Genomic DNA, 119,122 nt, shown 5'->3' with positions numbered 1-119,122 from the left:
GGACTATGACTTAATTGAATCATGCCCGAAGACAGCATGGTTGCAACCTATTTTTCTATCTCTGATTTCTGGAAGTGGGGATAGCGGTAAGGACGCACATTAATGGGTGTGGAGTTAGGTAGGAGGTGTATGTAATGGTTGATGAGGCGGGGTGGTGGGATGTGGTTGGGTGTTTCGAACAAGGTGGCATATTTGGTGAGTAACGCCGAGACAGCAGAGTTAGGAAATGGGGCAATGGGTTGCGGATTAGGTGTTATGGTGAGGTGGAATAGTGCGGAAGTGGCATGAGTTTGCATGAGGCGCTTGAGTTGTTGGGCAGAAACATCGGTAGGTTTTAGAGGCACATCAGCATTGAGATCCACGGGTTGGCCCAAAGAATGGAACCGCATGGTAAGGGAGGTGTAATCGGTTGTAACAGGACCCAAGCTTTTGAGCCATTGAACACCTAACACAATGTCAGCACCACTAATGGAAAGCACATGGAGGTCGGTGGAAAATGTGTAGCCCTGAATCTGGAGGGTTGTCTGGGGGCAAAGTTCGGTACAGTCAAGTACAGAACCATTGGCGACCATGACACGTAGTGGGTCAGTTGGAATGGTGGGGAGGGCAAAGAACTTGACGACTCGAGGTTGCACAAAATTGTGGGTGCTGCCGCCATCAACCAAGATAGTGACACGGTGCTGGTTGAGGAGGCCGAAAACGCGAAAAGTTTCCGGGGCGGAAAGACCAGAAAGGGCGTTCAGGCTAATGTGAGGAAGAGAGGGTTCAGGTAGTAGTGGGTCTGTGGGTTCAGGAAGAGGGGAGTCAAGGTCAGCAGTGGTGTGAGACGTGTCGTCGTCAGCAATGAGTAATAGCGCGCGAGCCTTACAGCGGTGGCCAGCACTAAATTTTTCGTCACAGTTATAACAGAGACCCTTCTCGCGTCGAGACGCTAATTCTTCTGGTGTCAAATGCTTGAAAGGAAGTTTGGAAGCGGAAGAGGCTAAAGTAGGGGAAGACGAAGACTGCGTAGGATTGCGAAATGGTCGTTTGCGGTCATTGAGTTTATCTTCCTGCAACTTGGCCAAGGCAGCCGCCTGAGGAAGCGAAATGGGTTGGAGGGCTTGAACTTCACGTCGCAACTCTGGTGCAAGCCCAGAAACGAAGCAGCTCAACAAGAAGGTCGGAGGAAGTCCGACAATGCGGTTGGCGAGTCGTTCGAACTCGGTGAGGTATTCGTTGACGGAACCACGTTGAGAAAGTTTGAACAACATACCCTTAGGGTCATCGTAAAATGAAGGAGCGAAGCGTGTCTCAAGAGCCTGAAGTAAGGCTGGCCACGACGTGATAAAGCCATTGCGAAACATCCATTGAAACCAGCTAAGAGCTGGGCCGTCCATATAAAAGGAAGCCACGGTGATACGTTCATCCTCGGGAGTGCCCTGATAATCAAAGAATTGAGAGATCTTAAAGATCCATCCCAAAGGATCATGGCCATCGAAACGTGGTACGTCGAGTTTGATGGGAGGGCGGGAGTGGAAAGGTGTTTTGGGTGGGGAGGGAGGGCTGTTTTGGAGGAGAGCCAGGCGGTCCAGGATAGTATCCACCTTACGCGAGAGTTCAAGGTGATTGTTGGTGAGGGCGGTTTGTCCCTGGGTAAGGTGAAGGATGGCTTCATCTAAGCGTTCGATGGCTGATTTGCGAGTATTATGGTCAGCCATGGCAGGTCGGACCAATTGATAGCACCAGAATGATATGCTAACCTATTTCACTACTAAGAAGAAAATTATGGTCTGAATATCTCTTTCGTTTTATTGATATGGTATTTATAAGGATTACAATTACCAATCATTGGCTCTCCGCAAATGACGGTAACAGAAAAAAGAGAATCTAAAAACGTAAAAGCAATGACGGGTGGCAGCAATTCTAACAAACTCCTGCTGCGATAACAACTGTCAATGACACCTAAGAGGGCTGCCAATTTCTTTAAAGGTGATTCACAGTATCTATTCAAAGTCCTTCAGGTAATTAGGCCTTCTTGTGTGTCTCTTGGGCCGAGCATCATGGGCTGGATTGGCACTAATGATTGGGTTGCTATCAGTTAACTTTGGTTACTATTAAATTTTTTTCTTTATTTTTTTAAAATGGATTTAGGTTGAACACTGATTAATAATGTTATTTCTAGATATATACAACTTTATAATTAGTGCTTTAGTTTTTATATATTTTTATAAAATATATATTCTTAAAAAAATCATTTGGTATAAAGATTATGGTATAATTCATCTTTTAAAAAAAATTCAATGGAGAAAAAATGTGCCTTTCCCCCTAATCTTTAGATATTTACTAGATCATATTAACTTTCATTTCTCCTCTTTCACCATGAAACACTTTTTGATACATTATATATAAATGGTTGAAAGGACGGCTCCATGGGCAGCAATAGTATTTTTTTTTTCTTGTAGGGAGAATTATGTTTGAATGCAAAACAATCAAGCTTCAAGTGTTGAGCAATTAAGTTTTTTTGTTTGTATTTGAATGTCTCTCTTTCTTTTTATAAATATCTAAACAAGTTTCACCTATTTAATGTTATATTTGTTAGAAGAGAGGCAAAAATAAAACTAAAACATAATTTTAATTATCACATTATAATTTAGAATACTAACAAATGTTTTTCAAATATTCATCGAAAAATCATAAAAAAAATTTTATTAAAAAAAATATGTACACACCTTCATAGTTTTTAATACAATTCCACTATAATCTTTAAAATTTGTATTTAATTGTTTTAATATAATTAAAAGAATAATTTCCTTTTATTAGATCAATCTATTTAGAAATGAAGTTATATCATCATGTATAATCATTAATTATAAAACATAAATATAACATCACTAGTATGTACTTCCATAAGCATTTTTATTCATGGATTCTTCAATTAGTAGCTCAGCTCAGGGTAGTGGCTCACAATTTAAGGGAAGATGTCCATTCTCATTCCACTGCATATATAATTGACTTGTACCACTTTGTAAAAGAATTTGGCAGAAGCTTATTAATTAATTACATCCACATAGAAAATGTGGATTTAAAGTGAGATTCCGCAGTGACCATTCACATTTTTAATTAACTTGCAATGAAAATCTAAATTGATCTAGCTTTGGAAATTGATCTGATGAGAATGGAGAAGCAAAAGTAACAAGTCAAAGGTTTTAGTGTTGAAGTGTGGGATGGATGGAGGTTTTTGAGAAGCGTGGTGACATGAATACCGTTAAATTTAGAACAAAATCTTAGACATTTGTAGACATATTTGGTCCAAAAGAAGAGAAGGTAATGTTTGGTCGCAATCCTTGCACTGGAGCAACCAAACCCACACTCAAGATGTCGACTTATTCTTACATCTCCTCCCATTATCTTCCTTTCCTTCTGTCTTTTTCGCATCTCTCTTTTCTTATACAGTCAAATGATAATAATGCTCGACCTTCTCATATTTAATATTTTCAACCATAAGTAACAATAATGCTATGGTATGATTCCTATCGGAAATTATTTTTGGACAAAATTTCAGCGTAAGATCTTAAGTGTTTGTCATGTTATTCTTTAGTTAAAATTAAATTTCATCTTAGTAACATTAAAAACTAACAGTATTAAATAATGATAAATGTGAGTTATTTGCTAAGTGAACCATTTTTAATTAAAAAATGGTGTCACAAGTTTTCAAAGATACAAAACTTGGAATCGTTTTTTTTTTTTTTTCATGTACAATATTATTTTTTAATCAAAATTAAAATTTTATCTCGAGATTTTATAAATCTTTAAGGTAAATATTTATTAGGCTGGATATCTAAATGAAATTTAAATTTTAGTCAAATTATATATATATATATTAAACTAGACAATTATATTGCACAAAAGTATTTTTATAAGTTATTTTTTGACAGGAATTTTTTAAAATTTCTGATAACTTCTTATCTAATTTAATTTAATTTATTATATTCATTTATTAATTAATTTTTTATATTTTAAAGTGCATTATTGATGTCGCAATATAAATTATTTATCTTAAATTTAAAACATAATTTATGTTTAAAAATGATTACGTGTTCAAATTTTAAATATAATTTATATATTCTAATATAATATTTTCTTATATAACTTATTATAATATTTAGTTACATATAATAAATGTTTAACTTGTAAAATACACATGCTAAAATATTAGTTAAAAAACAATATCAAAAGTACATAAAGAAATGGTGTAAGTTTTCTCTTAAAAATAATAACTAAATATAACCAAAAAATATTAATAACTAAATTTTGTGTATTGGATAAAAAGAGAAATTATAAATTATAAATTATTTTATGAATTTAATAATCATATACCAATAATATAAAAAGTCTTACACAATCAATCTATCAAAATTCATAATTTATATAACTTTAAGATGATTATTATAAAATTTAACAAACTTATTATTTATATTAACATTAAACCTTTAACACAATGGTTCGAGCAGCATAAGATTTCATGATTTCATTTTTCTCATGGGGATACAAAATGAAAAAATAAACGCCTGAACTATTTCCTATCCAACATAAAGGAGGCTACGTCAATGTAATTGAAGAGTAACTAATTCCTAATTTTTCACTAACAGTTATTACTTATTTTAATTCTCAACTTTATAAAATTCTCACCTTAGTCTTTTAACTTCATAAAAATTGGTGTGAGATAATGTGTATCTTCTATGTTTGGTTTAGTGTCTTTGAAATTTAAGCACACAATTGATTTCACATCAATCTATAATCCATGTTTAGATAAAAATCATATCAAAATTAATCCAAATGTAACTAATTGTTGATTCCACTAATCTATGTTTAACCAAAATTAATATGAATCTAAACATACTGTAAATCCACATCAACCTGAAGCGAATGCATATATATAGACACTCTACATATTTGGTTTGATGCGAAAACATAAGAATACTCGCATGTGCCTAACTTTATGTCGTGTATATTAGCACCCTATTATTTTTTTTAATTTTTTTAAGTGTATTAAACATACAATTTGATTTTTGCTACATTACTCAATTGAAGAACTCCAAACAGCAGAGACTTGAATGATGTAGTAATTTTTTGGGGGATTGAAAATTCCACCTATCCTAATAAATATCAGAGAAGTGTAGAAAAACTTGCACTAAGCAGAGAAAATGATTTGAAAGGAAAGTCAAGTAGTACCAAAGTGAGTGCATGATAGAAAATAGTTCACGTGAACAGAAAGTGACACAGCAATTTCCTTCTATGAAACGAAGGGACAGCCAAAGCCAAGATACTGGTATATGTGTCTGCTAAGAGAAACACGAATTTTGCATGGCCTAGTTTTCTCTTTCCAGATTATTGCGACCATTGTCATACTATATATCTAACCCCAACATCGAAAGCTTTGTGACAATACAGAAGAAATTAAGAGATACATGACATTATATGCAGCAATTTGAGCTCAGCAAGAAAGGAACATAGCCATGAATATGATAGGCAACAAGTGTGATTGATTCAAACAAAATTGCAAAGAAAACAAAAATGTCAAATATAAGAATTTATTTTCCCAAATATTGGATCTACATGTTCATAAAAGACTGCCAAAAACAAAAGGCATGAGCAACATCTTTATACTATATTATGCCATCAAAACGCACCAGTGGCCACACAAATATATACAGGAAGAGTGGTCTGATTTAAGCTCATCTTTGATTGCTCTTCAAAGATCCTGAATTCCCCTTAAATGTATATCATCCTCCACATACTTCGTCAAACGTTCACCTGCTTCTTAATTCCCCTGAAGGAAAAAAACATTATTTCACTACAAGATATCTAAATATTTACATTATCTCATTCCAGCAATCACATGTATATTGAAATATCTCTCATTAAAATATACTTGAAATGACTTTGATGGTAAATTGTTCCTGAAGATTGGCATGAAAGGCCGGAAAATTTACTTGGCAGTTGGCACAACTCCACAGAAATTTACTAGTAGAATATATAGATTACTGTTGGGAAAACTCGGATTTTCCCGCTTAGTGAAGTTAAGATAGACACTTAGAAATTAAAGGTAGTAATGGGAGCACACGAGTTAAATTCTCCAATATGGAGATTCTTCCACTATGCAAAAGAATAGTAGGATTACAAGAATGTAATTACAAAATTGACTCACTCTATGGTGACACACTCAAAACTTGAGACTATCTCTCTTCTCTCACAAAGAGGCTTTCTCACTTTCTCACTCTAAGAAGTGGATTCACTCTTGGCTTGGATTGAATAGGAATGAAGCCTCCTACCCCTATTTATACTACTCCACCTTCAAAATGAATGGTGGGGATCAAGGGTTGAGATTGGTTCTCTAGAATGCTACACATTCCAGGAATCTCTACTCCCTTCTATATCCTTCTATACTCTTCCATAAGGTTCTGGAAGGCTCCACACATCTCTAGAATGTTCCAGAGGGTTCCACACTATTCCACAAACTTCTAGAGAATTCTACAATTCTCTAGGATTCTCTAGAATGTTCTAGAAAATTCTATACTTCTCTAGAAAGCTCTAGAATTTTCTAGAACCTCTCCAATTAAGGAGGGATCCTAACAAATCTCCCCCTCCCGACTTAATTGGGGGGCAGTAGACAGTAGTAGACCTGCACCTTGACAGCAATCTTCAAATTTCTTTGTCGGTATTACCTTGGTCATCATGTCTGACCAGTTCTCGTCTGTGTGAACCTTGTCAAGATGCAATTTCTTTTCCTCGAGGACTTCTCGGATCCAATGATATCTTGTGTCAATATGCTTCGTGCGGGAATGAAATGTTGAGTTCTTTGCTAAGTATATTGCGCTTTGATTATCACACTTTAACACATACCTTTCTTGATCTACTCCTAGCTCAAGAAGCATGTTCTTCATCCACAACATCTCTTTGCAAGCTTCAGTAGCTGCAATGTACTCCGCCTCTGTGGTGGATAATGCGACACACTTTTGCAGTTTTGATTGCCAAGAAACGGCTCCCCCTACAAAAGTAGTTAGGTATCCAGATGTTGATTTCCTTGAATCAATATCACCAGCCAAGTCTGCATCTGTGTATCCCTCTAACACAGGTTTCCCTTTTCCAAAGCATAAGCATCTTTTGGAAGTTCCACGTAAGTATCGGAGGATCCATTTGACCGCTAGCCAATGTTCATTCCCGGGGTTGGCTAAGAAGCGGCTGACGACTCCAACTGCATAGGCGATATCTGGTCTTGTGCATATCATCGCATACATGAGACTACCTACTACAGATGAATATGGAATCTTCTTCATCTCCTCCATTTCTCTCTCACTTGTGGGACTTTGCTTCGAACTCAACCTGAAGTGTCCAGCAAGTGGTGTGTTAACTGGCTTACATTTGTCCATGTTAAATTGTTCCAAAACTTTCTCTATGTATCTCTCTTGGGATAGCCACAACAGTCTCTTTGATCTATCACGAGTTATTCTCATCCCAAGGATTTGTTTAGCCGGTCCCAAATCTTTCATGGCAAAACTCTTGCTTAGATCTTTTTTCAAAACAGCTATCTTTATGCGATCTTGTCCAATAATCAACATATCATCAACATAGAGTAAAAGTATGAGGAAGTCGCCACTTGCATACCTCTTTATGAAGACACAATGATCGCTTTCTGTCTTTTTGAATTCATGTTCTGCCATGAAGGATTCAAACTTCTTGTACCATTGCCTAGGTGCTTGCTTAAGGCCATATAAACTCTTCGTGAGGCGACACACCAAATTTTCTTTGCCCGGAACTTTGAATCCTTCGGACTGCTCCATGTAGATCTCTTCCTCTAGGTCACCATGAAGGAACGCCGTCTTGACATCGAGTTGTTCAATCTCTAAATCTTGAGTTGCTGCTATGCCAAGGATAACTCGAATGGATGACATCTTTACCACGGGTGAGAATATTTCTTCAAAGTCAATACCTTTTTCTTGACCGAATCCTTTAACGACCAACCAAGCTTTATAACGAGGCCTTGTGTTGTTATCTTCGATTTTGATCCGGTACACCCACTTGTTCTTTAAGGCTCTTCTCCCCTTTGGCAGCTCTACGAGTTCATAAGTGTGATTCTCATGCAAGGATTGCATTTCTTCTTGCATGGCTTTCCTCCACTCTTCTTTATGAATATCCTTGATTGCTTCTTTATAGCTTTGAGGCTCCCCCTCATCAATGAGCATAACATACTCCTCAGTGTTATACCAAGTGGATGATCTTCTTTCCCTTGAGGAACGCCTCGGCTCTGGTGCTGGTAGAGAACTAGATTGAGGATCTTCCTGAGCTGGTTCATCATGAGTCTCCTGGTTGCTTTGCTCTAACACAGGCTCATCTTCTTCAGGATCATTGTCTTGATGTGTCTCATTATTCTCATGTTGAACTGGAGTGAGTTCGGTACTCTTTCTCAATCTTGGCTTCTCTGAGTTTTTAATGTCTTCGATTGTTTGGTCTTCGAAGAATACAACGTCTCTACTACGGACCACCTTCTTATTTATTGGATCCCATAGCCGATAGCCGAATTCATCCTTGGGTGAGCGGAGATAGATGCACTCCTTCGTCTTTGCATCAAGCTTTGCTCGCTCATCTTTGGGGATATGAACAAATGCCCTGCACCCGAATACTTTGAGATGATTGTATGATGCCCTTTTGCCCGTCCAAACTTCGTCTGGGATGGCACCACCCAAAGGGACTGATGGTGTAAGGTTGACAATGTCAACTACAGCCATTATAGCTTCTCCCCAAAATAACTTGGGTAACTTAGCATGAGAGAGCACGCAGCGAACTCTTTCTTCGATTGTTCTTTTCATTCTCTCAGCTAGCCCATTTAATTGCGGTGTCTTGGGTGGAGTCTTCTCTAACCTAATGCCATGTTTCTTGCAATAGGTTTCAAATGGACCTCTATATTCACCTCCATTGTCAGATCGTACACACTTGATCTTTCGTCCAGTCTCACGTTCTACCAGAGCGTGGAATTCCTTGAAGGCATCAAGTACTTGATCCTTTGATTTTAGCAAATGCAACCACACCTTCCTTGAATGATCGTCAATGAAGGTCACAAAGTACAGTGCACCCCCAATGGATTTCTCAGACATTGAGCACACATCAGTGTGTACAAGGTCGAGAATGTTCTTTCTCCTTGCGGGCGGAGAAGATCTTTGAAATGCAACTCTATGTTGTTTTCCAGCTAAACAGTGAGCACAAGGATCAAGTGATTTACCTTTCACATTAGAGAGGAGTTGCTTACGAGCGAGTATGTGAAGACCCTTCTCACTGATGTGCCCAAGTCGTTTATGCCAAACCTCTATGTCATCAGTGGTTATGTTTACCTCTCCTTTGCAAAGCTTAGCTTGCATTACGTACAAGGATCCTTCTTTCTTTTCTCGAGCCATAACTAGACTACCTTTGGTGAGCTTCCACTTTCCTTCACCAAAGTAATTCATCAGACCAGCATCATCTAACTTTCCAGCAGAGATAAGATTGAGGCGCATGGCCGGGACATGCCTCACATCTTTCAAGACTAGCCTACATCCGGTGCTCGTTGTCAGGATGATGTCTCCTATCCCGACGATCTTGCTTCTATCTTGATTTCCCATTTGAACGGTACCAAAGTCACCACTTTGGTAGGATGAGAAGAAACTTCCATGAGGAGTAACATGGAAGGAAGCACCAGAATCCACAATCCAAGAGCTATCATCATAAGCAATGTTTATGATGTTACCTTCTCCAATGATATATAACATATCTTCTTTAGATGCTACGACAGTGGTAGTCTTTTCTTCTTGCTTCTTCATTGGGATGACTTGGTCTGGCTTGACAGTACCTGCCTTCTGATCTCTCTTGAAAGACCGACACTCCATTTTCCTATGACCCATTCTTCCACAGTAATAGCATGTAATCTTCGAGCGTGATTTGGATCTACCTCGAGATTGATACTGATCTCGGCTCTTACTACATCCACAAGTCTCATTCTTTCCCCGGTTTTCAATGATATTAGCCTCGGGATGGATAGACTCACCTCGTTCCATTCTCCTCGATTCTTCTCCAAGAAAGCTATCAGGATCATAGCAACGGCCTTCCGATTCAATAGCTCCCACTGAGCATCGCTCTTGCCTTCCACCTTCTCTTTATAGATGATGGGCTCATGCAAATCCTTGCAGTATAAATGATCCTCCATCATTGGCTTCCAATATGAATAATTATTGGCAGTAAGCTTGAACATGTCTCCACTTTGAAGCACGGATACGTGAAAATTGATCCCGTATCCGTATCGGATACGTATCCGATACGGATACGTTTTGATACGTGAAAGATACGTATCTCATCCGTATCCGCAATGATTCTATTAAAAAAAAAGTATTTTTCAGATTTGTTCCCAGAAACGAAAATATTCAGAAATCAAGTATAAAATAGGAAGAAAACACAAATTTGAGAGGGAGATACTCAGATAGGATTTGCTGCTGCGTTTTAGGAGTAGAAAACCGCACACTAGACCCAGGTAAAGCATATATTTTCCTTTTCTCCGTTATTCTTCCGGTCATGCTTTGTGTCGACTTTGTTTCTTTTGGGCGGGGGAAGGGGCTCTGGTCTCGACACGGGTTGGGGGGGAGGAGAAAACGCTTTTGGGGGAGAAAACGCTTTTGGGGGAGTTTTAACTTACCTGATGCGTAACTTTTACGGTGAGTGTGACTTCATACTTTTTATAAAATTATAATATTAAAATATAATATTAAAATAAATTAAATATTTAAATATTAATTAAAAAGTGCATATAATATTAAAAAAATTAAAATCTAAGCAAAATATTTTTGAGTCTACTGTGCTATTTGTACCTTTATTTAATTTTATAATTTATTTAAAAATATAAAAAATGTTAGCATAAAATTATTAATTTTATGAATATTAAAAAATAGATAATTATTTTAGTAATTATACACGTTTAGGACAATTACTCACTATTTTTTATATTTAGTTTTATAATTTATTTAAAAAGTTTTTAATTTTATATTTGCAATTACAATTTTATATATATTAATTTATTTATTTTTAATACGTATCCTAAACGTATCGTATCCTATATTTTCAAAATTTGACGTATCGCCGTATCGGATACGTATCGTATCCGTGCATCATTGTGTCTCCATCATGAGCAATGTTGTCCTCCATCTTGAACTGCACGAGCTAATGACAACTTTTGATGAACCTGGCTCTTGATACCACTGTTGGGAAAACTCGGACTTTCCCGCTTCGTGAAGTTAAGATAGGCACTTAGAAATTAAAGGTAGTAATGGGAGCACACGAGTTAAATTCTCCAATATGGAGATTCTTCCACTATGCAAAAGAATAGCAGGATTATAAGAATGTAATTACAAAATTGACTCACTCTATGGTGGCACACTCAAAACTTGAGACTATCTCTCTTCTTTCACAAAGAGGCTTTCTCACTTTCTCACTCTAAGAAGTGGATTCACTCTTGGCTTGGATTGAATAGGAATGAAGCCTCCTACCCCTATTTATACTACTCCACCTTCAAAATGAATGGTGGGGATCAAGGGTTGAGATTGGTTCTCTAGAATGCTACACATTCCAGGAATCTCTACTCCCTTCTATATCCTTCTATACTCTTCCATAAGGTTCCGGAAGGCTCCACACATCTCTAGAATGTTCCAGAGAGTTCCACACTATTCCACAAACTTCTAGAGAATTCTACAATTCTCTAGGATTCTCTAGAATGTTCTAGAAAATTCTATACTTCTCTAGAAAGCTCTAGAATTTTCTAGAACCTCTCCAATTAAGGAGGGATCCTAACAATTACAGGAAAGGCTCCAACCTTAATCTATAGTAGCTTTGCTAGGAATTTATATTCCGATGATTTCAAAATCAACCTTTGTAGCTTCCAACAGTAGTAGAATTAGTTTCATGAGTCAGACTTGCAAAATTTTTATAAGCATACATAATATACACTTAGAAAATTATTCAAACACACTTTTAAAATATCATTTCCAAATACAAACCATTTCTTTTACTTGTTTAAACTCATTCTTTCAAGAAATAGATCCATAATGGTCATCTTTCTATTCCAAACTTAAATTTAGATAGAAAAAAAACTTGAAACCTGATTCTGACTTACTACAGGCTTGTGACCTGTCAACTTTCGCCCAGATGGAACTCGTGCCACAGATGTAGCTGCTGCCACAGATGTAGCTGCTGCCACAGCAGCCACGCGTATTCTGCCAAATTCATCAATATGCATTCCATATCCATTTTTTTAGTATCCACTTAAAAACTATGGAAAATAGAGATGAAGAAAAATAAACTACAGTTTGTATCACCTTCTATGTACATCTATATACACATCAGTCTCATCCACAATTTCTTCCTGCATGGATGAAAATTATTAGCAAAATTTCTTGGTTCAAGTAGATTGGTGAAACATTATTTGCAGATAATCCATAATTCCTATTCTGTCTCAGTCTGGCAACTAAAGACATACAAGATATGATTGGTGCAATTAAGGCTACCTGCAGGAGTTCTTCAAACACGTCCTCCAGGGTAATGATGCCAATAACTTCCTCACCGTCTTCGGCGTTGTCAAGAGAGTGGTGGATACCATTTGTTGAAGTGCCATCTTTTTGAAATTGTTTGTCAATATTGATAACAGTATTTTCTGATTTCTCACAAAACCTGGCTAGTAATGGCATAGTTAGTTGAGAAGTATGTTTGATGACTTCTTTATCCTTTGATTTCTCACTGTAACCAGGTTTTGGAGGGTTGTTTTTCTCTCCTATAACCCTGACTACTGCTGCCATATGGCTGCTTCCTTTTTGAAACTCATTGAGGATATCGTATAAAGGCATATCTGCTGGAACCCTGAAAATTATTTATAATTATGAAGAATAATTTAGTTCAATGAATGAGTTAGAAAGCCCAAATACCAGGGCAGCATTGGTCAAACCTAGGAATTCTCCGGATTGAAACAGCACTAACTGGAGTCTCTGTTTCAGCTCTTACAGTAAGAAGGTTTTTTACCTAGCAAATTAAGAGTGACAAAATGTTTTTATCAGCTAGTATCAGAAAAACAGTTTTTTAAGCATTTTGGATACACTATAAACACTCACTAGTAAGAGGCCAATTATATTTTTGGGGTTTCCGCTGTATACAGGGACACGACTATGACCTCGTGCAAGGATTTTCCCAATTGCTTCCCTGTAATAAAGCAGAAAAAAAATAGTTCAGCTCCAATGTATTTTAAAAACTGGACTAAAAAACTGGTGAACTGGTCTGACCGGTTCAAATGAACCACAAAATCAGCCTAACAAAAAACCGGTTTGAAGTGGTTCAATGAAAGGTTTTAATACAATATTATTTTAATTTTTTTCCTAAAAAATAAAATCAACCTAAAGTATTTATCATTTTCCTTACTATTCTAAATGTAAATTAATTATTATTATTATTATTATTATTATTATTATTAATGATATTAATAATAAACATTGACGTGTATATATTTTAATATAAACATGGAAAGCAAAAGAAAGGAGAAAACTATTCACATATATAATTCAAATACACAAGTTCAGTTTAATAAGAGATTGATTGAGTGAGGTAAATGTGGGTCAGGTAAGCTGATATAAAGTAATCCACAATAATATGGTTAGAAATAACTTGACCTTCTGTGACTGCTTCATAGATCTGAACAGAAAAGCTAATAGAAAGAAACGCACCAGTCCAATTTGGAAGCAACATCCAAGGAAAATGTTGATTCAATTGGTGTCATAGCCTCCTGTGCCGTCTGCATAACATTGTAGAAATATTTTCTATTACACAACAAAGCCAATATAATAGATATATCTGGATTTTAAATTTATCTCGAGACCGAAACAGTGGACTGGCCAGAAAGAGAAGGAAAAGTATTACATATCCATAGAATGCTATTACTGCTATTGTTACGGTCAAACAATTAAGAGAACCCAGCTTATTAACCTCATCAGAACATGTCATCTTGCTAAGTAAAGGAACTGACATGGATGATGAAGCATGGAAGATAAATAAACAAAGAATTCAAATTTGAAAAGTAAGTCAAAATGTCAAATGACAGTTGCTTCTTAGTAAAAATAACGTGCCCTCCTAACTTAAGTGCTCATGATAGAGTCTTCATACATAGAACCAGCATATCATAGATTTAAGGGGGGCATAAATTGTCTCATCGGCACCATATATACTATACTTTTCTGGGTATATCAGATGTAAATTTCATGACATTCGTATATTCTGATGTAGGGGGTCTTTATGGAAATGTCAATTGTTTTACTCTTTGTTACAGATAGATGGCAAGAGATAGAGCAATCAGGATACCTTTCTCCAAATAAGTAGTAGTTACCTTCTCTGTGAGATCTAGTGCTCCACTGATAATTGTTGCCTCATCATGAGTGAGTTCACCTCCTTTTCCAGCCTTATATGGTCAAGAAAATGAAGTTAAGGGAAACAGCAAAATAATTGAAGAAACATAAAATTTTTGCATGGTGACTATAGCAGCATTCCTTTATACAAAAAAAAAATAAAATAAAATTTTAACATGGTAATAAATTAAAAAACTATTACTGGAACATATTTTCAGGAAAATCGGTGGTTGCTCAATTGGAAGCTTTACAAAATGCACGGTGATTCAAACAGAGTACCTCTTGGCTATGGATTGAAACAAGGGCTTTCAGCTGTGCTCGCCTAAACAGTGCATGACTGTGTCCAAGTAAAACATCCAGAACCTGGAAGCATAAATGTAAAGATCTACAAAAGCCACAATTTGTTTTGAATAAAATTGTCCGTTACTATGAACTGTATAGCAGATGCCTCCAGAAAAAACAAAATAGCTTAATATGACTACTGAACGATTCAACCTAAGATAACCTGATCCAAATTGTCTTAAATCACCCTTTCAATATAGGGCAGAAGGTTAAGGTTACCATGAAATCGGGAAAACTGAAAGAATAATGTATCTGAACATACCATTAGATAATCAGAATCATAAAAATTATAAGCAAAATTCTAATGGATGGGTGAAGTTGTGTATCAACTTTATGGTATATTTGGAAATGATGCCATTAGCATATAATTTCTTCAATTAAAGTTAGAATTTGGACAATCATAGTGTTCACCTTTCCAATAGGGTAAGCAATTGGGTAACAGATAATCATCAGGACCCGTACAAGCCCCACAAAATTAGCACCAACATAAAGTCCATATCTTGTGCATATAGCTTGTGGGATAACCTATGCCCAAGTGGCACTGTAACAAGTCAGTGCAATGTCCTGCTTAAAGCCTTGTGTGTGGTGCTAGCAAACTGGATTTGAAAAATATTATACCTCTCCGAAAGCTAGAACGAAAGTCACAGATAACACTACTGCTACAAAAGGATGAAAAATCTTGTCAAGGTAAATTGGAAGTGCCTGCAAATCAAAACGGCAGGAAAAGAAACACAAAAAATGAAGGATCCACCAATATTCTTAGTTGTTATAACATAAGCTAAACAAAAAGCAAAATTAACATAATTTCTTGGATTTATGTATTACACACTGGCTATTTTAGCTCTTTTCTTGTTTAGGATCATCATTCTTCTTGTATAAAGGGAATAAGTGCCATCAGTTTCAAATTGACTATGTCATAATCTAGTTCAATATAAAGCATATATTTACAATTTTCAGTACATATTGAGAAGATCAAGATGTGAAGTTACAGATTAATTGTAGGCTTAATCTAAAACTGATCCCAAAACTAAGAACAGAGATTTCTCTTTCATTTTCTTCACCCTAAGTTCTCACTTCATTAGCATTGTATTTTTGTAAGAGTTGTTTATAGAAGCATGACTTGGTACAAGTCTAAATTAAATCCACAGTTCAGAAAATAAAACAATAGGTAAAGAAATGATTACACTCTCGGAGTATTGATTATATCTCATTTGAAGAAATTTTCAATTTTCTTTAAATAATACTAACAGCAATTATATAATTTACAAGCAGTGAGGGTGCAACACTTTGTACACCTGAGCAAAGTTGAATTAACATTAAATCCATAGATTCTCCAATGGATACATGCCAGCAAGACATTCCAATTTCCAAATTCAAGGTGCTGAAAAACTATTAGGTATTCCTGTACTACCACCTGCCCATGATCCCAACCAATGTCTACATAACATTTAAATTTTACAATTTACGATTAAAAACAAGAATTAATAGCACTTGATTCCGTGACATGCAAATATTACCAAGGATCATAATAGTCCAAAATTACCTAATAATTGCTCATAATATCCTAATATATCATCATGTATCTGAGTTACTGAAAGGATCGGTAATATGGTTGGTTGAAGTATTAATCCCTTTTAAGCAAAGGCCAAGAATTATTAAAAGGATCAGGGAATACAATTTCTTCAAAAAGAACAAAACTCACTTAGGATAAAAAAATAAATAAATAACATATGAACATGTTGGATGATCAGCAAGAACCCTATGAAGCAGGATTATCAGACAGCCAAAAAAAAAAGCAAACCCATTTCATCAAGGACTAGAATTCCCAAAAAAAAGTTGCAAACAAGTACCTCCATGGCACAAGCGTTACAAAGAAGCAAGGTGACAAGCAACTGATGCTGTTTCTGAACAACGGGTAGAATAGCAGCTGCAGAGTGAACCCAAAAGTCAACAACAGAAGAAGAAAAGCACAAGGTTACTACAAGAGAATTGGTTGAGAACGTTAGGTAGGGGTACCAGCTTGTTTCTTCTCAGTGGAGGAGCCACTCCGCTGGAGAATCTCAAGGTCAACGAGACCCAGAGACATTAAACCAAGTGTGAGACCAGACATAATCCCAGCAAAGAAAACAAGGAGGCATGAAATTCCAGCATAGAAGAACCACCAGAGTGTCCCAAATGGAATATCCTCTGCATCGTACACGAAGCTCCCTGGTTGGAACTCCCTCATGGCAAGGTTCGGGGCATGCAACATGCTCTATCGCTTACAGTTCAGGAAAGAGAAAACAAAACAAACCCCGCATTATATCATATAATACTTCACTCTAGTTTACATAGTAAATACATGATACTAAAATTTAACAACATGTTAATCTACCGTCCATCCTATGATCATTTTCATCGTGGCAAACGTTACGTGTATCATAATCTGTCGTTATCTGCTGTCTTTGTAACTTTTGGTGCGTTTTTATTGCGTTGGGACCGATTGTAACTTCATCTTCTTACAGGCCTCCCATTCTTTTTTCTTACAAAAATACTCATCACAAAAATGTTTCTGTATCATATCTTAACTATAACTTCAATGGTTATGTATTGAAATACAACCTATCGCATATTAATGTTGGTATTACCTTTGCTTATTTGCATGTTCATCGTAATACTAAATTTGATTTTCTTAAGAAAAAAATTTAACTTTTCAATTTTATGGATAGGAAAAAAAAACGTAATTAAGATAGAACATCCTATTAAAATTGATAACGGTGATTAATTATTGATAAATATTTTATATTAATAATATAATTATAAAAAAAAAGTTTATCATATATGTTATTATTTATTAGATGATAATATAAAATTACTTTAAATTATCCATATATATATATATATATTATATACTTATGTTCTCCTAATAAAAACTAGTTTTTGATATATACAAAGATAAGAAGTTATAGTAACACTTTTTAATAGATCTTTCTAACACAGTTAAAAGTTTAAAAAAACTGCACGATCAATACAGTAATTAATAAATAAAGAATAGACCTATCAAAATTTTCAATTATTAATAAATTTCAGCCCTTTTTGTTGTGTTAGGAAGGCCCGTTTATGTTAAAGTTTACGAACTGTGACGTGAGGCCCTTTTAGTTTTTTTGTGCTGAATGGTGGTATCGGATTCATCTTTAACTGACCCAATAAAATTAAAAGAAATTTCATCTTTGAGAACTGGCATAGTTAGATGAGTTGGTTTCTCTTTAAATATGAGGGAGGATTCCAGTGCTAAAACTGAGAAAGTTCTAACTCAGTTGAGGTGCATGTATTATTTTAAAATTGCAGAATAATTGGCACCTACCCTTTTATTTTATTGAAAAAAGATACAGTACAAGTTGATTGTTTCGTACTTTATCTAGTGATCAAGATTCGCAATCCCTGTCTATATTATTGTTGACACCAATTTAGTGTATGTAGGACAGAGAAGAAAAGCTTTTTGGAAGATATATGTCCCTATACCCTACTTGATTTCAAAAGAAACGACAAAAATCGATCTTCAAACAAAAAGAGCCAAGTATATTTTAAAAAAATTTGATTTGAAATAAAACTAATTTTGATGTCAAATGATTTATGTTTGAATATAATTATTTTAAAAGAAAGCTGGAAGTAAGATTTAGTATAAATTTTTTTATCTAGCACAAAAAAAAATAAGCTTTGTAAAATTGATTTTGAATTAACTGGATTTTATAAAATAGATTTTGATCAAAATTAGTTTTAAAGTGAAGTTATTTATGCTTGGTAATTTTATCTTCAAAGCAAGTTGGCTGACTTTTTTAAAACAGAATCAAACAAAAAATTCAGAATAAATAATCTTAAAAGCAAGTTGGTAGTAAAACACAATACCAAATTGTTATTTAACAAAAGCTACCGTCAACTCAATTAATTTTAAACCCAAATTAAAAATCAATTTTTCAAAAGGGGACCAAACTTACTAGTTGTGATATTTAACATAATTTTTTTTTCATGTTTAAGAATTAAATATAAGCAATAGAGTTTAAAATAAGATATTATGTGTATATTATTTCAACTCATTTCATTAAACCGATTCTAATAATTTATTTAACATAAACATAAATAAATAATTATGAATTCAAGCATCATTACACTCACATCACTATATTGAATTTAGTGGTTCAGTTAACATGAATTTGAATGAAGAACTATGAATCCAAACAGCACTGAGCATAAGTTTGCACACTCATTCATTATTTGCATTTATATAAAAGTTCACGTTAGAAAATAGAAATGCAGCTTTTAGTTGCTTTAACAAATATGCGCGTTAGAATACACATAACGCAAAACCTATCATACGGGACTAAGGATCCATTTTCATTTTTTGTTTTCACCTTTGAATTACAAAAGTGCCTGAAACATTGTTTTCAATTTGTTTTCTATTTTCAAATATTTGTAGAAACATTGAAAATAAATTTTGTTTATTTACTCTTTTTCTTGTTAAATATTTGAAAATAAGAAGCCTATCGAAAAGAATAACAGCAGAACCGTATAACAGCACAGCACAAATTACATGACAGCACAACGAAGGATCTTTCTGTTATTTTTCCTCTTTTCCTTCTTATTTTAGTGACCATTTTACAGCAATAATGCGCTGTCATATATTGTACAGAATATGCTTTATTCCTTTAGGTCATTCCATCCTTTTGTACAGACTATATAAACTGTAATCATTGGTAATCAATACACACAGAAATTCATGTTTCTTAGCCGCCTCTCTATTTCTGTTATGGTATCAGCAGCCTTCTAAAGGTTCCATTTTTTTTCATGGCCGAATCTGTTTCTGATCATGAGGATGAAACGTCTTCTCCTCCTCCTCCTCCATTTGTTGATCCTTGTCAAACTCCTTCCAGTCCCTTCTACATACATCCAAGTGAGAACCCTTCCTCAGTTGTGGTTTCTCCCCAGCTCTCTGCTAACAACTTCCAATCATGGTCCCGTTCCTTCCGAATGGCCATGATTTCGAAGAACAAAATGGGTTTCCTTACTGGTGCCATACCCATTCCAGCAACCACTGATCCTAAATACCCATCCTGGGAGAGATGTAACACTCTGGTTATGTCTTGGCTCCTGAATTCTCTTTCTCCTTCCATTGCTCAGAGTGTTGTCTTTTTCGACAGAGCAACTGATATATGGACAGACATTGGTGAACGATTCTCTCAAGGCGATTTGCTTCGTATTGCTGAGTTACAAGAAGACATTTATACTCTTAAACAAGGAGCCCTCTCTGTAACTGACTACTACACATCCTTGAAGTCCCTCTAGGAAGAGTTGGATAATTACCGTCCTCTTACACCCTGTTCTTGCTCTGCTCGTACATACCACTCACAGGATTTCATCATCCGGTTCTTGAAGGGTCTTGACGAACGCTTTGCCATGGTTCGTTCCCAAATCTTGTTGCTTGATCCTCTTCCCTCTGCCAACCGTGTATTTTCCATGATTATCCAACATGAGCGACAGCAGAACCCTCAATCTTCTTCTTCGATAGATTCAAACCCTTTCATCAATGCTGTCTCTGGCAATCACAGAGGCCCTTCGCAACAAGGGGGGACAAAACAGCCTCGCAAATGTGATCATTGTGGACGCCTAGGCCACACCTCTGATTCTTGCTTCCTGAAAAACAACATCCAGCCACCAAAATGCGGCCATTGTGACAAGGTTGGACACACTGAAGATGTGTGTTACGGAAAGTATGGCTATCCACCTGGACATCCCAAATACCCAGGAAAGCCACGCCTTTTCAATAACAAAAACACATTTGCAGCTGGAAACGCTACCACTAGAGGCGCTGCTAACAGCGCTGCTGTCTCCTCTTCTTGAACTCCTCCTTCGCCGGCCCTAACTCGCGACAGAGAAAGACAGGATGGTTCAACTTTGGGCCAAGACCTTCACACTACTATGGCCCAATTCCAACAGCTAATGGGCTTTCTGAATAAAGCCTCTGGATCTGGTGGGGGAAGTTCAGAAACGCCTTCAAGGGCTAACCTCTCTCACTCCACCCCAAACCAATCTCATGACAGTGGTCTTGGTAGTAGGTCTATTTTTTCTATTAACACCACACACACACTTAATAATCTCTCACACACCACACCATGGATAATTGACTCCGGAGCCACTGATCACATAACCACATCCATAGATTTATTTTTTAAATATTCTGAAATTAAACCTTTAAATATTAATTTACCAAATGGGTCCATTGTTCAAGCCCACTTTTCTGGAAGCATACAATTATCTCCGGATTTCGTTATCCATGATGTCCTCTTTGTTCCAAATTTTTCTTTTAATTTATTATCTCTTCCTAAACTGTTACTCACTGCACCATGCCGTGTCATTTTCTCAAATCAGTTTTCTAATATTCTTTGCCAAATACAGGACATGAACACCTTGAAGATGATTGGTTCGGCTAACTTAAAAGAAGGACTTTTTCACTTAGATATTGGAAAGGAAAGGAGATCATCCACTAATAATGCTACTGCCACCCCCATCAATAACTCCAATCTTTGGCACTTTAGATTAGGACACTTATCTAGTAACCGTCTTAATGTCTTGAATCAACAATTTCCCTTTATTTCAAAACATTCTAATGAAGTCTGTGACGTTTGTCATTTTGCTAAACAAAAGAAGTTGTCTTATTCTCCTAGCTCAAGTAGAGTATCTAAGATTTTTGATTTGATTCACATGGATATTTGGGGACCCTTTTCAAAGGCATCCATTCACGGGCACAAATATTTTCTTACCATACTTGATGATTTTAGTAGATATACATGGGTTGTTTTATTAAAATCAAAAAGTGAAGTGAAGACTCATGTTCATAATTTCATTAATTTGGTTGAGAATCAATATGAAACCAAAGTTAAATGCATACGATCGGATAATGGACCGGAATTCTTTTTAAGAGATTTTTTCAATTCTAAAGGAATTATCCATCAAACTAGTTGTGTTTACACACCCCAACAAAATGGGAGAGTGGAACGCAAACATCAACATATCCTTAATGTTGCTAGGGCCCTCATGTTTCAATCTAAACTTCCTTCAAATTTTTGGTCCTATGCCATTAAGCATGCCATTTTTCTCATTAACCGGGTTCCTTCTCCCATCATTTCACATAAAACACCTTTTGAACTTCTAAATAAAATTCCTCCCGATTTTTCCATGCTAAAGGTTTTTGGTTGTTTGTGTTATGCTTCCACTCACAACCAACGTCATAAGTTTGAACCTCGTTCAAGAAAAGGTATTTTTATGGGATTTCAAAATGGCACAAAGGGATTTGTTATTTTGGACATTAATACAAGAGAAATACTTGTCTCCAGGAATGTTATTTTTCATGAGACTTCTTTTCCCTTCCACACATCTGCACCTACCTCTCCATTCATAACCCAACCATCCCTAACCATATCACCAAACCCAGATATACTAACCACACCACCAACTTCTCCAAACGACACCTCACCTTCCCAAAATCCTAATCCAGACGCGTCTGCGTCTCCATCTTCACCTGCCGCACCCACATCTCCTTTCCATGACTCTATTTCCTCATACCCTACTTCCACCGACTTTGATATTGTGCCTCACCACAGATCATCCTCTCCTGCCATTCCACCACCGCGCCGTTCCGAGCGTGATATCCATCCTCCTCCATACCTTTCCGAATATCAATACAAGCTTCCTTCCCTTAAGTCCGTCCAATCATCCACAAGATGTTCACATCCAATTCAAAGTTTTCTGTCCTACACTAACATATCTCCTTCCTACCATCATTTTCTAATGGCCCTATCTTCTGAACATGAACCTACTGGATTCCGTCAAGCTATTCAGAATCCATGTTGGCGTGAGGCCATGACATGTGAACTCAAAGCCCTTGAATTGAATCACACTTGGGATGTAGTTGAAACACCCTCTCATGTACGCCCGATAGGCTGCAAATGGGTTTTCAAAATTAAGCGTTTACCCAATGGCAGCATAGAGCGTTACAAGGCCCGATTGGTAGCAAAGGGGTATTCTCAAATTGAGGGTATTGACTACTTTGAGACATTTTCTCCTGTAGTCAAGATGACCACTGTTCGTGTTGTCCTTGCTCTGGCTTCCATAAATCAGTGGCACATCCAACAATTAGATGTCAGTAACGCCTTCCTCCATGGTGACCTTCTGGAAGATGTCTACATGGAGCTGCCACAAGGTTTAACTGGTTACTCATCAAGTCACAGTTGCAAATTGCGCAAATCACTCTACGGGCTGAAGCAATCCAGCAGAAAGTGGTATGAAAAGTTATCCAATTTGTTGCTTTCCAATGGCTACAAACAAGCTCATTCTGACCATAGTCTATTCACTAAAAGACATGGTTCAGCTTTCACTGCTCTGCTCATCTATGTAGATGACATTGTGCTAACGGGCAATTCTGCTGCTGAAATCACTCGCATTAAACACATTCTGCACAGCAATTTTCATGTCAAGGATTTAGGACAGTTGAAGTACTTCCTAGGCATTGAAGTAGCTCACTCTTCTAAAGGAATTTCCCTTTGTCAACGAAAATACTGCTTAGACTTACTCAGTGACTCCGGAATGCTTGGTTGCAAACCTTCTTCGACTCCAATGGATAGTACTCTTAGGCTTCATGATGATGCCTCTGGTTATTTAGATGACCCCTTGCCATATCGAAGACTTGTTGGCCGATTAGTATATCTGACTAATACTCGCCCTGACATTGCTTTTTCCACACAGCAACTCAGCCAATTCATGTCAAAACCCACCAATGCTCATCATGCCGCAGCCATGCGTGTTCTTCGTTACCTCAAAAGCTGTCCAGGTACAGGACTCTTCTTTCCTAGAGTTTGTCCAATTCAAGTCTCAGGCTTTAGTGATGCTGACTGGGCCACTTGTGTAGCTTCTCGACGTTCCATCACCGGTTACTGTTTCTTTATTGGTAATGCTCTCATCTCATGGAAAACAAAGAAGCAAACCACTGTATCACGATCTTCTTCCGAGGCAGAATACAGAGCCCTCGCTTCTGCTACCTGTGAATTGCAATGGATCATTTACTTGCTCAGAGATCTCCATATTTCCCTTTCTCAGATTTCCCTCCTTTACTGCGACAACACCAGCGCCCTCCACATTGCTGCCAATCCAGTGTTTCATGAAAGAACGAAACACCTGGACATTGATTGCCATATTGTGCGTGAGAAAACCCAAGCAGGCTTGATGAAATTGCTCCCTGTTCCTTCTGCCAAACAACTCGCGGATATCTTCACTAAGGCCTTGCCTCCTCATGCCTTCAAACTGAATCTCTCCAAGCTACAGCTACAAAACATTTTTGCACCTCCAGCTTGTGGGGGGCTAACAGCAGAACCGTATAACAGCACAGCACAAATTACATGACAGCACAACGAAGGATCTTTCTGTTATTTTTCCTCTTTTCCTTCTTATTTTAGTGACCATTTTACAGCAATAATGCGCTGTCATATATTGTACAGAATATGCTTTATTCCTTTAGGTCATTCCATCCTTTTGTACAGACTATATAAACTGTAATCATTGGTAATCAATACACACAGAAATTCATGTTTCTTAGCCGCCTCTCTATTTCTGTTAAAGAATGTGATAATTTTGTAATTAAAATATAAAATATACAATAAAATCACAAGTAAACGATCCCTAAAATTGCTTCTACTCAAATTAATTTTAGACCTAAAATCAATCTCTTAACATGAGTTGATATTTTAACTATAGTTTTGGATAATTTAATAGAAATTCAAATACACACTAAAAGTGTGTTACTGTTTGGCCTTGTTCAGTGTGTTACTGTTTGGCCTTGCTCATGTACGTGTTTTTCACATTCCACCAAGACGAGGCTATAAATGTGCAATAACAAACTGTGATTGGTGTCATTGAATTTGAATGCTTTCTAAGGTCTTAGGTAGGGATATAATGAAAAGTGTGGTAAAGCAGTAAACCAAAAGGAGACTGAACTGTGATTGGAGTTAACTAAAATGGAGGGGGATGAATTTCTTCGGTAGCATCTAACCTTGAATTAACATTTTGTGATGATTGTCCTAGCGCATCATCAAAGTTTGATAAGTGAACCACACACTCTAAATGATCTTGTGTCAATTTGTGTGTGGAAATTAGATTGCAGTTAAAACCAAGAATGATTAGCACATTGGTCAATTTAATATTTCTATCGAGACTTAGACTTTCGATTCTCTCTACAAGCATAACATCTCCGATCGGCATCATTATGTAGAGAGGTTTATTAAGTGTTTTTTATCCTCTAAAGTTGAGGAAAAGGGAGTCATATGATAAGATGCACCACTGTCCAAGATTCATTACATCATTATATTATCGATCATGATTGATGATCATGTGTTCTTTAGTTGCATTCCATGTAGAGTGTGACCTACATTAGTCACTTTCATATCTTCTCTGTCTCTTTGATCTTTATCAACTTGAACTGCAACAACATTTTCTCCCAATTTGTTGCTTCCACATTATGTCACGTGAGTGTCCCAATTAGAAGGATATTCGACTGTTTATTCAAAGCATTTTGCTTTAATGTGTACAATCTTCCCACCATGATCACACTTGTGCCTTGATTTGTCTCTTCTTTTCTTTATCTTTGTCGAACGCAATCATGTTTAGTAATTTTCTTCATTGAGAACTACCACAACTAAGGACAATATTCCTAGATTATCTGATGAACTAAGATAATATGAAAAATTTTGGTCATCATTGGAGGTGTGAATCTTCATTTCTATATTGGTTTTCTCAAGATCTTTTTACTCTAATACTATGTTGATATATGGTGCAATATATTAAATCAAAGAGATACAAATATTTATAGCAGCAAAAAGATAAACAAAAAATTATTTCATCTAATAAAATCTTGTATCTTATCTCTAATTACCTTATCATCTATCTCTATTTAATTTTTTATAACTTTTATATGTAATTACCTTATTATTTATTTCTTCAATTTGTTATAATTTGAATTTTAAAACTCATTTATCCTCTAATAACAAGTAATGCCAAAAGATCCAAATTCATTGAAAAAGATTATAAGGAGCTGGCAATTAATTAGCTTAATTTGTAGCTTGAGTAACCTCATGTAGACATCACTACGTACATGTGCAAAAAAATGTGACATTTACTTTCGTACCATTGGCTTTACCTCTATCTGTGTGGTGCTGATCTGATGGATCAATTAATGTCTATGCACATGTACGTTTCTCTTTTGTATCCTCAGGACTCGTGCGTTGTTCACTTAATATTATCCTCTAGTGTTTGTAGGTGAAAGCAGAAAAATTGACATATATAGCTCAATCTTCAACCCCTCCAACACGCATGACTACATAGTTTATGAGTACAGAAAACACATTTTTTTTATTAAAAACTCTCCCAATATATGAATATATATAAGAAATTTTGTCACAGAAGCGCCGCATTCCCTCATAATTTCTGCATGCATTATCACAAACACCGTTTAACTACATTCTTGGAGAGTAAATAATTAAATATTTGTTCAGGAACAAGGTAGGTGGCTAATTGGAACCCAATTTAGAACCATTTTCACGTACGTCACCTACAAAACCATCACACAAAAGGGATGAGAAACCTCAAACAAGAAGCACACTCTTGGAAAAACACATTTTAACTGCTACTCACAAGAAAGAAACATCCCTATATAAACAGCCCTAGGAGCCATATGAACATTAAAACTGTGAGGATAGAAAGAAAAGAGAGAAAGCATGGAGATTTTGAATGTAATAACAGCGGCTCTAACATTCCTAGCACTAGTGCCAAAGATGGAGAGCCATAAAGAGCCCTCATCAGTTGTTCCTATTCCAACAACCCCTCGTCCACTTTGTGCATCACAATTTGCCCTAGTGAACTATGCATGTTCGAGGCTTCCATTCAGACATGGAGTACCACCTGATTCTCAATCACCTCCGCCACCCCCTGATGATGAGGAGGGTCACAATGACAACAACAAGGACGACAACCACAATCACAGTCACAAGCACAGGCATGGACACAAACACAGGCACCACCAAACCCCTGATGAAGATAACTGTTGCAGGTGGGCCAAGGAAGTGGACAACCAATGTGTGTGTGAACTTCTAGCGCGCTTGCCACCTTTTCTCATCAGACCCTTGCATCAGTACACGCTCGACATTGGAGAATCATGTCATATCACTTACTCATGTGGTTCGCCAATATGATCCATTCACTGCCACACTTGCATTTTGAGTCATCAAAGTTAATCACTCCAATCTTGTGCTTAGTTTTAAGGATTAACATTATGTTTCTCGTTTCTCGCTTCTAGTCTTGTTATTTAGCTGCTGTTTGCACCCTGAGCCATCATTACTATGGCTTGGTTAATTACTATTTGTATAACCACATTTATTTCGTGAATTATATATCAAATTATATATGAATAGAATAAGTACTACTCTGTCTTTAGATCACTTCCATGCAGCGTCTCATAAATATGAGATGAGATGATTCGGTAAAACGCAAGTAATTAACACTCACAAAATATGGCCATATATCATAAAAGTAAAATAAACACATTAATACAGTGTGTAATTGATTAACAAAAGACACATTAGAATAGAAGTACGTGCGTGTTCTGTTTACATTTCGTATTTGGGGTTGTTATTTGGCTAAAAACCTATTTTGGTCCCTTATAATAATTATTTGTTTCAATTTAGTCTCACTTTTATTTTTTGTCTCAGTCCATAATAAATTAATTGGTCTCAATTTGGTCTCTAATAAATTAATTGGTTTCAATTTGGGACTTTCGTCTAAATTATTTAAACGGAGTTAACTGTGTGGTCACGTGGATGCCACGTAGATGCATAGGTGGATGCCACGTAGATGTCAATTTTTTGAAAACACCTGGAACCAGAACGGCCCGTTCTGAAATCAGAACGGGTCGTTCTGAAATCAGAACGGGCCGTTCTGGTTACACTTTTGGTGTGTTAATTTTGCATCCGGAACGGCCCGTTCCAGGTGCAAAATTTACACACTAAAAGTGCAACCAGAACGGACCGTTCTGGTTCCAGACTGCTAAGCATAAACGATCAATGATTATAGTTCACGGTTGTGAATCATGAAGGAAAAAGACCCAAGGTACAAAGCATTTCAAACACTGAATTTGGTAATATTGTCAATGGAAATTGATAACTTCAATTGCTAAACAGTTAGGCTATAAAGTGTATTATTAAGGACAATGCAATGTATCACTAAAGACAATGGTAGCAGATTTTATTTCATTTCAAACTGTAGTGAATCACTTACTACCAAATTGACACTATACAGTAAAGGATGAAATGACATAGTATTTTTTCTTGAAGTCATTAACGATGTACCCCAACAATAACAACCTGTTCTTGAAGAGGTAGAACCTGAAGTAAAGGAAGAGGATACACAAGACTAACATTTCACCACAACCATATGCAGGGACAGATCTAAGTTAATCATAGTAGGAGCACTTGCCCCACTAAAATTTTTTTCATTCTTTTTTTTATATATAAAATATTAATAATTTTATAAAATATATATTATTAATTATATTTTAATTATGTTGTTATATCTAATATAATAAATATATTAATATTTTTTTTATATTTTATTTTATTGTTTAATTGTTTTTTATTTTGTGGTAAAATTATCTTCATTTTTAATGAAGAAAAAATTTACTTACTTCAATAGGAAGTCTTGATAGATTTATTCTATTTAATAATTAATGTTCTATATCAAATTTTTAAGAATTTAATTATTAAATTAAAAAGTTTTTCATGTATAGATCAAATTTATAAAAAATTTTAAAAAATTAAAAATCATATGATATTTCGTTAAATTAATTCAAATTAACATATAAAATATTTTTGTTTTAAATGAATGTAAAAATTTAGAGGATACTAAAAGAAAATAAATTAATAATTTTATTATATTTATCCTATTAATTTTTATCATTTTATTCCTCTAATTTTAAATAAGTTGCAAAAAATTATAAAGTGACACTTAAATATTTCTTCAGACAGAAAGAGAAAAAAAAAGTTATTACTCTATTTATAAGACAATTGTATTTTATAAAAATAAATAATTTTAAAATTTTTACCATAAAAAAATATTTTTCAAAATTATTATATTTTTTAATAAAATTAATAAAGAATATTTTATTCTTAGTCTTGGAACGGGCCGTTCTGAATCCAGAACGTCCCATTTTGCAGTCAGAACGGCCCGTTCTGCAACCAGGACGGTCCGTGATTTTAGAACGGACCGTTCTGGTGTACTGGTGGTGTGTTCATTTTGCATCTAGAACGGCCCGTTCCAGATGCAAAATTAATACACCAAGAGTGCATCTAGAATGGCCCGTTCTGGTTCCAGGTATTTTTGCAAAATTTGGTGTCCACGTGGTATCCACGTATGCATCTACGTGGCATCCACGTGGCCAACACTTAACTTCGTTTAAATAATTTGGACGGAAGTGCCAAATTGAAACCAATTAACTTGTGAGGGACCAAATTGAGACAAAAAATAAAAATAAGACTAAATTAAAACAAACAATTATTATAAGAGATCAAAATAGATTTTTAGCCTTGTTATTTCTTTAATAGGCTTATCACTATCCATAAATTGGGAGCCATGCAACTGTGTTCGTGTTTTACAAGCTTATGTATCAGGGCCATGTCTTAAAATTTTGGGCCTTATGCAAATTTTACAATTAAGTTTTACTTTAATATAATTCATCAATTTTTATTTTATTCTTTTAGTTTTTTGAATAAAAATTTTGTTAAGCATTTTTAAAATCTTACTACTTTATGTAATTCATTCAGTCACTATCTTTCAACAAAGTTGATATATATTAAACTAAATTTAAAAAAAAATCAATTTCGAAAAACATCTTTTGACGATGAGAATAATTGTAGGTGTTAATTACTACATTTAATAAATATTACATTCATTGAATTCTGCAAGTACTAATGTTAAAATTATTTACAATAGTTCATATAGGGGTGAGAAAATGGATCACAATCAAAGAATATCAATGAGCAAATGCGGCAGCTTCCCATGGCATCACAATTATTCGTCAATTACTCTGTACAAACTATAAATTCAAAATTTTAGAAAATTTATCTAAACAAAGCATTTTTTAAGTGAAAAAATTAAATGAAAATAATTTAAACCCTAATCATAAACCTAAATGACAAACTTGTGAGCATCCGTCGCTCTCGACATTTCAGTGGACTTGAGGCGACATATATTAATAACTGTCGACACGTAACCCATAAGCTATAAATAGCATAAATTTATTCAGAACCACCTAGGCCCTAGCTTCTTCATTCTAATACTATGTTACTATGTTTAATATTCCATTTCCATCGACATGACGTGAGTGATGGAATATATGAGAATTTTTTTCTGAAATAATTTTTTTTAAAAAATTACAAAAAAAACATTTATTACATATTATTTATCCAAATAGACCTCTTTTACTGTTCACACTCAGAATTCGATTTCCAAAAAACCAAATTCTGAGCGGTGTTATTTTTTTATTTTTTATTTTTTTTGCATTTTAGTTTCTGAAGAAAAGGAAAACTAAATTTAGAACGGGTCGTTCTGCAATCAGAACGGTCGATTCCAGATAAAAAATATACACATGAAGAATGGATCAGAACGGGCCATTCTCCAAGGAATGCAAGCAGAACGGTCCGTTTCAGTTACAAAATTGACACATTCCTGAGCCCAAAATGAAAAAAAAAATTTAAACACTACTCAGAATTTGGTTCCTCGGAAATCGAAACCGAATTCTGAGCACAAAAAAAAATAAAATTGCTCAGAATTCAGTTCCCGAGAAATCGAATTCTGAGTGTGAACAGTAAAAATGTCTATTTGGATAAATAATGTGTAATATATATTTTTTGATAATTTTTTTAAAAAAAAATATTATTTGAGAAAAAAATTCATCTCCATCCACAACAAACACTTTTGGTAATTTTATTTTTTATTATTATATTTTTATCAAAAACTAAAATCTAATTATATTTTATTATTATATAGGATAGTTATTTATTTTTAAAAGTTTAGTTGTAGATATAATGTAACATTTAAATTCTATTTCCTTTTTAACAAAATATTTTTTATTTAATGTTTATTAAAAATAGTGACATTTTTTGTAATTTTTAAACAAATATTCTATTATTTTTTATGTAATTTTATTTATGAAGATAATTGTATTTATTTTCTTCTTTGATAATAGCTTAATTTATTAGTGTTATTTTAATAGGGGTTGCATTTGTAATAGATGACTTTATTGATTTTTTTATATTGATTTAATTATAATTATTTGGGATTAATTAACGAGTGTTCATTATTAACCTTTACAAATGGGATAAACTTGCAAGCATTATATAAAGATTGACGACTTAAAATATGAGACACATTAAAAATTTTCTTTTTCTATCGTTGTTCTTTGCATATATTTTTTTTTTCCTCTCATTTTTGTTATTAATTTTAATCTCTAACATATTTGTTATACTCCTAATATATAATATTTTTAGAAAGTTGTTATTATGTTGTAATTATTTTAATAAAAATATATTAATAATAAAGTTAAATTTATGAAATTATTGTTATTTTCATTTATTTTGTTATTTTTTTCATTATTTTTAATCTCTAACATATTTGTTATACTCCTAATATATAATATATTTAGAAAGTTGTTATTATGTTGTAATTATTTTAATAAAAAGATATTAATAATAAAGTTAAATTTATGAAATTATTGTTATTTTCATCTATTTATAATTTTTTATTGATTTTTGTGAAATACAAAAATTTAAGATAATACTTATTATGAAATAAAGAATATATTATACTTCTTACTTTACAATTTGTAATTATTTAGACATAATTTTTGTTCTAAATATTTCTACATCAAGTTTAATTTTTAGGGGTTATACTACGTACTCTATCCTCAATAAAAAATGAGTTTTTGTATCGTATCTAACGTGTATGTATCATTTAAATGTCATGTCAGTTTTTTAAATAAATTTAAGTTTTTAATATTTGGGGAGGCCAAAGAGATGTATCTACGAATCTCGTCACCGCTGGTGGAGCCCACTGAGGTGGCGGGGAGGACGTGGCAGTTGGCAACCAAACCTTCATCATCAAAGGGTTCGTTGGTCAAAATCATACCAACTCCTCCTACTTTCTTCACTGCCCTTTCTCAACTCTTGAATTAACATCTTTGTTGCATACCACAATCTTCCCTTTCACAAACTTGGGATCCAATGAATCTTTCAAGTAAGGAGAGGAAGAGTAATCGTCAGAACTTGCATAAATAACGAGTAGAACCGTCTTAGAGTCAAACCTGATCCATCGTACACACTTACGTCGCCAATCACCTATCGTTTCCAGCATAACATCCGTCGAGAAATCTCTATATATGCTTCCCGCACCCACAGTTATCACCCCAAGGTGCCACATTCTTCACCGTTAGGCTGTCGTTCCTCGCAGAGGCAGAGACGAAGACGTCAATCTCGCTGGCTTCGAAGGCCCCCATGGTGATGACGTCCAAGTGGTAGGGCACCACCACGCCCCCACACTGAGGTAGATCACATCCATGTCATCGGCCACGGCGGCATCGAATGTGGCCAAGATGTCAGAGTCATAGCAGCTGACGTTCCAATAGACCTTGTAGACGAGCCTTCACCAGTGACCAAGTCCAATCTATGATCAAGTATGCCCTTGGTGATTCAGATGAAGACAAATCAAGAGTTTTCCTTCCACACATTATCTTCAAAACTACACCAAACCAAGAACATGAACAATAGAAGAATAAATAATAATGAGACAGAATTCGAGTGATAACATAAATAACAAAAGAAAATAATAAAAAAGAAATTTCAATTATAAATATATATGTTTTAGGATTCTCAAAAATTTTAAATATATATATATATATGTGTAGTTTTCTTAATAAAATAAATCAAAAACTAAATTAAAATATACAAATATAAAATAATAATGTGATTAAAAATTAATGATGTGATAAAAAGTCAAATCATAGATCCAAAATCCTCCCAAAATTGGAGGATACGCTAGAAATTTTATAATTTTTATTTGGGTCGTCTCTCAACTATTCCTGTATCTGACTGCACCTATCACGTACAGTGGTTCTGTCATCTGTCACATCATCTTTCACCGACCATTACCCTCAGAAGTCGCGGGTCCATGCATTGTCCAACCGTCGGCAAGCCCGTTTGTTTCTTTTGGCTACAGCATTTCCATGTGAATAGATTAACAATATTTAACAAGTTTAGGCTTTAAAGTCACCAAAATAAAATACATGATTATGACTCAACTACATTCCCATTTCCATACGAAGGTTGCTGCTTTTGGCAACAACATTCCCATATCATCCGCTTACTTAATTTACGTTAACGTTGCATGCACTTCCGGAATTACACCCGACAAACGTTTAAGATTGTGCGGTCGGCACCATAACAGCATGAAGTAATGTTTGCTTAAATATAGAGTATATTTCGATACCAATTTAAAATTATGTTTAACAAAAGAAAAAAAAGTGTATTTTAATGAAAATATAAATAAAAATTTATTTTTTTGAGCTCCAGTTGAGTTTCCAAACACACCCTAATGTTATATATGTTAATTTTGACTGCTAAGATGATGATACAAAAGTGAAAAGCGTGGTGTGGCTGGTATTCCAAAATAGATCATGTTGGGTTTCAATGGTTTGCATGATTGCATCCCAAATAGAATTGGGAATAATTGTCTTTGATTTCTTGTTTAGCATCATGTACATGTCCACAAAAATGCAATCTTTATCATGCTGAGTCCGGTAAGTGGCACTGAAGATGCAGTAATGTTTGACTACATTTAGTCATTTAGACTTTATAGTATGTTTAGATAAGTTTTCCAATAAAACATGCTCTTTCAGAAAATAATTTATAAAAAAATAAAATTAATATATTCTTATAAACTAAAATTAGTTTAATATATTAAAAATAATATCTTAAAAGATAATATAAAATAAATTATATAGCAAAAATCATCGCTTGAAGTGATTCTCGATCTCTATCTATATTCTTCCTAAATTATAAATTTAAGATTAGTGGAAATTTATGTCCATCTATTCTCCCTCTAAACATGTCATGTGACTTATGATGTATCATATTCTTATTTTTATTTATTTATTTATTTATTTTTTCTGGACCCACATTATTGATATAATATTAAAAACACAATTATCTAACCATAAGTCCAACATTTCTCATGTTTCGGTTCTTACATACTTCATCTCTTTTTGCAAATAGTAATTTTGAGCATCAAAATTCTGACAAATACACCATCGAGTAGTTTGACTTGTGTGGGCCCATGAAGATTTCACCACGGATATTGGACCTCTATAGAGTTGAACATTTTTCAAATGTTATTGCTTAAATTTAGACAACATCAAATTTTAAATTTCGGACATTATATGAATTAATAATTTATTAACATCATTTATTTTTACAATTCTCTATTCGATTGTAAAAGTCTTGTCTGTTCAAATCAATTATTGTATAAAAATAACAATTTTTAAAATTTAACATTTTTATTCATTCCAATATTATGTTGATGGATTGCTCTTGAATTGGATTATAATAAGTTAGACCTATATAGAGGAGTTTTCATAGGATGAGCCGAAAGTGATTTCTATTATAACCCGAAAATTAATAAGGTTATACATCTTGAACATATTCGAGACAAATCATTTTGTTAAATTAGAATAAATTTTAATATTATATATAATTAAATTATAAAATTAAAAATAAATAAAAATAAGGTATGCTATTAGTCAAATCATATTATTAATACATAACTAATAAAAAAATTATAAAACTTTAAAGGATGTGAGACACCAAATTGATGAGTTAGAATAACTTAAAACTTATCTCCATAATACAGTTTCGATCTAATTTCTACATTCAAATCCATCAAATTAACTTTTTGAGCTAAGATGAATTGGTGTGTCTAATTCATTTAAAATTTAAGAGAAAAACTTCTTTTAAAGTATTATGCCACTACGATAACATGAGCTTTTGGCGAATTTTAAAATATATTATCTAATTATGTATAAATACTTATTTATTTTTATGATATATGTGAGACCCCCTATTTCCTTTTCTTTCCCCGCTTCACTCCCACTCACTCAACTCTTTTCACTCTCCGTACTCACTCTTTTGCCTTGGATCTTTATTTCTTGCTGTCTCAAGGTGGAAGTGCTGATTAAGTGTTGATCTTGTTGTGGAGCCGTGTAGATTTTAAGTTGTTTCCCTTCTCCTCCGACTCTCTTCTCCTCCGTTCTTCGTCCTTCTCTTCCCGGAAGCTCGGAATTTCTTCACCGAGGTAAGGGAAGTTAGTTTTCGGGTTGTGGTTTGGTTGAAATGAGTCTGAGAGCTCAGGTAGTTGGTGTTGATTTTCAAATTTCTGGCTGTTGGGTGTGGCATTGGAGTTTTGGGGACTTTGGGGATTTTGGGGAAATTTTTGATTTCTATGATTTTGTGGATGCATGTATGAAAAGAGGGCGTTTTTGAACTCTTGGATGGAAATGTGATACTTTGGCTGGATTGCATGTACTTGAAAGTGACTTTTGCAGGTGTTTGGGGAAATTTTCGAACTTGGTAGGGTTGCAGATGAGCTTTGCGCTGAGCGCTGTTCATCGCGCTGAGCGCGTGACCGCCAGGGGATCTCATTTAGCCAAGCTCGCTGAGCGCCTTGATGAGTGCGCTGGGCGCGCTTGAGAATGTGGTCTCTGGTTGGCCCTCACTGGGCGTGACTTGGACTGCGCTAAGCGCGATACCCATTATAACTTGTTGTTGGGCTCTAGAGGCTGTGCTGATCGTGGCCCTTGTCGCGCTGGGCGTGAGACTCCTTGGGAGTCTCTGCCTCGTGGGCGCTGGGCGCAATTTCGAATTGCGCTGGGCGCGAGACCAAGGGATGGTCTCTGCCTACCCCGCGCCGAGCGCTGGGTTAGGTACGCCAGGCGCGGGAGACTCCTTGAAATCTCTGCTTGGCCTGCGCTGGGCGCAATGGATATTGCGCCAAGCGCGGAAGAGCCTTGTGCTCTCTAGCTGAGTCCCGCTGAGCGCGAGCATGCTTGCGCTGGGCACGCTGGCCTGGGACTCTCTGGTTGTACTGCACTGGGCGCAACTACGAGGGCGCCGAGCGCGGAGATGAAACATTTCCTTTTATGTATTGAATTATGTTGTTCTATTCTGAGTAGAGTTGCAGTGGATAACTATCGATGATAACTAGTAGATAAATTTTGGTTGATTTATGTTGAGTAGCAAGGTTGTGTTGTGTTGCAAGTTGATGTTGAATGGTGTAGTTGTGTAGTGTTGCAAGTTGATGTGTTGAGTTGTATAGTTGTGCAGTGTTGTTATTGACTGAGTTGTTGTAGGCCTAAAGGGCTGAGTTATTGTAGACCTTAATGGCTGAGTTGTTGTAGGCCTTAATGGCTGAGTTGTTGTAGGCCAAAACGGCTGAGTTGTTGTAGGAGATCTCCGAGGTGATATGCGTGACGACGCATTAATATCTAATTGCTGGTTGGTTGTATAAATTGATGGGTAGTAGAATGTTGTTGTGTTGGCGGTTGAAGTTGTTCTAATTACTTGAATTTTGTTGTACGTTGTTTCTTTCTATACTAGCTTACCCTTTTCTGTTTCCTTGTGGTTGGACTGCTATGATCGTATTATGTACGGGAGCAGAACAGGAATATGTGTTTTGGTTCGTGGTGAGTCGGCAGCTGGTAGGCGGAGCTGACCCTGTTTTTTTGATGTCTTGTTGTAGTAGCTACTAGATGTAGCGATTGACGATGTATTTCGTTTTGATTGGATGTTTTTGATACACTCTAACTCTAGTCGGATTGAGGCTTTGTATATTTTTATATTCTAAACCCTATAATTATATACTTGCTCTTTCTGCCTAGTGTTTCCGGTGTTCAGTACGTTGTGTAGGACCTGTCGGGTCGTTACAATATAATATTAAATATTGTATATAATTTATTGTTGCTAAAGATTTTTAATAATATTTTTATATATTAATAAAAACAATTTAAAAATGTTATCATAAGTAATATTTTGTAATATTTTAATAATATTATTAATTTTTTGTAAATTCTATAAAATAATAATTAGTTTTAATATAAATGGTGTTACCACTAATAATTTATAACTTTTGCAAGTCTTTTAAAATTGAAAACATCTAAAGTCAATCACTTATCGTCAAATTTAAATCAAATATTAAAATTCATTTATCTTAAGTTTCACTTATGATTATATATATATATATATATATATATATATATATATGTTACATATCATTCTTTTATTTGATATGAGACTTAATTTTTATTATACTCTTCATGTGATATTTTTTTGTTTGACGTGAGATTTTAAATTTGAGAAATAATTAAAAATAATAATAATAATATTGAGATTAAAAAAATTCTATTTATAGTAACATTTTTTATATAAAAAAATATGCAATAACCTATTAACTTAATTTATAGTGAAATTTTAATAAATGTAAATATACAAATATTAATAAAGAGGTTAAATGCAGGTGTGCAAGAACCATGATGTTGATTAAACAAACAATTCATTCGTAACCGTTAAACATTTAATTTAATTCAAAGTTTTATTGGTCTAAATTTCGTATTTATTTTTATTTTGATTATTAAACTTTTACAATTTAATTTAAATAATTATATTTTTAAAAGCTTCTGCATGCAGATATTATTTAAGACTAAATTCTTAAACATATCCCACACAAAAATAAAAACATCCACCCATTAAAAATATTAACCACTATACTTTAAAATATTTCAAATAATTATAGTGGTTAATATTTATACTGAAAATATGTGTAAAAAATAAAAATGAAAAGGAGAGAGTGGTTAGTTCATCATGGGCATGCACGTATAGTCTACGGACGAAAGAGCCGTTAGTCACTCATTCCAAATTCTTTAATTATGAATTTATGATGCCAATGCCAATGCCAATTTTACCTTTATGTGCATTTCATACCACTAATTGCCAATGCACACATAACTTTTCAAACACATGTTTCAAAGCCACTTTGTGCTGTCACTGAAACATGTATCAAACATTTTCCAAAGCATGTTTCAAACTTAAGATAAGGTTTTTTTTCAAACTTATAAGAAAGGTATATCAAAATTATTTTAATATTTATTTTTCAAATACTTTAAGATGCAAAACTTATGAAACGAGAGAGGCTTAAATAATCTGAGTTTAATAAATTAACATACTTGTTAATGTTAAAAATAAAATAATAAAAAAATATAGGAAGAAACTTCCAACAGTCTTCTTAAATGACATTAACATGTAACAACCCTCTAATTTTATTTATTTTTTTAAAAAAATACTCACCTCTCTCTAGTTAGTATTAAAGAAACAGGGTAATTTATTTAAATAAAATAAGAAGGACAAGTATCACTTTGTTAGAAACTATAAGGGTGTGACAATCATTTAAAAAGACTAAGGGAGATAAAATTATATAGTATCCGTCAGAAATTATTTTTAATATAATTTTAAGATAATTATTATAAAATTTAATAAACTTGTCACGTGACAATTTATGATTAAACAATGTTATAAAAAAAATTACACTATTGGTACATATATTTTTATTTAAATAATATTTTATATATTTTTTAACATCTTAAAAAATTAAAATTAAAGTTAAGTTTATTTAATTTTTATAATTATTTAACATGAAAAATAATTTTAAGTTAAAATTTTTTGAATGGTACATTTTAGAATCTTTAATATTTAAAATAATAAGATATAAGTGAGGTAAAATTTCCTAAAATTATTTTTTGTTATTCATTTAAAAAGGTCTTTATTTATTTTTTTATAAAATTATATTTTCTGCAAAATTTCGATTTAGGAGAAAAAAAGTTAAAAAACTATTGAGTCAAGATATACTATTAAAGGATGAAAAGTTTTCTTAGAGAAATATTTGATTATTTAATAGGAACAGTATTACTATTCATTAATAAATATTAAAATTTATCCTTTTTAGAAATATGTATAAAAAAGTAAAATCATTTTTTTTGCAAGTTTAAATTGAGGATTTTATGATTTTATCTGCTGAGAATGGGGGCGACTTTGTGATCGTTGAAGGTTTGCCAAAGCCTTTAGGTTCAAATACAGTTTGTAATTAAAAAGGATTTTTTTTAGTATTTTCTTGCTTCAAATCATTTCTTTTTTTCATTATGTGATTCGGCAAAATTTCTAAACAACGTACAAAATAATCATTTCATTTGATAAATAGAGAAATATAGGAAGTGGAGAAAGTAATAATATATGATTTTTTTATAAAGTAATTTTTTTTTATATGTGTAATCATTTCATTTGATATGTGATGTGAGGAAAAATAAATAATTTTTTTATAAAATAAATATATAAATTGAAGCGTAAAATAACCCTGAAATATTAGTAACAAATTAGTCGGGCTTATAATTCCTAAAAAAGAAAAAAGAATCAGCTTTATAAATTCATCAGAAAAATATTTCTCCCACGCACATTCCTTTTTCTTACGCACCATTTCTACCCAACGGACCTACTTTTATTGTAATAATAAATAAACAAATAAAGATAAAGTTAAATAAAATTTTCTTTTCTCCCATGATTTAGTTCAAAAAGCATTTGCCTGAAAACTTTACAAATTACTATTTTACCGACCAGATCTTCTAACAATCATAGGAGATTAGGAGGTTGGTGATAGTCAAAAGTTGAACTTTGCCCAAATCAATACAACTTAATTTTCGTGCAATTCTTATGAAAATTTTCATATCGTTTCTCTTTTTCGAAAGAAAAAGGCTTAGAAGATAGAAAAAGTAGGGAGTAAAATTAATTACCAACTCTCGTTAATTAACCCCACCTCTAAAAAGCTTAATTATAGATGTTGTTCTTTGTTTCTTGGCATTTTCATTTTATTTTTTAAGTATAATAAAAGGAAAGAAATTAAGTTGTTTCTATTTATACACACATTTTATCGGTAAAATTTTCTTCAATTTTTTATGTTTAAAATAGTATCAAAACTTTATTATACAAATTTACAAAAGCACACATATATTTGTAAATAGGAATGTTATATCTTTTTATAATACTTTTTATTCATATAAAAGGAGTTAAAAGAAAAATAAATATAATTAATAAAAATTATTTGATTTTTTTTCATCTATTGAATAAGAAGAAGACGGAGATCGATAATTAGTATGCAACTCTGTTATACAAATGTTAGAATAGTGTATATTTGGTAAAATTAGTTATAAATTATCTAAAAGTTTAAGTTAAGAATTAAAAGTTTAATTATAAGTTATGAGTTAGGAATTTAGAAGCCACAAATGTACAAGTTAACTAATTTAATTGAGTGTATTTGGTAAAATATTAATTGATGAACACTATTTAAGATATTTAATTGAAGATATGTTTTGTTATTTGATGTAAAAGAGATTTTAATTAAAAAAAAAGTTAACGAGAGTAAATACAAATAATAAAAAAAGAATCTTGTAGCTTTTAAGCAAGCTTATTTTCATAAGTCATTTCAAATGATTTATGAAAATAAGTTATAAACTACAAAAATAAAAGCTTTCATACTAAACAAGGTTATTTTATTCAAATTAGCTATAAGTTCTTTTAATATCTTGTTGATGTGTTTAGTAAGAAAGTTGAGAAGTATACAAGTTTCTTTGACTAGGTTATAAATTAATTTGACTAAAATAAGTTTATGAGGTACATAAGCTTAATTTAAAAATTTATAACTTATTTTTATAAACTAATTGAAGTAGTTTATAGTTTTTAAGCTCTTAATTTCTTTTTTTTTTCTTCTCATGATTAAAATTTACTTAAACTTTTTTTTACCACTTTTAATTTAAAAATCAATTTTTTTGTCTTATCATTCTCTCATTCTTATTATTAAATAAATAAATATTATTTTACATTTATCATCTATTTTAATTATCACTTAATTTTGTCCATCACTTTCGACTCAATTAGTTAATTTATAAACTTTCAAAATTTTAACTTTTAACATATAGTTTATAAGCAATAATTTTTACTAAACATATCTTGAGGTAAGACATTTAAGAAACTTATAAACTCTTTTAACTAGTTTATAAGTTAATTTAATCAAAATAAATATGTTTAGTAAAAAAAAAATTGGTTGTTTTGCATCAATCTCTTAAAACTTCATTTTAAATTAATTTATTTATTTGATCAAAAGATAAATAAAATCTAATTAAAGATTATTTTTATAAAAAAATCGAACTCGAACACTTATAAGAACTCATAATTTAGTTTCGCAACTTGAGGAAGTAACTTATAACTTATAAATATTTAACCATTTTTCTTTTTTAACTTTATTAATTTACTTGAAATCATTTTTTACTCTTTTTTATTTAGAAAAAAAAATTGTCTATTTTTTATTCTCTCATTCGTATCATAAAAATCACTATGTGTCGTTTAACATTTATCACTCAATCTATTAATTAATTTTACCAAAAACTGTAAATTCAATCAACTAACTTACAAGTTTTCAGATTTTTAATTCTTAGATTGTAACTAGAATTCTTAGATTATAGCTAGAAAAAACTCTGTTGACTATGGTAGTTTTACCTAATCCAAGGAAAATTGTTTGCTATGGAATAAAAAAAATATAGCATTGGTCTACGAAAATCAATAGAAATATAGTATAAAATTAAAGTACATAATTATTCATGTAACAACCAATCGATCGACGTTGATTGAGAAATATATGAGACATGTAGCAACACAATCTAAGATTCTAAGGCATTAAAAAAAAAAAAAAAAACAGAACAATTATGATATATCCTTAATGAGTATTAATTTTGTTGCAGAGAAGGTGAGACTCTAGAGCGAGAAACAACATTGGCATTGTAGAGAAACTGTGAAACTACGGAGGTACATGGCTGCGCCACCATACTGTTCCACGTCTCATTGGCTTCGTGGCCACGTTTCTGAAAGACGGGTGTGGCAGAAACACGGTGAATGTTCCATCCCTTAACACTTCTGAGCCTATGAATCCTCCCAAGTTGCTTGCATGCCAACTGGCACGTGTTCCTCTTCACGTCCCTCACCGCTTCTTGCAGCAACCTCACCCTCGTTTCGTTGCTCGACAACGCTTCCCTCCGAAAATACGCGTCGAATTCCGCCACCCCTATGGCTTTTCTTATCCCCCTTGAGTAGTCCCCGTTTGGATTGAAGAAAGGTCTCAACTCCTTAACCATTCCACCATCTACCATCTCATCCACTCGTTGCGCCACGTAGGAATGAAGCACCGGCATCGACACGTCCACCCAAAGACAACACCAATCATACCTGAGTAATCATATTAATTTGTACATATATATATACAATTATAAGACATAAATACATATTATATATGTCATGCGTACCACACAACAAGAATAATATATATATACAATATGGTTACTAAAAAGAAAAAAAGTTATTGTATGTATATATATATATATACCTGGAGCCAAACTTGTCTACGAGGGCCTCAATGTAGGAGTTGGAACCTCCGACGATGATTGGAAGCTTGTGACGGTCGGTGATTGATTGAATGGCGTGTGAGGCCATGTCACAAAAGTCAGAAGCTGTGAATTCGGTGTTGGGGTTCTGTGTCCCTAGCAAGTGGTGCGGGATCCCACGTTGTTCTTCCTTTGTGACTTTGTTTGTCACAACGTCAAGCCCTTCGTACACTTGTATCTTATCTGAGTTGATGATTTCTGATGGAAAACACGAGGCCAGGTCGATGGAGAGCCTCGTTTTCCCACACCCTGTGGCTCCCATCACCAACACCACCTTCTCTTTTGGCCTCATTATCTGTCTTTGCCCACTGGAAGGAACGTTTTTCGGTGGCTGTGTACATCTTGGTCTACACAATGCTCTTGACATGGTCATAGTGATCGAATAAGAAAGTCAAGTAAGAGAATAAAGGGGGTTCGGAAAGTGTATATATATATATATATCAAGTATGCTCAAAGTTTCCGAAAGGAACAATGTTTGAGATTGAGAACAGTGGTTGTTGGACATTTAATTTATATAGGTAAGATGAGCCGAAAGGGGTGAAAACTATCGCTCTCTACCTCGATATGTTCAAGATTGTAATGTATGCTAGGTCTAGGAATAATTATCAGTGGAGAAGATAGATAATGTGTTTGTGGTCATCACACAAAATATTATTCCCAAAGTTTTAAATAATTAGTAACATGCGATCTTTCCTTTTGAACTGCATATGTTGCTATCAGGTCAACCGTGAAATATATTGCGCAAATATTTGTTGTTATCTTCATGTATGCCATATAGGAATATATACTTTCATTTTTTTTTTTTCTCTTTTGTTAAGCAAATCAATATACTAATTTAAAAAAAAAATCATAATACAACATAAGAAGGCCTATACAAGGTTTGAGAAACAAGAAATCATGAGCTGATTTAAGTGTTTATGATCTCATCTAATTATTATATAACATGCATTTAAATTTTTTAATTTATAAAAAAATTAAAAATACTTAATTACATATCATATAAAAAAACTAGTTAAAGATTATATAGTTCAAAACACCTAATAATTTTTTTCTAAGAATGAAAGAGGATAACCAAAACATAAAAACAGCTAGATTCTCACATCACAACACCCAAAACTCCATGGATTGAATATGGCAACACCAAACTGACCAAAATACTTGAAGTACAATCATTCATTCCATGACAAAATCAAGACAAATTTGTAAAAACATGCACTTAAAATTAGATACAAATTGTTTTAAAATAAAGACCCTTCACCAAGCCCGAAAATTCCCATGACTGCAAACACATAGAAATAGTTTGAGTATTTGAATGTAAAAGAATAATATTATCTATGGAATCATATTTATATTTCACTTGTTTATATATATATATATATATATAACATAGATAATTACTTTTTGTTATCGTAAATTTGTGTTTAATCAGGAAGGTACGTAGGTCTTCAAGGTCGAAGTTGTTTGTAACACAAGAGTGGACCTTGGGCACAAGATTCTTGTTCTTTCTAAAGTGGGGCTGTATAAGTAGAGCACTAACACCCGCAGAGTATATATGTAGCTGTATGTAAGATCTTGTTATTCCCTTCTTTTTATCTCGAGACTTTGTCCCTTATACACGTATGGAAGTTTCAGCTTAGTTAGCATCTAACACTTATCTCACAAGATCATACGAAGATAGGCTTAAATATACGGCTTTTACACGATGGCGACGTACAGGTACCACTTCGAGTGACTAGTTCATATACTATACTAAGATATATAGGGTTGAATATCGGGACGAAACCTAGCTAACTAAAGTGATTTCAACTATAATTCAATATTACGGATCGAATATTTATTCAAGTACATTGATATTGATATATTTAAAGTATTTTTTAACTTTTTACAAATTTTTTTATTTCTAATGATTTTATTATGGTTAGCAATATGCTCGAACACCTATTCTATTATTTTCAACTAATTAATTAGTATAATAAATATATTAAATATTTTAAGTAACAATATTATACTTGAGAATCAAACCCATGTCTTAAAGAATACTACATATATTGTTCTTGGTATATCGAGATCATATTGATAACAAAATTCTTTCTCATATTCATGTATAACATAATTACATATTTAATATTTGAATTCATCATTAGTTAAACTTCAAACATTCTTGTATCAATATCAATACATTAATTTGATGATATAATACATACATCGTTAACAACTAAGTTGTATTTACTTTTTAATTTTAATGCTTAATTATTATATTTGTTACATTCTTGTATTGATTTTAATAAATATGTATAGGGAAATTTTTATTTATTTATTAATAATAATAATTATTATTATTATTATTAGTGATGCTAAATTATTTCATTTTAAAAAAAAATTGTTAAATAATGAAAAAAGAAAAGTCTTAGCACTCAACAAAATTGATCAATGAAAATAATTTTCTCCATTTCTACAACAAAAATAATATACAATAGTAGTTATAAAATAATTTTTAAATCTGTTGAGGACTATTTTCATTTATAGTTTGTGACAAATAAATAATCAATAATCTTTTTTATCAATTGTGATAGAAAAAAAATCATTAAGAAAAACCATTATCTATTAGTTTTCAACTATAGTTGTTAATATAATATAAATACAAAACTTATGGAAGATATTTGATCATAGATATGAAAAATATTATGTTAAGAAAGGATATTTACTTAATATGTACTTCTGATTCTTAACGAAAATTAATTACTATTTTCAGCAACTTTATATCTACAATATGATTAATTAATATATATATATATATATATATATATATATATATATATATATATAGAGGAACATATCGAGTAAGAAGAAATTTATTATGAGAGATGAGAGGGTTAAAATATAACCCTTAGATTAATTTTTTCTCATTTGATTAAATCCCAAATTTTCTCTTGATTAATCTAAGGATTATATTTTAACTCTCTCATCTCTTATAATAAATTCTCTCTCACTAATAGAATATCTTTAATAATCATGGTCCATTATTGTACTTTAAGAAATTGTTGTCATATCTATTACAATATATATACACAAATTAACATATATTTAATTACAAAATTTAACTGCTAATTTCTTTAATCAATGAGACAATGACTATAATTATTTAGTTTATTTTCTAAAATTAAATACTCTCACTTTTAAGATGCAAATGTAATTAATTAGGTACACTAAGCACCAGTTTTTCATAATGGCTGAATTGATTATTGTCTTCCATTACTATATATTAGGAATGATGATATTGTAAAAAAGAACAATGACCTTAGCAAACATTTGTTCTGATGAAAGTAAGATGACAATTAGGCAAGTCATGAAAATGGGAAGCATCACACTGAATAATGTTTGACCTTTTGTAAAGCAATTTTTGTTCTTTAAAAAACAGATAGACTCCGCTTGATTAGGATGCAATTCGTGTAAGTCTTTGAGATTATCAGCGTACATTTCTTCTACGTTTTGCTACATATTCTTTAGAATGCAAGGAAATTAACCGAATTGTATTAAAGGAGAACAAAGATTTAAATTAGGGTCTCAGTCATAATTGTAGTTTCGTCATCATCATCTTTCATTTTATAGAAAATTACATATCACAATCGTAATCCTGTTAGATTGCAAAGACATAAAAAAACTTTGATGTTGCGGTCGAAATCACAAGCACTTGGTGATGATATCATATATATATATGCATTGTATATTCAGCATGTGACCATGTTTTTGGCATTCATTATTCAATGAAGAAACCAACAGTGGCAAGACAATGTCAGTGGCACATGTTCTGTTTTGGTTTCGGAGTAGTTGCTAAGGAAAACAAGTGCGTCAATTAATTACCTTGGATCAAGTCAATCGTGAAACGTTCTGCTTATTTTAAACATGACATAATTAAATTATAAAATTTTTATTTGAAATTTCATAATGATGAAAAATCTTCGAAAAAAAAATAATGGCAAAATCCCTTTGATTTTTTCTTAAGAAGACAAACATCTTATTAAAATTGTGTGAGAGCATGAAAATGTTTATTTAAACAAAAACTTGAATGTTGAAGATCTTATATCAACTAAAAATAAGATTATATTAATATATGTAAGTGAAGAGTAATTTTCATTTTACAAGTTCATTTTATAAGATTAAATTGTTCAAATTCACTATCTAAAATAATATCATATGCAAATGATGACATAAAAATACAATTGAGTTAAATTGGGATAACAATTTTGTAGGGTCAAAGTGAAGATGTAGGAAATGTGTGGGTCAGGAACTATTGCATGATACACCGAATATGACACAATTGTTTGTGATGAATACTAATGCTAATAACAGGGCAACATGGCTTGCTAGCTTCAACATTTTTGTGACTCATTTTTTACCCAACATGGTCTGAATGTAAGGCAGAGGGCATAATTGTTAGATGGTTTGTCACTGGAACAGGGGAAAAAACAGAGATGGTTTGTCTTCAGATGTGGTGCATCGTAGTCGCTGTTACTAGATGTGGATACTGTGGTCCACTACCATGAATCTCCAAGCAACATGCAGAATTAGAAACTACAGTCTAATTCTTGACAAAAACCAATAATTACACTAGAAAGTATTATTTTATCTAAGCTTCTTTAAGTTTTTTCAAACTCAATCCAAAGTTTTGTTAATACTTGTTTCTGTCTCTAGGCACAACTCAAAATTTTCTTTATCTTTCCCGGCAATAACAAACCTCTAAAGGTTTGTACAAAGTAACTCTAGATTGTCTTAATATAAGCTCGCCGGAAACAAAATGATAGTTATGTGCTTGCCAAGTATTTATAAAATTTGGAGTAGCATGGATACACTTTTCTAAAACACATTCTTATATCAGTTAAAATTCATTAAAAACTACATAATTATAAATGAAGTTCCTTAAATAGTGTGGGACTTGTTAAATTTTATAGTTTTTAATAAATTTTGATTAAATAGAGTGAGTGTATTCAATAAGTATATTACAATTGTTAACATTTCTGGTATAAAGTTATATAAAATGTTATTTCTCAATAATAGTTATTGAGAGCTTTCTTCTATTTTTGACTATGAACGTGAGAATCATTAAATGTTATTATTTCAGTTTTCACTTGTATATTTTGATAAAATATTTTTATCTTTTGCACTTTTATAACATGGTAAAAAAAATTCTTTTTGATTTTGATATGTTGACTTTTCTAAATGTGCTTTGTAATTTTATTTGTGTGTTATTTGTTCCTTTTAAAATACGAGACTAAGTAACTTGATTTTTTTTGTTTCTTTTTATTAAGATGAATATTCAATTTTCTGGCATAAGTCAATAATTTTTTTTGGGCAAGTAATATTCTTATTTAGACAATCTTGATGTGGGTTGTCCGACAAAACTTAATTTGTCTAGTGAAAAAAATTTCCTACATAAGACAAATTGTTAAAACATGTGGTTGAAAAAGATTATTAAACTTTAGCATTGTTTATTATCGTTAAAAATATCAACCACATCATTTTAGATCTAACAATGTTCTTTTATAAAAATCATCTCTTCTATTTTGAGTTATATGATCCTTGGTCTCATCAAGTTAGGGTTACATGTATCTTCTCTCAAATTATGTATACATACATCAAAATAGGTTTTACTTTTCAACGTAGATATGGCGTATAAATCATAAATATCTTGTTTCAACGGTAATAGTGTGAAACTTATTTCATTTGTGACACTCACAACCCCTAAAAACATTTTAGAGAAAATTAAGCCAACAACTCCGCACAACTTAAATACGACAGATGACATATTCATATGTTCAAATACACATGAATTTGATTAGAATTGTTATTTTTTTACTTTTAAAAAAGTTAGCTTAAAATATAGAATAACATATTAAAAAACAATGTCTTTAACCTTGTTTTGTAAGTCTCGGTATCATTGCTTATAAAGTTGTTTTAAAAGGTGAATATATATTTTCTTAAAAGATATAACTAAAATAATGACTTCTAATATTGTTTTGTAAGTCATAAGAAAAAATATCATATACAATAATACATAAATATTAATTATCAATTTAGATCTCTTGTTATGTTAATTGTATTTCATTTCATTTGAATATTAATGAATATACGATTTATGTAAATTTTTATATACGTTTCAAAGATAAATTGAAAAGTTTCAACAATTGAATTGTTAAATTTCGTATTCTATAACAAAAATTATGTTTGTAAAAATTGAGAAAAGTATGTGTAGATGCATGGAATATACCGATATCCTAGATTTTATAAATGTTACACATACTCTATTAGTTATTTTAATATATAAAATTAGAAATAAAAAATACTTATTAAATATTGTGAAATAATACACACTAAAATTTATAATTTTTAATAAATTTTAACTAATATTAGTGTTTTAAAATAATTTGTTAGAATTTGTTGTTATCGATAACATTTTTTTTATATGTATATTAACTATATATGATTATGTTAAAGTGTTGATACTAAATAAGATAATATATTTTAGATATCGATAATATGTCAAAGTATTGACACCAAAAATAAATTATCTCCTATGATGTTCCTATAAGATAACAGATCTTAAACCTTTATATAGAAGTTAATTCTCTTCTTAGATATACTTTTTGGGTCACAAGTTATTCATATTTATTGTTAAGGGTGTGTTAGAGAAAAAGAAAGTAGAGGAAAAAAGAAAAAAAGAGAAGAGAAGTGTGTGAAAATTTAAAGAAAAAAAATGAATGTTGTTTGACAATGGAGATGTGGATTCCATAAAATAATAATAATAATAATAATAATAATAATAATAATAATAAAACCTTTAAAATGAGAGACGTGTGGAGAAGTTAGTGAAATAATTAATAATAATAATAATAATAATAAATATATCTTTTATTTATTATATTTAAATAAAAGGGGTGATTATATATATATATAATAAAGCAAAAATAACAACAGTAAATATAATAATAATAATAAATTATTTATATTTTGAAATAAATTTATTATCAATATTATATTTATTTATTTTTTAAAATAATATAACTATAATAAATAAATATAATAAAAAATATTTATTATGTTTAAATAAAATTAATAAAAATACTTATTATGTTTAAATAAAATTATTTATAAAAAAATATTTTTTATTTATTTAAATAATAATAATAATTTATTTAATTTTAAACAAAATTATCTATAAAAATAATCAATTTTCACTCTATTTCCCTGTTATTATATAACTTTTATTTTTATTCTATTTTTCATACTTCTCTTTTTTTCTCCAATTTTTTTCCTCTTTACCAAACACCGTAAGCAAATACATGTAGTCATGTACAAATAAGTTACTTGGACAATGTTAGATTCAGCCCCCAGTCTTTAGGGCTTTTTCTTTTCTGTTAGATGATGCTCTAGATGACTTTACTTATTTTATAATTTATAGTAACATATAAGTTTAATTACTCTTTTGAATTCATAATTTTATAAATTTTACTTTGTTATCTTTATAGTTAAAAAAATTATTTTAATTTCTATACATATTATTTAACTTTATTCTTTTTAGTTCTTGTCTAGTTTTAGAGACGAAAAATAAGTTTATATAATTAAAAAAATGTTTAACACACTTAAGACAACAAAGTGAATAAAGACATTAAGCATTACACTACTACTTTACTTTTCACTGATCCCAACAAAGTAAAAACTAGAACTAGAGACAGCTATCCCAGAGCTGCCCGTCTGTTAAGTATAAAAAATATTTAAAATATTAATAAAATAAGCTGTAATTAAAAAAAAAATCTTTATAAATAGTTATAACAAAAATCTTACAAGTTAAAATTAACTTATACAACTGAATTTTTGAAAAAAAATTACATGAAAATTTTTATAAAATTAAAACACATAAGTTGATCCATCTTCATTTTAATTTTTTTATTTTCTTCTCATTATAGAATTATAGAGAGAAAAGTGTCCAAACAGTATCATAATACTGAAGTTTCTTGAAAAAGAAAATGGTATAAACTTGCGAAAATCATGAATTATTGTATCCTATCAAAGCCGTTTGTGTTGATCTTCTCACAATATGATTTTGTGAACTTGTTATATGCTGTTAAAAAGGAAATAAAATAAAGGAAATAATGGGCAAAATTGCTAATATACAACATCGACCAAAATCTAGTTAGCCAAACAAAACCAAAGAACCTAAACTTCTTTCCTACGAGATGCATGAGGCTGACAATGGCGTAGCAAAAATACAATCTCTTGGCAACAAAACTGTACAGCTTTTCTGCTGGAACTTCATTCAGAAGTCGGTCTCGCTCTTCAATAAACACACGACATTCGACATGGATAGCTTTTATTATAACTCACTTGCGCCGTGAAGAGACCATATGATGGTGAGCCTTGATATCCCTATGTATTCTGTCTGCATACAATGGCAGGCTAATGATCTCATTGATCTCATTCAATAAGACATCTTCTGTGATATTATCCTTTATGCTTCGCATTACCTGTATTAAAAAATTTACAGAACTATTCAACAGGCTTTTCACACGAGCTAGTTAGCATAAACATAGACGACTTAAAGAAGATAGCGCAATAGAATGAAAAAAGTATAATAGATATAACCTTTCTATAGGTATTGATGTCATTTGGAGTTGCTTTGTCTATTCTGATCCGCATACAGACCCAATGATGTTCCGCGGAATCCCAGTAGCACTCAATGATCTTCCCGGAATAGGAAGAAATGTCTGATGCATCTGAAAATCATTTGGAGCCAAAAGTTGAAACAAATTATGGTTTGATTTTTTCAAGTATTCAGTTAAATCAACTAGAGAATTACGTTATAGCTTAAACAGATTCCAATGCAAATGGAATATATATATTACTGCTAATCGCAATTCAAGTGTGGCCAAAGTCGGGTAAATCATGCAATTAGCTGTCATCCGGACAAATAATAATGAAAATAGTAATAATGCCGTTAATTACATTATGATAGCATGAAAAAATAATGATAGTCTACAAGTTCTACAACCTTTAAAAATAACATTTTCGTCCATTAACTTCTTCCTTCCTCGTTCAAATAGAAAAAGCAAGGGACGATCACCAGCTCCCACCTATGAACAAAGACATCGTCAACATAATTGGAATGTCATGCAAGAGTGGAATTTAACACCACATAAACTAATGAATTTTTGAACTTGAGAAGTACTTGTACAACCTCATAGAGGAAATCAACAGAGTTCATCTCTGGGTATTTCCACTTCAGAAGACCTTCATGTGTGCGAGGGACATATGGATCATCCCAACCCTGATAGAATCTAACTATATTAAAAACGGACAGAGTAGATAAACCAGACAGCATATATGCATATTTGAGATTGCATGTTCTCAGCCAGTGAGAATTTTTTATAAACCAAAATATAACATCAGTATTTAGATTTCTAAATACTCAATATAGACACAAATACAGCGAAACAAGAACTGAGAAACTTGGACTGTTCCCTAGTAAAGCATCAATACAGTACATCATCCTCAAAGACATGGTGTTACCTACCACAAGCCATGTGTCCATTGATTCAACTATCCTCTACAACCAAGCTCATCTTTGGAGGCTCAGTCCTCTAGAGATACTAATTATTACCTGGAATACAAGGCCATCTGATGAATGCGAGAGTTGTGGAATGAATTTATGAAGGAGCTTTGACACAGTAGATAGTAACCAAAAACCCTTCCTTCTCACCTGAAACAAAAACACAAAAATATAAACAAATAGTTGATCCCTCTGGAAGATGTTTCAGAAAATAGAATAAAAAAATAATCTTTATACATACACTGAATGGTTCCAAGTCATATCTGTAATAAGGATTTATGCTCTTGGAAAGGCCCTCCCGTTCCATGTTCCGAGGTTCAATTACTTCTTTCTCCAGCAATTTCCACCTTTCATAGAACGGAAGCTGCGTGCATTAGACCAAATGGTCAGGTCAAAAGTCAACCAAGCAAAAGTGTGAACATCAAACCAAGGACTTCAATTGGAAGTTGGACCCCCTCCCCAGAAATATTGAATAGTGTCTGATATTCTGATTCTTACTGTATCCGTAATTAACTACAAATTTACAAACTAGACACTGCTGCTATGATGATGATGCTTCAAATTATTTTCAGTATTTGCAATGTCTAGCTAGATCGAAAAATATGGATTACTTGAGATCCTGGATTTTCAAACTTACTAAGGAAAGAACCCACAATTCAGAGGTTTCAAATCCAACTAGAAGCTTACAGGTGCTCATTTTAATGCTGGATTGTTAAGAGATACTTAAATTAACGGACAAATACAAAATACCTTAATTGGAATATGATTTGGTTTTTGGTTGACCACTAAATACAGCAACTCGAAATAGCAAACATAAACAAGAGTTAACCAGTTTAAATTCCTTTATTTCTTATAATCGAGTACGTGTAGGACGAATCAACCAAGAAGTCAACAATATCTAAGCACTGCAGTTGTCAATAAATGTGTACCTCTATCAAAGACACTTGATTGATCGCTATCAAATCATAAATAAGGTATCTTCTGTCTTGCTTCTGTGTATGTGGATCCGTGTCAATAATCATCTCCCCATCAAGTAATGTGTAGTGGTGATTCCTCTCAGGCGTACCCTTGAAATGATTATGATTGAAAAACGTTAAGTTATCCATTAGATAATTTAAAATAAATTTACAAAAGCCAAAACACTTAACTTATTGATACCCCAGAATATAAAACCCACTTGGCAACAAAAGTAAATTGAATAAACATACATACCCCATTTGAATATCTACAAGGAAATCGCATATTGATCTTTTGGAAAAGAAATTTCCTGTCAATCAGATAACACCCATCGCCAGTAATCAGCATCATATATCGTGTCCCATCAGCTTTCCATGTGGCATAGTAATATCGTTGTCTTAAGAGTTGCAGATTGTCCCTGGAACAAAAAACAATCATCTGAAGTGAGTTGACTACACCAAAATAGATGACTAAATATGATGATTTACAATCAAATTTTAATAAATAACTCCCTTGGCTGGAACTCAACTGCATCAAATGAATGTTTTATTCCCTTTTTCACAACATATAACACTAAAAAGGATAGGATTAAGGAATGCCATTTGATCCCAGAACATCCATTAACTTGACAAATCAATTGCCAAATCTCTTAGGCCAAACATCAATTTGAAGTTAATTGTAGCATATTTTATAAATACAAAAGAAGATTTGTGTAAAATTGTAAATATTTATAGACTAAAGAAAAAGTCTGTGTTAACACAAAAATCAAGAAGACAAGAGTTACTTACTCTCAGAATCATAGTAATATAAAATTAGGGAACAGAAATAATTTGACACTAGATGCAGAAATTCATTTAATTGACTGAAGCTAACTTAAAATATACACAGGGAAGAAATCTGGAATTTGAACTTTCATTGCGTTAATCTATGGAAATTAGTCACAAAGGTTTTGACAAATAATTGCTCCCAAAGTTAAATTAATAGAAGTTCAATATAGTATGAAACCATGACTTCTTCATCGACATCCTAGTGTAGGAATTAATATATCACAAAGATCCTGTTATGTTGCTGATTTTATTAGTTATTCTTCTTCTCCATCAGATTCTATTGAATATATCACATCGAATAAATGTTAATATTTTAATAAATTTTATAGTTAATATTTAAAACATAAGGTTAATAGTTAAAAAAAATACCACTCATTCCATTTACTTTAGAATTTCTGAAAAAATATGATGCTAAACAAAATTTATCAACAACACAAGATGCTCTTTTCCAATGAAAATTAAAGAAAATTTGCAATTAAACCGTTGAAAGCAGGGTGACAATAGAGAACACAAACTTAAGGTACTATTAATTCTTTAGACATGGTAGATTAGAAAAACAACTGATGTTCATCTCAGTAAAATAGCCAAGTCCATCCTGAAGTTACATATAATTGTCAATGCAATAGATATCAAAATATCACATAAAGTAAGATTGAACCTGTTCAAAGAAACAGGGTGTGATCCAGGAAACTGCATACGTCCTCTTCCCTAAAAAGAGATAAAATAATGTAATTAATTCATGGAATAATTTTATTATTAATAACAAACTAATGTTTCCAAATCAAATATTTATTTGGTTTCAAACTTCTCTAGGAATTTTATTGAGATGCATCAAATACAACCCATTGCACTAGATATGCATGACTTTATTTGTGTAAATTCATAGGGTTAGGTTGACTCTAGGGGTAGATGGAAGATATAAATAGAGAGATAAGTATGACTTAAGTGAAATTAATTGATTGTGCATTTAAAGTACTTCCTATGAAAACTAAATCATACATGTGATGCATGAATTCATTTAATATGTTGAGTTTAAATAGTATTCGAGAAAAATATATAGAAATCAACAAAAGGCCAATTCAGAAACCCACCCCGGTCCCCAACTTGAGCAGTTGATAGCAAGCTTCTTGCATTGCACGCAGCTGGTTTGGAGGAATTGGATCTCCCAAAACATCATCACTTGACAATACTTTATTCCTCACAATATTCTCCTAGAAGATCAAACCAAACATAAATATATAACTCCCATAAATAAACAGAACAAATTTAAGGTTCTTAAAAAAATTCATATTACTATTTCAACAGAGCACACAAACTTAAGCAAATAAATGAAAGTGGTATGAAAAAAACAATTCAATATTAATGTGACCACATATTAATCTCATAGACTGGTATTTAGAAAACTGCATAACAAAATACAAGCCACATAAAAGGGATAACATAACATGTACACACAATAAGGCCATGGAAGATGACAATGACAAAATAAAATACAATTATTTTCTGTAACAATAAAAAAATTTCATAATTTGTTTAGATTCATGGAAAATAAACAGAAATCCCAAAATTCTATATCAAAGCAAATAAAAAGTTCTTTTATCAGTGTATACATCCAAGTATCAACAAAGAAAACAGAAAGATGCAATGGGTGCAGTCAATTCTAATTTCAGAACATATCACATATACTTCTCAACAAAAATTAAATCAAGCATAACTAACAGGCAGACTCATGCTCATACAAACTTGTTGAAAGTAAGTTACATACATAGCATCCATCCAAGTAAAGTATTCAACCCAGTGGCAGCATGACAAATCGTATACACTTAGAAGCTAAATAAACTGGGACAACAAGGCAGACATACCTGTTCAGGAATGTGTCCATAATTGTCCACAACAGCTGGAACAGCTGTGCCACGAAAATCAGGATCACAATGTCTCTTCCACTCAGGAGTTAGAGGACAAATAAGATCTTCAGGCTTCTTTTCATGATAAAACATGTAAAGGGCATCAATGTAGTCTTGCTTGTAAATTCCTGGGTGACGGGCCCCAGCAAATTTATTTATTGCCTTGAAGATAACAAGCACAAAATTGCATAACACATCAATTACCGGGAGTCCTGCAGGTATTGAAAATAAACATGAACTGCCCTATAATTTTACTCACCTCAGTAACAGACATAGATTCCGTACGCACAAGGAAGTGAACAATCATATAACCTGTACGATTATGCCCATGTGTGCAATGTACAAGTATATATTTCTTTGCATTTGTTCTTTGGGAGCAAAATTCCATAACCTAAAATGAATATCTAACAAGTATAAATCATAAAACCTCAAGTAAGATATCAAGAACTGTATCACCATTGCTAGGAACACATACAAGACAATACTTGACAATGAAATTGTGAGCATTAATCAAAAGAATGAGTAGAAGTAATGCTCATGAACTGTACAGTGAACACTATCAACAATACAAATCAAAGCTACCTCATCACAAAATTCTTTTACAGATTCATCATCAGGTACAGCATCTCTTCCTTTGCACCTTATCTGCCACAAGCAAATCAAAAATCTAAATTCAATTGCAAATACCACTTAATAAACAACAGGATGAAAGATAATATGTTACCTTGACATGGCCAATCCCTTCTTTTGTCCAATCTGATACAGGATAGTAACGTGTAGTATTTGTCAGATCAATCACTAAACCAAGCTGCAAAATAGAGTTAAGCACTATGATGCTGGTTGCAACAAATTTGTATACAACACTACGAAGCAAACAAGTATTCATGAAATTGGTATTTTATTCCCTCAATCTTTAGTTCAGCTATTCAGGTAACAGATAGAACATGTAAAAGCCCCAACAATGTTGCAAATTAGGACCTTTCTGTGATTACTCATCTTTCTGCTTATTAACAAAAACAAAATATAAACACATTATCCTCATTCTTCTTGTTTCAACATCTTCTTTCCCAAATTCTAAACTGCAATCTAAGCCGTCTTTTGTTAATAAAAGTTCCCTAGGAACACCAAAAGCTCATTACATTGACTGTGTCTGTGACATATAAACAACTGAACAAGTTCCTTAAAAGGTTTTGAAGTAATAAAAGAAAATGTTATAAAAAGATTAGTCACATAAAAATATGACGAAAAGCCACCCCAAAAGATTTAACAAAACCATCCTATGACTAAACTATTTATATCAGCAGCTTGTGCACACCAATCTACTATCTACTAATATCTCCCTGTATGTACTCAGAAAAACATATATTGGTCTCCCCAAAGCAGAGCATATTAATCTGAGTAAATTGATGGTTGCTGTGCATTTGATGTACTTACTTCTCTACCTAAGGCTCTTTGTTGAAGAATTGCTTGCTTGGGAGTATATTTTTGACTTGGAATGCGATCATTGAAGGATTCACCAAGTGGAACCTTTGAAGGGATTATGCATCCTAGTTCTTGCCCTTGCGCTGGGCAGTCTAACCAACCTGGATAGGATCAACTAAAAATAAAAATCTATAAAAAAATAACACAAAATAGTAAAGCAACAAAAAGAAAATGGAAAATTAGTTAAAGGTCTTCAATTCATCATGCAATAAGGATGTAATCAACTTAAATTTTCGGAGCAGAAAAATGATAGCTAAAAGATAAAGTATTAGTTTATGATGAAGACAACGAACTATACCCGTTTATCACAATTCCAACAGCATATAGTTCAATTCCACAGAATAACTTACCTATATTGAAAAAGTGAGACATTTAACATCAGTTTTATTAATGGCGGAAGGAGGAATATGGTGTACGGCCAAAATTCTGCCATATAAACAATTGTGGCCTATGGTGCCACCATAGTGGGCCTCCCTACACAAATTGCAAGGTATGAGACTTGAGTACTACATTGCAAGTATGGGATTTTAGTGTGGGATTCATAAGGCTTTGGGCTCTCCAACTACAATAGCTAGCTTTTGTGGTGTGATTCCCCCAAGGGGTGCGGGTGGTGACACCAGCATTGCAGTGTTTGCCAAGGGCTAGTACAAAGCCAGGCCGCTTGAGCATCGGGATTGCAAAGTATGGTGGAATGTTAGAATCCAATTGCAAGATATGGAAATTGAGTCTCACATTGGAATGATGGGATTCTAGTGTGGGGTTTATTATAAGGAATTTTGAATAAGGCTTTGGACTCTCCAACTATAATAGCTACCTTTTGTGGTGTGATTCTCCCAAGGTTCTTATCAACTTTCGGCGCACCGCCATTTATCAACATTGTTTAACATACACAATCATCGTCCATATAAAGCCCACATTTGGTATAGCTTTTTTCAGGGAATATAATCATTCTTTTTTTTATAAAAAGAAAAAAAGCTCTTTCATGAAACTTATGAGAAAAAAAATTATTTCACAAAAATAAGTTGAACCAAAACACAATAACTCTTGCTTGTGCAGGAAAGAAAGAACCCTCGAATGCCAAAAGTAACTTACCGCTTCATTCATTTACAGCAAGTCCTTAATTTTTTAGTTAAATTCCTAAATTCAAAACAGAAAATGAAAGAATAATCCAACGTTCATGCTCAACAATGAGATTAAAGTACGAGCAATATCTGCACAAGGTAATAGTCTATAATTGACAAATGAACCCATGTGTATTGTATATAAAATAAATAAATAAAACAAGAACCCACCATCAGGAAGCGCGTTCCTATCATAAGGTCTAGAATTCGTATTATATGGACGCCGTTCTTGCCCCCGATCCATATATTCGGGCTTTCTTTTCAAACCTCTGTGCGTATCATCATTATTCTGCTGCATAAAGAACTCATAATAATGAGAAACAGCATAGGAGCTATCTCAATAAAAACGACAGAAGATACACAATTCAACAATCATCTAATAAAATGCGTAACACAGAATTGGCAGGAGTAAACCGAGTTCAACAAGTATAACTAACAGCAATATCTATGCTTCCACGTATACATGAGACGAAGCAAGAGGTGCAGGAATTTCGTACAGTGAAGTTCATTGTAACAAGACAAAACACCAAAACGTCACCCTAAAACACTTTCAGGAGTAAATTGTCAATCCACCATGCTTCAAGACAGATTATCGCAAAAATAAAAAGGCGCAAAACATAATCGTGGTGGATTCATGAGCCACTGAATTTAAAAAAGCGTTTGTATTAAATTTCGAAAACGTGACATCACATGATACATTACATATATGAGTGATAATCCAGCAACAAAACAAAAAACAGAGAGAAAACTCGGTGTCTTCGATTATAGGAAGAGAAGAAATAAGTTGAATATTTCATCAGCGTTGATTTCATACTAATTGTGAACAGTGGTGATATTGGTAAACCTAGATTGAAGTTGCGAGTAACAGAAGAGAAGGAACGAGTAGCGAAGTGAAAACGAAAATACGATTATTGGTGTGGAAAACGATTACCGCGTGATAGCTCATGGATTGAGAAAGAGTAGGAGAGTGAGGTGGTGAAGAATCTGGTTTAGGGTTTTTGTTGGAAGAAGAAAGGGAGAATCGATATTCGAAGGAGAAGAGTTTAAAGATCTGTTATGTTGTGCGCCACCATACATATCCTGGTCTTCGCCCCGTGGGGAATCGACATAGCCACCTCTCCTTTATCGCTCTTTTATTTTATTTTTTTCACCTTTTTTATTTGTGCAGTTATATTTTGTTTTTGGTGCAGTTATTTTGTTTCCTTATTTATTTATTTGTGTGTTTTGCTGAATGATATTTGACTCAGTATTTATTGCTAGGATACGATTCGAATTGTGTTTATATTTACGGGTGGGTCCAGGCAGCCTCTATTTATTGTAAAAACAATAATGATAATAACTTTAAAAGTAATTGTATAATTTATAGTTATTTAACGAAGATTTTTATTTATAATAAAAATATAATGTACACTTATTTACTAATGATTTTCATTTGAAAAACAAAATAGTTTATTAAAAAAAATTAAAAAAAATTATATTTTTTTATCTATCTCAATTTTTGATCGATCATAATTAAAATTATGATCCGTAATGACTCAATTTCTAATTGATTATGACTAAAATTTCGATTAATTATAACTCAATTTTTGACCAATCAAACTTATAACAACGATTTATAATAATTTTACAAAATAAATTAAATTTATTTTATAATATTTTAATAAATCAAATTAATATTAAAATATATAAATTAAATTTATTTAATAATAATTTTAGACTATGTAACATATAGAATAAACATTTAATTTATAATAATAAAAAATTTACTCTAGTTGTCAAAAATATATTTAAAAAAAGTATTTTAAAATATCTCAGTTGAATGTTTCACAATAGTTTTTCCATGTTTGAATAGGTGATATGGTGATTAGTAAAAAAAAACACTTCATGTGTTCACTATAAAATAAAGGGAAAAAATTATTTAATTAACTTAAAAAAAAGTGGAATAGTTAAGTAAATTAATTAAGAAGAGAAAAAGGTATAAAAGAATATAAATACTAAATTAGAGTATCACTTTATTAATGTTATAAATTAGAAAAGTTATCGAAAACCACAAAGTTGAGAGAAATTAGTAATATTATTTTAGAATAAATTATTATTATTATTATAAAATAGTGTTTATTTATTTACTTTGAACTTGTATTATATTTGATCTCTTACTGTGAGAATTTTACAAGATTTCATAAATCACAAAGTCAAGAGAGAAAGTGACAATTTTTTTTTTAAGAATCTACTCGTATAAAATAATGACTATTTAACCATGATTTTGTATAATTGTTATTATTTTTTAATAAAATATAATTATATATCTTTATTGTAACCAGGGAAAAAGAGACATAAAATGTATCTTTATATTCATTAAAAAGTAAAAAATAAAGATTAAATAATTGTTGATAGTTTGTAATTAGAGGGTTCAAATGATTTAAGATAGTTATATAGATTAAAATAATTCAAAGATATATGTATAAAGAAAATAGATATTTCATTTTTTCATGTACATGGACATGAATAGATATAGATAAAGAAATATAGTTGGTGAATTTATTTTTTGGCACAAAATAAGGTTATTTATGGTATTTTATGATGTATTTATAACAAACAATAATAATATTGTTATTATCTATTGTTGACACCAAAATCATTAATCAATTTCACTTGATTATAGACAATTGTTTTTAATAAAACAATGGATGACTTTATCGTGTTTAATATGGTTAACAACTAAAAATGACACATAATATTGTGCCTAAAATAGGTTATCAGTAGTGGACGGTTATTCATTTAACTTAACAATCATGGAATATGTTAGTATAAATTGTAAAACAAAAGCTGTAAACAATGTCTACAACCAAATGAATGAAACTTCCTTTATTTAATAGTCATTTCCTTTAATCTTGTTTATTGTTTAGGGCTTTTCAATACTTTGCTTAAAGACCATCACAAAATCACGACTATTAAGAACAAGGTTAGCCCCAAGTATTTTGGTGCCTTAGATGAATCGAAAAAATGTTGCTTTTCATAAATACTTGAATATTACAAACGATTCCATTTCCAATACCTAATGGTATAAATAATAAATCATGAAACACACGTTTGTTAAAAGATTATTAAATGTTCAATACATTTATATGATTTTATAAGTTATACTTAGAGACCACTACTTAGTGAAAAATAAATCAATAATGATAATACATTACAAATAAACTTGCAACAAGAGATGACAATGTGATCTCATGGGGTGGGTAGTAGGCCCTCATTCTTGCCCCACTAGACAAACATTGCATACCCACCTTATAGATATCCATTAAGCATGTACTTGCAAATTATATGACGTATATGTATGTTTATGTATATTTACATATGTCTCTCTCCCTCTGTGAATATGTGTATCAAATATGATTAGATGTATCAAATAAGTTGGGTCAGCTTGACCCAACCTAACTTGTAAGGACCAAATGTTATTTCAAGTTAATTTATTTTAGACTACCATTTTTTTTACTCAACCTAACCCATGTGGTGACATTAGGCTAGTGGACTAAATTGATCTAGTTAAAAAAATTATATTTTAAATTTTTTTAACCATTACATTTGCATTTATCCACCCTATCATTTAAACCAACCTTTTCATGATAATTTCATATCTCATAGGTATTAGGCTTAATTTTCTTAGCCTTGTTAGTATCTTAATCTTTATCATTAATACTCATACTCTTACTTTTATTGTGACTTTATAAGCATATACAAAAGTTTATATTAATTATAGATGATTTGATACTTTATTATTATAAAATAAAATTAACGTAATATTTATATTTTAAAATATACTAAAATATAAACATTTTAATTACCTTAAAGTTATTGTTCAATTTTAACAAAATTTGATATAAACATATAAAGTGATATAAACTTTAATCTAACAGTTAAATTTACAAAATTCATATTTAATATAAAATTATTGAATTGTATAATACTTAATAAAAGTTATATCGGTACTATTATAATCCTCACATATATATATATATATATATATATATATTAATTAGGAACTTAATTAAAAAATATAAAAAATATGATAAATATAGTGATGTATTAAACTTATAAATTATTTTGTCATATATTTTTTTATTCATTATTTCGTCATGACTATCAAATATTTCAAAATTTCATTTTTTTTCTTGTCAATCCTCTATAGCATAACAAGCGGGGGAAAAATATCTTTTATATATTAAAAATATGTGTATGTTTGAGAAAGTTATAAAAATTAGACTATTTTAAAAACTAATTATATGAATAATCAATTGTTGCTATAATTGATTATAATTTAAATAAAATTTTGGTTGGATAATAATTATAAGTTTTAAATTTTCAGCTTTATAATAATAACTTATTTAAAAAAAAATTACAAATTTAAATCATTGTCTCAAACACATATTTTATATTTTAAAAAACAGATTTAAAAAAAACAACTTAAATTGGATATTATAATCTAGAGAGATTTGCACTGATCTCTTCTTAGGTTTCTAAAATGACATACATCTCTTTTAATTTTTAAGTACATATTAACTTTTATTTATTTATTTATCTAAATGGTACTTATAACTTTTTATATATACGATAATACCATTTATACATTAATAAAAGAGAATAAATTATTAATAAAAATATTAACAATTGAATAAGATTTACCCAATTTTAACTCTCAAATTATATATTAAATATCATGTGAATTGTAAGCTAAAAAATATATTAACTTCAAAGAACAATTTTAAAAAATGAACTAAGAAATAATTATTTTTAAAATAAAATAATAATAAAAAATTTATAAAAAAGACAAAATATTATATATAATTGATCAGATATGTATTAATTTTTTTATATTTTTTTTCCTTCTCTCACTTTAATCCATAACTTTAATTATTTTAAAAGAAGTGAGTAAATTATAAAAATCAGACAAAAACATTGTTATTTAAACAGAGATAAGGAGGTGGATGGAATTTTCCCTATAATGTATCCCAAATACTGTCTAAATATATTTATTTTTATTTAACATTTTATTTATAAAATAGTAAAAGGGTGAAGAGCATTTAACTTTCAAACGCTGTTGTAGCTGTTTTGTTTTGGCTCAAAATCTAAAACAAACGGGTCGGTGGTGCCGCGACCAGCGAGTACTGTGTGTGTGAAAACCCTGCCTTCACCATGAAGCTCGTCAGGTCTCACTTCTTCATTCACATTCCGCTTTCCTTTGTTTTTTTTTGTTACTCTTTTTCTTTCAATTGAGGCTAAAATGCGTCTAAAACTCGAACAGGTTTCTCATGAAGTTGAACAACGAAACTGTATCGATCGAGCTTAAGAACGGTACAGTTGTTCACGGCACCATTACAGGTACACTTCTCTATTCCGCTCTTTATGAATTGTTTTGCTTGTCACCTCCTGATTTTGTTGCTGCTTTTGTTAAACCCTAGTTTTGCTCCAAGCTTAAACCTCTATGTTGTGATTTAGCTTTAAATCATTCGGTTTTCACCTCCTGGTTGTTTTTTCAATTCCTAAACCGAATGGAAAGTTTCATTGCATCCTCTAATCGTCACCCCAGAATTTGATTTTTTTTTTTTTTTTTTTACTTTTGTTTTGTGTCTTTTGTGAACTTGATTGCAATTGTTCTGTTTTTGTGCATAGCATTCAACTGATAGATTTCTCACATTTCATTTACATAAGATGAGATCTCAGTTTTATAGATGCCATTCTCTTAATAATTTAGAAAGAGGTGAAGAAGAAGCAGTTTTGTTCTCTGCATAAAATTCTACTCATTATTTTACAAGGTTAAATCACGTTTTCAATTTCCATAGTAAATGACTGTAATTGTGCCTGTGATGCTATATGTGACAGTGTGACACCCCCACCCAATAGTGCATATTAAATATCAATGTAATTGAGGCATGTGGACGTGGATCAATTCTAATGAAATCTGTTGGATCTTTTTAATAATTTCATTTTATGTTATCAAGTGGCTGTGTTGTTAATGGAGGTAGGTTTATCATAATCGACAGTCTCTTATCCCAAGAAGAAAAAGTCATAGTCATGTATTACTTGCAAACCATTACTGGCAATGCTAAAAAAACGATCCATTTTTTAAAATCATATTTTTCCATTCAACTTTTTTGTAACTTCTGTTAGTTTTCAACTGTGGTACACGACTTCTTTACTTGTAGTTCCTTTGTTAACAACTTTGTGTTTTGTCAAAGTGAATAGCTGAAAACCCTGTCCTGTTCTAATAGACAATGCGATGGGGACTCTCTCATTGGCATAGGTTAACTGCATAAGTAATATAATATGGAATTTGAACTTTGAAATATCTCTAATCTATCTGCACATATACTTGCTACAGGATAGGTTTTTTTTTTTTTTCCTTTTCTTGTGGCTTTTCTTTGGTGGTCTGCCATGGACTTTTTCAAGGAGTTGCCATTCCTGATTTCTGACATGATAGAGAGATTAAACAGCTTCCTGTATTCACGAGTTTTTTTCATGTTTAACTTGTTCTTTTCACTTTTATACCTACATAACGAATGTTATGTTTCTTGTGTTTTTATTTTGAACAATGTCCTGTCCTCTAAGAAGTACACTTCTAGATGGTAGCCGTATCATGTCATTAGTCGTAACTGCGTCAGATTTGTGTCCATGTCAGACGTGTCCCTGTCGGATACTACCCAAACACTTTCAATACTTCTAGTTGCATTTTTATAATTTTTCTACTTGTATTTTTAAGTTTTTTTATCCAATACTGCTTCAAATACTACATTGATTAGATAATTTTAACATTAATGTGTCATTTTCTTTTTAAAATATTAATTCTCTCTTGTAATTTTAAAATTTTATTTTATGTTGATTTTTGTGTAATTTTTTTTATGTTGTATTAGATCCATGTCATGTCCTATAATTTTTTAAGTTTGTTGTATTCCTGTCATATTTGTGTTGCGGGTCGTATCCACGGTTATTTTGCCTTTCCTCTTATTTATACATGCCCTCGTTTCTCCTCTATAAATTTCATTATAATATCTGGCATAATAAAGCAACTAATTACTGTTTAAACTCTAAACTTGGAACTGTAGGAAGATGTCTGTTGCTTATGACATTTTAGTAAGAGGCATTTTGAACACTGGATACCAGATTCCTATCTTATTAGGCAAAACTATTCTAATTTTGTTAAATGGCACCGTGACAGTTATCAACTTGGTCTCTGGAACACGTTTGCATAATGATGTAGTTTAGAATAGCCATACTGCATCAGCATCATTTTGAAGCCTGTCCTCTTTGCTTGTTCCATTCTATGATACACAACCCCTGTGTAGCCTTACCTCTTACCTTGGCCAAACTTGGAAGAAATACACCATTCTCCCTCATTTTCAATTAAATTTAAACCCCCTGCAGTCTCTTTTGCGGAATTTTCTTCTGAACATACTTCTGGATTTAGTTTTTTTTTTTTTTTTTTTTTTTGTAGACTAAGGTATTCCCTAACCGAAAGCTAAAGATTAATGTCTTGTTGTATTGAGATTCATTTAAGGGTTTCAACAAATGTTGTTCTACACACACATTAGAGATTAAACCTTTGACTACACGCTTAAAGCCTAAGGGACAAGATTATCTACTAACCATGTGACACTTTGTTAGTTTTGGATTTAGTTTGACTTATTTACATATATAGAAAATACAAAACCTTATAAATATATTACATCTGTTGTCTTTAGTTGCCTTAAATTTTAGAATGTCTGCGGTGCAGGTGTGTCCCTTAGCTCATGAATAAGTAGCCAACTCAACAGAGTCAATAACTTCCTGTTACCATTGTTTTTTATGATGAATTGAAATCGGACATGCTTCACAAGCATAATGAATCCTTGTATTATAATTGGGCAACATATTAATAATTTTATTTCCAAAGTCCAAACAAAAAATTTAGCATCAAGGAATTTCACTTTCCTTTTCTATTGAATACATATATGCTCATGTCTAACAAAGAGTTTTGCCATTTTGTGTCTTTGGGCCTTACTTGGGATGGTGTGATAAATGTTTTGTAGCTTTAATTGTACTAATCAATGGGCTTGTTGTCATACTACAGGTGTTGACATCAGTATGAATACACATTTGAAAACAGTTAAACTAACTCTGAAAGGGAAAAACGCAGTTACTTTGGATCATCTCAGCGTGAGAGGCAACAACATTCGTTGTTATATCCTTCCTGACAGCTTGAATCTTGAGACTTTACTGGTTGAAGAGACTCCTAGGATCAAGCCTAAGAAGCCAACTGCTGGTACTGTATATTATTTGACTGTCACTAGAATATTTTCAGAGGCCCATCCATTATTGTCAGGTTGACTTTTATGTTGGGATTTCTGATTTTAAAACTCTTGATTTTATTTGCAGGGAAGCCTTTGGGACGAGGACGGGGGAGAGGACGTGGACGCGGGCGTGGTCGTGGTGGTGGCCGATAAGTTGCGCATCACAAAATTGTGGCATTTGGTTGTACCTTTACTGTAGGGAAATTTTCTGAGCAGTTTTAAAGACGTTGTAGTAGTGCGGTTGTTAGCTAAGTAGTTATGCAGACTCTGTTGATGTTGTTATTTTCTTGCATAATTGTAGAAGTGCTTTGAAGGTCTAGTGTATAATTCCTTCCTGCTGACTAATTGCCTTATACCTCTCGACCGAAAGAAAGAAACTGCTTATAGTTTGTAGTTCTATTTTACGGGACAGGGTGAAATTATAGGAATTACTAATGATAGCCTTTAATGTAGTGATGGTTGTGTTAATTGAAGACTTTTTCAAATACTGGGTATTAAACTTTTCTACTTTTTTAAGAGGGATAAAGAAAACCATACAAGTTACTTAGATTTGATTTTACAGTCAATATTTCAACATTAATGCAATATCTGGTATAGTTTTTGAAACCAACCGGAGTACCTGAACCAACTGATAGATCAGGATACTAAAACGGACATCGAGGTATTACGTAGTTTACAGAGTTTAGAAAACTATTTATATTACGATAAGTTTTGGACATTTGAATATTGATTAATTTTATGTTTATTCAACAGTGATATCTTATATTCTTATGTTGATAAATAAACAAGTGTAAAATAGTTATTCAATTTTGTCCCTTAATTTTCCTAGAAACGGAGCATGGTTTTCAAATGGAAAAAAGAGTAACAGAGGAGTTCAATTTTATGCTTGTCGAATTAAAATAAAACCTTAATTTGATGCTAGTTAATAGTATTTTTACATACAAATGAAGCATAATGAAATTATTTTGAATATTTTTTATTTATTATAAGAAATCATTTGAGGAGAAAAAATATACGCTGAGAATTTAAAGTTATTTTATAATTAAAATATATGGTAAGATTGTTAATTATGATAATAATAATCTTAAAAGTTGCATTAATTTTTTAATTAGTTAATAGCGTAATGTTTTTTTTTTATATTATTGAATGAAGTCATAATTTGAAATATGTATTTTAAAATACTTATTATAAAAGTTAATATTTTATTGTATCGGATAAGTTGAATTGATAGGGTATTGTGTTTTTTCTTTTAAATATTAAAAAAAATGGAATGGTTGTAATTAGATGTGAAAGAAGAATGAGGAAGTGGTGAAGATTGGTTTAAAAGAAGAAGAAGGTAAGGTTTGGGAAAATAGTGGTGTAGCAGAGTGAGAAGTGAGAAGAAGAGATGGGAAAGGCGAAAGAAGCAGTGGTGGTGGCGGGAGCCTTAGCGTTTGCGTGGCTGGCCATTGAGCTCGCTCTCAAACCCTTCCTTGGCAAGGCACGCTCTTCCATTGACAAGTCCGACCCTGCTCAAGACCCCGACGACGACGCTCCTGCCGCCGCCGCCGATGAGGCCTGATTTCATCCTTCTTGTGCGATTCCTCTTTCCTATTTCCTCATTTCTCCTACTCTTTATTTTGTATATTGTCTTCCCTTTATCGTCACATTTAAACTCATTTTCTTAGCTCCCCTTGTTGTTCATCATTTTCATGTTCTCAAAACCTAATAATCCAGGAACCGCACAAGATCCTCTATTACTAATTTTCCTCTTTATTTTAATTATTCACACATATATATATTAGAATTAGTTTTTTTTTTAAGCATGAAATTGCTACTAAGAATTTACGGTAAAATAATTTTCATTGGAAACCCTAATTATACATGGAATATATATATATATATATATATATATATATATATATTATATAGAAATTTAGATGAGTTGAATTCCAGGTTTTAGAATATAGGTATTTTGAGATTATTAACCAGTGAAGTCTTAACATTAGTAAGAATCAAACTATTTTTATTAATTAGACCAACCTTTATTGGTTAGAATAGATATTTTTCTTTTTTGACAAATAAATTTAGACTAAATTAGACATTATTAAGTCTCGTATAAAGGATTTCATGTATGATTAACTGTGATCAATTAATTATGTGGAGTGATCCCTTACCTATTAATTTTATAAATAAAAATATAATTGTATTCATTTTCCTCACTCATTGATATCACTGTACAATTTTGAGAAAATAGGCCCCCTGTAAATTGGTCTAGTTCACATTTTGGATTGGGCAAGCTTTATGCACCAGATCGAACCAATATGACTTTGGTAGTTTTGGAGAAAATGGTGACTCGATTGGTTTGATTAGATGATAGAAGTATTGGAATCATGATTACATTTATTTATTTATTTTTTAAAAAGTAGAAGTAGAATCCTCTCTGGTTGTTTGCCATCCAATCCTCGTAACATTCATGACTCGTAGGTTTCTAGTTTCTACCTCTCATTTGCCTTATCATCTCAATACCACTTGTCTTTCGTGGTCGCAACCCAACAAAGGGACCAAGACCAAGCATGTGACAAGAGGGAAACAAAGAGAATGTGAAGACAAAAATTATATACGAGGCGTGCATGTGCTTGCTAAAAAGACAAATGAAATAGAACAAATATATCGAGTGAGGATTAGGACCATTTCAATATTTTTTTTCTACATGAACTTTTACAAGAAAATAAAAATAAAAATAGAAAATGAGAATTTTTTTTATTAGTTATGGAGCCTATAAATTGCCTTTGGTCCAATGAGTTAACTTACAACTAAAATTAGTTATTCATGTTTGGCAAAACGAATATTTTGGCAAATATTAATAAAGTCAATAGGTACTTTATACTAATAATATGATTTTAAAAAATTAAAATGTCTAACACAAAAATCATAATTTTTGTTAACATCCAACCTTATTTTATTTTCAATTTATAGTTGAGTCAATTATATCATAACACATGTTTCATACAAAAGAAACCTATACGCAAGACTCTTTTTTGGGTACTTTGTGTGAAAGACTTTCTTACTATTGAGAACAACTGTTTAATATAATACTACAATATATACTATTTTACTTTTTAGTAGTTCGACCGATACGCCACTTGATTGAAATGATAATCCATTAATTTAGAATCCAAATTGAACTAAAAATTAGGCCCATTTTAAAATATGGACCATAACTTATCATTTTCCAACCTTTCATCTTATAATTTAGTATTTTCCAATTCAAACAAAGCATCTTACAATATTAAAAGATGTGGCCTCAATCGTATAATTTTAAAAGTGTTAATAACATTCTTCCATAACTTCTTTTAAGAAATATTATTGTTTTTTAATTACAATATTATTTATGAGATATTAACGGGATTGAGTCAAGTAAAAAAAAAGTCTCTCACAACAAGGTGAATTAAGATTCAAATTTCCATTAAAAGAGGAGTTTCCGATTAGTATCCGACTGTACCTCAACTAAAATTGTTTTTGAAAGAGAATACATGTAAAAAAAACTAACACAAAAACGTTATTAATAAGAATAATTAAGTAGTCAACTTGTTATCAGTGTAAATATTCATTGATTTTATTGACGATTAGTTTCTGTCAGACAATCAAACTCATCATTTTTAGTACAATCTTGCCTATATATATATTTCAAAAAATTCAAAACTAAAGTTTTGCTTGACAAAAATGTTTTTTTAATATATTTTCATGGTAATTTTTAATATTTTATAAATTAATTAATTATCATCTCAAGTAAAGTTATTAATTTTTGTGACAGAAGATAAAGTTATGAATTTTCTTATAAAAAAAATAAAATAATAAAAAATAATAAATATATATATATATATATTAAAAAGTGTGCTCAGAATATGTAGCACGGCCACGAAACTTCGAGAACTGGGCAATGGCACAGAAAATAGATATTTTCTTTATGATGAGACAAAAATATATTTTCAGCATATTTGGTAGATGGGATGGGCCCAAAAAACAAAGCATAAATAAACATATCCAAAATATCATCTCGCTTAAGTTTCTTTTCGGTATCTATAAATAGATAAAATAATTATATAAAAAAATAACCGATAAAATAAGTAAGTTTTAACTCTAAATTCTATTTCTTATAAAAGAATATTTAATTTCTAAAATAGATTGTTTTTTCTTTTTGGTTATACTATATATTTTAAAAAAAACTAAGTAACCATCTTAACTCTTAAGTATCACTTATTAATACTTATAATCATATAACATATAATGTTTTTTTAAAAATTAATTTTATAAAATAAATATATCTTTGCTTTAAAATAAAATTTTAAAGAGAAAAATAATTTTAAAATTTGAAAGGGTAAAGGTAAAATAAAAATTATAAAAACGTAAACCAATATTCATTTGTTTTATGACGATCAATAGAAAACAAACATTTCATGTCTGTATAAATTTTGTTTAAAAATAATATAAAATAATAAAATAATAAAATTTTAATATGTAAATCATCTAATGAGATAATATATAATTAAAAATAATAATAAAATAATCTTAAAAAAATAATGATTAAAAATGATTATAAAATTAGTGAGTAATTTTTATCGAAATAGTAAATTTTTTATTTTTTATATTACATTTTTTTCTTTTTATTTTAACGTTGAAAGATATAATAGTAAAAAAATAATATACAATAAAAAATATAAAAATCAGAAGGAAAGTATTTCTTTTATATATAGTATTGATTTAAAACAATAAATTTTATTCAAAACAAAACACTATCATTTTTAATTTTAAAGAATAAAATAAATTACACGATCAAAAATTCAAAACGAGAACTCAATTTATTTTTACATACAATAAAAAGAAGAAGAAGAAAAAAGTCTTATCGTTTTTTATTATTTAAGTAGATGACGTGGCAAAATTTGTGTGGTGGAGTGATGGGGCAGTTCAGAGCGTTGATGTGGGTGACGCGTAGTAAATCGCTACCCCCTCCGCTCACATCCCGTGTTTTCAAACCCAAACTCAATTCCTCTCTGTTTTCATCAATCCTTTTTTTTTTTTTTTTTTGGCTTCAAATCTTGCATTCTACTTTCACTTCTTCTCGCTGTTTCGCCATACTCATGCGCTTCCTCTGTTATTTGAGGTCACTACTCTCTATTCAATTTTATTGCCTTTTTTTTTAATATTTTTTTTGTTTCTACTTTCTATTTGTTATGCAGTTTGTGGATGTTTCACCTAAAGGGTTTTCATTATGCTTCAATTATGTGAAGCGCTGCAAGTCATTCATGTCAATTTTGTATTATGAATCAAGTGGTATAGTGTGTTTAATTATAATTGTAATTTTTGTAACCAACTCGTATTCTAGTTAATTGGATGCTTTTTTGGTCATTGGCATCGACTGAACACTACAGATTAGGATTTTTATTTTATTTTTTATTGGGTGTGAAATGAAATGGACTAACCTATTTGAGTTCACTATATGGGTTCTTCTTAGAGGTCTGCTTAGGATGTTTAAATCACAGATTATTGTTATGGAAACTTCCTCTTGTTATGTACAATGATTCGTGTGTGATTTCTAGTTTACGTTAATGTTGAAGCAACCCTTGTAGAGAGTGTTTCTAATAGCGTGTTTGCGTTTAGTGTTTGCGTTAGTGTTAGAAACGTGAAAAATCACGTTTAATCGGAAGCAATAAACAATAGCTTCTGCGTAAAATTATGTTAGACGTGGAGAGAGAATGTGTACAAACGTATTTCCAAACACACTATAAGTCGCTTACCTCTTGAGAGTTGAGTGCTGGATTTGTCGATATTACACTACTGGAATAGGTATGTGGTGCCAAGGGTGTTGTTTATTGAGAATTTGCTGCTTCTGCTGGTTACTATTGTTTTCTACTTAATTTGATAATAACCTTGGGATCGGGATAACCGCACCATTGTTGTTGGAGAGGCTAGGATGTTATGAACCTCACACCAAAATCCTGTACTTGTAATGTGGATTTCAAGACTCGTTCTTCAATAGGATCCTAAACATCTCACCACACTCTGCAGCCCCAATAGCTCTTTGACTAGTCCTTGGCGAACACTGCCATTTGAGTATTGCTGCTTGTTTGTGGCTGAGAGACATGATAAAAAACATTGATACTAATTAACAAGAACTTTGGGATAATTACACCGTTAAAGTTAGCCGTTGTTGGAGAGCTCAAGGCCCACCCAAGAACTCCATACTTCCAATGTGGATTCAGTCTCATTTCTTGCAGTTGGATCCCAGGTCCTAAAATCCCACCATGGTCTACAGCCCTAGTGCCCAAGTAGGTTGGCTGTGAAATAGCCCTTTGACTAGTCCCCTACAAATATTGCGATTCCAACGTCACCACCCGTGCTGCTTGTTTGTGCCTGAGAAACATGGTGAAAAACTTTGCTACCAATTTTTAAAAACCATAGAAGAACTGCATCACAAAAGCTATCCATTGTATTTCAACCTTCTAATTTGCAAATGAACTTTTTAGATTATCAAGGTTTTACTAATGTTTATTGCAACTTCCGAAAGTTCTGTAGATTCAACACTCTTCCTTAAGAAATCACTAAAATCAGAATTAGTGTATTCGTTATTTCAATTTGATGATTATTCTGTGTTGCTCCTTCCCCTTGCCAGCCTTTTGTCTGTGAATAGATATGTACTAGGTAGGTCTTAGAAATTACCTCGGAGATACCTATCATTGGTTATATTTTTCCTAGGGCTTTCAATGCAGGAGGAGCGCTAGTAATACATTCTCTACATTGGTTCAAATTTGTTGGAAACTACAAAATTATGAACGAGACTCATTAATATTAAGTGAAAGCCACGAAATTTTGTGGTTTTCAATACATTTCTGTCAATTGTAGAGTGTTCAAAAATATGTTGCTAGCGTTTCTCCTCAATGCATTAAACTTGCTCCTGGGTACAATCTAACTGTGTAAGTTTTTTTTTTTGTTCATATGAGGTTTTGGGATATTGTTGTAGAATATAAAAAACTATAGAATCCTTTGACAGTTGAATTTGAGTTTGAATTCTAATAGGGTCCTAGACTCTGAATTTAATTATGCTATCATTTCTGTATACTTTTCTCATATATATACAAATCCAGTTTCTATAGGTTCCATCAATTTTGGTTTTTTTTTTTTAATCTTTAAAATAGTCCTTTAGACAGCAACAAGAATTGGTTAGATGGGGTGTTTCATGTTTCTCATATTATTATATTGAAAGTAACTTAGTATTTATGAATGCATTTTCCCCTCTGTATCATAGTATTTGTTTGAAATGATAGAGCCCTAAACTGAGGAACAATGTATATTGGAATTTTGAAATGTGGTCTTCCTCCCTGTGTTTTATGGTTGTTTGGTTTTTATACCTCAAAATGTTGGAAACGATGTATACCATATGTCCATGCTCATGCTACTGTAATGCTTTGTTGTTGAACATCTAAAAATGAACTTGCCATTTTAAAGGTTGTTCATTTCAACAGAATGGGGTTTTATGCAATTATGTAACGTAACCATGAAACAAGCATAGCTTATTCATTGTTTTAGTCATAATAAAATTTTGGATTGAGATGTTATATACTTAGGCAGTTCAGATGAACTAAATTTTTATTGGTAGTCCTAGAGATCACATATGACACTACATATTTTTGTGTCGATCATGTTAGCAAAAGATTCTATGCCGCATTATTGACTAATTTCTGAAAACAAACTGTTTTGTCTTTATTGTGTTCAAAAGAATGAAAGTTTCTTCACTTGTTTTTTGATTCAAATAATGTTCACTTGACAGTCAAAGGATTTTCAGCTATCACCATGTCAGTTGCACCAGTTGAGAGTATCCCCTCATTAAGCAGCGATCTCTTCTATGATATATTTCGTCGAGTTGATGGTGCAACATTGGCTAGTGCAGCATGTACCTGTGCAGCATTGTGTTCCATCTCAAAAGAAGAGAGTTTGTGGGAGAACGTATGTTCATCTATGTGGCCTTCAACCAATAGAGAGGATGTCAAAAGTTTAATTTCTTCTGTTGGTGGATTCAGAAAGTTCTATGCAGATTGTTTTCCGCTTATTGTAAACAAGGAGGTCGTAGAGTATCAACAGAACAACTATCTTGAATATCTGGACAACTGGACTGAAGCTGAATATTATGGGGACATGAATGAATCTGAAAGCATCTCTCCATCAGATTTTGTTTCTATAGTAGATATTAGGTTCAAGGGGAAACCAATTTGTTCCAAAGTTCTCTGGGGAATTCCAAATGCAAATGGCTATGATGGTTGGTTCTATAACTGCCCTTTCCGGATTGATATTCTCACTTATGCAGATAGAGATGATAACAATGATGGAGTGGTTAACCTTTCTGTATCTGATGGTCTGCCTCCAATCGCATCCTTGGAGAGGGAAAGGAAAGACGGGAAACTGTGGCGGGAGCTTCGGGAAGGGCTCCAGCTCAGTTGGATTATAGTAAACAGGAAAATTAAACAAGCTGCAAATCTTGCTAGTTGGAGCCCTCTTGGTGGTCAAAGACATTGGCCAACAGATAAGGATTTTGTTATTCGCTTTGGATCAGTTCTACCTGCCAAGGAAATTCTTCCCTGTCAGGTAGTGGAATGTATCCTTATTATGAAGTTTAGAGTGGTTCACACAGAAGAAGACGGGGTTGAAACAACTCTTAAATTAACAGAGCTGAGCATGCAGTTGGAAGACATGGAAGGTGCCCATGTTAATGGAAGAAACAGTTTGCATATACTTAAGGAAGCACTTAGCAGCCGAAGGAGCAAAAATTATGGTGAAGTGCTTGAGTCTTGTCACATGTATTCAAAAGTACAGAATGAGTTGAAAGAGGAGAAGATGAGAAACGAAAGTAGGTTGGATAGACTTTGTATTTTAAGTGGCATTGCCGCGTTTATGACGTTCTGGTACTGCGTTTTGTGAAATGGTGGCACATAATCATTTAGTGGAATAAGCTAATTTGTTCTAACAAATGTTGGACCTTGGCGCGCACTCCCTTGTAAGATATGATTTTGCTTACCCTAATAAACAAATCAATAAACAGCAGCGCGCTTGGCTCTATGATCATTGTACAAATTCAGCTCAACTAGGAATATTGTTTATGCGCAGGTATTTTTAAATTAAGATATGCATGCTACCTTTAAGATTAATTTATTAACTTTGTTTAATCTTCGATTTTTCTTACGACGGTGTGGGTGTGGCCCTAGTGCCCTAAGAGTGCGTTTCTTTAGTTTTAGTTTCGTATTTGTTATTGGTGCATGTTTGTTTTAGTTTAATATAAAATAAAAAAAACTTTTATTAAAAGTTTCATTAAAAAATAAAAAAGTTTTTCTAAAGTAAGCAGAATTAAACAAAGTTAATGATAATACTCTGCAAGTCGAAAATCAGTGCAGGGGCTGCATCCCTAATTCAATGGTCTAGATTTATGAAACTCGGATAATTTTTTTTTACCAACTCCCCCTGCAATTCTGTATTATTCTGCAGGGTCGATGATGCTAAAGCCACAAAAAATGGCATTTTTAGTAACAATAAAAGAAAAATAATGAAAAATAATTTATATTATTTTTTAAAGCGTCATTTATATTATACAATATTTTTTTAATTATTTATATTTTTCTTAAAGTATTAAAATATAATTTATGAATAAATATAAAATATTTTATTAAAATAGATTAAAAAAAAATAAGAAAAACTAAACATATTTTTATTGAAAAAATAATTACAAATTTTCTTGTTGAGAATATTTTTTATTTATACAAAATAGATTGAGATGAAAAAATTATTAGAGTAAGAAATTACCTTGCATGAACACAAAACTATGATGTGAGCCATTTTAAACAGTAGTAATAGATTTCCATGATCGTTTTCAACCAAGAAAAAAAAAGCAGTTTATACATATAATTTATGATAAATCAGATTTATTTATATCTTATGAGCTTTTGTATTTCCGTTTTTATCTTGTTATAAACACAAACAAATTGTAACGACCCGGCAGGTCACCACACTTATAACTGCAGTACACCGTAAATACTAGACAGAATAGAACGAGTATATAAATATAGGATCTAGAATATAAATATATACAAATGTTTCAACCCGACTAGAGTTAGGGCGTACAATATAAAATACAATCCAAAATAGCCAGATAGTGGCTTAAAGTCCAAAACATCAGCCAGTTAAGACTCCCCGTCCTCTGCCAGCTATAAGTTTGCTCCTATCACAAATCTAGCCCTGCTCTGCTCCCATACAAGTATGATCATCGCAGTTCAAACACATGGAAACAACAAGGGTAAGCTAGTATAAAAAGAACAAGATATAGGGAAATTTTTAAGTAATAACAGCAATTACAACCATCAACAATTCATTAATAAACATCCTGTCAGTTATTACCACACAGTTTATCAATACACACAAAATGCGTCGTCACGCATATCACCTCGGAGATCTCCTACAACACCTCAGCCTTTCGGCCTACAACATCCAAAAGCAACACACAGTGCAACACAACTGTTTAGCTCAGCATATCAACTTACAACAATATACAACTAATACAGCTCAACATATCAATTTACAACACAACACTACTCAGCAACATACAACACAACTCAACTCATCATCATACAACACAACTTAACTTGTCAACATACAACACAACTCAACATCATCAACTTCATTATCTACTAGTCACCCCATCATATTCATTTCAACTCAACTTAGCATATAGTAAAATTCCACCTCCGCGCCCGGCGCACTCATGGTTGCGCCCGGCGCACTCATGGTTGCGCCCGGCGCAGCACAACCAGAGAGCACCAGGGATCAACACGCCCGGCGTAATACCTATTGCACCCGGCGTGAGGGAAGGCAGAGACCTCACAAGATCTCACACGCCCGGCATAATACCTATTGCGCCTGGCGTGAGGGAAGGCAGAGACCTCACAAGATCTCACACGCCCAGCGTACGAACTCGCGCCCAGCGCCGGGTATGCAGAGACTTTCTCCAAGTCTCACGCTCGGCGCAATATAAATTGCACCTAGCGCCACCTCTGGCAGAGACTCCCATGGAGTCTCCACGCCCGGCGAGATAAAGCCAAGCCCGGCGCCACACCAGAACCTCAAAACTTGAGTCATCCACTGATATCGCGCTCGGCACGGTTCCACCACGCCCAGCGAAGACCATCCAGAGACGCACAAACAAATACTATAATTATTTAATGAATTAATTATCATGTCACTATTAAAAATAAATATATTTAAAGATATAATTAGTTGTTAATATAAAATTAATGTACGTATAATTAACTTTTATTTATTTACAGTACCATTTTGAGGTTCGTGCACGTAGCCTTGAGTCTTGATAAGCATTTAATTGGGTGGATTTTTTATTGCTTTTAAAAAAAAATCTCTGTATCTGTCACTGAAACTTAACAGTATAATTTGGGTGTATTTAATAAATAATAATAAATAAAAAAAAGTAGAGGCACATAAACATAAAACATGTCGGTGGTAGAAAGAAAAGATGTTAAATCTGAGGTCAACAACTGTCTCTACTTCTGATTCATATTTGAGAAATGTTTTGTCTACTAACACTTTTCTCTTTTCTCTCCTCTTCGCATTTCGCAATGGACTCCTCTTTACTAACGGAGACTTGAAGCTTCACGAAACTAACCAAAGCACCGTGTTTCTGACAATATGCAACCAAAAAGACGATGGCCAAATTAAAAGGCATTTTTGGCCTACAATTCTTCCATTTTTATTTATAATCTCAAATAAATTGTTTCTTTTTAACTTCTTTTTTTATAATACTCAATTATCTAATTTATCCTTATTATGAAATATATTTTTTCAACTCTATTTATAACATTAACGAGACTCTTACTATTTCAACTATTTGCTACATCTACAAATTTTTAATTTTAAAAATTATATAATATTTTAATTTATTAATTTAAATTGACAGATAATTATAAAAATATTTTATATGTAGATTTAAATCTATATAATAAAATATTATAATTTTTATTTTTTTTTTATAAAAAATTGATACTTCATTTCATTATAAACAAATAATCATAAAAATATTTTATATGTTAATTTGAATTTATATAATAATATATTATATGATTTTTAAGTTTTTTAAAAATTTATAAACTTAATTAATACATTAAAAATTTTCAATTAAACAATTATATAATTAAAATTTGATTTAAAATATAAATTATTGAATGAAGTATGTATTAAGACTTATTTTTAAAGTAAATTGATACACAAACATATATATAAGAATGGACCAACTTATTTTAAGAGTAAGTCTACCTGAACTTACTTCACTTAATAACTTTTATTTTATATCAAATTTTAATGATCTTGAATTAAAAAATTTAATACATAGATCAAGATTGTAAATTTTTTAAAAAGTTAAAAAATTATTTGATATTTCGTTTCTTAAATTTAAATCAACATATAAAATATTTTTATAATTATCTATCAATTTAAATTAATAAAATGGAGTATCAAATAGTTTTTAAATCTTTAAAAATTTACAAATTTTTAATTTATGTATTAAAATTTTTTAATTTAACAATTAAATTGTTCAAATTTAATTTATAATACATGTTATTGAGTATAGTAAGTCTATATAGACTTATTTTTAAAATAAATTTAGATAAATTTATTTTTAAATTAAGTGAAGCCTTTCTCTTTATACGTATGAGGGGTATAAGATACGTAAATTAGACAAGACACAACACCTTCAAATATAATAACTATATAATATTTATCAAGTCAAATTAATGAAAGTATAAATAAAATACAACCAAATATGAAGGATTCATACAGCTGCCAACAAAATGTAACATGCCATATTTTTGTTTTTAGGAGGTCAACGAAGTGGGATGGGTTGACATGTTTTTGCCGATGCTAACTAATTTACGTTTTTTTTTAAATCATAATACAAGTTTTTTTATTTTTTATTTTTATTTTTATTTTTATGGTATAACAAACACGAAGTTCGTGATAGATATATTTTGATTGAAAATAGATTGGAGGATTGATGAAAATGTTGAATAAAAAATTAGGTCATTTTCTATAATTGATTCTCTCATCTCTATTCCTTTTAATATCTCCCATGTTAGTTCAAAAATAAATTTTTATTTGATAAAAAATTACATGTCATTTTCATACGCGCGTCATCCTTAACAGAGTTAATGTTATTTGCATAGGCTATAAGGTCGAACATAGATTACTCCTAACTTGCTATAAAAATATTTGTGTTTCCTCGAAGCATAAGTGGAAACAAATGTTGGTGTCATGTGGGATTTCAATCGATCTTTCGTGTCTAGGATATATTATTCATCTTCAAATCTCAACTTCATGTTGTTTATGGGTCCAAAGTGGCAAGCATGATGTAGTTTCAAAAGGCCCAAACCCTAAATCAAACATGCACACTAGCATAACATATGTGCAACGTCTTTAGTATTTTTATTTTTTTATTTTTAAGTGCTTTCATCATGTTTATCTAAAGAAATAATAAAAGTCTTAATAGTGGCCTGAAAAAAGATTTTTTTTTATTAAGAGACGTCTCTAGAACAGTAGCCTACCAAATCAAAGTAAAATGTAGAACTTTGTGCTTATTTGTATTTTTCAGAATGACCCTTTCATCTTATTTAAAATATTCAATTATATTTTTTTAAAAAAATGTTTTTTTGACATTGTCCTTGACACCCGAATCCTTCTTGTGTTAATTAGTGTATCTCTTTCTGATTACACCCAAAGACACTAGTGAGACCCGTCACATTACACTGATCAATTTCTCTACACCCGAATAAAAGATTTGATTATGAAAACATAATTTGTTGATGCACTTATTATAAGAAGATGTAAATACCATCAAGATGATAAATAATTAAGTTATGTAAGTGTGTTAACAGAAATTTGATTATCTAATTACATATATGATTTTTTTATTAAAATAAATAAAATTCATTTTTTGATGATTTTTACGCTTTAATTAGCACAGCTTAATTTTTATTGTGGAATAAGAAGTAGTGCACAATTGAATCACGATCATAATTTTCCTCGTCATCCTGATAAAACAAATAAATGATATCACGACGACATGCAACTGAGACGATATATATAAAATTGTGATTTGACGTGCAACTTAATTTCCGTGAAAAATGTGATTTGATGCGTTGATTATGAAGACGAAAGGGTGCTTAATTACATGATAACCCATTATTTGAGTGTTCAATATAAATATGATAACCCATTCTTACTTGTTGCTAATTAGCTTAATACTCTCTTACATACAAGTTTTTGAGCCTGCGCGTGAATAAATTAAAATAAATTGTTTCATTATAATATTGTAATTAATTAATGAAAATCATAATTAACATAAAAAAACTGGTGCTATTTATGTAATATTATCAGCCCTACAGTTCTCAAACACAGTCAGAATGACAATTTAATAAGAAACTCGAATCAGGGAGTAAACTTACGCACAAAAGGTCGGTAATTAAATAACTTACATTAACATGACACACCCTTTGCATGGTTAAACAACTTACTTTAGATTCAACAATTTAATAAGTTGTGTTTAAAATTCTATTTCTTAATAATTACCCTATTGATGTTCTTAATATATAGGGTAATTATTTAGAGCTAGAATGTTCAATAGCACTGTGATATAAAACAACAGAATAAAATTAAATTAGAGTCAAATGAATATTATTAATGTGTTGATTGAAGTAACTTCTTTTGCCTAATACATGCATAATAGATGAAAAGCTTACCAGTTGGCTTAAAGTAGAAGGAGGATTATGTACAAACTAATTCAAATTTCAGTGATGGGAAAGAGGACCCCATGTACACAATACACGACCTAATTTAAATTGAAATATGCAATACTTTAGCTGTCGAATGGAAGTGATTGAATTATAATAAAAACTACTTCTTACCCTGATATTTATCTAACCCCATTTTTCAATTTTCTCCACACCTATAAGATGAAATAAAATGTCAATGAGCAAAGAAAATAAACCGTGTGGATGCATGGACACTCAACTAGAAGGTTCGCAGGTCTATTAGAATGAGTGCTGAATGCCTAACTTTCATAATCAACCCATGAATTATGTGAAAAATCAAAATAATTTCCTCTTGTGGGGTCTCCGATAAAGCAACAAATATAGGGTTATCTGTTTAATTGATTTCAGATTCCGGTTGTGGTTGCTGCTTTGATTGTTAGTTTTCTAAGTTTGAACTTCTTCCTCACTGCAACAACATACAAATGAAGTGTTCATATGCGTTTCCTTAGCAATAAGACAAGACGCCTCTTTCTATGAGATGTAAAATTGGAATGAATAGAAAATTAATGACAGCAACAATGTTTCTTCTAATGTATTCTTTCTAACACTATTTATTGTTAATTGAAATTTATAAAGATTCCATTGTCATGACTAAATTTATTGGATATGAGATAGTAATATTTTTTCTCACATTTCCAATATCTGTTTATCTGCAAACTTCAACAAAATTTTTTTTGAACCATTTATTTTGTGAACCAAACTAATTCAATTTGTTAAAAATCGGAGCTTCACAACAAGGTAGATCTCAAATAGGTTGGACAATTGGTATACCTACTCCTAAATTCTTTAATTCTTTATTTTTGGATTTTTTTATTTTTATTTTATTTTTATTATTTTAATATACCAATCTGAAAATAAAAATAATATGTCTCAGTTTTATAACTATAGACTTCCCCAATACATGTCTGCTTGCGCAATTAAATTAATAAGACGGGCTAGAGATAGGTTTAGAAGAGACGGAAACTCATAATAATAGTTCATGCAATAATTTATATAATATATATTATTTATTTTATTTCAAGTTTTCTTTTTTATTTTTTCTTCCCTTTTTTCTTTATTAATTTAGTTGTACAAACTATTGTTGAATTTGTTTCAAAATTGTTTATCCCGGAGATTTGGTTAAGGTTTGGGAAACATTGGGTTTTTTCTACGCAACTAAACATGTGTGGTGTTTGCATATATTTGGATTTTGTATATAAAAAAGGTCTTTGTTAGGAAAAATAATGTCACCACATTATTAGGTATTTTTATATTTTTAAAATTTTACAATTTTTGTAATTTTAATTTCTTTAATGAAAACTTTTAATTTAAGGTTGAATTTTAATATAAAAAGAAGTTAGCGCATTATAGCTGTTTTTTCTTTTTTTTTAAAAAAAATCTTTTATAAGTCTAATCTCTTTAATGAAAACTTTTAATTTAAGATTGAATTTTAATGATGATAAAAAAGTTACATAGGATAAATTTCGTAAATATCACACACACACGAAATCATGATTCATCATTAAAAATAAACAATTTTGTAATTATTAAACATAATCAATTATTTCACATATTAAAGTAGTTGTATCAACCACTCAAACTTTAGAAAAAAAATGAACATAAAATATTGTTTATAATACATTAAAAAATTTAGGTGTTAATTATCAAATTTTAAAATTATAATATATTATAAATTTAAATATGTTTTGGTTCTTTAAATTTAAGATAAATTTATTTTTAGTTTCTCAATTTTAAAGTTGATCATTTTAATAATTATAATTTCAAAAAATCTTGTTTTAATTTTATACTCAAATTTTGTTAAAAAATCTATCAAATTTTATTGTATAGAATCTATTTATTAGTGTCATAAAAATATCATATTAAACTCAATTGTCTCAATATGTTATCGAAAATATGAGGAGCTAAAATAAAATTTTATACAATAATATTTGACAAATTTTATAATAAAATAAATTTTTTGAGAATTACTGAAATTAAAAATAATCATTTTAAATTTAAAAAATTAATAATAAATCTACCTTAAACTTGAAGGAGTTGAAAACTAATAATAAGATTTTCAATTTCCATGGCTTTTTTATGTGAACTTTCCACGGTCTTGTTAGAACCTGTGTTATAAATGAAAACACTTATTTACATTGAGAAGAAGGAAAATTTATTTTTGAAATAGTGCCTTGTTTCATTTTATTTTATAGTTAAGACAATTCAATCTTCTATAAATGAAAACACTTATTTGGCTAAAACCAATATATAACATTGCATGTTATAAAAGATGTTCAAATAAAAATGAAGCAAATCATGGTATCACTATTTTTCTAAAAATAATAAATACATAGGAATGTTCTATTAAAATTCATAATAAAACGAGAATATTACATTTTCAAGTTACATTGTATGAAACGGACATATTCGATGTACTTCATGATTACAAGCATTTTGCAATCAAATGGTAACATTAAACACTGAATAAAGGATTATAAATAATTTAAGAAATTTAGTTTTACATATTCATTTTGCATACTACTTTATATTTATTTATTTGAAATGAAAAATAAAAAAGCATAATTATATTTTTAGTTCTTATAATTTCCTGTCTTTTGATTTTGATCCTCATAATTTTTTGTGATTTTTATATTTTCTTATCTTGATTATTATTATTATTATTTTAGTCTTTATTTTTTTTCATTTTTATTCTTATAATATGTGGCTAATTTACCTTAATGAAAAATTAAATACATTAAAAGGACTAAAATATAATAAAAAAATCAAAATATAACAAATAAACTTTATATGAAGTTTTTAAAAAACTAAAATTACAAAGTCTAAAAAGAACAGGAATTAAATGCATATTAAGCGAAAGAAAGAAGTGTGAAATATATTTTGATTACTTAAAAAAGAAAAAAAGCAGAAAAGTGGTGTAGGTTTTTGTTCTTTGATATGATACATAAAAATTGAAAGATGTAATTGTTGTGAAAAATATATAAATGAAAGTAAAAATTATAAAATATAATGGATAGCGCAGGAAACAGCGAAAGCGTGTCTATGATAAGCTGCCACTATTAATTAGATCGCTCTTCTTTCTATGACCCATCCCACTGCTACACCCAATATGATAAGCTTCTGTCTCATAACTTTTTTATAAGTCAAATATATGATAAATATATTCATCTGAATTAATATCATCATTTTTAGCGAATCAAATAAATTTTAATAGACTCTTTTTTTAATCATAAAATTTTATATATGGTAAGAATAAATTCACTTATATTACTATTGCAACTTACTTAGTAATTTTGTATTTAGTTTATGAATATACGATTGTGTTAAGTATTATAAGATTTGTTTGAATAAATTTCATTAAAATTACTTCTAAAAAGAAAAAATAAGTTTTCTTATAAATTAAAATTATTCACTTAGCAAGAGTGAGAGGTAGGCATTTAAAGTAATTTAACGGGTACAGACGAAGGTATTAAAAGTATTTATTGCGCGTTTGAAATTGAAAAAATAAAAAAGGTAGTGGTGACCACGTCGACTATGGAATATTAATAATTAATAAGAATAGTAGGAATTAGGAGTGGTCTCCCATGAGCGACCCGAAGTAGGTCGGTAAAATATTGATCTAATATGATCTTCGCACCTTAGTGCTCGAGCATGGGGAGCTATGTACCGTGGTGGTCTCCCATTGGCTGACCCGAGGCACATCGGCAAAATGGCGAACCCATAATAAGGACCCAAATATGGAAAGATTCATTGGCTCACTCAGACAATCAATAAGATCCCACAATCCGTGGGAACGAGAATAAATACCGGGAGTTACGAGTCCATAATGAGGCGTGATTTATGAGATCATAAAGAGGAGTGTGCGATTCATGTCTGTAACGCTACACCATTATATGATTAGGTCTAAGAGGGCAGGTTACTCTTATCAAATGTTCTAGGTCAAGATTGTTGTCAAGTTCTTTTAGCTCGGTATCGTTAAGAGTTCTTCGGCGATGATCTTCAATACCGGAACAAATACATTCCGAAATTATAGTGTGTGTTTGGATAAAAATTGATTTTAATTAATTTTTAATTTTGTTAGTTTTGAATTTTATGCATTGAAAAGTAAAAATTAAGTTTGGCATGTTTTGAAAGGGATATGAAACACAAACACAGCCCTAATGTTGCATTAAGTTGACAGTTGACATGATCATATTTTGTTCTTAATGTAAATAAATTGCCTAAACATAGGGCGAAAGTTCTACTTTCCTCGTTGGCTATCCCCAAACACTACCTTAACCAGAGTGTCTGGCTTCTCTGCCATTGATGCTTCCTCTTTCATCTATCCCTCAATGGATGAATGAATGTTTGGTTCCAACCCAACGAGATGAGCAAGGCCGCAACTTCTCCCAAGGATTCTGGCGACAACACGGTCACCCACTTTCATTTTTTCAACAAATTTAAACGCTTTTCCCCTCTCGAATCTTCCTTCGGAGTACTCGCCTTCTTCTTCGTCGCTATTCTCTTCCTTGCGTGCTTCTTCTACTTGGATTTCAACGGCTTACGCTCTCGTGCCACCACCACTATCCTTGACTTGGGTTTTTCATCTTCTTCTGCTTCTTCTTCTGCTTCTGCTTCTGCTTCGGTTTCTGTTTCTGTTTCTACTTCTGCCCCGGTTCAGTTTCTGAGCCACGATGGCGACAACTGTGATGTCTTTGATGGGAATTGGGTTTGGGATGAGACCTATCCCCTTTACCGTTCCGCCAATTGTTCCTTCTTGGATCAAGGTTTTCGCTGCTCCGAGAATGGGAGACCTGACACCTTCTACACCAAGTGGCGATGGCAGCCCAAAGATTGCAACTTGCCCAGGTTCTGACCAACCCCATCTTTTTTATTTGTTCTTTTCTCGAGATTAATTTTGGGTTTTGGTTTGGTTGGTCATTGGTGGAAGGTTGTGCTGAAATAATGAAGACAAAAAGTGAAGCTTGGTTTTGGTTTGTTGTTTGTTACTCTGAACACAAAATGATTTTTTGGAATTTTGTCTCCTTGTTGATTGATTGCTTGCTTATGGGATCACCGTTCATGCGCTTTCGTGTGTTCTGTACATGCCACGAATTTGTTTTGTTTTGATGAACTGTCCTCTTTTCTTTATACTTCGATTAATTGTATTTGTTCTCTTTTTGTTTAGCTTTACTTTGTATGAGTTGGTATGAAGGAAGTGTTTATTCTTTTTGTGTTTAACTTTACTTAGTGTGAATTAGTATGAAGGAAGTGTTTTCCCTTTTTCTGTTTAGCTTTATTTTGTATGAATTAGTATGAAGGAAGTGTTTGCTCTTTTTTTTTTTTTTTTTTTTTTTTTTTTTTGCTTTTTTAGGATTGTTAAATACGGGAAAAAAGGTTTTCGTATGAAGCAAACTTAGGGCGTGAGTTTTGTCAGAAATTATAAACGAAGAAGGGCGTTTCTGTTATTGTTTTTTTACTAGTGATGAACTGATGATACCTAAATTGTCAATGTCAACAACTGTTTCTAGTTTCTTTTGTCATCACCTGCCTATCCATAAACTGTGGCGTATTGCTCAAGTTCAACAACTATTCTGTGTCTGTTTTTCTTTTTCAAAAGCAAGAAAAATTATAAATTATGATTTGGGGGCAAACTGTTGTGGTGTTTCCTGCTCTTAATTGCACAGCTTGTTCCATTTACATCTCAGCTAGCCTTTTGCTTGTACATACAATACTTTGTTAATTTCTTTTAGATCGGTTGTTGGAATGAAATATAATGAGGGACTGTACTTTCGTTACAGATTTGATGCAAGGAGGATGTTGGAAAAGCTACGGGACAAGCGATTAGTTTTTGTTGGTGATTCGATTGGAAGAAACCAATGGGAATCACTCCTTTGCATGCTCTCTTCTGCAATTGCTGACAAGACTCGTGTATATGAGGTTAATGGGAGCCCAATTACAAAGCACACAGGCTTCTTGGCATTCAAGTTTGAAGATTTCAACTGCACCATTGAATACTATAGATCACCGTATCTTGTAGTACAGGGACGGCCACCTTCTGGAGCACCGGATGGGGTGAGAATGACTTTGAGAGTGGATCATATGGACTGGATTTCTCATAAGTGGAGAGATGCAGACGTGCTGGTTCTCAATGCTGGACATTGGTGGAATAATGAGAAGACCGTTAAAATGTAAGGATTTTTTTTAGTTTTGATATTACTAGCAACTATTCTGATATTCAGTTAAAGATTATGTAGAGGGACTGGGTTCTCTTCTGATTCATGTCTTCTAGTAAAGTTCAATATACATAAGTTGATTGTTTATGCTTGTTTATCTCCATGATATAGAAAAGCTTGGGCCTAGGGTAAATTTCTTTGTTAATAGTTTGTGACTGTGCTTTTTACTCTTCATGTGATTAAACCATCAATATTCAAGTAATTATATGCGATTTTGATCTTTGGCTCATTTCATTTCTTAGGGGTTGTTACTTCCAAGTAGGGGAGGAAGTGAAGATGAATATGACTACGGAAGACGCATTCAGAAAATCAATGGAAACAGTAGTTGGTTGGATTGCCAATGAAGTAAACCTAAACAAAACTTATGTCCTTTTCCGAACTTATGCTCCTGTTCATTTCAGGTTTGTGTAAACTTTCAAACCAATTTACCTATACTTGTTTCTTTCAAAATTTGCCAGTCAATTAATTTTCTAATGGTGAACTTAGTTTCTGTGCTCTTTCTCCAATAAATTTATTAGGGTTGATAAAATGACATTTGCCTAAACTTAACTAAATTTATACGATTACTTGGCTGTTACAAGATTTTCTTTTCACTACACCTTTTGGCAAGCATTTTTGGTTTTTGGATTGTATTTTTTTTTTCAAGTGTGGCTTAAAATTTAAGACTCAAGCACACAAAACTTGCTGTTTCTTAGGGCCTTCCTTTTTAACAGATGCATATGCTTTACTGACTTACCACATTAACTGCACAGTAGGTGGCATTAATGATTTCTTTTTTCCAACTGTTTATCTAGTAATGCTATTATTAGCTGGCATCTATCTATTGAATGCAAGGGAACACAATTTTTAACATATCATAAATCTGTGATGGTTCCTTATTTGAACAAACTGTCAAAATCTTTTTAACAACACTTTCCGAATCTGCTATGACTGAATGATCGCTAACATGTGGAAGAAGATACGAGTGAGTTCTTGACACATGCATTGGATGTAGCAGGGGTGGAGACTGGAATACTGGTGGTGGTTGTCACTTGGAAACATTACCTGATTTAGGCTCCTTGCCAGAAGTATCTGACATCCATTTCACAACCATCATCGATGTCTTGTCAGAACGCACAAATAAATCAGAAGTTTTGAATTTGGACCTTCTTAATGTCACAAAAATGTCAATGCGCAGAAGAGATGGCCACGCATCCATTTACTATCTTGGGCCAGATGGCACAGCCTCTATGCAGCGGCAAGACTGTAGCCATTGGTGCCTACCTGGTGTTCCTGATTCATGGAATGAGATGCTTTATGCACTTCTTCTTAAGCGGGAGGATTTATATGAACGGAGACGGAATACAACAGATGTTTCTCAAGTTCCATTATAATTGGCTTATACAGTTTGCAGAGAATTTTCTAAGTAAGTTATACAAGTTTTTGCCAACCCTTGGTGAATGAGGTGAAGCTGCAAGTTGAATATGGCATCTTTCTGGTCAGTCTTACTAGTTGGTGCATCTAACAATTTGTTAGTTTGCTTTTTGTAACAGAATTTTACTCTTAGCAACTAAAGAAATTAAGCTGTTTAAATTTGCTACAAAATGATTGATTGACCCTGTCTGTAAGGGTCTGCCATTGTAGGTGAACATATCTAGATGGAAACTTAATTTTGGATGGTGAGTTTCAGGGATATCTTGTACAAAAAAGGAAAAAGTAACCAGAGATCCAAACTTGATTTGATCAGAAGGTATACAGCATTTAATTTTTTGTAAATTTCATATGGTGTTCAAAAGCGTAGTGGGATATATGCTGAGTCCATGAAGTTGCTGGTTGTACACTGTATATAATAAGAGATTGGTTTTATTTTTTTTGGGTTAACTGTTTTTGTTTACATAGACAAATACCCTCGAGTAATTCATATGCATTGGTACTGTATTAAATGTTTAATTCGAATGGTGATCCAGAAAATAATTACGGCTCAATCATCAATTCCTGTAATCTGGTTCAACTTTGAAGATTTATTTGTATTTTCTATTTCCTTTGAATAATGCTTACGAAGCATATACGTTAGACTATACCTTTTTCTTGAAATTGACATTATGCACTTTGCGTGAACCATACTCGGCAATGCCTTTGGTTAATCGTGTTTCAGCCTATGAATTGAGCTTGAATGACACTTAATATCAACGGAGATGTTTCTATTGTTAAATAAAACATTGACTCCATTATTATTATTTTTTTAAAAATATGCCTAAAGATAGGTTACATCAATAATACTGAAAATAAGTTGAGTTTTTGTGATTGCAACTGAATTGAAATCTCAGGAGAGATTTGTTGTCAACAATGATTTTAATATGAGTTGGATCCTTAGTATTAATACTAGAATATTGGTGATCCTAGAAGGAAAAATCATTTTATTTTTATAATATCAAGCAAACTGATCCAAAAATATTATACTTTTCAAGATCCCAAAAATATATCCAGGCTGAGGAGACATTTTGAATATTTTACCTTCTCCCTATTTATTTAGTGCATATCTTTTCCCCTTCTGAAGTTTTGAAATCACGCAACTGATCTTTTATTCAACACGCAGAAGAATCATGCAAGTTTGAACCCATGTTATGCACCATAAAACGTGGAATAAAAAACATGTGGAAACCCCAAAACTATATTTATTTTTTTAAAAAAAATCACACTTCTGAAATGAAAGACGAATTATTTAGACTTAGTTCAGGTATAATTGTGGTACCCAATATATGGTAAATGATTGGTTAAACGTTTACAAACTTAATTTTCATTAAAAACAAATCAATAGTACGACTCATTATATAATCTGATTATTTCAAGTCAGAATCAATTACAAACTCAATCATATTTGAAGGAAACATTAAACATACCAACATTTAACTAAGTCATAGTAACCATTTTTTATCAATATGAATTCTAAATGATCTGAATTCTGACATGAAAAAACATGATGGAAAGATAAGATGATGAATGAGGTTCTGAGATAGAAGTAAAAGATAAAATACATGAATATTTGATAGAAATGACGTAGATAAAAAGATGAATCCAAACATGGGCTGACTTTCCATAGAAAGGTCCAATTTCTAATCGTCAAAGGGGTATTGCTCGTACCTGATTGTACAATGATGGAGCACCGAACGAGCCCCGATCCGTGGTGTCTGACACGTGCTAAACAAGGCTGTTTTAGCAGCGCCAAGACATGTTTTGCAGTCAGAGGAAGTGATGTTAAGGTTGCAAGAAGCATGTCCATAGGCATAGGCATTAGGATAAGGTGAAATGTTGTGGTACTCGTAATTCTTCTGTGTTGGTGTTTCCTTCTCTAAGTCCCCCAACACATAGCTTAGGCTAATACCAAACGGGTCCCCTGAGGTGTACACCCCACTGTTGCACAGAACGTTGATGATGTTAGTGTTGGGAATGCATTCAGCAACACCCCACTGCCACAACAAACCAATCGCAATTGCTACACATTTTGTTCCAAACCCCATCTTCTTCTTGTCTTCGATTAAAGAGCTTTTGTCCCTGTTGGTTGCAATCATATTCATGATACGCCAAAATGAACAACATACTATTTGTTTATTTGTTTATTGTAAGTCACGTCTGTTTGTTCCATTTTATTTTCTTAACCATTCTTCCCCATTCCTTTTACCAACTATTGTTGCTCTTCTAGACATTGAAAATTCAGGCCAACAGAATTTTCTTTATGCTAGGTGTATGCTTTACTCACTATACCACAGACTAATCACTTTATACTAATTTGAAAATTTTTCGTATGAGGGATGATGAGAAAAAAAAAAAAAAGCAAATAAAATAAGAGAAAAGTAAAAAAAATTAAGGATTTATTTTATTAATTGACTAAAGAAAAGAAGAGAAAAAAAAAAAAGAATAAAGAATAAAGTTATACGATTGGTATTTCATTTCTATATGTTGCTAGATGACTTCATTTATAGTTAAAGATAGCTCAAAGTATTTAACAAAATTTAGTCTAATTAACTGAAATATTTTTTTTTAAAAAAAACTTCAAACTTATATATAGATTCACTCTAAACTTTATTTATATGTAGGATAAAAGGTTATTATCAGTTTATAAATTAATAAAACTACTAACATACTTTATCATTAAAAAAATGAAGTTTCCTTAAAAGAATGAAGGAGGGGTGAATCTGATTGAATTATATGAATTTGTGACATGACAGCGTGCAGCGGAGGTTTCAAGTGGAGAAGTGCTGTGCATTGTTGCCGGCCATTTAAACTTTGTTCTTTTGTGCTGTTCAACGTTCGGGCTTAGCTTTTGTCAGATTCAACCTCAAGATTAGATTTGTACGTCCATTTCGTATTTCCTTTTTCAGATTAAAAAAAATACATTTTAAAACTGTGTAAATATAACATCGCGTGAGCGATGGCATAAGCATGATGAAACTTTAATATTCCTCCTTTCCTTATTCAATCAAATGAACCTTTTTTTTTTTTTTAATAATGTCAATAAGATGGACTTTAAAGTATTTATGAGTTATAAAAAAATAGTATTAATTTTTTTTAGTGTGTTTTTGGTCTTGGCCGGTGATAACACTTCTTTAATATCTGGCTTTTTATCCTATTTATTTAATTATTTTTATATTTATTTCCATTAATTAACACAAAGACAGTTAGGTACATAAATTGCATATTATATCAATTAATCTAGCATGGATATGATAATAGACTCAAATACATATTTGTTATTAAAAACATGTGTCTTTTTTATGACCCCAAAAAACACATATTTCTAACGTGTGACCCAAAATTGGGAAGTGCTTTATACACAGTATCATAGTGGTGTCTACGAAGACAATGGAGTTGTTGGGGTGCTAAAAGCAACGACATCACCAAGGTCCTCCACCTCCTTCACCAATTCCTCTACCTTCCCTATCACTTCCATGAGCAAGAAGACGAAGCTACCAATTGCAACCACTTGTTCATCCTCAAGTTCTACCATTTTGGACGTGGAAATTAGCATCATCAAATCTGTCCTCGCGGCTTTCAACTGTGCCAACATGCTTTCCTTTGCATCACATTTCCTCATTTGCTTCATGCTTTCTCCAAGTCCTCGCACAATGCATGCAACCCTCGACTCAATTGCTTCGCATGTTTCTAATTGCACCCATTGCGATTCTCTCAAACAAGCCATGGGCTGAATGCAAAGATTCATTAAGTGAGCCCATTAAATCTTATTAAGAATAAGATAATCGTATACCTATCTATGGACATAAAAAACATAAAAATATAGACCTATGATATATATGAGCTACCTCTTTTGATGCTTCAAGGCAACGTCCCACTGCAAGAATAAACGCAGCTAGTTCTCGAAGCATTTCACCAATCTTTAAGTACCTTCCCCAAGGGTAGCAAAATCCGAATTTTCCATGCCAGGGTTCCCATTTTGCGAAATTTGCCTGAAAACACATTATTAACTTTATTCTACACTTAATATAATAGAATTAATTTCATTCAATTTTAAGGAACGTATCTAATTCAAACTTGGCTTACCAATGATTCATCTTTTGACTTGGTGTTCAACACCGACTTGCAAACGTTCAAGTTAGTACCAGGTTGGTTTTCTTTTTCACTAACGTTTTTTGTGCATTCGCCTGAACAATCTATATAATAAAAAATGTTGAATCAATGAATTTTATATGAATCCCATCCACACATTTTTCTAAGACTTTGACTATTGGTATTTTAATTTTGATAAATTTCTCTACAAGTTTTTTTTATAAAAAATAAATAAATAAAAGGGAATTTTATTTTTTTAAAAGTTTAAATTAGTTTTTACATAAAAGTTTATTTAGATAATGTTCTCTTAAATACTTATAGAAAAAATATATAATTATTTTCTCTATAAATTAAATCTAATTTATGTACAAATTAATTAACTATGTTTATATTAGTTTATTCAAAAACTTATTTTTGACATATTCATAAACTATAATTTTAGTTTATAAAAAAATATTTTTTTTAAATACTTTTATGAGGGAGATTTTATAAATTGTCTCGTACATAAATTAATTAGTTTAAAATTTTAAAGAATCTTTTTATTAGTACTTATTATGAAATATATCCATACATTCTATATTGAAGACTTACATTGTTTACCGGTGTATTGGTTGAATTACAATAATTTATTATTGTATTTGTTTATGCTAAATCTTATAAATAAATAAAAATTCAATGAGTGGATTTTGAATTCAGACTTTGTAATCAAATTTCTTTATTTACATTTATCTAAATTTCAAAAATATTATTTTTAACTTTTATTATTATGTGACATTTTCTATATTGTCCATGGTATCATATCAATATATGATACTTCTAAATTTTTATTAAGATATCTAAAATAAATATTTTTTATCTATTTTGAAATGAATATATTGGGATCAAATTAAATAAGTTATTTCAAAATTTGGAGAGATAAAAATAAAATAAAATATTTAAAAAAAAACAAAATTTACTTATTTTATATAGAGATCAAATATAATAATTTTAAATTTTATAGAAATGAAAGAGAAAGAAATTATTTTAAGAGCAAATATTGATCTTGATATATATAAATGAAGTATTAAGTATTTTAAATTAATATAAATATATTTATATCCGAATTTATAATTCAACAGTGAATTTTATGTTAATGTTTAATATAAAAAAATTAATTGTGTAAAAATACTTATCCATGTGTAGAGTTTGATCTTTCTTTATATGTGTGCATATATGTAATTAACTATAATTAATAATGATATTCACGAAAATATTGTTGTATATTATATAGTAAATAAGATGTATTCTGAGATTTTTTTATTTTTTATTTTGTAATATACATATAAGAAAGTAGTTTATTTGAAGTGATATCACCAATCTTAATTTGATTAAAAAAAATCTCTTTTAGCACCCACCTTATGATACAGGGGTCACATCGTGATTGATGATACATTACGTGCAAACTTGTGGCTAGTATTCTTTAAATAATATTTTTTAAAAAAATAAAGATATTAGTAAAAATAGAACTATTTGTCTGAAATAAAGAAACTGATCGATCGAACTACCTTGAATTGTATTAGCAAGGTCGAGGAATCTTGAGACTATGGAATGATGAAGTTCATCACTGGCCCACAAAGGAAAGACGAACAAACTCACACAAACACACACAATGAACCCAATCAGAATATTCAAGAGCCGTTCGCGAGCTATATCCCACACTTTCATGTGAACTCGTACGCCAGAAACCACAACTAGGTTAAAAGTTAGAATGAATATCATCACTCCGTAATCGTATCTTTTCTTTATGCTTGGAACCAGTCGAAGATATGTTGCAACAGATCCTGAAAAATTAATACACATGCCACATCAAAATTAACCATAGGTTAACGCATATATAAATAATAATGTCCAAATAAATAATTAACTTACCAAATATAAATACCGAAGCACCGATTATGATCGAATTGCCAACCCTGCCCATTCCAATGCTTTGGGCAAAAAATGCTGCTAAGGAACCAAGTCCTCCTCCTATAATTGTTCCTAATCCTCGATTGAGGCCCTTACCTAGTGTTGCACCTGACATATATTAATGTAACATTCTTAGATTCATGTTTGCAATGAGTGAGAGTTGAATATATGATATTATTGTCACCTGCGGAGAATTCAAACATGACGACAACAGTCATGATAGCCCACATTGCATTTTCTCCAACTTGATCAAAGAGAGGATTCAAGAGGTATAGAAGTGAAACCAAAGCCAAGGAGATTCCCACTTTGATGCAGTGGATCTTCTTCCTCGTGTCATGCTCACTTTGCATATGCTTCTGTCTCAGATTGGAAGTAATGGAGACACAGTGGACTGCATTTTTCCCAAGATGGGAAATAGTGGGTGGAAGTCGAAATTGGAATGTTTTATTCTCCTTATTCCTATCTCCAATATTCTCTTCTCCATTTGTAATCGCTATTACATGACTTGATTCCATTTTGTCTTTTACTCTCTCTCTCTATTTTCTTTCCTTTTTCCTCTCTAGGATTTTTTGACTCATTCTCTTGGAGAAACTCAATTTGGTCAGATACCCCATTTATACTGTGGCACATAAGTGGAGACTGATGGTGACGGGAGAGATCAAATTCTAAAGGATCCAAGTAATCTTGTGATGACGTTTATTAATATATTTCTAACACATAGTTTATTATTAAATGAAATTTACCTATTTATTAAATCACATAAATATAAATAAAATGTTAGCTACACTTTTTCTAATACTCTTTCTTTTAAGCTTATATTTATCGTAGATTTTTCTTTTCATTTAATAAGTCTTTCTTAAATTATTGCACCAAAATTTGTAATTTACAATTAAAATTGATAGTAGATATAATATTAACAAAAGAATGTTAGAGTATGATTGAAAAAAAGTTAGAACTCTTTTTATAGTTTCTCTATAAAAAAAAGAGAGTATTTTTTAATATAAAAAAATTCTTAAAAACCCTTATAAACTTGTATTAAAATAGACTTTTAAAAAATTTCTGGTTAGTATTTTTCTCAATATAAATTCGATTTTGTTTTGAACCTATGGAGAAGATTTAAGTTCACTTTAAAGAAAAAAATTAGTATATTAGTATAATATTATTAAATTTTTACAAAGTCCATCACTTTTAAGAGATTGAGAATCTTTTGACCATAGACCCTAAACCGACTCTCATTCAATTAACATAAGATCTAACACATTATCTATTAATAAGACACTATCAAAATCATGAGATTCACTCTTTGATGTGTGTCTCATGCTTTATAATGTAAGAACCACCACTATATATAGTTTATAGAAGAATAATATAAATAGGTCATACAAGCATACAAGATCTTCATCAATCTTAACCTTTCTTTAGGGTTAGAAATGAGTTGAACTCAGTTTAACTCAGTAACATTTGACTCAACTCATAGCTTAATTCGAGTTCGACATGAATTTTTTTTTTCAACTTGAACTCGACTCTATTTAAATTCATTAGCAACTCGGTTCAACTTGTTAGATTGAATCATATGAACCAAGTCTCAATTTTTTTTTGAATCTTATACATATCAAAATTTTAATTGAATAATATATTTTAGATAAGATGATTATTTTTTTAAGACAAAAGTTACTTATTCTATTAATTTTGCAAGATTACAAGTTATAACTCTAAAGAAACATGATTATAACAAAAATCTGTAGAAATTAATTAGAACTATTTCACCTTGTATAAAATAATAGAAAACTCATCAATCCATAATCATAAAATTTTAAAATGTTCATTTCCTTTATTATTATTAAATTATAACTAAATTTTAAAAGTTCTTTCAAATTTTAATAAGTTGAAATTAAATAAAAAATAAATTATATAAATTATATATTTATATGTTGAGTTGATTTATGAACTAAGTGAATTGAAGTATACATAATTTAAATTTAATTATTTATTTATCAAATTCAATCCTTAACTTAAGTTCAATTTATTTGATTCACAAACTATATAAAATGGAGCTTCAAACTATTTTTTATTTGGTTTGATTCATTATCATTTCTATTCCTCCCTTGTAAGTATTGACTTAAACATCAAAAGTCTTTGCACATACACACACTACAAGAAATATTATATATAGTGACATACAAAAAGTGTTACTATAAATACAATATATATATGTAGGTATATATCTATTTGACATATAGTTACACACAATTTTAGTGTTGATTTTAAATGAGATTTAACAACATATTTTATGTGTCATTATAGCATATACCCACACTTTTTAATAATATACTAACATATATTATAATTATTGTGTGGATAAAAGTAATTTTTAATGACATGTATAATGTCACTATGAGTGTATGTTACTGTATGACAATTTTCTTATAGTGACAACTACAGTTTGCATTACGGACCAAAAGATATTTCATTTGAAAATTTCTCTTTCTTTAAACCGGTGCTGAACGACTTTAAATATCTTGCTCTTCCTGTTATCACGAATTTCGTGTATTTTTCTTCTAATAATAAGTATGGTAGGAAAATGTTATGAAGTGTATACATCAATATTCCTCTTAAACTGTGAAATACCAAATTAGTGGAAGTCCAACCCCGAATTCAAGACAAGACAATTGAAGAATGAAATGAAACAAGTACAGCCGATATCTAACATTAATTAGTGTTATAAGCACGTTACCTCTGTTTGAAAGTAGTAGGACGTCCTTAATATTTAGTGACCTTAGTGGAACACGTATGCAAACACGAGTTAGTGTACCTTAGGCCCTCTAGAGAACCAATAAAATGACCCTTAATTTACTTTTCTGGTTCTTTAAGTCAAATATAGTAGTGACAAAATTAAGAACTAAGAAAAAGGGTACCATTACAAAGAAAGTAGTTTTTTTTTTTTTATTAAGATGCATGTCTTACAGTTAGATGAACTTAATAAAGAGACGAAACCATCCTCCTATGTCACGCCCCTTATCTTTTAATTGTGCGAAATTCCGTAGTAGGATATACTTATCGGATGACCTAGTTGGATGAATAGCTAAAAATGAACCTAAGATCAGATGACACCCACTAAGGTATGCTGTCGAATAGATATGTTGCTCATACAAAGACCACGAACCCGACACTACAAGCCTCACAACTTTCTGAATTTTCTGATTGTTTGTGAACTTAATTAGTGGTTGGGCCAGATATTTGTAATGTGCACCAAGTTCAAAATGTTATCATATTTTAGGTGACCTTCAGGTCAAAAATGTCTTTTATGAGGAATTCGCAAAAATACAAAGTGTATCTGCATGAACCACTATACTATGTATGCCTAAATCTGGCTTGGTCTTCATACATTTATGGGAATTATTCGAACTCTAACACAGCAGAGTATAGATATTCATATAAGCCTTCGACACAAGTGAAATATGGATCATCATTAATTGTGGGTTAATTTATTCTTCGGTTATGAGGATTTGAATAATTTTTATAATGTGATCGGGAGATAACATAATCTCATATTTCAGCTGTTTTTAGGGGGGAAAATTGTATTTAATTAGTAAACAACTTAAATTTGTAAATAATTTTTTTATTTGTGAAAAATTAGCTATTTTTAAGAGATTGAAAATTTAAAGTTTATGATTATTTATACACCAAAAAAACATAATACACCAAAAAAAGTTTATGATTATTTTTTGATATAGTTTTTTTTTTCTTTTTAAACTGATTTCCTACATAAAATCTTTTTTTCTTTTATCCAAACGAAATTTTGAAATTTATGTTTATTTTTCAACAATTTTTTTTTCTTTTAAGTTGGTTAACTACATAAAAAAAATTACCTAATTAAACCCCTTACTAACACAACTTATCAACAAATTTACTCAAATAAAATTTCATTTGATTGTAATCGATTATAATAATAACCAATTATTCATATAATTAATTATTAAAATAATCTAATTTACACAATTTTTCAAAACACACCCTTAATATAAGAAAATATGGACCGGCCGGGTTTAGTAACTTAAAACCAGTACAACCCTTAATTGAGTATATCATACTTTGCTAACACGTTGTTTAATTCTGTTCCATTTTAAGTAAGTTAATCACCAACTTATCATATTATTATCCAAGATTTTCAGGTTAGTTGACCATAAACTTACCAACTAAATTATTTTTAAAAATGGATCATCCATCCATCCATCCTACTCTCACGTAATTCATTTATGGGTTGACTTAAAAACTAGTTGTAAAGCGAAATCTTTACAAAAGGGTCATCTCACTCATGTAATTTATTTTTGGGTTGACCTGTGATCACACTCACACTACCCTACAAATTAAACATTCGGTTGGAGTTTATGATCAATTCACTTTGTGCAACTTTTCACGCCATATATGTGTCAAAGTGGTTTATTTCCTATATATATATATATATATGAATTGCAGTAACGATTCGATAATTAGTCGTGGTTCACGAAATAAATATATATGGTTCTAGACGAAATATCATCATATAATTACAACCAAAATAATGTCATATATATTAATGATAACTTAGCCTCTAATAATATTTTGTCAAAATAAAAAAGTTGAAACTAGCTTTATAAAAGATAAATGAAGAAATTGATATATACTCTCAGCTTCAAAGACATTTTCAAATGGTTCATAGACTCATAGCCATTAAGATCTATCAGGTACGAAGATAGGGGTATCAAAATATAAAGGTTTTTATTTTCAAAGGCATATTTATATATATATAATTAAATATGAGGATTGATTGAGCACTGGGAGCATCAATAAGTTTGTAATCTGCAGATCCATAAATATTATGTGGCTGAATGTTGTAAATTGGGAGCTAGGAGTGGAATATATAATATAATATAGTCATGCATTATGGTATTCGGTACCTCAGTTGTGCACATATGTAAACATCTATCGGGACCTAATCTCATCCATCAAACTTGTATTTATTTTTCATAGTACCGATAAAACGAATTATTCACCTTCTATATTTAATAATTTATATTTTACATTAAATTTTAACAATTTAATTATTAAATTAATTCTTTATAACCTTTTTATAAAATTTAAAAATTATTTATTATATTATTACATTAATTTAAATTAATATATATTCATAAATACGTTATACGTTAATTTTAATATATATAACTAAATATTAAATAAATACTAAATTTATTTTAAAAAAAAGTTAGTGTTGATCTGTTCATTAAAAAATATTAATTCAACTGTTAAATCGTTAAAATTTAATATAAAATGAGTTATTAAGTGAAGTTTATTAAGATTTACTTTTTGAGTAAATAAATCCATCCTCATAATATATATGTGTGTGTATAGACACCTAGAGAAGAGATACACTTACTTGAAAACTCTAAGGGTAAGTTTTGGTAGACTTATTCTATTCAATCACTCATATTTTATATCAAATTTTAATTATCTAATCATTAAACTACAAGTTCTTACTGTATAAATTAAGCCTGAAAATTTTTAAAAGATTTGAAAACTATTTGATATTTTATTTTATTAATTAAAATTGATAAATAATCATAAAATTATTTTATATATTGATTTGAATTAATGAAACAAAGTATCAAGTAGTTTTCGAATCTTTTAAAAATTTGCAAACTTAATCTATGCAATAAAAACTTTTAATTTAATGGTTTGATCGTTAAAATTTGATGTAAAATACGAATTGTTGAGTGAAACAAGTCTACAAAAATCTATTCTTAGAGTAAATATCAATCCCTCGTATATTATTGGATCGAATGCTTACCACTAAGTCAAAAGTTATAGTTGATTGTCAGAATGCAATTTTTTTCTACTTAACTTAATCATAATAGTCTAAGTGCCACGTGTCTCAATTGTGATTTGACCCACTCAAGCCTTCGTCATGGGACAATTAATGCAACCCAACAAATAATTGTTAGATCAAGTGCTTACCATTAGGCTAAAAGCTATAACTAATAATCAAGGCACAACTCATTCTACTTAACCGAAACAGTCCAAGTGTCACGTATCTCGGTTGTGACTTGACCTACTTAGGCCTTTGTCACAAGACAAGTGATACAACCCAACAAATCTTATACAAAATCTTATATCTTCAATAATTTTTTGTATAATGTAAATTTAACTGATCCAATTATTAAATTATGTGATATTATAATCAAAATTATATAATATTATATATATGTGTGTGTGTGTGGAATATTGTCACATAATTATAAAATATTTAATAGTTCATCACATTATTTTATTTTAACGTATAATTAATATGATATTTAAAATATGTGTAAATATATATTTTTTGAATAATATATATCTAAAAAAAAGTTTAAATAATGTGAAATTTAATATACATGATCTTGAATATAATATCACGTAATTTAATGGTTGGATCGATTGAAATTACATTATATAAGGATGGATCAATTTATTTCAATAGTAAGTCTATTTAAACTTACTATACTTAATAATTCATATTCTACATCAAATTTTAAAGATTTAGTTGTTAAATTAGAAGTTCTTAATATATAGATCAAGTTTGCAAATCTTAAAAAATTTAAAACTTATTTGATGTTTTATTTCATTAATTCAAATTGTTAAATAATTATAAAATATTTTATATATTATTAATTTTAATTAATGCAAAAAAGTATAAAATATTTTTAAATTTTTTTAAAAAAAATTGTAAACTTTATTTACACATTAAAATTTTTTAATTTAACGGTTGAATCACTTAAATTTGACTTAAAACATGAGATATACAATTGAGTAAGTCTAAGTTTAGAGTTTAGATAATAAATTTTTTCTTAGAATAAATAAATCTCTTTATATATGTATTGATGTTATTTTAAAAAAATTAGTTTAAAATTTAACTTAATCTTACAAAATCAGTTTATAAAATATTTTTTTAAAAATATTATATTAATTAATAATATAATTAAAATAATATATTTTACAAACTAATTTTATAAAATTCAATTAAACTTCAAACTACCGAAACTTATCGGAATTATTATTCCACTTTCTTGAGAGCTGGGAGACAATAGTTACGCTATTTTTTTCTCTCTTTAACAAAATAAAAATATGAGTCCTACTAATTTGGATTAAATGGAGTAAATTTATTTAAAAATAAAAATTTCACAATATTTATTTTGTTTATAAAATATGATATGGAATTATTCATGTGAAGTAAAAAAAAGAAAAAAAGTTTGAATTTCATTAATTAAAAGAAAAGTAAAAATGTGGTGAGTGAAAGTAAGATAAGTTAGTGGCGAGGTAATAATGTTATGGTGAAAAGTGAACAGCGTGCACCACAGCTTTTGTGCTTAATGTGTACTACCAATGTACGTCCATACTGGGCTCCACACACAAATCAGATACGTGCACGCGTTTCCTTGTTACCCGCTAACTTTTTCAAATTACATTTTTTTATCTTTATCTTTATATATATACAAAACTAATACTCTTGATTAATTATAAAAAATAAAAATAATTTATTCTACATTAATTCTACGATAAAAAAAAATGTACATTTTAACAATGTAACTTTACTTTCTCCATTGTTTTGATTTTTTTTTATCTTACTTGTTTGTAGCATAAATAAACTGTCGAGCCCTGAAACCATTGGAGCATATCCCTTGATGCAGTAAAAGTGAGCAAGAAGACAAGTTAATTGGAAGGCAAATGTTGTATTGTTTAGATGCTGAATTTATTATCTTATTATCTTGATCAGTTGCGTGTAGCTGCTGACCAATCTATAAACATATTTAGTGAATTTGCATAATTTGTTTTATTGTAAAATGTAAATATAATCGATTCAATAATTGTATATTTTATTTTTATTAATTATATCACATATATATAATTTTATATAATTTTTCAATTAATTGATAATTCATCATACCACTTTATTTTAACATATAATAAGATATTAAAAAAAATATAACAAATATTTATTATTAAATAACATATTTAGAAGAGTCTAAATTATATAAAATTTGGTAAACATATTCATATGTCTAACATCACATAACTCAACACTTAGATTAATTAAATTTGTATTATAAAAAAGTTATTAAAACAATAATTTAATTATCTTTAATTTCACCTAATTTCAACAAATTGTAATCCACACACATATTCAACTCTTTCACCAAAATGGTTAAATGCATTAATAGGGATGAGAAAAATATTCGTATTTGTAAACATGCATAGATAGAATTTGTAATGAATAATAAATAAATACTTAAATGAGTAATCATGGATAATTTAAGGGGATGTATTGGTTTAGGATTTCGTAAGATTTTAAAAGATTTTTTTTGAGTAAAAAAATTTATTGGTATTCAATCAGGATTTTGTGTCATTAACAATTCAGTAGTATTCAATCTAGATTTTCAAAAATTTTTAAAGAATCTATTAAAATTCATTGGTATTCATTTGAGATTTTTTATAACTTAAAAATAATTCATTGGTATTCAAAAATATAAGGATTTTAAAGGATTGTTGTGTGAGAGGAATTTTGAAGAACTTTCTAGTGTTATCTATAAATACCAAATTCATAAAACAATCACATCCAAACCCATCAGATTTTGAAGGATTGTTTGAAGTGATTTTTCAAGAATTTTCAAGTGAGTTTTTCATTTTTTTTTCTATGTTCCTATCTTCTCCATTTTTTCTCTGCTAATAATATTGCACTATTGTTCATTGCTCATATATAATATTGTAGTACTGTTCTCATTCCATTCCCCTATTTTGTGAAATTCCGACATCTCATTCCCCTATTTTGTGAAACTCCGATATGTAAATGATAGTATCATTGATTTGCTCTATTTTTCTGTTCGTTCTCTTTAATTAACTTGCTTTATTTTATTTTATGTAGTTGAATTTGTTCCTTTATATAACACAAAAAATGCTTGAAATTTCAACTTTTAAGTGAGAATTTTTTTTATAACACATGTCAAGAAAAGAAAAAGGTGAAAGATGAAATTGATATCATAATCTCTACAATATATATATATATATAAGATGAATTTGTTAGGATTTCTGTGAGTAGAATGAGATGAAAATGGATCTTAGTTGGGGGAAGAACCCTCTTAGCATAAAAATTGTGATTTCTCTCCTTCCCATAAGTTTGTTACTCTTATCCCCCTTCTTTTACTATGAATTTTTCTTTTTATTTTTATATTGTGAAATTAAGACTTTTTTATATTTAAAAAAAAAGAAAATTAACATAAGACATTGCAGTATCTAATTTTTTAAGGTTTAGGATTTATGTCTTCATTAGCTTATTTTTTAAAAGAGGAAATATTGTTAAAATATTTGTTAGAATAATTTACATTTATAAATATCGTTAAAAATTATCATATAATATATAACTAAAATAATATATATATATATATATATATATATATATCTAAATGCTTATTCTTTAAATAATAATAATAATTATATATAATTATTATTATTATACTAATATTATGTATATTGCATATGCAATTAGGTAAATATTTTTTTGTGGATTGTGGATTTTCTAATCGACGCCAATTTTTAGCTTCATTTCGAAGTGTATCATCTACAAGATTTTGCAGGTCAAGGTAATGATCCTGAAAATGAGAAAGAATTGTTCAATCTTCGTCATGCGTCTTTAAGGAATGTGATCGAGAAAATATTTGGTATTTTTAAATCAAGGTTCATAATTTTTAAGTCAACACCTCCATTTTTATTTAAGACACAAGTATAACTTGTGTTAGTATGTTCAGCACTACATAACTTTCCACGTAAAGAATGTCATTCTAATGAATTTCCAATTGAAGTGGTGGATGAACCTTCATCTTCAACGTTACCAGTTAATGAAGATCATACTTTTGAACCTATTATTCAAACCCAGGAGCAAGAGCGAAAAGACGCTAATGATTGGAGGACTAGTATAGTTATGGATATGTGAGTGAATGTTATTTAAGGATAAGATATTATGGAGAATTATTGTTATTATTATTATTTATCTAGACATTATTATATTTTATTATTTTTGTCTTTGACTCTTTTTAAATTTGAATGTATGAATTTTTTTTTGAAATCTTATCAAATGTCAAAAATCCACAAAAATTCTACAAAATCCCACAGAATTCATTAAAATCATGATTTAAAAGTCTTGCAGAATCCATTAAAATCCTGATTTTAAGTCTTGTAGAATTCTGCAAAATCTTAAAAATCATGAAAATCCTGCAAAGTCTTTTAAAATCCGCAAGATTTTTTTTAACTAAAAAAATCATTTAAAATCCTAATCCAATACACCCCTAAATGGATATATTTCTACGCATAAATAAGCAAGGACAATGATAGATATAAAGATATTCATCTTGGGGATATTCGTTGAATATCTGTAATAATAAAATTATTTAAATTTATTTGTTAAAATATATATCATGTGTTTTATTTAGACTCATGAGACTTAAATATTATGTTTTTTTAACCTTTATTTTGGACTTGTAGAATTGAATTATTTTAGTTTATTATTTTTTTTAAATTACACGAATTAAGTACTTTAATAATTCACTTTAGCTTTTAAATTGAAGAATCTTGATCAATAAAATTGTATATAATATTTGAATAATTTAAGTTTTATCTTTTAAATTATTATTTTTTAAAAAATTATTAGAACTTGTACGAAAAAAGGTATTTTGTACTTCTATATAAAAAATGTGTGGTTATTTTTAAATGGTTAAACAATTTCTTTTTGCAGTAAAAATAAAATGGATGAGTAGTTAGTTTTTTTCCCTTTAATTTGTATGCATGTATTTTCTTATTTCCTCATTAATATATATATATATATATATTTATTTATTTATTAGTATTAGTATATTAAAAATCATAATATAAAATAGGGGTATAATTGAATTTCTAAAAATGGGCACTAAAAAAAAGTATATCTCCTTTATATATTGTTATAGATGAATATAAATTATTATTAAAATATTTTTTAAATTATATATTTTTAAATAAATATCCACAGATATCCATACGATATGGAGATGGATAGGTGAATATTTATCTGACAGGATAGGTAGTGGAGGTTACCACCTACACTTACCCTATCTTGTTGACATTCTTATACATTACCTTACATTAAATTGGACAAAACTATTGGCAGTGAAAAAAAAAATCTTTATAATGTTTAACATAGTTGTATATTTAAATAACAAACTCAAAATTATTAGTTATCTTTAACTAATTTCGCATTAGTTAATTCATGTATTTGATAGTAATTTTTTTACTATTTATTTATAATAAAATATACAAAATCAAATAAATGTCTTTATGATATTTTATAGATTAAATTATATTTTTAATCATTTATCTTATTTTTAATATTTATTTTGATCATTTATTTTTAAAATATTTATTTTAGTCATTTATTATTTAAATTTGAATTAATTTAACCTTTTTGAAACAATAATTATTTTCAATCTTGAGACAAAAAATTTAATACTTTTTGACTAATTTAATATTTAAAACTTATTTCATTAGATTCGAAAATGATTATTGTACAATTAGAATTTAAATAAAAAAGTTTCATAAGTACGATAAAAATCACATAAACATAATTCTAAAAATAATTAATTAAAAAATTAATTTTATATTAATTTTTGATTACTTGTGTAATATATTTTTTTTTAGGTGTTTTCACTATGATTATAGTTCTATTGGATTCAAATGTTTATTGAATTTTATAAATTTTATATATGTGAATATAATATTACAAGTTTCAAGATTTGAATCAATTTCTGATTGATTCAAAATCATATTAAAAAAATTTAAAAATAATCATTTTTTAAAAGGGTTCAATTAATTTAAATATAAAAGATAGAATATTAAAATAAACATTTTAACATATATAAGACAAAAATGAATCTAAAAAAGAAAATAAATGACTAAAAATATAATTTAACCTATTTTATATTAATGTTTGTTTCTATTTGTTGACAATATATTTAAATTTTAATTACAATTATTGGATTGAGACTTCTTGAATAAAGGTTTTGGTTTGAGTTTTATAAATAGAAAAAAAATCCTAATTGACAAAAGGCTTTGATAAAGATGGTTAATTGAATTTCTCCACAGAAATTAGTTATAAACAATTGGGTGTATGCTTAGATTATAATGAAAAAATTAAGTTGAGTTGAGTTTAACTTTTCAAATTAACTTAAAAAAAAATTCTTTTAACTTTTTTTTATTGGTACGAAATACCTACTAATAAAAACAGTAACTAATTTATACAGAAATTATGAACACACGTATATTTTTAACATAATTTATTTCATATTTAAAATCAACAATCAAATCTTAAACATCTTAATTAAGAAATATAAGTCACTATTTTTTATTTTTTTTTACAAATCAATATTACATGTAATCAAACATATAACTATTTAGAAATATTGTAACCAGCTGGCGCACTGTGGTGCGATCATCTGAACAGAGGATGGATCATGACCGATATTAGGCCACATTAATGGTGAATTAGGTAACATATGTAACAACATTAATCTAGTAATCTACAACAAAAACGAATACTCGAAAGAAATCCGATATAACGGGAGCCTTAAATGTCTGAAGGGTGTACACTGAATTCCACCAATTATCCTTCAAATGATAGGTTCATAAAGTCAGCAAAGTATATAAACTTTGCAGAGTCATAAGTGGAGAGCCCACTAAATCACGTAGTTTTATAGTATTAGTATGCTCGTGCTTATCAAATCAAATGGCAAGTAAGGGGCCATTATCATCATTTCTTGGACTCATCATTACGTGGACAACATCTAATAATTTAATTAATTAATTTACTTATTTTCTTTCCAAGGGACACCTTCCTACAAATGTTTTAAATTATCATCAACCATAAATTTTGCACAAAAAGCTTTCCATATCAAATATGATAAATAATGGGATGAAATTTAAGAGCTGCCAATTAGATTGTCAAAAAAAAAAAAAAAAAAAAAAAGCTGTTGAGTGTTACTTATTTGATTTGCTGAGTGTGTACATCATGTTAGTTTATATGGATTAAATGAAAATATTATTTATTAATTTATGTTCTTTTGCTCTTCTTTTTTTCTTTTTTATCTTATGTAAATTATTATTTGTATAAAGCTTATCTATTTAGTGTTTCTTAGTACATTTAAAAAAGTTTTACATTGCTTAGCAATAGAAGTTAACAATAGTTTAGAAAGACTCTCGACTCTTCTTTTAAATCATAAATGACAAATTGACAATTGTAACAGTTCGTTAGCATCAAAATATAAAATTGATTAATATAAAAAAATGTAATTTTAGTTGTTATGTATATATTCAGTAAAAAAGGTATATATATATATATATATATATATATATATATATATATATATATATATATATATATATTATCAAATGTGATCAAGGTTTTTATATAAATTTGTTTGTTGAATTTAAAAAAGAAACACGTAAATCTTGTTTCTCATAGTTAAGAATTAATATGTTTTTTTAATATTAAGAGAGACTAAATTCACTTTTTTAGTTTGAGATTTAAATTCATTAATACCAAATTATATGAGAAAAAAACACTTTTTTCCCTTATAAAATGTATAAAGGTAGTTCAAGTCTTATAACGTTCCCGCAAAGAAGCATACATCAAATAAGTGCATCCCACAAAGTCTACAACAATGGAAAAATGGTGTAAATCACTCACTCACTCTTAAGTTTTAAGCACTACTATTGTCAAATCTTTTTACAGTTACATCAAATAGAGAGAGATCACATGTTTTGTAACAAAGATAATTTCATGACAAAGTTTGAAGATAGTTCATATCAATAATATAATTAAAAATATATATGTAGACTAAAACCATCCATCACAAACTAAACGTAACTCACTCACTCTTGAGCACAGTAATAAATAAACCAAACCAGTGAATGTACTCCTCACATCCCATGGGCCTCTTGTCTTGTTGCATGGGCCTATTCTGGTCACCTCATTCACATAAAACCCAACACTCATTTGACCATCTTGTATGTAAAAGCCAATCAAGAGATTTAGGTTTTTTCCCCCTTGTGATCAAATTGTTTCTATCTTTCATTTAGTTTTTAGTTTCTTTTTCATTTATTTTTAACACTTCATTTATTTATCTTGGGTTTTTTTTTTCTTTCAAATTCTTAGATTTTCTTATGTAATTCTTTATATTTTTCATCTATCTTTCTTTTTCGGTTCCTTTCAATTTCTTAATTTAATGCTTACTAAATGTGTTTAGATTGTGATTTGAAAACAAAACTATTATTCACACTTATTTAAGGCAGAAAATGGAAATGTAAGTTATTAGAGTGTTTAATTTTTAATTAGAAATTAGGAGTCACAAAGTGGATCAATCACCTAAAATAAAGTAAAATAGGTTGATTCATCAAAGAAGTGGAACGAAATGAATTAATTTACCAAAATAAATAAATAATTTGAAAGATGTAACACATACCATAAAAGTGGGTTAACCCACTTTAATGAATTAATGGGTTAAAAAATGGTGGATTGACAATCTAACCTACCTTCAATTCATTTTTTTTTTAAATCTCAATTGAAATATTGTAATATATATTATAACTTCAATCTATAGTTTTATTATTATTTATAAAATTGATTAAAAATATTATATTTTTTTATGAAAAAGACATAGTAATATATATTTCTATTAAAAATAGACACTATACATAAAAATATACTAATAGAAAATATGTGATTAAACCAATATATTTCTATTTCATATAAAATAAAAATAAATACTTAAAAAGAATTAAATTATAAAATTAAAATATTGATTCAACATAAAATTACTACAAATCTATCTTTTCAAAATCCAACACAAAAAAGTAGGTAAATTAGTTGATCTAATGAATTGACGAGTTAAACCCATTTAATTGATTTAAATTAATAAATTTATTTATCTAACCCAACCTGTTAAAAATAGATAGATGGAGAAATTCACTTACCAAATTCAATTGTAATTGTTACTCCTATTAGAATCCTACGAACGGAAAAGATAGAAGAAGATTGGGTTATAGTTTAGTACCTTAGAAATCGTGTTTTGTTTCTCTGTTTGCAATGAACGCGATTTCTCCGATACCTGCGGATTTTGATTTTTGCTGGCTAGTGGCTATAACCTATAAGACATAAGTAAAATCAAACAACCCTTTCTTCATCCTTTGTTGAATTTGCCATGACTCCATCACTATGCTTTATATATTACCACAATCAATCATCCCGTAATTGTTTAAAACAATTTATATTTGCGAATATCTTAACTTCGATATCTATCAATTAAGTTCTTAAGAAATTAAATTTGAGTCTTATTTAGAATAGAATTTTCTAAACAGTCACATCTTAGGAATTTTTATAAGCTGAGAAATGCTGGTAAAACACAATTTTATCATATTCTTTTAAATAAAATATTTTTAATTGTTTAAAATTTATTAGAAAATATTAAACTTGATTGGTCTCACATCCTATTTAATGACTCTTTCTTTCTCATAATTTTTGTAGTTTTTAATAAATTTTGATCAATTTGTTAATATGAATATGTTAGAGTGTGTTGCTTAAAAAAAACTCTTCTTATAAGTTTTCATATTTTTTTTGGTATTTTACTTGATTTTGGTTTGGATAATTTTAGTTTACTAGAGAAAAAGTTTTCTTAAAAGGAGTTATGTCCAGAGTAAATCACATACTTAAGCAAACTACTTTAAGATTGCTTAAAGAAGTTCAAAGGAAAAATTTTAAAAAATTACACACGCTTAAGCGAAACCAGAGAATAGAGATTTGATTGTTAAGCCTCACTAAAGCATCAAACATTTGCACTTAAGAAAGCTTAAAGAAGAAGTTTTGTATTGAATAACCACACTCAAACAAAGGTAATATTTTCACTTAAACGAGCCAAGTTTTCAGTATACTAGATTTGAATAATTAAGTCTCACTTAAGAGAACTAATCTAACTATGCTTAAGTATGAGTTTGACATGACTAACCAAATTTGTTGACATATAAAGACCACACTCGTAAATTTAAACCTATCATCTTGTATTTTAGATGTGATCATCTTCATAAAAAAAAAAAAAAAAAAAAAGAAAGTGATGATATAGATCACTTTCACAGTTTTCATGCCTTTCTTCTTTGTCTTTATATCAAACTTTTGCAGTTTTGCTCTACCATGACCATCAGTGATTAAATTCACCCAAGTTGAGAGTTGATGTAGTTTGACTTGATCACCTTGAGTTTGATTCTTTGGGATTGAATATCATTAAAAAAACACTTTTAAAACTATGATTTGTAAAAATAAATAAATAAATAAATAAGAAACTTAATATAAAACTTATTTCTACAGGGATATTATAAGATTAATTAGTCAATGTTTTAACCTTTGATCTTAAATACAAATTGATTGATTAACTTTTACAAAAAAAAAAAAAGAAAAAGAAAAGAAAAAAGAGATTTTAATTAAGGGATTTAAACTTTCACATCTTTGAGATTAAAGTTTAAATAATTTTATTGATTGTTGGATTAACACAAATAATTAGAATCTAATATTCAATTATTTAGTATATGCTGGAAGGTTTAACAAAATAAAATCCTAACTTTTTTATAATCAAGTCACGACATATTTTCTTGCAATCTCTAATTATATTGAAAATTCTAAAAATACATTTTTTTTTCTTTAAAATTAAATATTTTTATTTTTTTCAAATAATTTTTAAATACAATCATTTTCTAATTAACATCAAATTGAACTTGAGCAAGTATTATACAAGTCTCTTGGAATTCAATACTTGGACTATGCCTATTTTACGTTTCATTATTTTTTTTCTCTCCAAATTCTTAACACGGATCTTCTTATTTTAAGAGTATTTTGAATAATTTATTTTGCCTAATAATTATTATAGTCATTAAATTTATTAGTCCAACCCTTTCATTTAAATTTTTTGTTAAATAAATTGTGTATGAAATTTCATATATATAAATTAAAAAACTATTTAATATTTTATCAATCAACCTTATTTTAACACAAGATATAATTTTCTTGCAATGTAAGTAAATTATGTTAGATATAAGATTACATATCAATGAATGTCCGCTTATCTCATACATTAATATAATTAAGTAATATCACATGATTTAAATATTTGATTATGAAATTTATATTTTAGAGAAATTATAAACAAATAACTATTTAATACTTACTCTAATAAGAGAAAATAATTTATTTATTTTATTCTTTACATCAAATAGATCAACAAGGTTTTAAAATAGTTTATTGATAGTTATATGTTTCTTGAGCATATTAATTATTAATAATTCAATTCTTAATTATATGGTTAGAGAAAACTTTCTCAAAAGAGATATATAAAACTCATCTAGATATATAATCCTCACGAAATTTTTGCCTAAGAAGTGTCTGATCACCAGTTTAATCTTAGTGAAAAAAAAAAAAAAACTTTACATCAAATATGTACGTGGCTTTGTATTATAAGTGGTTTGATTAATTAGAAATAAAATAAAATAATTAAAATTTAATTAATAAAATGAAGTTTAAGTATATTTACTATAAAAAAAATTATTAATATAGTGATTTATACCCTATAGTAGTATAATATATGTCATTAAAAATTATTTTTACCTACACAATAAATATAATATATATTAATATATTGTTAAAAGTGTAGATAAAAGTTATATTAACACATGAAATATGTTATTAAATTTCATTCAAAAATAACATTAAAATTATGTCTAACTATATGTCAAATAGATATATACATACATATATTATATTTATAATAATATTTTTTATATGTCACTATATATAATATTAGTGTCATTATATATAATATTTTTTATAATAAATTATTACAGAATGTAGTTCACATGAATGAAGCCTTTGCAGTGTGTCAAAGTTTGCATCCCTATTTTTTGCCCGACAAATTTAAAGATAAAATAGAACTTGGTGTTCATATCTATATACCATATATATATATATATATATATATATATATATGTCAGCATGTTGTAGAAGCTGACGTTGGTTGATTCTCAGTCTATATCCAAAGTTTAGAAATCAGAGACAAATGGCACCACTCCCCTTGCTAAGCAAAGTGTTTAACAGCCACTGTTACTCTATCCAATCCATTCCTTTTGTAGTTTCCAACCAAAATGCAAACACAACAAACAAGGCATAATAAAATAAGATCAACTTTAAGTACGATGCGACGCATACTATGGTTTTTTCAGAAAGTAAACCAAAGAAGTTCCACAAGATATATTCTACAATTTATCTGTACATGTCACGGTTAGTATTAGAGTAAGTTTTACAACTGTAATTCGTGTAGATTTATCTTCGAAAAATGATATATGTCATTGTCACAAAACAAAAAGAATCTGTGATTTCAGGGTGTGGCTTTTGCGGTTATTGAGAATTATTTTCAAATTATTAGAAAAATAAGGTAGAGTTCAATAATTGTGCCGGACTATGATCATTGTGTTGAAATTGAAAGAAGAATTTTGATATCTCCAGCTATACAACTTGTTAACCAGATTTGAAGTTTAACATTATATTAACACAAAAATGAATGTATACACGTGTACTACTACATTTTAATTATTTAGTAACATTTTTTTTTTATATTTATTAAAATATTATTATATATTAAATAAATATATTATTTTATAATTTTTTTAAACATATATTTATAAAGAAAGTAATATTTTTTATTTTAATATTATTTTTTTAAACTATGTTTAAAATTAAAGTCTCAAATCGAGTAAAAAAAATGTCACTTAAGTTATTTTGTAACATTTTTTTAAAAAAATATTATTATAATTACTTCTAAAATCAAAGTCACGTCAAGGAAAAAATGTATATTTCTCTCATCTCTAATTATTAATCATAATTAAAATTTCACATTAAATAAGTAAATAATTTATACAGAGTATATATAATCATATAATTATATTCAAAATAAATGAATTTTCGTATGTGATATATATAACTAATGTAGAATAATAAGAATATTTTTAATCTTTTCTTAAAGAATTCTTAAAAATTTAAGAGATATAAAAATATAATAATTAATAATATCTAAATTAAAATTAATTATTATTTTATAAAATTAACATAAACTTAACATCATTAAAATATTATAAAAATACTATTTTAATAATATTTAAAAATATTATTTAATTATATAATATTATTTTAAAAAAATATTGTCTAATTATATAAAAATATTATTAAAAACCATTAACATTATATACAGTTGCTTGTGTTGTAGTGACGTGCAGTCGTAGTGAAAAGTGCAATAGAGCGTTCACACTAAAATGTTCAAAAAGAGAAGAAAATAATGACAAGAATGTGATGGGGGAAAAGAGATTCAACCAAAGAGTGAAACATCTTTTGCTTTTATGGTGTTCAGAAGAGTGAGCAAATGGGATAAACATGAATCATAGAATTGAAGAGTAATAATGTTGTCTACCAATGATAAAAAGTCTAACAATTGGATATTGTTAAAAATTAATTAAAGTTTTCTCTATAACAGTTTTGAAGGATTAGTTGTGATGCGTTATTAGTTTAAAAGATTTTATATTGTCAATTAATTAAAAGTTATTATTATATTAATTTTAAGATAATTATTATAAAAATTAATTAATTTATAATAAATGATAATTTATAATTAGATAATTATATATTTACCATATTGCAAGTAGATAGGGAAAAAAAACTCCCCTGACTTTAATATTCAAATTAAAATGGAACTCAATATCTTACACGATCCTACATATTGTTATTTATATCATGAGAATTATATGCGATAAGTACGGATTATAAAAGTTTCTAAACTTTAATAATATTTTTTAAAAGACAATAACAATAATAGAAATAGTTTAGCTTAGCATAAATTTTTATATCCTAATGCAATGATATTTCTTCATGTATTATTAGCTTTTTGACTTATACATTAATAATGTATCTTAAAAATCCTACTAATAATAATTTTTGATTTATTAATTATTAATATTAAACTTGTTATGTTCACTACTTCATTTTAATTTTTTTAGTAATATTTTCTTTCTTATATTTATTAAAATATTACTATATATTAAATAAATATGTTATTTTACAACATTTTAAAAAAAATGTCATTATAGATTGAATAACTTTTTATTTCAATATTATTCTTTTCAATTGTTTTCAAAATCAAAGTCTTATATCGAGTAAAACAAATGTCACATAGGTTATTTTGTAACATTTTCTTGAAAAATGTTACTATAATTGCTTCTATAATCAAAGTCTCACATTAAGTAAAAAAAATATTTCTCTCATCTCTAATTGTTACCCATAATTAAAGTCTCACATTGAATAAATAAATGACTTATAAAGAGTATATATAATCATATAGTTATACTTAAGACAAATGAAGTTTGATATTTGATATATAACTAGCTAGTAATGACTAATTAAGAATATTTTTAATCTTCTCTTGAAGAACTCCTAGGGATTTATGAGGCATAAAAATATAATAATCTATAATAATATCTAAATTAAAATTAATATCATTTTATAAAGTTAACAAAATTTTAGCAACATCATTAAAATGTTACAAAAATACTACTTTGATAACATTTGAAAAATATTGCCTAGTTGTATAAAAATGTTATTAAAAGTCTTTAGCAACATTGACTATATATATACAACATTTGATCATAAGACATGGACTATATACAACATTTGATAATATGTTACTAAAACAATTTAGTAACATTTATACACAATTTGGTAACATTTTTCAAATATTATTGAATGCTCTATGTGTTGTAGTTCATTAACGTCGTGTAAAAATTAAAGTCTAAGGATATTTTTAAATTTTAATGCATAAAATTTTTATACTATAGAACGTTAGAATGTTAATTTATCATATTTAGCTTTCTATTTTGATAAAAAAAAATAACATTTTTAATACAGAAAAAATATTAAATTTCAATTATATTTATGGTCAATCAAACAAACTTTAATTATTTTTAGGAATTATGATTATCAAAATTTATGATTCTTTTAATCATAATTTTTTATTCTCATTTGACAATTATACTAATTGTCGTAAGTAATAAATTGAACAGAAATTAAAATTATCGAATCCACAGTAACAACATGAATTATGATTATTTAATGTGATTGTGGTACTCAATAGTTGATTTAATGAAAATTTTAAATTTTTCAACAAGAAATATTAAATTTAGTGAAAATAAAATTAAGCAGTAAATTTTGACGAGTTTGAATTTATAATAAAAATATTCAGATATTGATTCACTAGCTTTTCACATGTAGATTCTCTTAAATTTTCATTCAATATTGAAATTAAATAATTAATTAGACAACATAGAGATTAATTTCCAATGCTTTTTGGTAATTGTTGTTAAACAATTTGCATTAAATTAAAAATCAAAAGTCAATTGATAAGGTTTATCCTACTCTTAGTAATAAATGTTATCAACATTTTACATAATCCTAATTTAAAAAAATGTTTCACAATCTCAATTAAAAATTATAAAATCATGTATAAGTTGACCAGGTCACAACAAACATTAATTATAAGATAAAAATGATTCACTAAATAAAGACTATTAAATGAAAAATATAGAGAATTCACAGAAGTATAATAGTTATTTCAATCTCCAGTAATAGAGAACTTAGTCATGTATGACTAAGAATTACACAAAAAAAAAAAAATTTGATTGATCATCAATACAAAGGTTTTCCTAGAGATCTTATTTTATAACATTTTAATGGGATTTTAGGTCAAGTATGATTGTTTAGAGTGTCCATGTATTGCTTTAAGTGAGTTGATGTCATATCTAGAGGTTACTTTTTGACTTGGCTCACTTTGAGCTATGATCTAATTACTTTGAGAAAATTTTTCTTGTTCAGAACGAGTCTTCTATATTAGTTTTAAGTGAGCTATCTTGATTTCTTAAGTGTAGTCTTTGAGCGAACTGTCCGATATTTTGAACGAATTTGTCTCGCTTAAAGTATGTCCATATGACTTAAAATGATTAATGGTTTTCCTTGAGACTTGTAGCTTCCAAATTATTTTTCTCTTTATGTTATATCTTAATAAAAAAATATTAAAAACATATAATATTTAAACAATTAAATTCTAAAATAACATTAACTTTTGACTAAGTGTTTTGTGACAAAAAAATAAGATTTAAAAACATAAAATATATTAATAATTGTGTAAATTAAATTAAATTTGTATTCATATTTAGCAATCATCAATTTTCAAGCATGAAAAAAGTTTTCTTTTATCAAAAGTCCCGATAGTTTAAATACATAAAATTACAAAGATAGTTTTTAAAATGAATTAAAATAAATATGGACAAACTTTGATTAACACAAGTAGTTGCGATTTGTATTTTTTAACTAAATTGTTTAAAATTCAAATTCTCACATTAAGTACAAAGTAAACTATGTTAAAAAAATATTTATATTATCTACGATAATAGTCCTTGAGTGAGATCAATTACGACCAATAATAATTATTTTGTATTAATATCAAAATTTTAAAACAAATTGGAGGTCCCAAAAAAATTATATTTGGGCATTCATTTTGTGGGGTACAATAAGAAAGGGGGGAAAAAACTACAATGAAATAAGAAAATCGTCGAAACAGAATAAATGCGCGTGTTAAAAATTTATATTGAAAGATATTAAATAGAAGAAAATGACATACATAAATATCTGCGGTGGTTTATCAAGAAAAAAGTGAGAGAATAATTAATTAGAGAAAAAAAAGACTGAACAATTTATATTTTTATTTTATTTTATAAGATTTAATATATTAATTTGAAAATGTTTAGATTGTTTGAAAAAAAAATAGATACCAAAAACTTATTTAAAAAATATTTAAATCAATAAAACTAATAAGTATATCATGTGTCATATCAAGATTTTTAAATTTAAATAGAACTAAAAATAAATTAGAATTGTAACATATATATATATAACTAATTTTCATAAAACTTTAAAATACATGCACAGTTTAATTAAAAATGTGTCTAATATTAAAAATAATGTTAAAAATAAAATTAGGCGTATCAAATACAGTAGCGTTTCCTATGTCTTTAGCTATTTTTTACATTTAAATCCTATGCATAATAAATTATATTAAATTAAATATTGAATTTCAGACATATATATTGAATTTAAAAATGAAATATATTATACTTAGCGCGCATATATATATATAATTGCACCACTCAATAATTTTATATTAATTATAAATTTTATAAATCTAATTGTTAGATTGAAAGTTTATATCACTTTATAAGTGTATATCAAATTTTGTTAAAATTGAACAACAACTTGAAGATAATCAAAGTGATCATATTTTAGTGTGTTTTGAAATAAATATATTATATCAATTTTATTTTATAAAAATGAAGTATCAAATATATAAGATTTATTTAATATCTAAATTATATTATTTTAATTTCAACTAACTAAACATTACTGTTTAGATTACATAATTTTTTTTAATGAATAGGAAAGATTACAAAGATGGTCACAATGAAAATTGAACCTAAGTCCTCATATTTCTAACTATCCCAACCCCTCTCTACCGCACCTAACTACTAGGCTAACCCTAGTAATCACATAATTTAACCGTTTAGTATATTAGGTGAGATATTCTTTTCTCATTATAGTTTAATTCCAATAAGAAA

The 119,122-nt window shown here is 30.0% G+C and overlaps 10 protein-coding genes and 1 pseudogene across 18 annotated transcripts; 5 read left to right on the top strand and 6 right to left on the bottom strand.

Moving 5' to 3' along the window:
• Positions 1–5,469: 5,469 nt before the first annotated feature.
• On the bottom strand, positions 5,470–17,281 carry LOC109817837 (CBS domain protein with a domain protein (DUF21)). Of its 5 annotated transcripts, none has more exons than XM_083059338.1 (13): positions 16,797–17,276; positions 16,631–16,707; positions 15,399–15,482; positions 15,192–15,305; positions 14,718–14,801; positions 14,420–14,491; positions 13,764–13,831; positions 13,158–13,245; positions 12,995–13,068; positions 12,561–12,909; positions 12,372–12,418; positions 12,155–12,269; positions 5,470–5,812 (listed from the first exon to the last, which is right to left on the bottom strand). In XM_083059338.1, exons 1-13 carry the CDS (start codon positions 17,029–17,031, stop codon positions 5,804–5,806), a joined length of 1,416 nt encoding a protein of 471 aa, XP_082915464.1. In that variant the 5' UTR covers positions 17,032–17,276; the 3' UTR covers positions 5,470–5,803. The 5 variants fall into 5 exon arrangements, 3 of the variants coding, with proteins under 3 accessions (XP_082915464.1, XP_082915465.1, XP_082915466.1); XM_083059339.1 differs by having other exon boundaries at positions 12,170–12,269; positions 16,797–17,270; XM_083059340.1 differs by lacking the exon at positions 15,192–15,305 and having other exon boundaries at positions 16,797–17,281.
• Positions 17,282–26,532: 9,251 nt separating this feature from the next.
• Positions 26,533–27,295, top strand: LOC109817846 (Tetratricopeptide repeat (TPR)-like superfamily protein). The gene has a single exon (XM_020383189.3). It carries the CDS (start codon positions 26,576–26,578, stop codon positions 27,047–27,049), a length of 474 nt encoding a protein of 157 aa, XP_020238778.1. The 5' UTR covers positions 26,533–26,575; the 3' UTR covers positions 27,050–27,295.
• Positions 27,296–31,866: 4,571 nt separating this feature from the next.
• Positions 31,867–33,259, bottom strand: LOC109817845 (subtilisin-like protease SBT1.5; annotated as a pseudogene).
• An 8,348-nt stretch (positions 33,260–41,607) lies between these two features.
• IPT3 (isopentenyltransferase 3) lies at positions 41,608–42,989 on the bottom strand. The gene is made up of 2 exons (XM_020383187.3): positions 42,426–42,989; positions 41,608–42,268 (listed from the first exon to the last, which is right to left on the bottom strand). Exons 1-2 carry the CDS (start codon positions 42,854–42,856, stop codon positions 41,773–41,775), a joined length of 927 nt encoding a protein of 308 aa, XP_020238776.2. The 5' UTR covers positions 42,857–42,989; the 3' UTR covers positions 41,608–41,772.
• Positions 42,990–50,488: 7,499 nt separating this feature from the next.
• Positions 50,489–59,500, bottom strand: LOC109817851 (uncharacterized). 4 transcript variants are annotated; one of them, XM_020383197.3, is made up of 17 exons: positions 59,307–59,500; positions 58,547–58,667; positions 57,207–57,355; positions 56,497–56,580; positions 56,355–56,417; positions 56,032–56,163; positions 55,731–55,934; positions 54,960–55,079; positions 54,527–54,576; positions 53,297–53,459; positions 53,014–53,151; positions 52,326–52,448; positions 52,136–52,234; positions 51,713–51,802; positions 51,527–51,608; positions 51,121–51,251; positions 50,489–51,002 (listed from the first exon to the last, which is right to left on the bottom strand). In XM_020383197.3, exons 1-17 carry the CDS (start codon positions 59,319–59,321, stop codon positions 50,859–50,861), a joined length of 1,908 nt encoding a protein of 635 aa, XP_020238786.1. In that variant the 5' UTR covers positions 59,322–59,500; the 3' UTR covers positions 50,489–50,858. The 4 variants fall into 4 exon arrangements, with proteins under 4 accessions (XP_020238786.1, XP_020238787.1, XP_082915462.1 ...); XM_020383198.3 differs by having other exon boundaries at positions 58,547–58,664; XM_083059336.1 differs by lacking the exon at positions 57,207–57,355 and having other exon boundaries at positions 59,307–59,499.
• A 3,924-nt stretch (positions 59,501–63,424) lies between these two features.
• On the top strand, positions 63,425–68,442 carry LOC109817853 (small nuclear ribonucleoprotein SmD1a). Of its 2 annotated transcripts, none has more exons than XM_083059334.1 (4): positions 63,425–63,582; positions 63,678–63,754; positions 66,546–66,671; positions 66,785–68,442. In XM_083059334.1, exons 1-4 carry the CDS (start codon positions 63,569–63,571, stop codon positions 66,850–66,852), a joined length of 285 nt encoding a protein of 94 aa, XP_082915460.1. In that variant the 5' UTR covers positions 63,425–63,568; the 3' UTR covers positions 66,853–68,442. The 2 variants fall into 2 exon arrangements, with proteins under 2 accessions (XP_082915460.1, XP_020238790.1); XM_020383201.3 differs by having other exon boundaries at positions 63,426–63,582; positions 66,480–66,671.
• Positions 67,989–68,442, top strand: LOC109817856 (outer envelope membrane protein 7). The gene has a single exon (XM_083059335.1). It carries the CDS (start codon positions 68,087–68,089, stop codon positions 68,258–68,260), a length of 174 nt encoding a protein of 57 aa, XP_082915461.1. The 5' UTR covers positions 67,989–68,086; the 3' UTR covers positions 68,261–68,442.
• Positions 68,443–71,681: 3,239 nt separating this feature from the next.
• LOC109817858 (F-box protein At2g27310) lies at positions 71,682–75,878 on the top strand. The gene is made up of 2 exons (XM_020383206.3): positions 71,682–71,842; positions 74,507–75,878. The coding sequence occupies exon 2, from the start codon at positions 74,530–74,532 to the stop codon at positions 75,649–75,651; it is 1,122 nt and encodes a 373-aa protein (XP_020238795.2). The 5' UTR covers positions 71,682–71,842; positions 74,507–74,529; the 3' UTR covers positions 75,652–75,878.
• Positions 75,879–85,778: 9,900 nt separating this feature from the next.
• LOC109817848 (protein trichome birefringence-like 10) lies at positions 85,779–89,766 on the top strand. The gene is made up of 4 exons (XM_020383193.3): positions 85,779–86,435; positions 87,368–87,757; positions 88,045–88,203; positions 88,800–89,766. Exons 1-4 carry the CDS (start codon positions 85,927–85,929, stop codon positions 89,173–89,175), a joined length of 1,434 nt encoding a protein of 477 aa, XP_020238782.1. The 5' UTR covers positions 85,779–85,926; the 3' UTR covers positions 89,176–89,766.
• A 1,128-nt stretch (positions 89,767–90,894) lies between these two features.
• On the bottom strand, positions 90,895–91,356 carry LOC109817843 (antifungal protein ginkbilobin-like protein). Its single transcript, XM_020383186.1, has one exon. The coding sequence runs from the start codon at positions 91,354–91,356 to the stop codon at positions 90,895–90,897; it is 462 nt and encodes a 153-aa protein (XP_020238775.1).
• Positions 91,357–91,955: 599 nt separating this feature from the next.
• LOC109817842 (aluminum-activated malate transporter 2) lies at positions 91,956–96,061 on the bottom strand. Its single transcript, XM_020383185.3, has 6 exons — positions 95,475–96,061; positions 95,252–95,398; positions 94,888–95,163; positions 93,338–93,447; positions 93,100–93,243; positions 91,956–92,981 (listed from the first exon to the last, which is right to left on the bottom strand). Exons 1-6 carry the CDS (start codon positions 95,803–95,805, stop codon positions 92,631–92,633), a joined length of 1,359 nt encoding a protein of 452 aa, XP_020238774.1. The 5' UTR covers positions 95,806–96,061; the 3' UTR covers positions 91,956–92,630.
• Positions 96,062–119,122: the final 23,061 nt, after the last annotated feature.

The sequence above is a fragment of the Cajanus cajan genome, chromosome 6 (assembly GCF_000230855.2).
Source record: "Cajanus cajan strain Asha chromosome 6, NIPB_CcT2T_4, whole genome shotgun sequence".
Lineage (NCBI taxonomy): Eukaryota > Viridiplantae > Streptophyta > Magnoliopsida > Fabales > Fabaceae > Cajanus > Cajanus cajan.
The sequence above is the reverse complement of the archived record's forward strand: the minus strand, read 5'-3'. Positions and strand labels throughout refer to the sequence as shown.

Coding starts and splice junctions, on each gene's coding strand:
- LOC109817837 (XM_083059338.1), bottom strand. CDS start 17,031: ATGTTGCATGCCCCGAACCTTGCCATGAGGGAGTTCCAACCAGGGAGC. Junction 13,832..14,419: donor CACTAGATCTCACAGAGAAG/GTAACTACTACT, acceptor AATGTTATGCAG/ACGGCACAGGAGGCTATGAC. Junction 13,069..13,157: donor ATATAATTGGCCTCTTACTA/GTGAGTGTTTAT, acceptor TTAATTTGCTAG/GTAAAAAACCTTCTTACTGT.
- LOC109817843 (XM_020383186.1), bottom strand. CDS start 91,356: ATGAATATGATTGCAACCAACAGGGACAAAAGCTCTTTAATCGAAGAC.
- LOC109817846 (XM_020383189.3), top strand. CDS start 26,576: ATGGAGATTTTGAATGTAATAACAGCGGCTCTAACATTCCTAGCACTA.
- LOC109817856 (XM_083059335.1), top strand. CDS start 68,087: ATGGGAAAGGCGAAAGAAGCAGTGGTGGTGGCGGGAGCCTTAGCGTTT.
- LOC109817853 (XM_020383201.3), top strand. Junction 63,755..66,479: donor TGTTCACGGCACCATTACAG/GTACACTTCTCT, acceptor GTCATACTACAG/GTGTTGACATCAGTATGAAT. Junction 66,672..66,784: donor GCCTAAGAAGCCAACTGCTG/GTACTGTATATT, acceptor TTTTATTTGCAG/GGAAGCCTTTGGGACGAGGA.
- LOC109817851 (XM_020383197.3), bottom strand. Junction 57,356..58,546: donor TAGGAACGCGCTTCCTGATG/GTGGGTTCTTGT, acceptor GATCCTATCCAG/GTTGGTTAGACTGCCCAGCG. Junction 56,164..56,354: donor TAAAAGAATTTTGTGATGAG/GTAGCTTTGATT, acceptor TATTCATTTTAG/GTTATGGAATTTTGCTCCCA.
- LOC109817848 (XM_020383193.3), top strand. CDS start 85,927: ATGAATGTTTGGTTCCAACCCAACGAGATGAGCAAGGCCGCAACTTCT. Junction 87,758..88,044: donor AATGAGAAGACCGTTAAAAT/GTAAGGATTTTT, acceptor TTCATTTCTTAG/GGGTTGTTACTTCCAAGTAG. Junction 88,204..88,799: donor TATGCTCCTGTTCATTTCAG/GTTTGTGTAAAC, acceptor TGGATGTAGCAG/GGGTGGAGACTGGAATACTG.
- LOC109817858 (XM_020383206.3), top strand. CDS start 74,530: ATGTCAGTTGCACCAGTTGAGAGTATCCCCTCATTAAGCAGCGATCTC.
- LOC109817842 (XM_020383185.3), bottom strand. CDS start 95,805: ATGGAATCAAGTCATGTAATAGCGATTACAAATGGAGAAGAGAATATT. Junction 95,164..95,251: donor TGCTTCGGTATTTATATTTG/GTAAGTTAATTA, acceptor TTAATTTTTCAG/GATCTGTTGCAACATATCTT. Junction 93,244..93,337: donor AGTCAAAAGATGAATCATTG/GTAAGCCAAGTT, acceptor ATGTGTTTTCAG/GCAAATTTCGCAAAATGGGA.
- IPT3 (XM_020383187.3), bottom strand. CDS start 42,856: ATGACCATGTCAAGAGCATTGTGTAGACCAAGATGTACACAGCCACCG. Junction 42,269..42,425: donor GTAGACAAGTTTGGCTCCAG/GTATATATATAT, acceptor ATGATTACTCAG/GTATGATTGGTGTTGTCTTT.